Below are 112,166 nucleotides of genomic sequence, written 5' to 3'. Positions count from 1 at the left end.
TTTATTTTACAGTGCAGTGTATTTCTTTCATTACAATACAATAGCACATTTATTATACATAGAATAAGGTATATTGTTTGTAGTTGTAAGGCTTATTTAGTTGAAAATTATATTTTATGGAGACCTGGGAACGGATTATTCTCATTTTAATGGTTTCCTATGGGAAATTAATTTGTGGTATACACACTTTTCGCCTTACACACTGTCTGGGAACCAAAAAGTGCATAAGCCAAGCTAGCACTGTATTTAAAAATTGAGGTGGGGGAATCTGTGAATTTGCAAATATGCATTGACTGTCCTTTTTAAGTTGCAAAATGACTATTCATCACTTGATGGTGGACATTTCTCACTTGCGCACTCACCAGGATTCTTTTGCCCTTGTCACACTTGCAATAGTTGGAGAACACCGACGCATTTGACACCCCCGGCCCAAAAAAACAAAACAAAGGAGTACTAGTCACTGCGTTTGTTGATGTGTACCGTAATTCATTAAAAAGGTTGTTCCACATTGTTTTGTTTTGACAACCAAATAGCTTTTTTGCTTTCTTACCAAGATAACGCGTCAAAGTGATGAAATAGTCAAGGATGGAGATGGAAACCTGGAGCTACCCTCTGAAAAGGGGCAAGTGGGGGAGGTGGTGGACTTGGGGGGGGGGGGATTTGGTATTGTGCTCCAAAGGAGGAAAATCCACAAGCCAGACTGCCACTTTTCCACTGGAAACACGGACACTTGAATTCTTTTTGAGGATCGATCAGATTCCAGTTACATAAGCAGGCGGCTTCCATCAGGATGTATGGACTTTCCGTGTTGATGGAACATCTGACCTCACAGACATTGGAAAAAAAAAGGCGGGGGTGTTCTCAGAAGATCTCGAGTTGTGGCAGGAAGGAAATTAGATTCCTTCTCGCACCGGGACATGCCAGCGCTGCGACCTTGGGATTTTTACTTTTCATGTCATGACCAGTAAGAAACAAAGACTCTCAGCAGCAGCATAGTTTGAAGGTCTAGGTGACCATCTACGTTAAAATGACGACCACCAAAAATGAAGCCCATCTTCTCATTTTGGAAACGTTTGGGCAAGTCTCAAACTGTATTTTGTTCATCCTCTGTCAATGTTTGCACTCCTCTCCAAAAGTATTCAAACAGTGACAACCATTTCTTTTGACGACAATCAGGTGAAAATCTTAGTGAAAGAACATCGATGGTTTGAAAGGGGAGTAAAAGAAGCTATTTTCACAAAACGGCAAAATCATTCCCTTAACCGCCATGGTGGGGTGAGGTTCAATTTGGATCGTTCGTACAATAGACTGCTTAGGCAACATAGGCTTAGTTGCTGATGAGGTGATACCAGAGCAAACAGGGCAATCAGGCCAGTCGTCAGTCAGGACAATAGAAGCAATCAGTGTAGCCACAGGGAATGAAATGGAAAGCGACCAATCATAGCATAGTCCGACACCGCCACGTCTGGACAGTAGGAATATATATAGGGCCGAAGCTACCAGTAAGACTTTAGTTTGCTGACAAAGCTTCTCGGATGAGGAGCGAAACGTCCGACACCTTCAGGGAAGTACAGATGACGGCTGAAGAAACCTTTTCATCGATGAACCGTTTCTTTTGTTTTTGCTTCGGACTGAAAACGTGAAAGTAGGTCACGAAAGTCTCCAAAATAGCAAAAGAAAACCACCAACATTGCTTTTTCCACTTCTATTTCCTCTGGAATAATTCCATCAGACATCCTTTCCATACTCTTTTCTCCCTGATTGGATTTAAGATCTGAGTTGCACATGTTACACGAGCAAAGAGGGCAATGCCGTCAGCCAGACAAGTCGACCTCAGTTTGAATGAGTTGTACAGTGATGGAAATTGCTACTCGAGTTTGGAAAAATTGGGTTCCAAGAGACAGAGTTGAAGAAAGTTTTAAAAAAAGAGGAAATGCAAACTTGGTCGTCTGGACATGGGCAGTTTTCCTCAATGAAGCATGTGCCATATTCATTTAGTCATTCTTCGTCTGAGTTGTATAACTGTGGGCTATTTAATGAGGTGCTTAAGTTCATTGGGAAGTTAATTTCTCAAGGGCAACTGTGTGTTTTTTTACAGCGATTTCGTGCAAATATTATTGTAAGAAATGTATGTGCACAATATTTAATAATAGAAACTAGTAAAGTTGATTATTTTTCAAAACCATTAAAAGTCTATTCAGATAAAACAGAGCATAACTCTTCCAAAATGTTGACATTGTTTGGGATAATGTAAGGACGGTACATTCGTTTGCAAGAACACCTTTATTTAAAGGACAACCGACACCACTTTTTTGTTTCCTAACTGACAATAAAAAAAAAACGTTTTATAGACGTCTTGCCTTGCTCGAGAATCAAAACAATGGCTTCAGATTCGGAGAAGATGTTTTCTTGTTACTCATCCACTTATGAATATGATTCAAATAATTCTGAAGAGGAAAGCATAAATGTTTGCAATCGATTAAAGGAGTCTTCCCATATCAATTCGAGCCGTCAAGGACAGCATGTAATGTCCCAGAAAATGCACAAGGTGGCGCCAAAGCTCCGTTGGAAATGGGCTGATTTGTCTGCTGGGAATTTGTGTCTGCGAATATCAAATAGTTGTCTTGGTGCAACACACAACGATTCACCATCACGTTATTTGTGTTTTCCTTCTAATTTGGCCATCAACACAAAGTTTTCAGACCAAACAAAGTACCGCAAAATGCATTGTGTGTCGCTTTCTCGGTCAGGGGGCGTTCCTTTAGTGACGTCACGTGGGGAAATCGTCACCAACTCGAAAACAAGACTTCCCGAATATTCAGCGCCAGTCTTAAAAAGTAAAATATAGCTATATGCGGTGGAATCTTTGTAAACTACGCTCAGTAGAAGTCAGTTGAAGTGATTTTGCAAATGATGGACACAACTTGTCCGGAAGTTTGCGGTTGTCCTTTAAAGGAAGTGGCTAAACTAACTGTCGTGCACATAACATCCCCAAACTACCGTTCCCTAAGGTGTATTGTGTAATCAAAGAGCGTCCCTTATTTGTCGCTCAGTGCTCATGCTGCCGTAGAGAGCGGCGGAGTCCCACAATGAGGTTGTTGTGCGCTACTGTCTGAGAGCAAGCCGCAGAAATGCTTTGGCTGAGGAATGAGAGACGTCATGGATTCCTGAGTGTGGGTCTTTGCAGGAAAAGCCCTGAGTCTCCCAACATGGAGCCGCTCCAGGTTTCCATGGCGAGGGCGCCCAAACAGGAGGAAACACTGAGGGAATCCCGTTATTTTACAGCATTGCAGCATTATAAACCCTCGGAGCAGGGCAGGGAAGCCGCTCTCGTGACTCCAAAGAAGAAGAAGCAGCGGCCAGCCGAACCGCCGCCGCCGACGCCGCTCCTTTACGCTCAACTCGGACGGGACTTTTTACAACTTGGACTTTTTTTCTCAGCAATTTTTTTAACTGAGAAATTCAAACTTTGCCATGCTTGTTAGATCCGAGTGACTTTAATGTGATTTTCCCCCGCTCCCGACATTTTTTTTTTTTTTTACATTTCTTGGCCTTTTTTCCCCTTTTTTGTCTCCTAATGTTTAGAGGGACCTGGAGAGTGACCCAGTACCACACCATGAGGTCCATGGATCAAGGTACTGCTCAAGTGTTGTGATTCTATGGTAATCAAAACATTTTCATTATTTGTTACATCTTCCTGAATGAATATAAGTTGACAAGTGACATCGTTAGCCTCGTCTTTTCTACGCGTTACCATGTTTTGGGCCACAGTCGAATAATTGAGAGACATCGTTGTGGCCAGAATTCAAATTTCATCTATTCTTTGTGAATGTTGCGACTATGTGTGATTATTTATTTTATCAAAGCTTTCTCTCGTACGACTTTTTGTGACTGCCAAACAAAACACGTAAGATTATTTTAATCTATTTCCCCATTGGGTGAAATCCACGTTAAATATAGTTTGAGGGTTGCCATTTGGCAAGGTAGCAGTTGGTCTGTTCCAGTAGGATAGGGCGGTTTCCCCAAATGTATGCTGTATTGTTTTAAATTGAAACTATTGCAGTTGCTGTGCATTGTTGCAAAGTTTTGTCAATGCAGCATGTCAGACACCAGGGTGCAGCAACACAATTCAAAGCCCGTTTCCAATCTCAAAAAGCAGCCAACGTTGTCATCTTCACTGATTATAAATGGCTTTTTTTTTAATTCAACACCACGACCATTCCTGCTATGCTTAAATAAGCATTTCTTGGTTTATTTGCAATGCAATTCATTTGCCATATATTTTATATGCTGTACTTCAAACAAGATTTTGGACCGAATCACTTGAGTTTTTTTTAATTGCAGATTCTTATTATTACATGCATCAAACGGCATAAAAAGACCAGAACTGTAATCGTTTGATGATGAATGTAATGGGCGTATTAATTAACATGGCTACAATTTATTTTTATTTACTGTATCTTACCGAGCCTATCCCAGCCGTTTTCAGGCCCGAGGCGGGGGACACCCTGAATTGGTTGCCAGCCAATCACGGGCGCACAGAGACAAACAACCATCTGCATTCACACTCACACCGAGGGACAATTTTATTGTTCAATCTGCCTAAGATGCATGTTTTTGGAATGTGGGAGGAAACCGGAGGACCCGGTGAAAACCCAGGCGGGCCCGGGAACGACACGCAAACTCCATATATAAATAGGTGTTCACAATGACAACTAACTAATCAATCATTGTTTGGGGTATTGTGTTTTTTTTTCCTCTCCACACGATTAAAAATAACTTGAAGCAAATGTTGTTCTTCTTGTGGCTACGAATAAAAAAACGTCCGTATAGCACATGCTAATACTGTACGGTAGTATATACGTATTAGGTATCGATCCCCGAATGGCGTATGTTGTCAAGCAAAGCTTGGCCGCGGTTCCAAATGACTCGATGGGCGGGAGAGGGCGTGGGTCGTGCACTTGACATGTGACAATTGTTCCCCCGTCACACGCAAAGCAACGAGACAGGAAACATGCGTCCTCCTGCTCCCTGACGACAGTGTCTTTTTCATACATTTTGGTTTGGTATTCATTTGCCTTTTGGAGTCCCGAGTGCGCTCCACTTGTTGGCGCGCCTTCCCCCGCCCTTTTGGTCCCCGACGCGGAATCGACGTTGGACAGATGAGCTCCTTGTACGATCAGAAGCGCTTGGAGGAGGAGCTGAGCCGGGTCAACTGCACCGACGACGATCTGGACTTTGAGTACTTGTTTGAATATGAAGCAGCTTACGGCAGCGAGGCTGAGGGAGGACGTCAAGGTTGGTGAACGGAGCCCCCCACCACCCAATCAGTCCCTTCCTTTGGCGTTCATGGTGATCGATAACTAATACCAGTGCGGTAGTTGTTTTTTCGAGATAGTTAAGAAGTGGTTTGTGAAAAGTTATAGGGCACTCAAATCCCAAAACATCAAGTGAGCATTTCCTTGACAAACAAAAGCGCACACTTTTTCCGTATCCCGATTCAAAGAAATACTGTGCTCTTCAATACCACCAGATACATATTTGAAAATATTCCGTTGAAAAAGATAGTCAGGTTGTGTGTATTGGACTCTGACAAGGCTGTCCTTTTCCACAGATTGTCTTCAGAACCTTAAAGGACAAGCGACGCCTCGGGACAAGTTGTGTCCATCGTTTGTAAAATGACTTCTACTGAGCGTTTTTGACAAAGATTCCACCGCATATTAAAGCTATATTTTACCTTTTAAGGCTCACGCTGAATATTCCGGAAGTCTTGTTTTTGAGTTGGTGACCATTCCTGACGTGACATCACATTTGGAACGCCCCCTGCCCGAGAAAGCGACACATAATGCATTTTGCGGTACTTTGTTTGCTCTGATAACTTTGTGTTTATGGCGAAATTCGAAGGAAAACTACATAAATAACGCGATGGTGAATCCTTGGGTCCTGCACCAAAAGTACTATTAGATACTAATTGACACAAATTCCCAGCAGACAAATCAGCCCATTTCCAACGGAGCTTGGGCGCCATTTTCTGGGTGCTACATTTCTGTCCAGATGCCTCAAAATGACACGGAAAAACTTCTTTAATGGATTGCAAACATGTATGCTTTCCTCTTCAGAACTATTTGAATCATATTCATAACCGGATGAGGAACAAGAAAGCATCTTTTCCGAATCTGAAGCATTTTTTTGGATTCTCGTGCAAGGCAAGACGTGTTGGCGTGACGTCACGAACAAGGTGGCGGGACCTTCTGAAAATGCCCAATTGGCAGCTCAATTTGTTGCAGTTTTAGTTGTGGCCAGACAACAGATTGCTTGCCAGAGAATGGAGATACCTTTGAATGAATCACGACTTTGTAAAACTGGAAGTCCAAATTGTGATGGCTATTTTTCCTTTTCTGTGCAGATGAGCCAAATCTTGCCTGCCACAAGGTGTTCAGTCCCGAGTCTGAGCAAAGCTTCCCCTCGGCGGAGGTCTCCCCGTATGCTCGCAAGTCCTGTAGTCGCTCCTTCATTGAACACCAGAGCGAGGTTCTGCCGGGATATGACGCTCAGGAAGCAGCGAACTACCTGGACGGTACCCGGCCTCCGAGCTTGGCCTTGAGCCCGCGCATTGAAATCACGCCGTCGCGGGAGCACTACAGCCACTGTCGCGACTCCCTGCAGAAGCGGCGCCCCGACGTCAACAGCCCCCGACCCACGTTGACCGTACCGGGCCACGAGAACCTCTCCTACCGCGAGCCCCAGTGCCTGAGCCCCGCCAGCAGCAACTCTTCCGCCAGCTGGCATTCGGAGAGCTATTCCCCCTGGGCTTCCCCCTGCGTGTCCCCCAGTGGCGGCCACAACCCCGGAGACCTGTGCCCCCGATTACAGAACATCCACGCCGGCTCGCCGCGCACCTCCCCGGGAACGTCGCCGAATGCCGGCCTGACCGAGGAAGGCTACCTGGGAACGTGCTCGCCCTCGCCGCGCCCGGGCTCCCGCTCCACCTCCCCGCAGGGTAAACGCACCTACGACATGTACAGGAATCCCGCTGTGATGCCCGCCATCCGTTCCCGAAGCCCCTCCCCGCTGGGCGGCCACGTGGATCGGAACGCGGCCACCCACTATCCGCACAACGCCATGCCGGAAGCCATGAACGGTTTCGGTTTGCCCAGCAAACTCGTCAAGACTTCCAACCAGGTCTACACTCTGTATCCGGAGCATCACGGCGGGGGGAACTACTTGGTGTCATGTGACCAGGATTTGAAAACCGAAGCCTCTCCTGAGCCCTTCTTTGTCATCCCTCCGATCTGGTCGAAGCCGCCGGTCTCCGGCGTTTGCAGGTTCAATTGGAAAGACCGGCTCACGCCGCATGAGCTATTCCAATCGTCTTATCTGCGTCTTTTGTGCCCATTAGCGTCCCGTTAGCGTCTCTGCCCCCTCTGGAATGGCCCGTGCCAAGCCGGACGGACCACTATGAGCTCCATATGGAAGTGCAGCCAAAGCCGCACCACAGAGCTCACTACGAGACGGAGGGAAGTCGAGGCGCCGTCAAGGCCCGCACAGGAGGACACCCTGTGGTGCAGGTACCGCCACAAATCCCGCTTAACCGTCAAAACACAGAGCAAGGCTGGTTAGACACATTTATATCACACGCGTGACTTTCAAACCACCAATAAGTCAAATCCACAATATAGAAACACTGAATCGATTGCAAACATGTATGCTTTCCTCTTCGGAACTATTTGAATCGTATTCATAACTGGATGAGGAACAAAAAAGCATCTTCTCCCAATCGGAAGCCATTGTTTTGATTCTCCAGCAAGGCAAGACGTCTTGGCGTGACGTCACGAACATGGGGGCGGGACATTCTGAAACTGGCCACTTCCGGTTTCAATTTGAAGTCGTTTTTAGACGCTCGAAGTCATTTTTATTGGTGTTTTGCATTTGACGAAAAATATCATCCTGCGTGTTTTGGCTATTTTAGATGCTATAAAACGTTTTTCTGACGTCAGTTAGGAAACACAAAAATGGGGTCGGTTTTAAAAAGTAACCCAAATAGAAGTGTATGGTGCCATTTTTTGATGGTGATACTAGTGCGGCGTGTTCTACCGGAAACAAATTCCTTGTGTGTTGTACATACTTGGCAATAAAGATGATTCTGATTCCGATTGTTTTGCCCACCCGATTTTAGCAGCCACCTCTCAAAGCTAGACAGGCAACAGAAAAGCACATCTTCTTTTTTGTAAATATCCGCCACACAGCTTGGCTCAACCACACAAACCATCTGACTTCCTCCACCACTTCTTTTTAGGTCCATATGTCACAAAACATTGACAGTAACTCCATTTTGTCGCTTAAGATAAAGCTACGCCTTTAGTGAAATTCACGTTGTTTTTTTTTATGGTATTACATGATCTTATTTGATCCAAATGTTTAAAAAAATGCCCTTTTTTATCTTTCAAATGAAAGACAAAGAAGAACCAAACCAAAATGCTAATCATGACAACTTTGTAGTAGTTCCACTTTGAAGTCTTTCCCCTTCTCAAATTCATCCTTGACTTTGCAATTTTAAAATGTTATTTTTTTAAGTCTATCAAATATATAGAAGGGTGAGTGGTGGCTTAATTTGGGTGTAAATGCTGCAGCACACCCTGCGCCACCTTAAAAAAAGTGTGCAGTGTGTCTTAAAAGAGATTTAGTCCTTTTTTTTTTACAGAATGTAGAATAGTGCCCAGGTGTCCTCCTGTCATGTGAAAAATCAAGAATAGGAACAGACTTTAGACTAGCTGCAACTCATGATTTTAATAAATCTGGATTATTTTTGTTCTTAACTCCTGTCTTCCTTCATCTTAAATTGCCTGATTTATAGGCCAGACATTTTAATACTTGGGCAGAGTAGAAACAATGGACTCACACCTGATGGCTTGGTCGGCATCCCACAAGCACAACAATTTGCAGCCAATCAACTTAACGGCATTTTCATTTCATTTCATACTTTTGCTTTGGGCCTCATTGTCCTTTTCGCTGCAGAGACTGATGATATTGTTGTTGCATCTTTTCCACATTGCCCAAAGATGGCTGGCTTCTGCCCGGCTGGACACGAACGACTGCAGTCCTTCACGTTGTCATTCCTTTCTCCTTGTTGCATCCTTCCCGCCATGTGACCCCCCCGTCCCCCCACCGCCCATGCTTTACTTTTCCTACTCCGTGCTCGGTCATGACTCACTGCTCCTGCACGTCACCGTGACAACCGCCTGGCCTGGCCGCTCATGTTTGCGCTCGGTTTCTCCTCTGTCCACTCCCTGCGGTTGCCATAGTGACAGGCCGTCACAAAGATGTGAAAATGTCACAAAAAGTACATTCTCTATTTTTTTAAGCAGATATTGCAAATCTTTAAATATGTAAAGCACAACCGACACCAATTTTTTGTTTCCTAACTGACATCAGAAAAACATTTTATAGCATCTAAAATACCCAAAACACGACTTCAATTTGGTTTGGTTTGGTTCGGGGCCGCCACAAAAATGGACAAAATCCGACTGACATCAGAAAAACATTTTATAGCGTCTAAAATACCCAAAACACGATATTTTTAGTCAAATGCAAAACACCAATAAAAATGACTTGAAGTGTCTAAAAACGACTTCAATTTGAAACCGGAAGTGGCCAGTTTCAGAAGGTCCCGCCCCCTTGTTCGTGGCGTCACATCAGGACGTCTTGCCTTGCTCGAGAATCAAAACAATGGCTTCAGATTGGGAGAAGATGCTTTTTTGTTCCTCATCCAGTTATGAATATGATTCAAATAGTTCTGAAGAGGAAAGCATACATGTTTGCGATTGATTAAAGAAGTGCTTGCGTATCAATTCGAGCTGTCTGGAATCCAATGTAGCATCCCAGAAAATGCAGAAGATGGCGCCAAAACTCCGTTGGAAATGGGCTGATTTGTTTGCTTGGAATTTCTGTCAGCGTATATCAAATAGTTGTCTTGGTGCAACACACAACGATTCACCATTGCGTTATTGATGTGTTTTCCTTCTAATTTCGCCATCAACACGAAGGTTTCAGACCAAACAAAGTACCACAAAATGCATTGTGTGTCGCTTTCTCGGTCAGGGGCGTTCCTTCCGTGACGTCATGTCAGGAATCGTCACTAACTCAAAAACAAGGCTTCCGGAATATTCAGTGCGAGTCTTAAAAGGTCAAATCTAGCCATATGCCGTGGAATCTTTGTCAAATACGCTCAGTCGAAGTCATTTGAAGCCATTTTACAAATTATGGACACAACTTGTGTGAAGGCGTCGGTTGTCCTTTAAATGGCAAACACGACCTGGATGAGGTCATAAAACAACGGGAAAGTGCACCAAGTACCTGAAAGGGAAATCCTGTTGGTGCCACACTAAAAACGCTGCAGCTTTAATTATATATATATATATATATATATATATATAAGCCAGTTTCACTTTTATAAAGACACCAAACAATGCCGGCCCGCAAACCGGTTCAACTAGTTGCATTCACTTGCTTTCATTCAGGTGTGGATCATGGCGCAACTCCTAACACCTTTGTTGTTGTTGTTGTTGTTGTTGTTGTTTTTTAGTTGCGCGGCTACAAAGGCAAAGAGGCGCTCTGCTTGCAGATCTTCATCGGCACGGCGGACGAGCGCATTCTCAAGCCGCACGCCTTCTACCAAGTGCACCGCATCACTGGCAAAACCGTGACCACCAATAGTTTGGAGAAGATTGTCAATGGAACCAAAGTCTTGGAGATGCCTCTGGAACCAAAAAACAACATGAGAGCAATGTGAGAATCTTGGCACTTCTTTATTTATTTCTCGTTGTACATTTCTCAAAGTGCAGTTTGAATGAAATCCAAAGGTTGCACCGGAATCCAGGAAAAAAACCTCCATTCGATTTCTAGCCCCCTCCACTGATGAAACGTCATCATTAACTCAGTCACTGCCATTCCCAAATTTACTTGGGAATTGAAAATTTGACGCGGAGCGCCATTCGCCTGTTCGGGCTTTGTGGTGCCGATAAAGCGCTAGTCAGACCTGTGGCAATGTTCCCTTCCACGAGCTGGCAGCATTTGCCTTTTCAAGCTCAGATAACTCCAGACCCATATTACTTAGGAATGAACTATTTTTTTCTGGTGAAAGAAGAGAGTCAAAGGTTTCTTACACTGCATCGAATGTTTATGTCGTCCTGAAACTAAGTCGACTGTTGCTACGTGTGGCTAAGGATGTTTCTGCTTTGTCTAAGCAACGGTCTCAGGAAATAGAACAGGTTGAAAAGCATCTGTTGATTAACGGAAAGCAGCTAGCAGGGGACAGTGTGAATGAGGGTATTATCGCAGAGAAAGCACGGCAACTTCACTCAGCTATCATCGCGAGGAAACTACATCAACTACCATCACAAAGGTCAATAAAACAACTTTATTATACAGTACAGTTTATTTCTTTCATTACAATACAATAGCATATTTATTTTGTGTAGTTTTAAGGCTTATTTCGTAGAAAATTATGTTTTATGGGGACCTGGGAATGCATTATTCTCATTTTTAATTGCTTCTTATGGGAAATAAATGTTTGGCAGACAGACTTTTCACCTTAAACACACCAATTAAGTTTGTAAGCTGAGGTATCACTGTAAGAAAAAGAGCTAAGTTCACTCATTTGGCTACTTAACTCATTCACTGCATTCCCGAATGTATTTGGGAATTGAAAATATGACGTAGAGCATCATTCTCAAGTTTGTTCAGGTTTTGGTTTTTCATGCTTAGGTGCCGATAAAGCGCTGGCTGTGGCCTCTGGCCATGTTTTTTCTTTTCCACTAGGGGGCAGCATCTCTTTTTTTCCATTTTAGCGCTTTGTTCCGGCTTCAGCTGTTGTAAAAGCCCTATATTAACCATTATGTATGTATTGCATTGTATTTTGGACAGCTGCCCTCATTTCAAGCTTATATAACTCCAGATCTATATAATTTAGGAATTAACTCTTTTTTTTCTGGTTTTTCTCTGGTTTCGAACGCTGTATTGAATGTTTATGTCGTCCTAAAACTCAATATTGTGCAATTTGAGTGACAAATACCCGGGCACTGGAGTCACGGACGGACACATTTCCACATCTGGCAGTGAATGAGTTAATTGTTCATCATCATCATGTGAAGAAATTAAAAGCATGTGCTTTTCATTCCGTCTGACAGAATTGACTGCGCCGGTATCTTGAAGCTGCGGAATGCCGACATCGAGCTGAGGAAAGGCGAGACGGACGTCGGGCGAAAGAACACGCGCGTCCGCCTGGTGTTCCGCGTGCATATCCCTCAGGCCGGCGGACAGCACGTCTCGCTACAAGTGGCCTCGCATCCCGTTGAGTGTTGTAAGCAAAAGCAAAACACTCTTTCTTTGCTTTGCATATTTTTCATCCTCCAACATTCAAATGAGTTTGCAGCGGCTTCCAGTCATCAAAGATGTCTTTATGCTCACGCGGCAGCGCCATTTACTGCGTGTTTGCTCCACTGCATGAGTGCCGCTTGGCTACATCCAAGTATGTTTACACAGTCTTATTAAAGCCACGGCTGTAATCAAAAGTCAAACAAGATCCTCTTTTTTTTAATTCAGTTCTGTCGGGAACACAACATCCCTCTCAGAGAAAATGCTCACAACTAAAATAAGCCGTCATTTCCTGTCTGTTTTCTGGTCGGGGAAAAAACTCGTTGCTGCCTGTCTGCGCGTATAAGGCTTGTTGGTTGCAGTTGACTTCCTTGGTAACGCGAGGGTTCAAAGGTCGGGTCTGCTTGTTGTCGCCACAGGTTGTTCTTGTTGTTTTGGTTGCACGATGAGAAGGGAAAATATTTAGCAGAGTTCGGCACCGCCACGCCTGGACAGTAGGGATCCATCTATAGGGCCGAAACTACCAGTAAGACTTTAGTTTGCTGACGAAGCTTCTTGGATAAGAAACGTCCGACACCTTCAAATTTGCTGAAGACACCTTTTCATAGAAAACATTTAGATTTTTGTTTAATTCTACATGACTGCAAACTTCCTCAAAAGGTGCTTGAAGTTTTCAATGTCTGATTGCTGATGAAGATTTTTGAACATATCAAGGCTTCACTTACTATTCAAAAAGTCATCAAATTGTTCAAATCAAGAACTATTCTGACTTTTACTTGATGGACCGAGACACCTGACCAAGGACTTTCACCACGTGTTTTAAACATATTGTTATGTTTGATCAAAAACTCACCATTTTTACAACTCATTCACTGCCATTCTCGAATTTATTCTGGAATTGAAAATATGGTGTGGAGCGGCATTCCCGAATTTGTTTGGGTTTTGATTTTTCTTAGGGGAGTGCCGATAAAGCGCTGGTTAGACCTCTGGCAATGTTCTTTCCCTTCCCCGAGGGGGCAGCATTTGCCTTTTGGACAGCCGCCCTCATTTCAAGCTCAGATAACTGCGGACTCATATAATTTAGGAATTAAGAAGTGACTTTAAGTTTTATAACTGTGCATTGAATGTTTATGTCGTCCTAAAACACAATATTCCGCTGCTAATTTTATGTTAGGGCATCTTAAATCAAGTATATCCTTTTTTTCAGGGAAAACAACTTGTAATTCTTGTCCATATTAAACACAAGCGTTGAAATGTACAACAATAAAAATATCTTGAATCAATTAAAAAAAAGATTAAAATAAAATAGATTGCACTTAACCATATTTTAAATATTTGGTCAAAATGTATTGAGAGTCACTAATACCTCATTTCCCCTCCGTCTTGAAAGTCTTATTTTTTATTTTTATGTTCATAAGTTTATTTATTACATTTTTAATGGAAATTATTTTTCCTGTACGCTCAAATTGGACTTGCAAGGGAGAGAGCAGAGCGCATTTAATGTTGCCAGAGATGCCTTCGTCAGTGTACTGGTGGTCCTTGGTTTATGACAGATTTAATTTTATTTGGTAATGACGTAGCCCGCCCGAGTAATAAAGTAATAAAGTTTGTACCGTACACTAATTACTCACTGTCATAACTTTAAGTTACTATAAATAAAAAGTTGACACATAACTGTTCAAACGCGAACATAACCAAGATAAATAATTGTGAACCTTTTTTTCCATCATTTCATTGATCTGTAACCTCGACAACACCATTACAAAATAATTCATTAAAAGTGGGGGGGGGGGGGGTTAAAATTAAAACACAAAAATAATCTGACTCCACACTCTTAGAACTGAGTGGTTATGTTTTGTTTTTTGTTTTTTTGTTGCTTATATTGTAAACCCCCTTGTGATGGGTCAACTCCAATATATATATACATATATATAGATCTTGATATGTATGTGTATATATGTGTGTTGGTAGGTAGGTTGGTAGGTAGGTAGGTAGTCTTCCTTTGACACTTTTATGAGATGAAAGACAGTAGCATCTTTGTCCCCAATCATCTGTTGTGTTCATTAAAATGTTATGCATTGCCAGTACTTGCGGTATCAGAGTAGCACGTGGCTTCGGTATTAATGATTATTCATGTGCGAACGCTCATACTGGTATCAATCTGGAAAAAAAAAAATGGATGGAATGTTCCGAATAGCCCCTGCAAGTCATAATTACAATAAATATTTGGAAGAACAAAAGCCAAAAATGTAACAATGAAATGAAAAGCCCCAAGTAGGGCAGTCTCGGCGCACTCTAACGCTCCCTTGATGATGTATTCTCATCAATTTTATAGTTGTATCTAACAATACTGCCTGCCTTGCAGCTCAGCGTTCAGCACATGAACTTCCCATCGTGGCGAAGCAGGATTCGGACAGCTGCTCCGTTCTGGGAGGCCAGCAGATGATCTTGAGCGGGCAGAACTTCAGCTCCGATTCCAAAGTCATTTTCATGGAGAAAACGGCGGGTGAGTGGCCTGATTTCATATTCTCAAGTGATTGGCTGCATTGGCTCGCTCCTTCTGCCATAACCTTAGAAAGGAAGTGACTACTGACTCATAAAGTCACTATCAAGCTCACATTTTCACCGTATCGACGCGATACACCTCCCCTCACTTCCTCTTGGGCTTTTCTTCCTCGTTGGCTTTCCATTTCGTCTTCACAACCAGTCGCCTATTTATTGCCACATTAGTAACCAGTTTTTGTTGATTTAATTTTCCCGATGAAAGTAGGTTTTAACTGCGGAATCCCTCTGAATGGAAGACAGCTGCGTCTGTCTGGAGCTCTGCCGGCTTTGCGTGATGTCGGGCCCAACCTCCTTCTTCTAATTTCCACATCCTTTCATAATCACGAGCAAATGTTGGGGTCTCCCTTAGAGTGGAATTGTAACACAGCGCAAACAAACGCCAGTGCCAAGACAGCAATCAGAGTTGATGGTCGAAAGTTGGCAACACTTGTGGAATTCCCGTTTCCCACCCCTTATCTGACTCATTTAAGCCATGTGTTTTTAATTATCATGCTGACAAAAGGGTTTCCCAGCTACAGGAACTTTCTGAATCATTTGAAGAACACCTCATGCCGAAATGTGATCTCATATGAAATTTGAAGTGGTTGTTTATGTGGAGCCAAACTGTGGGTACCCTCAGTGGTCTTTTAACAAATAGGGAAAGAATAGGGAATGAAACCAAAAATTGGGAAGAGACAAAAAGGAGAGGAGTAGCAGTACCTTACATTGCAGGAGTTTCTGAAAAACTACAGAGTCCTTTGGCCTACTTATTTCAAACCTATCAACACTTTAAGGCAAAAATTAGCGCATCCAAAAGATAGACTGCCAAATGAAAAACAAAGTCGTGTAGTTTATTCAATACAGTGTAAGAATGAAAATTGTAAAGAGCAATACATTGGGGAGACTCAACAAATTCTCAAAAAAAGACTTTATCAACATGGCAGGCATAATACTAGTGGGCCTCAATCGGCAGTGCATATGCACCTAAAAGCTAGCAACCACTCAGTTGACGATAATGAGGTGAAAATCTTCGCGAAACAACATAGATGGTTTGAAAGGGGAGTAAAAGAAGCTATTTTCATAAAACAGCTAAAAACCTCCACTAAAACGATACGGTGCATGGTGTCAGGTTCAATTTGGATCGTTCGTACAGCAGACTGCTTAGGCAACATAGGATTAGTTATGCTGATGAGGTGATACCAGGGCAAATAGGGCAATCAGGTCAGTCGCCAGTCAGGACAATAGAAGCAATCAGTGGAGCCGCAGGGATTAGCCCTCCGCTACCCCCAACCTGAGAGCAGGGACCTATCATAGCAGAGTCCGGCACCGCCACGTCTTGACAGTAGGGATATATCTATAGGGCCGAAACTACCAGTAAGACTTTAGTTCGCTGAAGCGTCCGACACCTTCAGAGAAGTACAGATGACGGCTGAAGAAACCTTTTTATGCTTTTCAAATCAGAGATTTTCTAGAAGACGTTTTTTGAGATTTCAGATAATGCAAAATGCGACTTTAGTGTCGATTAAACTAAAATCCAAACCCTGTTTTAATATTTCAGATGGGATGCAAATTTGGGAAATGGAAGCGACTGTGGACAAAGATAAGAGCCAGCCGGTAAGTGCGTGACATCTCGCTCGTGATGTGATCTTTCGAGATTCTCCGGATAAAAAGTGTCATCTTTGAATTGTTGCCGTTGTCTCAAAGAGTATGCTGTTTGTGGAGGTGCCGTCCTACCGCGACGCGTCTATCTGCCATCCTGTCAAAGTGACCTTCTGCGTCGTCAATGGCAAGAGGAAACGGAGTCAGCCTCAGCACTTCACCTACACTCCACTGGCATGTAAGCAAGCTTACAACGGAACAATCGGCATTTGGTCCCTTGTCCACTCTGAGTCCGCCATGGCCTTGTTTGGATACCTGTACCTTGACCCAAATCCACAGTGGCCTGAAAAGTGGCCTCTGTGGCTGCTAAGAACAAAGTGTAAATGTTGCACGGCAGGTAAAAATGGAGAACATTTGCTTTCCAGATGCGTGTTTTCGGACTTAAGAATTGAACCAATCCCATTTCAGCCATCATTTGTTACCAGGATGAGAAATCTACCTGGACACCTTCACAATCAGTTCTGCGGGCCCTGTCGCATCAAATGTGTCGATCGAACTGTTGCTTTAACCAATCAGATTTCAAGTTGCCGACAACGAGGCCTTTTCGCAGGCTGGCTAACGGTACCCTCTAGTGGACTGGTTGTAAATCACACTGCACTAAATATATGAGTGGCAGTCGCTGCTGTAGCTGGAGTAAAGGCTGTATAGTCATAAAATAGTTATCAAGGGTTGGATTGATTTCAACGTAGCACTACTGAAGGCCTAGGTGTGAAATGCACAGCTCGCCACTGATCTAACCCAACAAGGAGACGTTTCTTCATGCAATGCAAACAAGAATACTGGTGACAAGACCGCCTTTATGTCTTTTTATTCAGCTCCATCCATCAAGACGGAGCCCCTTGACGAGTATGACTCGGATCGCATGAGCTTCGCCGTCCCCCCGGTCATGGGCATCGTCCCTCATTCCTACTACCACAGCCCGCACGGCGTCCTCCACCCCGAGCACGGCCTCGTTTCCAACATGGCCTCATGCCAACGACTTGGCTCCAACCTCCTGGGACAGGAATCCCGCTTCCACAACCAGAGTCCCGCCATTGTCTTCTGTGGTGCCGGGAAAAGCCCGAGCGGCAGCCCGGGCGCCTATCGGCAGACTGCTCCCATGATCCCTGACCCCCACCGCTCCGTTCTGGTCCACACTGGATCTCAGGCACCAAGCGCCGCACCCGTGGGTGCAGCCCAGCACCCGTCGATCATCCAGTTTTCCCAAACCAACCACCACCTGCTTCGGGCGGGGGAGCAGGACCGGCCCGTCGTCTATTGCGAAGGCTACACCCCGCAGGGCACCCACCCGTCCCCGCAGGGGACCCACCCGTCCCCGCCCCCCCAGGTAGACGGGAACCCCCCTCAGCAATACCCAACCGTGATCCAGCAGCAGAAAGCCAGAGTATCTCCCGAGGAGACGCCGGACAACCAAGCCAGGAGGGTGACGGTGAAGGAAGAGAACCTGGACCAGGTCTACCTAGATGACGGTGAGTGTAAGTTCATGTTTTTTACTTACTCTGAGTGCGCGCGCTAGCTTTAATCAGCCAAGACACACATGGCGATCTTCACCCCCTTTCGAACAATTGAAGGATATTTACACTATCATCTTGTCGAGTCGCTGTGATCAAACGGCTCATTCGTTTCAATCATGAGGTGGAATGACACCGTACTCGAGGTGGAAATAACGCGGAGTATGACTCATATGTTTATGCTTCAACCTGTCCGACCTAAGACCCCAAGACAGAATTGATGTCGGAGCACATCCAGCATCAGGCGGGATGTGCTACTTCCTTATTTTGGAGCAAAAAGGTTTGTTGGGGATTCAACTCTTGTAGACGGATGAATGTGATGTTCATCAAGCACACTATTTTTTGTTTGTTTTGAAAGAAAGGGGAATAAAAGTGTCACCCCAGACCGCCGACACGTTGATATTATGTTGGGAACACAACTTCCATGGCAACCATTGTCAAAGAATGGAAGGACCTGCCCGGGAGAACCGGGGAAAGCCTCTTTGTTTGTTGTAGTTGGCCGGCGCTTCTCTTTGGCCTCATATCCCACCTCACCCCACCCCCCATCCCCCTCCAGATCCTGCGGGGTAACCCTCCAGAGGATTTTTTTTTTTCCGACCACAGGATTCTGCCAGTGAGGCTTCAGGAATTCCTTTATGCAGCTGCTCTGCTCCAGGAATCCAGCACGATATGTGCGCGATAGAACAAGGAAAAAGGGGAAGTGTTGTGTATGTGCCGTGCGGTTCCAAAGGAAAAAAATAAAATAGCTCTGGAATCTGTATTTTTTGGGATGGAGCTCACCAGGTTTCCCCTGCGCAGTAAACAGCAACAGGCTTGTGACTTGTTAAATGAAGACTTGGGAGAACAGCGATACTGTTTGACTCCTGTCCTCACGAGTCGCTGACAGCCAAACACGCCTCCCAATGTTTGTTCAGCTTTGACTTTTCCGTATGTTGGCGAGTTCTTCTGTTGTTGTCATGTCACTACTTTGGTGCTGAAACGATAGTATTGAGTAGCCTTCCGAGAGAAGTGAGAGGTTGGATGCTCATGAATTTTTTTTAAAGGGAATGTCAAGTGACTTGAGTTATCACCGTGCAATGCTATTTGCCATCCGCTTCATCCTCACAAGGGTCGCAGGATGGGTGGAGCCTATCGCAGCCGTCGACTGACGCCCTGAACCAGTTGCCGCAGAGACAAATAACAATCTGCGCTCACACCTAGGGACAATTTTGAGTGTTCAATCTGCCTGTCATGCGACAACCGAAATAAAACATTCAAGCTCCACGCAGGAAGGCTGAAATGGAACTCGTGACCTCTGCACTGTGAAGTCGACGCCCTAACCACTGAGCCAACGGGCCTCACGTGCAATACTGTGTATTTTACAAATAGCATGTAGTGGATTAATTAATAAAAAATGGATGAACGATTGGGTAAATAAATACAGAAATGAATGAATAAATAAATTAACTAATCAATGAAAAGTGCGAGAAGTCATCCAAACCAACACAATTGGACTATTTTGCTATTTAATACCAAGTGAAGTTTGTTGTCGATAGCACAGGTGTCAAAGTGCAGGCCCGGGGCCAGATCTGACCCGCCACATCATTTTATTCGGCCCGCGAAAGCAAATCAAGCATGTCAAGTTCAATGATGCTTGAGAATATCCCAAACAAAATTTCCAATTGTTGGTTTCAAAAAGTGAGGTTGTTTTTTCCTCTTTTTTACCACTCTGGTATGCCAACTCTGCGCTTCTGTTTGCAACCCACCCGCGCCTACCCATGCTGCTCGCTACACGTTGGAACTTGCCAAAGCGTTGTCGACCTTCTGCAGCGAGTTAGCTCAGAAGAAGCGCGACAGGCAGTCAGCGTGTGTGAGGCGGAAAAAAAGGTCAGAGGCGGTGGAGCAGGTGAAACGAACGCTTCCATCCGATGAAGATCAGACTTGTCGACGGAGATAAAGCACACGTTGACAGCTTGGACACACATTAGGCTTAGCATACGCAGCAGCGTTGTAAGGCCTCATTACACTTGAGTTCCTGTTTGAAAGGATCTGTACCTCTGCCAAGCTCATTACTTTAACGAGAGATCATGCTTTGGACTCACTTAACTTAAAGGACAACCAACACTGTTTTTGTGTTTCCTAGCTGACATCAGAAAAGCGTTTTAGAGCATCTGAAATAGCCAAAACACGCAGGCTGATATTTTTCGTCAAATGCAAAACACCAATAAAAATGACTGCAAGTGTCCCAAAACGACTTCAAAATTACCTCGGAAATGGTGAGTTTCGGAAGGTCCCGCCCCCTTGGTCGTGACGTCACACCAGGACGTCTTGCCTTGCTCCAGAATCAAAACAATGGCTTCAGATTGGGAGACGATGCTTTCTTGTTACTCATCCAGTTATGAATATGATTCAAATCGTTCTGAAGAGGAAAGCATAAATGTTTGCAATCAATTAAAGAAGTCCTTCCGTATCATTTTGAGGCGTCTGGACTCCAATGTAGTGTCCCAGAAAATGCACAAGATGGCGCCAAAGTTGGAAATGGCCTGATTTGTCTGCTGGGAATTTGTGTCAGCAAATATGAAATAGTAGTCTTGGTGCAACACACAATGATTCACCATGGCGTTATTTATGTGTTTCCTTTTTTCGCCATTAACACGGATCAACACGACGTTTTCAGAGCAAACAAAGTACCCAAAATGCATTGTGTGTCGCTTTATCGGATGGACAAAAGGCAAATGCTACCCCTTCGTGGAAGTGAAAAACATTGCCAGAGATCTGACCAGCACTTTATCGGCACCCCCTGCAAGAAAACCCAACAGCCGCACAAATTCAGGAATGGCGCTCCACGTCACACTTTTCAATTCCCGAATAAATTTGAGAATGGCAGCAAATGAGTGACGATGTTTGAACAATGTCAATGAAAATTGGCACACTACGTTTCAATTCCAAATTTGACAGAGAGCATGCAATTTGAAGGACTTTTTCTTGAGCTATCTAACTCATACGAATAACGACATTTGTGACCCAGATGCAGTTAGCTGTCATTCAAGCCCTTGTAAGGGGTGCCGTGCACATGTATGGCAGATGCAGAACTCCAGCCGTGAGCAGGCGTGCGCTTGGGCCTGACTCGGCTACTGCGCCGAGTCAGGCCTTGGTCTCCGCCCACTGGCGCCGCTGTCGGGAGCCAGACACTCTCCTATTGAAGACGGAGCCCGCAGTGCCAAGCCTTCATTAGCTCCACTTAAAGCGCTGCTCTGTGTTGCCGCGTCTTGAAACGTGTTTGATAGTCATGCTATGACGGCGAGATAAAAGTGCCCTGAAGGTGTCCGAGCAAATTCCACCTCAGACTTCAAATAAACATGCCGGCTGATGCGGTGACGACAACAGAGATTCCAGTTTGGCAACTTGTAATGCCACCTCCCAAAAACGCTTCATTTTGCTGTTGGCCAACAAAGGCAAGGAGCCAACTTTGGATTACTCTTCACAACTTTGACGTTTTACTTTGTTGAAATTATGACACAATATACTTAACGCCCAGTTTCCATTCAAGGAGATACACTCTTTTTTTACGCAATCTATAAGTGTTATAAGCACATGTCGAGCAAGGCTTTGTCAAAATGCGCCAAGAATTATGATTATATAGAAGAAGCAGAGTATACACGTAACAGTGGGCATGATCTCAGTGGATGCTTGCTTCTACTTGAGTACGCAGCAGTTCGCTGCGCCTTTGTTGGAGATGGAACATTATCAGATACGCGCAACTCTCCACCGCCACCAACAACAACACTAACAACGACCATATGACCTAGTTTGTCACCACCTACAAAAGTGTTGAAATAGGTGCCGCTTATTAGAGGCTAACATTGTCATGTCTTAGACTATTCCTTGAAGGAGGCACCGCATCTACAGCATTTGGGGAGAAATAGACATTTGTGTGCTGAATGTCACATTTGATGGCTTGGGAAGCCCGACAGTGGTGCTTCTATTTGTATAGAAGTCCTGAAAAAGTCACTTTTTCGTATGTCTTCTTGCTCATTTGCTTTGTGAAACAATTGCTATTTATATCGGGAGCTCTTACGGAAGTGTTTGTTTGTACTTTTAGTTCCGCACCCGTTGACCTATGTTGCTGAAAGCTTTAAAGGACAACCAACATCATTTTTTTGTTTCCTAACTGACATCAGAAAAACGTTTTATTGCATCTAAAATACCCAAAACACGCAGCCTGATATTTTTAGTCAAATTCAAAACACCAATAAAAACGACTTCAAATTGAACCCGGAAGTGGCAAGTTTCAGAAAGTCCCGCCCCCATTTCGTGACGTCACGCCAAGACGTCTTGCCTTGCTGGAGAATCAAAACAATGGCTTCAGATTGGGAGAAGATGCTTTCTTGTTATTCATCCACTTATGAATATGATTCAAATAGTTCTGAAGAGGAAAGCATACATGTTTGCAATCGATTAAAGAAGTCTTTCTGGGTCTTTTTGAGGCATCTGGACAGAAATATAGCACCCAAAAAATGCAGAAGATGGCGCCAAAGCTCCGTTGGAAACGGATTAGTCTGCAGGGAATTTGTGTCAACTAGTATCAAATAGTAGTCTTGGTGCAACACACAACGATTCACCATCGCGTTATTTATGTGTTTTCCTTCTAATTTCGCCATCAACACGATGTTTTCAGACCAAACAAATTACCCAAAATGCATTGTATGTCGCTTTCTCGGTCATGGGCGTTCCCTCCGTGACGTCATGTCAGGAATCATCACCAACGCGAAAGCAAGACTTCCTGAATATTCAGCGCGAGTCTTAAATGGTAAAATATAGCTTTAATATCTTTGTAAAATACGCTCAGTAGAAGTCATTTGAAGTGATTTTACAAATTATGGACACAACTTGTCCGGAGGCGTCACGTGTCCTTTAATGCTAAACAACAAAGTACAAGCATCCAGTTGTCATGTTGGGTCGGAAGTATGGGAGACCACCAGCCAATGTGGCTGTCAAAATAAACAGCCAACGTAATCGGCAGTCGTGTATGTGTGTGTGTGTGTGTGTGTGTGTGTGTGTGTGTGTGTGTGTGTGTGTGTGTGTGTGTGTGTGTGTGTGTGTGTGTGTGTGTGTGTGTGTGTGTGTGTGTGTGTGTGTGTGTGTGTGTGTGTACATTGGCGCGTAGCGACGTTCCGGGCCGCCACTGCTTCCACTGTGTCGCTAGCAACTCATTAGGTCCGATGACTAATGTGAACATTTCAAAGTGGGCCAAAGAAGCTCTTGGTTTGCAATTCAGGCCATGACGTGACATGTTGTGTCTGTGCCTTTTTGTAACCATGGCGACACACAGCCCCACTAATGTATATTGTGTTTTAGATGCTTTAAAATGTTTTTCTGATGTCAGTTAGGAAACAAAAAATGGTGTCGGTCGTCCTTTAAGGTGTCTACTGCTGATGAGGCATATCTAAATTGTGTTGCAGACAAAGAAAAAAAGGGAGTGAGTTTACATTCTGAGTTCTAACTCCAACCTTGAAGCATATTTTTTTTTTTCATGAGGTTTTAGTCTTCCCCCGCTATACAAAATGTTCACCTCTGGGTGCCCTGCCATATCGTAACAATCTCCATTATCTGCTCATCATTGTTCAGGCCAGATGACACCTGGTTGCACTTCCTCATTGCTTTGGGCATCGGGACACGTACTCCGTGGACTGTACACGTGTGTAACTTCTTTTCAGGCCTCATTTTATTTCCTAAGCACCGCGTCAAAGAACCTCTGTGCGCTTGTGCCACACATTGTGGTTCTATTTTTAGAATTTTGATGCGAACGGTTTCCATTTCGAAGTGCTAGCCTTTTGTGAGGGTTTATGATGACATCAGCAGGAAGTGATTATATAGCGCAACTCGATAGGAAGACACCTTCGGAATCCATTCCGCCTCATTTGCATGTATATTTGATTTATAGGAGATATATTACATGAGCATGTTTTCATCTTGTTATTGGAATTTTCATTCATTTACTTCGAGCTTCAACTGGTTTTATCAGAACGGACGTCAGAGGTTTCATATCAGGCTGTACAGCTTCTTCAAAATAATTATTTTCTCTTTGCAGTCATTATGGGGGAGACTAAATCCTAAATTAGTAATTAAATAAATGTAGACTCAAAGAGAAAAATTGGAGAACCAGAGAGGGTGAATCTAATCAGTTCCATGATGTTGACTTCATGTATTTCTAACAAGGGCTTTTCTCATTTTTTTTCAACCCTCAATAATTGGCTGAACATTTAAATGTATTTTCAAAAAAGATCAATGGTGAGGTTTGAAATGGTTGCTGCGATGCATATTTTATATACTTACGTACTGAACTATAAATGTAATTTGAACTGAAGACAACTAACTATGTACGTATATAGTGTATCTTGATTTCATTTGCCTCCGACTGTGACCTCCTGAGACTGACTCGACAGCACCCTCTTCTGTTTGTTACGCAGTAGTGCACTCTAAAGTCCAAGTCGTTTATTCCAAGCTTGAGCAAATGTAACATGACTGACTTCATTTATACCTCGTTTTTGATGGCCTCAATTGGGTCGAGGGTGAGCTGAAGCCTTTGCCAGCTAATTTGAGTGAGAGGCGAAATACACATTTGCTCACCGCTGATCTGAACAATGCACGCTTTAACAATCAACAATGATTGTTGCTCATCCTGAAAGATTCAAGGTTAATCCATCCAGGCCCGTCCGTCTTCGCCATACACATATAAGATGGAATACAGACGTTTCTTTTCACAATCAACATAATTGGTGGCGGAAAAAGTGAGGATATTCTAGCAAACCAGCAATTCAGCAATTCGCAAGCATAATTAACATTCCAAAAAAAACACATATCTGATGAACTTGCTGTTGTATTTTCAGTTTTTTTTAGTTTGTTATTTTGTTTTTTTTAATAGAAAGTGTTTCTGTGCTTTACAGTGAATGAAATCATCTACAAGGACTTAACTGACGTGCAAAGTCGAGGGCAATCCTAAAGGAAAGCTCCAAAGCAGAAAATGACATCACGCGCTGCCCTGAGCCCTCCGGAGGGTTCTCCACATTGGACATGATGGCTTTTGCCCCCCACCGCAACCATGCCGCTATACACAGATGGATGCACGTATACAGGTAGAAAAAAAGAAAAAACATAACTGTGCCTTATTTTGGTACTAGAGGTAGTTAACCTATGCTTGTTTACTAGTGAGTGAATACATGAAGAACACCCAAAACTTAAGCGGTCAATCATCTGAAAAAGTGCAGCATCCTTTTACCGAGCTATCAACTTCATGTGCACTATTTTTTTTTCAACCGGATGTGTTGTGTAAATAAATGTATTCCATTTTATACATCATGTGTATTTTGCATAGTATTCGTGTGTAGTGTCTTCACAGGGTATGTGATGCTGCATTTCTGAATGTTTGAAATCTAAATTCTAAGTCCAGTGACAATCTGCACTTTGATCCATTATCGGTGGCCTTTTGGAAGTATAATTGCGTCTATTTTATTTGTTTGACTCTGAAACTTTTACTGTGTGAATAGAGTAGATTTGTTTTCTTTTTTACATACAGTGAAAAAAAACTATTAAATGCCAAAGTCTTGCCTATGCACAAGATTATTGCAAGCCACAGTTTTCTACTTGTACCTTTAATCCACACTCGTGAGAATATACAGCTATGCTAAAATAGCTGTGAATGAAAATATATTTTTTTTTTTCCGAAGCCTTTCGACCTAATCAGAAGTTATTTACCTGATCAACATTTTATATGAAAATCTGCAAATAGGCGTGAAAAGTAAAAATATATAGAAAGATAAAATTGGACAAAGAGCTTTTTTTTTAACATAAAAAATATATTTTGTAATATTGCATGAATATGAATGATGTTTGCCATTGAGCCAGTACAGCACAGTTGCCTTATCTTGAATGTAATCCCCCCCCATTTTTGTGTGTATTGTACATATAGACCTTAAAGTGCGATTATTATGCTGACGTATGCGTAGCTTGTTATTTTGTTCTCCATTAATATCATCATAATATCATTTATTTTGTTTGTTTGGTCTTTTTTGTACAAGGAAAAACTGAAGGGAATGAAGCCTCATTTATAACCGAGGCCTTTTTGTTCACTTGTTTAATTTCAATGAGATTTTAATACGTCTTATTTACTGTTGGTCTTTAAGCCATGCTATTTTTTTTTTTTTTGTATTCTTAAAAGAAGCAATAAACCATATCCTTACGCAATCGCTAACGTTTCATCTCTTGATCTTCTGCAACGATGATATATGAATGTCATGGAATGGGACATTCACCAGGAGACAAACTGCAACAGGTGATTGTATCAATACATGTCCTTCAAATGTTTATGTTTTCCTGAATAATTCCTCATTTGTGAACTAGGTGTCATGAAACATCCATCCATCCATTTCCTTCACCGCTTATCCCAAAGACGGGTCGCAGGAATTGCTGCCGGAACTGGTCGCCAGCCTGCCAGTCACAGGCTGACACCCGAGTGCTGGTATTAAAAAAATGCGTGGTAGGTTGATACTAAATTGTCTTGAGGTGTGAGTGGTTGTTCGTCTCTGTGTGCCCTACGATTGACTGGCCACCAGTTCAGGGTGTACCCCGCAGACAGCAAAGATCGGTTCCAGCATGCCCGCCACCTTGATGAGCGCTCATGAAAATCGATATCTTAACAACACTCCTTAAAGGACAACCGACACCACTTTTTTGTTTCCGAACTGACATCAGAAAAACGCATCTAAAATACCCAAAACACGATATTTTTAGTCAAATGCAAAACACCAATAAAATTGAGTTAAAGTGTCCCAAAATGACTTCAAAATGAAACTGGAAATGGCCAGTTTCAGAAGGTCCCGCCCCCTTGTTCGTGATGTCACGCCAGGACGTCTTACCTTGCTCAAGAACCAAAACAATGGCTTCAGATTCGGAGAATATACTTTCTTGTTACTCATCCAGTTATGAATATGATTCAAATAATTCTGAAGAGGAAAGCATAAATGTTTGCAATCGATTAAAGAAGTTCTTCCGGGTCATTTTGAATGATGTGTAGCGTCCCAGAAAATGCAGAAGATGGCGCCAAAGCTCCGTTGGAAATGGGTTGATTTGTCTGCTGGGAATTTGTGTCAGCGAATATCAAATAGTAGTCTTGGTGCAATGCACAACGATTCACCATTGGATTATTTTTGTGTTTTCCTTCTAATTTGGCCATCAACACAAAGTTTTCAGAGCAAACAAAGTAGCGTAAAATGCATTGTGTGTCGCTTTCTCGGTCAGTGGCGTTCCTGACGTGACATCACATCAGGAATATTCACCAACTTAAAAACAAGCCTTCCTGAATATTCAGCGCGAGTCTTAAAAGGTAAAATATAGCTTTAATATGCGGTGGAATCTTTGTCAAATACGCTCAGTCGAAGTCATTTGAAGCCATTTTACAAATTATGGCCACAACTTGTCCGGAGGCGTCGGTTGTCCTTTAAAGTGAATGCTAGTTAATACTGTGCCACACGTTTCATCCCTGCCTCACACAGCGAAGGCGGAAGTGTCGGGTAGGCTCGGGGCAACGGTTGCCGTGGAGACAGCTTGTTTGGTGCGTTCTTTGTGAATGAACCTTGTGTCCAAAAACTCTGGTCTATGATGTCAGCGCCCTTGAAAAGACGGCACGTGGGTCTCGCCGCATACATGAGTTGTCTTGAACACACACACACACACACACACACACACACACACACACACACACACACACACACACACACACACACACACACACACACGATCATGACTCGCGTGGCCTTTCAACGCTCAATGCTTCACTGGCTGTGAGGTCCATGCAGAAAACACACTTGAATGCAATACAAAATGAGCCTTGCGTTCCATTTGTCCCACTTTCAATAGTTGTCAAAGACAGAATTTCAAGACAAGCGTCACTATGCACAGTTGGTGACGTCATTTTGCATTTTCCGTAATATAGCCATCAACTTAAAGGACAACCGACACAAGTTGTGTCCATAATTTGTAAAATCACTTCAATTGACTTCTACTGAGCGTATTTTACAGATTCCACCGCATATAGCTAGATTTGACCTTTTAAGACTCGCGCTGAATATTCAGGAAGCCTTTTTTTCGAGTTGATGACGATCCCCTACGTGACGTCATGGAGGGACGGCCCCTGACCGAGAAAGCGACACACAATGCATTTTGCGGTACTTTGTTTGGTCTGAAAACTTCGTGTTGATGGCCAAATTAGAAGGAAAACACATAAATAACGCAATGGTGAATCATTGTGTGTTGTACCAAGACAACTATTTGATATTCGCAAACACAAATTCCCAGCAGACAAATCAGCCCATTCCAAACGGAGCTTTGGCGCCATCTTGTGCATTTTCTGGGATGCTACATTAGATTCCAGACGCCTTAAAGTGACACGGAAGGACTTCTTTAATCGATTGCAAACATTTATGCTTTCCTCTTCAGAACTATTTGAATCATATTCATAACTTGATGAGTAACAAGAAAGCATCTTCCCCGAATCTGAAGCCATTGTTTTGATTCGAGAGCAAGGCAAGACGTCTTGGAGTGACGTCACGAACAAGGGGGCGGAGCCTTCTGAAACTGAAACTTTCTGAGGTCATTTTGAAGTAGTTTTGGGACATTTGAAGTCATTTTAATTGGTGTTTTGCATTTGACTAAAAATATCAGGCTGTGTGTTTTGGGTATTTTAGATGCTATCAAACGTTTTTCTGATGTCGCAGATTTTTGTCCATTGCGGGTTGTCCTGGTCCCTATTCACCGCGAAAAACGAGGGATTACTATAGTGCACTTTGAAAAACATTTTAATGAATCCTTATGCCCATTATTTTTTTAGAGGATGTCCACTGATGCGCTTTTCTGTGTGACTTCAAGTCTCCCTGTACCAGTTGGACCCTACTAATGACCCCGTGTCATTCTATACTAAGTGATCATTTCCTTTTGGGAACGTGTTGGCTTGAAGGTAAGCTTCACACGCAATCGCTATTAAATAGCAGTATGACTTGTCGAACTGAAGGGGGAGACAAACACCTGCAGAAAAAAAAAACACCGGATGCCTTCATTAAAAAGAAAGAATCAGAGTTGGTTAAAAAACGTATCATCAATGGGATGCAAATCCAGTTGGTGCAAAAAAAAAAGAAAAAGTAAACAATTTGACACAGGTCTTTGCTAAAGAATACCTAAATCATCTATTGAATCGTATATGGTCTTTGCAAAATGTATGACGCGCAATTTCCAACATTGCTTTTGTTGCTGAAGAAATCAAACGGAGCAAATGCTTTGGTTTTATCTCGTTCAGACAGAAAACAGGATATTGATTGGAGTATTTGTTCCTGCCACTTTGAGTTTTACTGTGCAAACTGCTGATCGTTGTTGTCAGCATACAAAGAAAGCCGACGTTGCAGTTGATGGTACAGCAGCAGATTGACTGTAACACCGATTGAAATTAAAAACAGCAACTTTGAAGGAAAACCCGTGTGAATGATTCACTGCCTTTGCAAGTGCCTATATTTAAAATAGCATCTCCCCTGTTGCCATAGTGACCCCAGCCAATCATACTGGTGGACCAACTGAGGTTTTTACTTCTCGATGGCTACGCCAGTTTTACATCGTTTTGTTTTCCTCGAGAGTGGTATCGACAGTCATGACATCATCTAGTGTGGAGCTAATCATCGTTCTTTTAATAAGCACGACACTCAATGATCACAAATTAAGATAAAACCAGACGCTCCCTGCCTTACGAGCATTCGTGTTACGAACAATGGTACAGAGAAGATTTTTGCTGGTACAGTATGTCGAAAATGTTCCGACAGAGATTAATTATAAAATAGATTTTGTATTGCGGGCTCGCTTGCGATTGGCTGCGTATTGTACGTCACGCATTAGCACGCGCACAAATACATCATTTTAGAGGTTACGAGGGCTGGATGTTTAAACTACGGACTCCAAGACTGACCAATCAGTGCCCGGCAATGCTGAAATGTCGCCAATGAGTTCAGGCCCCGATCCGCTGAGCTCGCTTATGATTGGTTACGTAGAATGTGGGCGGGGAGCAAATCCCTCTTCTCAGGAGGACGCGTAATTACTAAATTACGCGCCAGCAGCTGCACTAATGCCTGACTGAAGACCCAAGGATATATGTTGTCGTACTACAGTAGGTGTGAATTTATTTTACGACGGTGAGAGCGTCTGTGTTTTATATGCCCTCGTTCAGTGTTTTACTTAAAGGACAACCGACGCCTCCGGACAAGTTGTATCCATAATTTGTAAAATCGCTTTAAATGACTTCTACTGAGCGTAGTTTACAAAGATTCCACCGCATATAGCTATATTTTACCTTTTAAGACTGGCGCTGAATATTCAGGAAGTCTTGTTTTTGAGCTGGTGACGATTCCTGACGTGACGTCACGGAAGGAACGCCCTTGACCGAGAAAGCGACACACAATGAATTTTGCGGTACTTTGTTTGGTCTGAAAACTTTGTGTTGATGGCAAAATTAGAAGGAAAACACATAAATAATGTGATGGTGAATGGTTGTGTGTTGCACCAAGACTACTATTTGATATTCGCTGACACAAATTCCTAGCAGACAAATCAGCCCATTTCCAAAGGAGCTTTGGCGCCATCTTCTGCCTTTTCTGGGTGTTTGTTTTGTTTTTCTTTCATCTGGCCTTGCAGCTCCGTAATGATTACATGAAATGAAATAAGGTGAATAACTCGTGCAGCAAATTCCCGATAAATATCCCAAACTATGCTGGACATTTAATGTATTTTTGTATTAATGTATTTGCTCCTCAACTCTCTTGGTGATGGCAGCTCATAAACAGACAACAAGCGCCACCCACCACAAGTAACACTTCTCCGGTCCCCACCAACGCTGGGGTCAAAGTTCTTGAGTTTACATAAGTGCTCCCGCTAGCATAGTTTTACCACTGACTGGAGAGTGAATGTGCAAAATGATGATTTGTTTGTCTGTTCAGTGGAGAGCTGCCGCTGAAGAACGTACACAGTTGTTCAAACTCGGCCTGGGTGAGTTGGCCATTGATGAAAAATCCCACATTTTACACTGGAAATTATGGTAATAGAAATGGAAATTGCAAGATGACTTACAAAGTTTGCTTGGAAAAAATATCTATATTTGTTTACTGTTAGCAAATAGAGCTCCCTAGACTATTACATTAATTGTTCAATATTTTATTTATAAATATGATTTTCTTTCCATTTTCATAAGCAACGTTATTCATTGACCTCCTGCCCTCCACTGCAAAATGTCATGTTTGTTGAGCCATTAAGATTGCTTTTTGAGAGCTTATATTGGTCAACAAATTTTAAAAATGATCAAACCCACGTGGGGAATGAATCATGAAATATATGGTCATTAAAAAAAAACGCCTGTGTCAGTGGCTAATATGTCATAGTCTTTTAATAAGTTGTTTTTAAAAGGGGATTAACACATTAGCTTTAAAAAGCATAAGAAAATCATTTTCTTGTCAATCCTTGGTGAATCTTTTAATATTGCAATTTGCTTCTTAAATGTATGCTAACAATCTCTTACAAAGGAAAATAAATGCATGTATCCGACTCAAGGTGGCACGCAGAAGCTGACGTTGTCAATTGCGTAGATTTTGAAAAGGGGCGTGACGTAACTGAGGTCAAAGGTGGGCTGCTTTGCCCTCACTGCTCATGTATGCCAAACCAAATTACACGCTTGCATTTGACAACTGGGGAGACGTCTCAGAGGAGCAAACGAGTGCCATTACTGCTTTCATGTCTGGAATTAGATTGCAAGACTACTTTCATCCATTCTGCACATCAAGCAAGACCACTTGTTTATCTGATGGCCACTTTCCGTTTGCCACATTTACAATTTTCCGAGTGACTTGTTAGCAAGATATGTTAGCATTATAGCTGGGGATGAGTATAGTGTAAACATAACCACGACTTGAGTATCAATGTTCAGATCATGTTTTTTTTGCTTCACGTAACATTAGACAGCAAGATATCACATCTTCTTTTCCCTCCAAGGGGTTGCCACAGCGAATCAGTGTCCTCCATCTTCAGAGATTTGATCCGCACGTTTAATTGTTTTGGCCAAGCTTTTATGTCGGATGCCAGTAATTTATTACATGGGGGGCAAAAAAATCCCCCGTGTACAGGTGAGCCATACCTCAACAGACTCTTTTTGTGACACTGGCAAATATTTTTTGTGTGGATCATTTGCAAGAGCACGACTACGGCCCTGCCAAACTGCCCTCATTAGCATTTACTAAAGCTCCATATTGTCTTTGAGGAAAAAAAAGTATGAAAGTGTGAGCCATCTGTCACCAAAGCTCCCTATTTCAGTGCCAATGGCGCACATTAATATTCACCCGAGTGATTTCAGTAAGCTTGTAGGTGAATAAATAGCACTTTTCCCCCCTTTTTCCGCATTCTCATTCCCAAGTGTATGATCAAGCTCATCAGTGATTAAAATGGTGATGAAAATGATAATCTATTCAAATAATCTGTTACTGGAAGCTTGTTTCCGCACTGAATAAACTCAGCAGCAAGGCTTCCCGTGCTGTCAGAGTTGTTCATGCTGCCATTTTTCAAATAGCTCCTTCATTCATTCCAATCGCAGCTCGGGACATTGTTCCTGTAACGCATCTCTAATAATGACAATCATCGCGTATCGTCTGTTTCACGGGAAGGCCGGCCTCATTACAAGGCACCAAGACTACTATTTGATACTAGATGACACAAATTCCCAGCAGACAAATCAGCCCATTTCCAACTGAGCTTGGGAGCCATCTTGCGCATTTTCTGGGACGCTACACGCTGTCCTTAACGGCTCGAATTGATATGGGAGGACTCCTTTAATCGATTGCAAACATTTATGTTTTCCTCTCCAGCATGAACAAGGGGGCGGGACCTTCTGAAACTGGCCATTTCCGGTTTCATTTTGAAGTCGTTTTTGGACACTTGAAGTCATTTTTATTGGTGTTTTGCATTTGACTAAAAATATCAAACTGTGTGTTTTGGGCATTTTAGATGCTATAAAACGTTTTTCTGATGTTTGTTAGGAAACAAAAAAGTGATGTCGGTTGTCCTTGAGAGCTAGACAGGAAAAAAAAAATCTGCCAGGTGTTTTGAAAACGACAAGACAATCATGGTGGTAAATCCACAGCCATCATGAGGCTTTATTTGATAAAGCGCTCACCGGGCTCAGACCTTGAAGCTATTTGTGGTTCGGAGTCATGTGAACTCGCGACATGTGAACGAGTGACGGCAAAGCTGCCAATCCACCAGAAGTGACATTACCATGCCAACTATATTTTCTTTCTTCTGCTTTGCTTTCTGTATTCACGCAATATTTTCATCGTAAAGGAAAAAAATGCGTGTTTTGTCTTTTTAGTTACTATCGGAGGACACGTGAGATGTAATCTGATGAGGTGCTTGATGGATATTTAGCAACCGAAAACATGACGCTTCCTCAACTAAATGAAATAAATTGTGTGTGTATCCAATATGTACCCTGCAATTTATTGGTACCTGTAATCACTCTCGGGTGTACCTCATATCCCAAATTAGCACTTTTCTGCCGTTTGGCTTCTCTCGGCAGAGGAAACTTTTTTTTTCCCCCTGCAAGGGTGTCAAACTCATTTTTTTTGCCGTGGGCCCCATTGTACTTTCTTATGAATTTGGGGAAGCTATTAGAATGTTTAACCAGCTCCACATATTACATATAGAGTGCATAACAAATTTATAACCAGTTTTTAAATTTGAAGTAAAAAATGACCGTTATTGTGGTTTACATCCGACAATTTAGTTTGCTATTTTCGACCATTTTGTTTTGATGATTTTGTTGTTTGAGATTCAAATTTTGGTTTGGACTTTAGCAAGCTTCATGGAAATTTCACAGGTTAGATTTTCTTTTGCGGACCGAATAAAATGATGTGGCGGGCCAGATTTAGCCCCCGGGCCTTGACTTTGACACCTGTGCACTACGGGATCGTGACTGAGACAATGCGGTGATCTCATCCTCCTCCCACACAGTAGCAAATCCTGCAGAGTTCAAATGTTTTGTCTAACTTGTCTTGCAAATGCCCAAACCCCTCCACAGAGACTTCCATTTCACTCAGCAGAAGGGCAACATAAGGCCGCAACAGATGTTCACTGCGCACTCATAAATGTGTTGTTGTTTTCACTCGCGCTGCGGTCATTTCATTTTCAACAAAATGCCTCCCACGTGTAATATTCATTGTGTTTCTTTGTGTTCACTCGCAAAGTGGGCAGCTGCATTGTTGTCCCTCTTGGTCCACCGCATGAGCAGTGCAAATGTCAAAATGTCAAAGAAGCGACACAAGCTAGCAATGACAGAAATCGATGTTATGTTTTACACGAGGCTCACAAGTCAAGATGACTTATGCGTGGGAGCATTTCCGGAAACAATGTTAACACGCTCATTCCAGGAAACGGAATTAAGACAGATGCACTTCCTGTACTTATATTTGGATTTTGGGATTCATTTGCTCTTTCTGTTTTATTGCTCTTGTGTCTGGTAATGGTTTGATAGTACATGACGAGATGTTGTAGCACTCTGCTTTGGATGTGCGCTGCTTCAACAGAAACAACTTAACACTTGGGCCAGCACTCACATCCTTGCTTTTAGCTCATTTAATATAGTGTAGTTTTGATTGCACTTTTTCATAATAGGCCTTTAGAGGACACACACACACACACACACACACACACACACACACACACACACACACACACACACTCTGATTTGCTTCCATTATACTGTACTTTGCATACTCGCTAACAGGCGTATTTCAACTCAGGCTGGATATTAATGGATACAAATATCCCAATCTGATAAATGTTATGCTGCATTAACAATTAAAAAAAAAGTTTCAAAAAATATACAGTGTATTTGCTCAGTGTCAAATCTCTTTGTCACAAAATAATAATAATACATTATATTTTAAGCATCATAAAATATCAATAGGATGCTTGAATGCTAAAATGTTATCTATAGTGACCCACTGTATTGTCATATTTTTTTATTGCTTAATAAAACGCTTGCTTCAGGCCCCATTATTTTATTATTATTATTAGTAGTAGTATTATTATTAAAATGTTATTCAAAGTACAGAATTACTCTTGAAATTAAAGAAAAGAGAAAAAAAAATTCAACACTTAAAGAAATGATTGGAAACACCCAACGGATACCATAAAAAATCAACCTTGAAAGCATTTTTTTTCCCCTTGTACTTGTGTATAATACGGTGCCCCCCGATTTAATTGTATTTTTTATCTTCAGTGTGAGCTAAAATAATTCACAGGAAGGAACCTCAAAGCATTGAAATGCAACATTAATATACGGTTGAGGGAAATATTTTGCTGTTTTATGAAAATAGCTTTTTTTACTCACCTTTCAAACCATCTATTAAAAAGATGGTTTGAATGGTTAAAACAGCAAAATCCTTCCCTTAACCTTAATGGTGTGGCGACGTTCTATTTGGATCGCTCGTACAATAGACTGCTTAGGCAACATAGGCTAGGTTATGCTGATGAGGTGATACCAGGGCAAATTGGGCAATCAGGTTGGTCGTCAGTCAGGACAATAGAAGCAACCAGTGGAGCCGCAGGGATTAGTCCTCTGCTCCCTCCAAACTGAGAGCAGGGAACAATCACGGTCCGGCAGCGTCACGTCTGGACAATAAGGATATGTACAGGGCCGAGATGACCAGTGAGACTTTATTTTGCTGACGAAGCTTCTTGGATAAGAAGCGAAACGTCCGACACCTTGAAAGAAGTCCAGATGACGGCTGAAGAAACCTTTTCATCGATGGACCATTCCTGTACGACTGAGAGCTTACACAGACAAGGGAGCAGAGGTTTGGATGGAAATTGCACCACTTGGTGAGTGGGATTCAGTTTGTGTGAAGCTACAATTAAAAGCGTCTGATTATTCTTATTTCAAAGGTGAAGCGGAAAGAGCTTTTGCTCTGGAGGAAGGCGGTTGCCATGGATTTCTCTCCAAAAGCTTGCGCTTTGAATGGCCCATCCCACTTCTGATGTCAGCGTTGGAGATCGCGAGAGAGAGTGTGAGGAAGAGGAGGAAGCTGAAGGGAAGGAGGTAGCTGGAGGAGAGAGTGGAAGAAAGAAAGAAAGAAAGAAAGAAAGAAAGAAAGCCTGTTGCTCATCATTGTCAAGCAACATCCTTCCAGCTTCACTTCTCCTCATCTCTTTGCTGATAAACAGCGGCTTGGAATCAAGAGCAGGGTGAGGATGTTTTTCTTTCTTTCTTTGTTATTATTATTATTTTTTGGGGATATTTGTTTTGTTTGAGTGGGACTGGTCTTCACTCTCAGCCACATATTCTTGTGTCACATGGTTTGCTCTTGCAGCCCAAAGTTGATCTGATTTGACTTTTTGGTCCACGCCTGCTCCTCTCGGGGCAACAAGGAGGCTGCCCTGAGATGGAAAACTGATTGTTTTTTGTTTTTTTTTCGCGGCATCTGGAATGCCATTTCCAAATGACAGCCATTGCATGTTAGATGTAGTGCGCACACACGCCTAGCTAACACTTGAACCCGCATCTCATTTCGGTCATGATGCTCAGCCATTTGCCGACAAGCTTGACGTCTTTGTACTCCTCCCTTAGCTCTTTAATACGATTGTGTTTTGCTGTGATTTGTCCGTGTCAGAAATACTTCATTGTGAAATTGTACTGAGTTTATACTTCAGTAGAACATCTAATTGCACACTGAAAAATGGAGTGAAATCAATCATTTCACTGCAATTCATAAAAATAAAACTCGTGCTGAATATTTCGAAAGTCTTCTTTTTGAGTTGGTGACGAGTCCGTACGTGACGTCACTGAAGGAACGCCGAAAAAAGGACACATTGTAGCAGTCCTTCCATCACGTCAATGCGTGTTTGGTTTGAAAACCTCATGTTGCACCAGAAAAAGCCAGAAGAGAGTGTCCAAGCTCCATGTAAGGAATTTTTCAGCCTGTGGAAACGGGCTGATTCATTCCTCACAGGAGCTTGGTGGCCATTTTCCGCCTCTTTTTGGGTGAGACATTTCCCCCCCAATGATGCCTCAAAATGGCACGGAATAAATTCTTGAATCGATTGCAAACATGTATGCTTTCCTCTTCAGAACTATTTGAATCATATTCATAACTGGATGTGTAACAAGAAAGCATGTTCTCCGAATCTGAAGCCATTTTTTTGATTCTCCAGCAAGGCAAGACGTCTTGGCGTGACGTCACGAACTGGGGGCGGGACTTTCTGAAAATTTGCAGCTCAATTTTTTGCAGATTTTGGACACTTGAAGTCATTTTTATTGGTGTTTTGCATCTGAATAAAAATATCATATTGCGTGTTTCGGGTATTTTAGATGCTATAAAACGTTTTTCTGAAAAAAGTGACGTCGGTTATCCTTTAAAGGACAACCGACGCCTATTTTTTTGGATGGCATGTGTCCACTATTTTAAGTCTGCGAAGCTGTCTGGAAAACGACTTGTTTTGTCACAGCAGAGACAAATCAAAGATGTGTCCTCCACCCCACACACGCCTCTCAAAGTTTGAAGCAAAGATAGATGACACCCAATAGATCATTTGCTCTCCCTCCTGTAGGTAATTACGCCTATAATAGGACCAAGTAATGACTTGTTCCAGTTTTAACAGCTAATAGTCGTTGTCTGATTCCCTTTTTCAAAAGATAAAATTAAAAAGCACTATTCCTCGGTGTTGTCGCATGTGAAATGTCCTCTGTCGAGCAGAGCTCTCAAACTCAACTTACAGTATGTGAGAGGCACAACAGATAAGGATTGAGTGTCTCTGGGCTGCATCAAGTATTACACACACACACACACACACACACACACACACACACACACACACACACACACACACACACACACACACACACACACACACACACACACACACACACACTAAAAAAAGGTACAATTTATCTAATCTTGTCGATCTTTATTCATAAATGTTCGAGGCACTTCAAAATGTAAACAATATTTTTGACACAGATAGGCTATGTGTTAAGATAGACTTCACCGGGTCACTGAGATTCACATCTCAAACACATGAGATACATCTGGTGTGGGATTAATTTCTGTTGACGGACATGGTTGCGAACCCCAGTGTCAATTGTTGTTTGACTGGCGTCTAACCCAGGGTGGAGTCTGGCTCATTCAGCTCAGCTGGGGTCCACTCTAGTTTACTGGTTACCCAAGGATAAGGGGATCATGAAACGGCGTGGGGGGTTGTGTGTTTGGGGGAGGGGGTCTCAAGATGAAGCCTGAGCACCGATGAGTGAGTGAGTGAGTGAGTGAGTGAGTGAGTGAGTGAGTGAGTGAGTGAGTGAGTGAGTGCTGTGTTTTCAAATAAAAACATAACCAACATTAAACTTCACAACATTAAACATCAGCTCATTTCCAACGGAGCTTGGGTGCCATCTTGTGCATTTTCTGGGACACTACATGCTGTCTTGACGGCTCGAATTGATATGGGAGGACTCCTTTCATCAATTGCTAATATTTATGTTTTCCTCTTCAGAACTATTGGAATCATATTCATAACTGGATGAGTAACAAGAAAGCATCATCTCCGAATCTGAAGCCATTGTTTTGATTCTGGAGCAAGGCAGTGTGTGACCAATAGTGACGTCACCAACAAGGGGGCGGCACCTTCTGAAATTGGACACTTCCGGGTTCATTTTGATGGCGTTTTTGGACACTTGAAGTTCTTTTTATTGGTGTTTCTCATTTGACTAAAAATATCATCCTGCGTGTTTTGGGTATTTTAGAGGCTATCAAACGTTTTTCTGATGTCAGTTCGGAAACAAAAAAATGGTGTCGGTTGTCCTTTAAAGGGAGAAAGACGGTCAGCTCTCAACTTTCTCAAAGCAACTTCCTTTTCGAATCCATTAGAGGACAGTGAGCTGTTAAGGCAACGGGAAGTGGAGGTTGGTGTGGTTGGGATGGTCATTTAACCTGAGTTCCAGTTTCAGATGACATCCCAAAACAAGAAGTGTCGTGAGCAACAGACATGGCGAGAATAACAAGGCCGTGATCAATATGTTTCTGCCTCTTTGTTGCCACGAGCATACAAGTGAGCCAAATGCAGATCCACGACTCGGAGACAAACTCAGAAAGAAATTGCATGACTTCACTCCCATCCAAATTTCACATGCTAAAACTCTGTTTTTCTATGTTTTAACACACTGCGTTGTTTTAAATATTATATCCTCTCTGAAAGGACTCTTGCCTTGCGAACACCATTTTTTTTTGTACTCCGAATAGCTTTTCCAAGCTTTTGAAATGTCCTTTTTAGAGACGGGTGATCTCCGCGGGTGGAACATTCTTGCGACAGTAATCAGAGTGTGAGGACGCACGCAGGTGTCTAATAAGCATTCACTTCCTCACATTTCAGTCTAAGAAGCTCACAGCTCGTTGTGGAAACAGCACAATTGTTTCTATAAGCAGATCCGAGCGCTGACATTTTAATTACTGACAATCCAATGAAATGACTGCAGTTGATTTCATTTGCTCAGGCGGAAGCCCTTCATGCAGTACTGAATGTTCTTCTTTGTCTGTTCCCCTCACAACGCAATGGCTTTGTTTTCACTGAACTGAATGTACAGGATGTGGGTGAAGACAAAGAGTTTTCAGTCAACCAAATGTATATTTGTGTAAAAAAAAATCAATACAAGTGAGGTTAACAGTTTCTCTTGAATGAATCTTTGGGGTGCAAGTGAGGGCGGCTGAACAAAAGGCCCCCCCAAAAAAAGAACACATTTGGGAATGGCGCTCCACGTTATATATTCAATTCCTGATTAAATTCGGGAATAGCGGTGAGTTAATTGATCCAAACAAAGGATAGTGATGTCATCTAAACATTTAACCACTGATTCCGTTGTTTATGTACTATGGTACAAAGTGAAGAAGTCAAGTTGGAGAAGCGGTTCTTCAAACAAGAGTCACGAACGATGAGTCTGTCGATGTCCTTTGACAGGGCGGCGGCGGCTCAGGCATGCCGGCAGGCCACTAAACATGACCCTGCTGGCAGGTGACGGTTCTGACTACGACTACAGCGCCCTGAGCAGCGCCTCCGAGATCTCCTTCGACCCTCCGCCCTTGCGGGAGCGCGACGCTCTCAAGGGGGCTTTCTACAAGAGAGCGCAGCCCGTCCCCTCGCTTTCCCCCAGCCGCGACCCCGCATCGCTGTGGAACAACCGCAACGTCCACGCCATTATCAATGTGGGCGGGTTGCGCTACCAGCTGCCTTGGACCACTCTGGAGGACTTTCCCTTGTCCCGCCTGGGCCAGCTGCACCTGTGCACCAGCTTCGATGAGATCATGAGCATTTGCGACGACTACGACGTTAGGCACAACGAGTTCTTCTTTGACCGCAATCCCTGCGCTTTCCGCACCATCCTGACCTTCCTGAGGGCCGGCAAGCTTCGCTCCCTGCGGGAAATGTGTGCCCTTTCCTTCAGGGAGGAGCTGCTGTACTGGGGGGTCCCCGAGGAGAGCCTGGAGTGGTGCTGTCGCCGACGCCTGCTGCAACGTCTGGAAGAGTTTGAGGCCATGGAGCGAGCTGCGGAGGAGGAGGAGGATCTCCTGCAGGATTTGTGCGATTCGGACGGCGGCGTTGGCACCGCCCGGTCCTGCGCGAGCTGCTTCATGACCAAGCTGAGGGACATGGTGGAGAGACCCCATTCGGGACTCCCCGGGAAAATCTTTGCTTGTTTGTCTGTGTTGTTCGTCACCATCACCGCCGTCAATCTCTCCATCAGCACCATGCCTGCCCTCAGGCAAGAGGAGGAGGCGGTGAGTATCCTCCACATCAGTCACTTTCAGAGGACGCTTTTAGCCCTTCCGGTTCGCCTTATCGTAGCCGAGGGGGTCTGTGTGTCCAAGTCTGCGGTGAGGAACCAGACAAACCATGCACGACTGGAAAAACAAAACATGTATAAGTTGAATGGATATCATTTTCCTTCACCCAGACAACCCCCTCTGGAGGCGGGGCCCTGATATTAGTTCTGCTTCTGACATAAGATATTAGTTGTTCATCTGTTAAGCTCTATCTGCCTCAATGTTTTGAGGTTGGCTCCCACTTGGTCATTTTCTTGAGGGTTGTCTGTTTATTTTTTCTGTTGAAAAACTGGGCGACACGGCGCTATCCTGGTTAGCGTATCTGCTTCAGTGGTCCAGGTTTCAGGGTTCAGCTCTGGGTTCTGGTCTTCTTCTCTGGAATTTGCACGTTCTCCCCATTTTTGTGTGGGGATTTTCCTTCTAGCACTTATATCTTCCTCCCGCTTGCCTCACTCAGGTTGGTTTAAAGCACGGGTGTCAAAGTCAAGGCCCGGGGGCCAAATCTGGACCGCCACATCATTTTATTCGGCCCACGAAAGCAAATCAAAGTTGTGCAATTCCACGATGCTTGCTAAAGTCCGAACCAACATTTCCAATGATCATGTCTAAAACACAATAACAGTCATCAGATTTGAAAACTAGTTATTAATCAATTTGTTGTGCATTCTGGATGTAATATATGGAAGGGATGAAACATTCTAATGGCTCCCCCAAATACATAACGGCCCTCGAGAGGAAACCCTAACTACAATGTAGCCTGCGGCAAAAAAAAATGACTTTGACACCCATGGTTTAAAGTGAATAAATAGGCCATAATTGAAAATGTGAGCATGAAGGACTGTGTGGAGATATTTGGTGGTAGACACCAGGATAAATATTGTTTTATGTAGATTCTTGTTTAGAAGAAAGACCAACAGTCACCAAAATTATTCATAACATTGTGAAAAAATATTGTCTTTATTTAACTGATACATAACGTCTATTTTGGGTGTCACAATCAAGACAACAAAAGTGTAGGCGAAAAGAAAAGTCTACCAAAATGGAATTACAACGACACCTGCAGGCCAGAAAGGTTAAGACAAGCCGACTTCTATTTAGTGTGATTCAGATACAGTAATAATACTACTATTAATAATAATACATTTCATTTAAAAGTGGATGCATGACTTTGAATATGATTGGCTCATTCTGAAGTGCAACCATTTTCGAAGAAAAAAAATCATTTGTAGGTCGTGTAAATGGTTCAAATAGTTTTTAATTCATTAAGGTGCCTTTTTTTTAATCTGCCATTTCAAGAGGGCGTATGGATTTTTTTGGATATCGTCTGTATGATAGTTTGTCATGTTAGTTACCCCGTAAAATGATTCCTCTTTTGTTTTTATTGCAACAGAAGAGTTGATGAAGCCTCACCATTGCAACTTTCACAACGCGGTATCCCTCCTGGTTACTAAGCAACTGTCGCGACTTGTATCGTCGAACAGGGCACGTGTTCCCAGATGTGCTACAACATCTTTATCGTGGAGACGGTGTGCGTGGCCTGGTTCTCCCTGGAGTTCTCCCTGCGTTTCATCCAAGAGCGCTCCAAGCTGACCTTCCTGAGACAACCCCTGAATGTGATTGACGTGCTGGCCATCCTGCCCTACTACGTCACGCTGCTGGTGGACTCCGCGTCGGAGGGCGAGCGGCGCCCCGGCTCGGGCGGCAGCTACCTGGACAAAGTGGGCCTGGCGCTGCGCGTGCTACGAGCTCTGCGCATTTTTTACGTGATGCGTCTGGCTCGCCATTCCCTGGGCCTGCAGACGCTGGGGCTGACCGCCCGGCGCTGCACGCGCGAGTTCGGCCTGCTCCTGCTCTTCCTGTGCGTGGCCATCGCGCTCTATTCCCCGCTGCTCTACCTGATTGAGAACGAAGCGGCGGCGACGCAGGAGTTCACCAGCATCCCCGCCACGTACTGGTGGGCGGTCATCACCATGACCACGGTGGGCTACGGCGACATGGTGCCGCGCAGCGTTCCGGGTCAGGTGGTGGCCTTGAGCAGCATCTTGAGCGGCATCCTCCTAATGGCTTTCCCCGTCACGTCCATCTTCCACACCTTCTCGCGCTCCTACGTGGAGCTCAAGCAGGAGCAGCGCAGAATCCTGCAGAGAAGGACGCACTTCATGCTGCGCGGTCGTGTGAAGGACCTGGGGAGCGATCTCTCCCTGGAGAGCGACGCGCTCTTTCCCGTCGGGCCCTCCGACACTCGGGGCTCGGATGATTGAAAGAAGCCTTACTTCACGCACGCAGACAACATGGACCAGAGGTCTTCCCAGAGATGCAGCCTTTCCGTGTAGCGGCAAACGGGTGAAGACTTAAGAACAAAGAATTTGTCTGCGTTTCAAGTCTCGTTGACTTTTAATGATGGCTCTCGGCTTCACAAGTTGGACATTTCTAATTTCACGATCGTGCAAAAATAAATATCTATGATATTGAATACAAGAGCTGTCAAAGACATCAAAGGTCGGCATTTATTTCTGTATGAACATTCATGCCAAAACACTCACACACTACCAACGTAGTGGCCCTTTCACCATGTCGGTGACCCTTGACCCCCCAGTTTGGTGAGCCCAAGTTCTTCAAGGAATGTGTGTTTTGGGGATGCGACGCTGACAAATTGTAGGAATCCAATCCAAGCGTGAGAATATCGTCACCTTTAAATAATCACAACCACACTCGGATATTCTTCTACGTATTAATAATTTCATTTGGTACCTCGAATTGAATGATTGGATTAACTAAGGATAGTGTCTGTTTTAAAAGAGGTAGGCCAGTTGATGAGATGTTGACGGCAAAAAAATAACCTTGGTTACGAGGCTGACGATATAAGACGCTTCACCGAGGGAGGCCGAAGCTACGCTGGGAATGCTGAACTCCAGAACAGTGAGGCACATTTAAAAATACATAAGAAAGAAAACACATAAGAAAAATAATCATACATTTAATTTATAAGCGCCTTTCAAAACTCTCAAGTCACAGGATAAGTTTTTCTGTGGGTGAGCAGCGGCAGCCACATGTGCCAGCATTCACTCAACCCTGAATAAGTCAAATAGAAAGAAAGTTATCTAGCTAGCTAATAGATACCTAATAGCTAGCGAGCTTACAGATAGCTTAATAGATAGCAAATATATAGCTAGCTAGCTAGCCAGCTAGCTAACTATGCCGTCAGATCACTTCTGAGCAATCTGAATTGTTGATCAGGACAAAAATGGCGGCTTTAAACTGTAGCGTCATCATACTTAGGGAACACACACACTATTTGGGCCCGGGAGAATTTGCAGAAGAGTGGCTAACGGTGTACTTGTGTGCGGGCTATGTGGGACCGGTTCCAACACAGTGCACGTGGGTGTGAATGGTCTCCATATGTACCTGGCGACCAGTTCAGGGTATTGTCTACCTTCCGTCCGAAGTCAATTGAAACGGCTTTTGATATGGACAATTTCATGACCAAGTGACATTTTGATTAGGCGTACGGCTACTGAACAGAAGATGGCAGTGTTGTGCAATATTGTACGTGGCAGTATGTACGTATTAAAACTGGACAAATACTTGCTCACCCACTCTTGAGTAACTGTTAACTTTTTTAACATTTGTTTTAATTAAAAAATATATATTGTTAAGTAAATGTAAAATGATAGACATTATAGAAAACTACAGTTGTCCCGTGAGAATAATATGTCCAACGGGGAATAAAAGAAAACTTTGCCGTCGTCGTCATTTGGGCTTTGCGTGAAATGTATTATTATTATTATTATTATTATTATTATTATTATTAACTCCAAGTATACTCCAAGTTTTTTGGATAAGAAGCGAATCGTCCGACACCTTCAAATTTGTACAGATGACGGCTGAAGAAACCTTTTCATCGATGGACCACTCCTGTACGACTGAGAGTTTACAGACGTATTATTATTATTATTATTATTATTATTATTATTATTATTATTATTATTATTATTATTATAATTTGCAGTTGGATGGGGTCCCCCTGCCTGTCCACACGGCGTCATTCAACGCAAATGAGGGGTTAATGTATGTATAAGAGTTTCCACCAATCAACGCCCGCCATTTTGGAAAGGCCACGCCCTCTCCCCTGCCCTGCCAGCTCTGTCACATCCCGGTGTTTTGAAGCCAACTGGCTCTTCCTGGGAGAACACGGACGCGTTTCCCTCGGTGCATGAAGGCAACCAACGCTTTTTGTGACGGACGTGTTGATTTTTTACTTGTTTTACTGCGTGAAAATGTTTGAACCGAGTGGGAGCTTCCCTGCGGTATGACCTCGGCTCACCGGCGTCCCCTCGTCGACTTTCAATCGTGGCACGGACGGAGTGGAGCTGTTGTTCGCCCCCCACCCCCTCCAATCTTCTCAACTATTCCAAAAATAAGCGACATTTGAGGAGCTAGGACGTGTTTTGGCCTCGCTCTCCGACGTGCACATCGATGTTTTGACTTGAGGACCTGACTGGAACCAGAAGAGACCTTCTCATACCTCCACGAGTGGGTTGGGTGAGTAAACTTGCGCTTGTGTTCTTTCTTACTGGCGCCAGATAGTCACTGCGTCAAAAAAAAGTACATCCAACTAGCTACACTTTTACCTCCACAATGATTTGTTTAACAAATATATGGATGATGTTATTTCTCACGTGTTGCGTTTTAATTCTCATACCACACACTGGATGGATCCCAAGAGTGGGCACTCGGGTGAGCTACGATTATTTCACGGTTACGTAATTGAAAACGTCATCACGCACCACAGTAGGAAACGCTTCTTGACTGTCGGACTTACTGGTTCTCCTCCATGTGACGGTATTTGTCACGCATTCATTTAATTAAGACGTTACTACTCATACTGCTACATCTCTGCCAAAGGAACGGAGAAAAAACGTATGACCCCCCTCTTTTCAATCATTATCTGATAATTAGGTGTCTGACAGTACTTGAAAATTACCCACGGTTCATTTAATGAGAACCGCCGGAAGCAAATGATAGTGTCCTGAAAAAAAAAGGTCCAAATTAGTTTTCTTTCACTTAGTGAAAAAAGCCACACACTGTAAATCATCTCAGCAGTTTTATAATGTGCTGTGTGAAATTAAAATTAGTCTCATCTCAGTAATCTAAACATTAGCGCTGCGCATATTTTGCCTTTTGTTTGTCATTTTGTGACTTTTTTGTCACACTTCCATAAGGAGCATCCTCGAAACAAATATTACAGAGGAGAACAATATACACAATTAGTTACGTTTGTGCATCATATTGTTTATTACAGGAGACATCAAATTTATGATTTTTTATTTAAATGTATTTTAGCTACTCATTGTAAAGTATTCTGATGTAACCCAAAAAATTACTTGTGCAAAATTAGAACATTCAAGAGTGTCTTAAAAGCCTTTTAATTTTGGGAAATGTTGGACAACTTTGAGGGAACGGTTTCGGGAAAGCCCTTTTCTGTTTCCATTTCACAAGACCGCAAATGTATGTTTGTTGAAGTTTGATGTGCTGGAACAAGCCCATCAAAAATACTCACCACTGTCAATTCCAACATTGGTGACCTATGACATTGAATTAAAAAAACCTACTGTCAAACTCCACCATATTTTCCCATTCATATTAAAATCTTCAAAGGAGTGACTGTATTATCCCTTTTTTAGATGCGTCAAAAGCCTTTTTTTCAGTAAGTTTCATGCCCGTTAGTTTGGGAGAGGCTGCTTTGCGTCATTCCGAGTCCTCAAACACAGTTGTCATGGAAGTCACCATTAATGTCTTCCATCGAGCATGACTCCGAGGTCGAATTATTGCTTTTGATGTGGTGTTCATGGAACCAATAAGGTTTGCCCAGGCGTCCTTCGTGTAATCGTGCGCCCTATAATTTGTGCGAGGATGGCCACGGCGGTGGGCGTGCACATCCTCGACGAGCCGACCTGCTTGAGCGACTTTGAAACGCTTTCGAAAGCTTTCGGACATTTACCCGCCCTGAAAACTCGGACTTGTTTTTTTTCCTCAATAATCCTCTTGCAAATGTGACTTTTTTTTTTTCAGTGACACATCAGAGGAGTGTCAATACTTTTTCAATCATCATAGAAGCAAGGGCCCATCTGCGTTTCAGTAGTGCATTAGACTAATCCTCCACAGATTATGTTTGCGGTTATTTTTGTGTTTTCTGACAGAATTAGGGATCTTATGGCAACAGGAAACCACATGTCCGAAAATGTCCTGCTGAGCGTTTCTCAATATACTGTTAGATGCTTCATTGTGCACTTGTTGGTCTTTCCTAATGCTCCTTGGAATTCAATGAATGCCATGCAGTGAAAAAGATGGGTGGGAAGGGGCTCTGAGGGTTGAAATTCCCGCTAATTGGCAGCATGGCTTTGGACCGGAGCCTTTTGTTTCTCGGCCTGCCTGTCAGGGTGATCCACTGGGCCTGGCCGCCATCAATGTGCCACTTGTTTCCACAGCCGTCCGGGCCCTGTGGCAAAAGGACAAGTCACTTCCACTTTCAAAATTGCCCTTGTGTACCTCCTCTGAGAGGCGGAAATAGGTTCATCTTGAGTTGGCCAGGCAGAGACTTGTTTTTTAATGTCGTCTCGCAAAACATTGCGGATCATGAAATCAGCAACCACACTGGAATTTATCTCATCACAAGATATTTTTCATCTGTAAAGTAAGGTTTATTTTGTGAAAATGTCATTTCCGCATTGTTATCAAACTCTTCTGAAGTGTAACATGGTACTACAATGGCGTAGTATGTACACATGAACAGATGTGAAACATGAAACGTGTTGGAGTCAAGGTCAGTTTGAAGCGGGACTACTTTGTGATCATTCCCCCTATGGATTTAAACATTCTAAAGTGAGTGTACTGTAGCCGACGGCTTGCTGAGATCATCATTTGATCCTGCCGGTGTCCCACTTTCCTTTCGGTCAAATGAGGAGTAATTGGCACTGAGTTCGGAGGACATATTATAGTTGTTTCTGATGTTATAACCCGGCGGGAGCTCGTTTGTCAGAGGAGAGCAAGCAGACCACTCCAAACAGACGATGAGCTCTTTAAGGACAACCGACACCTCCGGACAAGTTGTGTCCATAATTTGTAAAATCACTTCAAATGACTTCGACTGGCCATATTTTACAAAGATTCCACCGCATATTGATATGTTTTACGTTTTAAGACTCGTGCTGAATATTCAGCAAGTTTTGTTTTCGAGCTGATGACGTTTCTGACGTGACGTCAAGTTTGGAACGCCCTTGACCGAGAAAGCGACACACAATGCATTTTGCTTTGTTTGCTCTGAAAACTTCGTGTTGATTCGTATTAATGGCGAAATTAGAAGGAAAACACACAAATAACGCGATGGTGAATCGTTGTGTGTTGCACCAAGACTACTATTTGATATTCGCTGACACAAATTCCCAGCAGACACATCAGCCCATTTCCAACGGAGCTTGGGCGCCATCTTGTGCATTTTCTGGGTTCTACATTGGATTCCAGACGCCTTAAAGTGACACGGAAGGACTTCTTTAATCGATTGCAAACATTTATGCTTTCCTCTTCAGAACTATTTGAATCCTATTCATAACTGGATGAGTAACAAGAAAGCATCTTCTCCGAATCTGAAGCCATTGTTTTGATTCTCGAGCAAGGCAAGACGTCTTGGAGTGACGTCACAAACTGGGGGTGGGACTTTCCGAGACTGGCCATTTCCGGTTTCATTTTGAAGTCGTTTTTGGACTGTTTAAGTCATTTTTATTTACTTTTTTTTTCTTTTGACTAAACATATCAGCCTACGTGTTTTGGGTATTTTAGATGCTTTTTTTTGTGATGTCAGTTAGGAAACAAAAAATGGTGTCGGTTGTCCATTAAGGCCTAATTCTGGAGCCAGTTACCGACATTCAGCAAACAGCACCAGATGAGTGGAAAAAAAAATGAAACCACTTGAAGAAGCATGTTCAGTAAATCCAGTCAACCCTTGAGTTATCATGTCGCGTGCCTTGATTGCCAAGGTTGGGGCTCTCATTCTCACTACCACAAAAAAAGACGTGTGAGCCCACACAGAAGTCAAGTCACCAGCTTTGGCATCTATTTGAATGGACGGCCTGATAGATGCTTGATGGAGACAAACAGTGGAGGACTTGTGTCCATCCCAGCATCCGTGGCCACTTCCTGTCCCGCAGGGTTGGGAATAGGCCATGGGTGATAGAGGCCACTCATCTCCACTCAATCCATCCTCTGTCGTGGAGCAATCACCTTGGTCCCCATCGCTCCGTGTGGCTCCGTGACAAGAAAAGGCGCGTTTAGCACGAAGAAAGATGCCTCTATGTCGCTTTGTGGTGCTGCAGCTGGACAAGCTCGGTCAGGATGATGACATTTTCATGCATGAGGCTGTGCATCCTTCTTGCCCCGCGCACTGCTGATTACGAATTCAATGATGACCAGTGGGAATAAAATGTGCTTAACAATTGAAAGTTATCTCCTCAAGTCAGCAAGTTTTTGGATTCAGTTGGTGGCCTTCATCCATCCATTTTCTGCTGCTTATTTGGGGGTCAGGCATTAGCAGGGTAGCCCAAACTTCCCTCTCACCAGTTACTTCTTCCAGCTCTTCTTCGTAGATCCCAAGACATTCCAATGCCAGCTGGGAGACACTGTCTCTCCAGCATACACTGGATCGTTCCCGGGGCCTCCTGTTGGTAGGACATTCCCGGAACACCTCACCAAGGAGGCGCCCCAGTAGGCATCCTAATCAGATGCCCGAGCCACCTCATCCAGTTGTTCCACGGCCGAGACAAAATCCACACTGTTCTCTGTGAATCTGAGACTCGACGGGAAGATGCCAGATGATCTTTTATTTATTTTATTATTTAAAGAACCCTTCAATGTCCATTTGTTACTTTGCCAGGTCATCAATAATTGGTTAGTCCTGGAATCCAACGGAGTGCCATGCATGGTCATGCCAACTTAACTCTGTACACCATCACATCTCAGATCGTGTTAGCTGTGTTGGTTTAAATATTGAAATGGAGACTTGCTAAAACAAAGGGAAAGCTAAAAGACAGATAAGGTGAAATCCCTTCTGGAAATTAAGATGGACAACATTTAGACAAGAAATTGAATGCTCCTCTCTCTTGCTGTGGTGAACGAGTACTTTTTGAGAAAATTGGATCCAATTTTGTCCCGATCACTTCAACACTTCCAATGGACAGTTTTTGTTGTTCCTAACAATAGCATTAGCAATCAGCTCACCTATGTGTCGCTGCACCCACATTGGGTTGACAGACTCCATACCTGCTTTCTGCGCATTCCTGACGTGGGCCTTGCGATCAGGCGTTGAGTTGAAACTCGCCTCGCCTCGGCATTCCTGCATGATGACTGTGCTTCATGTCACTGCTGCAACATACCGGGGAATGTCACAGCACATGCACTCCTCACTCACATATCTGAACATGTTTGCTGGTTGGGGTGACTGTGGCTTTACTCTGATCCAGCTTGTTTGGAACCACCTCCCTTGCCCCCGCAAGTACAGAGTGCTCATCCCCGGACTGAGGGAACTAACACAGAGGAGGCTTTTGCGTTTCTCTAAAATAAAATGATTTTGGTCAGAGAAAATGATTTTCCCTGACAAACAAAATAATATATTTTTAAAAATCCCTCAAATTTCAGCATTAAATAATGATCTCACCTCCTTCTCAGCCCAATGACTGTCCATGATGGTGGGGTTGTCGTTTTTGCTTTGTGATTGGGACTCATGACTCAGCAAAATCATCCCTACCGTCCATCCCAGACCATTGTGTTAAAAACAAACAAACAAACAAACAAACAAACAAACAAACAAACAAACAAACAAACGACCCGTCTTGTCATTTTGGAAACAACCGCCATCCTTTCTTGTTCACATTCAGAATGACTGCCTCTCCCACACCTCTCCCATTTTTTAAGTTAGCTAAATTACAACAATCAAATAATAATAATAATAATACCAATGGGGAAAAAACAGTTGCTTGTTCCCCCTTCCTCAAGGATCCTGTGAGTCTTTTCCCCCTATTTATGGATAATCCCACTGCTCTCTGCTACTGGGAATTTTGTATCATCTACTATAACAAACCAGTGATTACAGATAATTACAGATAATGTTGACTCCTGCATTATCCCCCCCTCACAAAAAATAATAAAGTGTTAGATACACAATATGGACCAAATTTAGAAGAGGCCTGATTCCAAATTGGAAATATCTGATGCCATTTTTGGATACATTTTTCATGGCCATGATGCATATCCTGATTGTACCACTGGAAAGCAAGACATCTTAATTTTGTCACTTAAATCATGCAGCCTCAAGCCATTTTACATACATGTATAACAAGAGCAACGGAGGACTATATGGTGAACAGAAGCAAACTATCACCTTGTAATCAAGGTACAATTGTGTGTGGGCGTGTGTAAAATGGATGCCGATGCACATTCCAAGTAATTGATTCATGGAGTACAGTATTAGAAAATAATCCTGAATGTGGATTTGATTAGTTTTATTTGTTTTCGTCTTCCCTTGCAAAAAAAAAAACTAAAATGGCCTAGATGTATTTTAATTTGGGATGAAACCTCAAATAATGTCACGTATGTCATACTTGGATTAGGAAGGGTGGGATCGGGCCGGGGGGATAAAATTAATCCATGAATTTGCAGTTGGTGCCAGCAGTGTTTGTTGTTTGGAAGTGGACATATAATTCTTCAGTAAACTAAAAGACAGCTGCTGCTCCACAAGCCTAACGATGTCATATGATTTGAAGGGCAGTTTAGTGGTGACGTCACACAAAAGGTTGTTTGAACATAGGTCACTTGAGGGGATGGGGGGAAGGGGGGGGTCCACCCACATGACCAAAATCCTATGGTGGAGTGCCTGAACACTGCTGAGAGGCTGGAATCTGACACAGGAATGTTTGTATTCTGCCTGTTGACAAAAGCATGGAATGTCATTTGTCAGGTGGTCTCACCTTCTTTCACTTTCTACAAACTCATTCCTCGTAACATGAGCTGCCATCATTCATTGTCGCCCTGTGTTGATTTTGTGCAATGCTCCGAATTGCCTCCATGTCAACCCCTGGGGTGAGCATATAAATACTTGGAGTAGTAAATATTGACTTCCCCTCCTGCCCAACCCAGTGACCGTTCCATGACAGTGGGGTGGTGGTTTTTGGTACTCATGCACAGGACTCAACAAACTCCAGTCCACGGCTTTTCAGCACCCCCAAAAGTCTCTGATTCCAAAGCAATACTGCCTAATTCAGAACTTTTGGGAGTGTGTGGAACGTGGCAGTCTGCCACGTTCGGATTGGCGACCCACGGGTGGCGCTATCAGCCCTGCCTGCAGCCTCGCAGGTGCTGGTCGTTCCAATCAGTGGCAGTTAAAAGGACTCCCGGCACAACCATTCGGCGTCGGGTCATTGTATGCAATTGTATGCATTGTGCATTTTGTATGCATTGTATGCTGTGCACTTGTTTGTTTCATCTTGGCAGACTTTTAGTCTTGGTCTTTATTTGATACTTTGTATTTTACTGTTCAGATGATTTTGATGTTTTAGATTTTGGTTCCTGTTGACATTATTTTAATACAATTTCTCAAATACAACCTGCCGCTCCCTCTTGCCTGCTTTTTGGGGTCCACAACTGCTATCACCACCTTGCAAACCGTGACAAAATCTAGCCGAAAATGTAAAAACGCTGTACTATATCAGCTGCAAAAAATCATTATCCTGGTGTGCATGTTTGACTCTTGAAACATTTCCATTGGCACTCTCAACTACACTATTTTGTTTTGTTTTGCACCATGTCAACTCGCCTGAGTTGTTCCAATATGGCTGATGGAAACCACTTCTGATCACTCATTAATCAGCATTGTTGTGTCATTGTGGCAGTTGAGGATGCAAGGCTAGAAATGACAGTACACATGCTAACATTAGCTTTTTTTTTGCTTTATTTTTGGATGCTGCCGAATAGTACATCGCAGTCTACCCTGGGCCGCGCTAGTCTAGTCTAGATCTCTTCCGTCTCCTCTCCGATAAAATATTTCAATTTATCCAGGCTGAGAAGTATATGGCCGTTGTTGACTCCTGTCTGGTTTGCATGTTTGGTTTTAAGTGATGTCTTCTGTGCGACTTGGTTTTCGTTTTTTCCTCACAGCCAATAGGGTATACGAGTTCTACCGTGGCGAATCGGCACTCAGCTGTGCATTGAGGAAACAGCATATGCGATACGGAATGTAATACAATATCAGTCAGAGAAACCAGTTCACCTGTTTGCATTCAGTCAAACTAACCCGCTCATTCAAGAAAACCACATCAAACTACTGAATGTGCAACCTGTTGAAGAGCCTGTCTATTAAAAAGCGCATGTGAGACGCACTAAACCTTTGTGTCAGCTCAAGGGATACCGAAAGCTATGTGGGTGTACAGTAAATGTTAGTGGTGCAAACACATCTGAGTTCCTGTGGTTGATTAAATGAGGAGAATAAGGGAACATGGTGACATTTAACTTGGACCATTGCTTGGGTGAAGTCGTTTCTGACGGGATAAAAAGAAGTCTTCACAACAGTCAGACTGGTCTATCAGGTCTTGTCATTGCAAACGTAGTGTTTGTTGACGGGCCCCGGTGGAATGTCGTCGCAAGGGTTTAGTCAGTCGGAGAAGGAAAAAGATGGCGCTCATCAGGATGGGAACGAGAGTATTTGGATCATGTGGCAGTTGGTGGTCAACTGGGGATGGAACTAGTAGTGTTGTAATTACATGGGGAGTATTAAGATGAAGGAATGCATGAAGTGGGCTGACTTAAGGATCACATGTGCGCACACATGTACTGACTTGCTAATCTGTCAACCCCATGACTTGGCCAGCCCTTCACAGAGCACAATGCACAGATAAATGTTGAAAAGGAGCAGATGTCTCTCTCGGATGCAACGATCCAAAGGCAAACGTAAGCCCATCCATTGGTTTGCATTTCGTGAACGAGCCGACAAAAAGGTCTGCTGTTTGTGCTTCAGTCAGTCCACCTATGACGTGCGCGTATGTAAATAAACGAAATGAAAGCAGAGCATTATCTTTATTTCGCCATTAGAAGAAACTCATTTGCTTGTTGAACTAGAAACAACGAGAGGTCTATAACGGCTGCCTTATGGACCATGTTCCATCAATGAACTTCTGCTTTTTATTTGTTCTTTGCGAGCAGCCCGACTCTTATAAAATTGGAGATAACTGTGACTCAGAACTTGTAAATGTATTTATTTCTCAGGCCCGTTAATAGGACGAAAATTAAACCATGAAATGTACTAAGAAAAAATATTTAAAAATGTGTAGCTTTACACAGTTGCTGAGGGGGAAAACTACGGTATCTGTTTTTGATGAATGTATTCCTTCTTATTACTCTTTTCTAATTAATCTGTGTGTGCCAAAAGTCACAAGTCGCCCAATATTCAACCCAGTCCAACATAGAAGTGAAGAATATTGTTGTCTATTTTGTCTCATCTTCCTAGTCTCAACTTGCCTCTTCATACACGTTTCACCATCTGTCAGTCTGACTTGACTTTTTTTCATCCTCACAGCAGGGAATATCTTCTCATCAAGTCTACATACTCCCCAAAAAAACTTCTGAAGCCAGTTTGACCAATTTTCATGTCCCGAAAGATGAAAAAGAATATTTTCCAAATTGGGGAAGAACCCTGTCTTCTTCATCACAAAAATCATCAGTGACTGATGATTAGAGCTGTCAATTTACAATCTCTTAGAACATAACATTGCTCTTATTAAAAAAAAAAACTGAATAAGGCTGTAAGTGTTTTCATTTTTTTCCAGGTTAAGTCTCCAAGAAAAGCATTTATAACGGTGGCACTCCAGCAGCGTTACTAAAAGACTACTGTTGGTATTCAATCAAAGGCGTGAAGACTCCAAGGATTTGGAGCGCTTTGCCAGATCTTATGCATAATTAAGAAAAACCCCTCCCCATCCAAGCAACCCGCTTTGCCACCAAGATTTTCATGCAGCCCGTCCTCTCTTCATTGTAACATTCTCTTCGATCCCAGAAAGAGGCTAACCTTATTAGCAAACAGACGCAAGTGCTTCCGCTCTGTCCAAATGCAGTCTTCCATTTATTTCCTTTTCCTGCTTTCTTTTCAAGGCAAAACAAACCCTCCAGCTACATCTTTTTTGTGTCATCTGCTGTCAACTAAAATGGCTCTGTTGGAAACAGAAACGCTAAGAAAATACAATGCTGCCATGTAGATACTGTATACACTCGAGACTAACATTGTAAACAGTTTATGAATTTTGCAACCGTTTTCCCATCGAAAATATAGTCATGAACTCATTCACTGCCATTCGTGAATGTATTCGGACTATATATATATATATATATATATATATATATATATATATATATATATATATATATATATATATATATATATAAATAAGGGAAATGCTCCCCCTTTTCATATTACAGAGGCCATTGCCAGGACTTTATCGGCACCCAAACGAGAAAAAACTAAACACTTGCTATATGGTATATGCCATATAGCATATTCTAAACTTAGACACATAAATGAATGATTAATAAACATTGAATGTTTAAGAATGTGCATATATAAAATAGTCCTATCAAATAACCCCCGAATTTAACATTCATTTGTCTTTCTTCTCTTGTCTTTTTTTCTGGTTAATGAAGCGTTCATGTTCATTTTGCGTGATATTAGAGCGTATGCGACTCAGACTTGTGGTCGTGAAGTACAAGCTAGTCTTGAGTGACGCAGACACGCCGATGAAATGAAAGTGAGGCATGGAATGCTCGGCAGGCTGAGCACTTCCCGTGAGCACTCTGACCCTTGCCAACTTGTCACTACAGTTCCCAAATCAGCTTTCTCTGAAAATGAGCCTTTCATAGCAGACCCCCTGTGGTCATATTTTTCTGCCATAGCGCAGCTTTGGCTTAGTCTAATCATATTCCCACACTAAGCTGTGATTACAGCTCCTTCTCGGATGCTATATAAAGCATCATGGGGAGACAAAAAAAAGTGGCAATGATCCAAAATGGATCGTTCATCTGCATGTTAATCATATTATTAGCCTTTAAACTTGTGTATTTATTCGCAAGTATTATCTGTCAACCTTCAGTCAAACAATGGTGACTGGCTTTCCTTTCAAGCAACCCATGGAGAATATATTTCAGCGTCCAAATTAAAAAAAAACAAAAGATGACTATAAATTCAGTCACTCACTCTCTGTGATTTTTCCACACGTAAGTGGAATATAACATATGGCCTTTCAACTTTTCAACCACATAGGTTTTTGTTGTTTCTATGCAGTCGAATGACTCTCTTTTTCCTTGTCTGTTACTGTAGTGTGTGTCTAGCAAAACCTCCCCCATATAGCCCTGTTCTCAGATTTGATGGAAAACGATCTTTTGAAGAGCTTTCGTCACTATGCAATCGTATGAAATTTTAAAGCAAAGAAAAAGTCATTTGGGTGATATCTGACACAACGTAACGTAAGTATTGCGAAAGGCAAACCAATGCGTGCATCTTCTCACCTCTCGATTCGTCACAATTTTTCTCCAGATAGTCAACGAGACATAACCTGCTAACATGATAGTTTTTCCCCTGTGGTAACCGTCGTCCCCGAACAGGTTAAAATGTCACGTTTTGTCGTGACTTTTATATTCTTCAATGATCACTTCTTTACCCGCCATCCCCTCTTATCCTTCAACACGTTCTAGGCCTCGCAATGGGAGGATCCAAAAGTAAGCCCAAGGACCCGGGTCCGCGTACCATCAGCCTGGATGCCAACCTCAGCTCCGGGGGAGGGGCCGGCGGCCATCACCTGACCTCGGCTCGGCAGTCCTCAACTCCCAGTCGTAGCACCACTGTGGAGGGCATCCTCGGTGGCAACCATCCCGTGAATACGAAGGCCGAACTCACCTTGTTTGGTGGCGTGGAAAACAGTCATCTTGACTCCTCTTCAAGCAGAATCACGTTAGCGGGTGAGACATGCAAGTTAATGAATGGTTGCGAACTGTTGTGAGGTACGCTGACGTCTTAATCGTACATCCTTACGGATAGCCGTAACCCACTCGGGAATGTTTCCTTTCCGCACAGGAGGCATAACAACCTTCGTGGCGTTGTACGACTACGAGTCTCGAACTGCTTCTGATCTCTCGTTCAGAAAGGGAGAACGCCTCCAGATAGTCAACAACACGTAAGGAATATTGTTATAATTATCCTTCTGTGTTTTTGTTTAGAGGATGGGGGAGGGGAAGCAAGGGGGTTATTATTATGATATATGTCATACGGTTACAAAAATTCTCTTGTGAGTTGACACAAAAAAGGGAAATCTGACAACTCCCGGAAGCAATGTCAGAATTTTCCCCCCCGATTGCTTCTTCATTTCACATTTACAAGCCAAGCTTCCTGATGCAGTCAAATGAGGTTAGGGGGTTATGGGATCACTTCATTAATCAATAAATGTTCAATGAACATTGTGCTGCTTAACCACTAACTCACTATTGACCTAGATCAGTGGTTCTTAACCTTTTCAGTTGTACCGAACCCATCCAGTTCAAATGCACATTCAGCAAACCTTTCATGAGTAACAGAAAAACATAAATACAATTTGAAGAAATGCGTATCCTTTTTTTTATTGTACAACATCCTACGATGACAGTCACAAGTTGACTACTAAGCAAACTCCATTTCCCCCAGCGCTGATTGGGCAAGCAATGTTTTTTGATCATCTGCAGCCAGTGATGAACAAGTGGGTGTTTGTTAAATAATGAACACATTGTGTGTCTTACCTTCTATGGCAACGACTCCGTCGAACCCCTGAGACCAAGTGACCGAACCCCTGGGGTTCGATCGAACCCAGGTTAAGAACCACTGACCTAGACAGAGGCGCTGGATTATCAGTATGGGGCCGCCTTGAGCCCAAAACCCCGATCGGCTTAAGAATAATGAGATAATGGTCCAATTAAGACGGACTCTAGCTCTTAATTCTCCTCACAAGATTATTGTTGTACTCAGCGACTTGCAGATTATCACGCTGTCATTGTTGATATTTATTCATGGTTTTCGCATACATGCTGCTATGATTTTCTGTCACTGCTTACAACTGTCACTTTTCTTTCCGCCCTCACGCCCCTCCCCCTTCCCGCCTCCCCATCATTTCTCTTTATCCGTCGCATTTTTCTAGGAGGAAAGTGAACTGCAGGTTTGTGAAACTGCAATGCAGTTGCATTCAGGGGTGCTTTCACACAAGTTCCTTTGAGTCGGTTTTAATTTAACTCTCGTTTATTTTTCTCCTTGGTGTCAAGTCTAAAGGCAGTGATCAAACCCAAGTGCAGACCAAACAACCTGAACATCGAACTATGCTAGTCAAGGGATTACGAGGGACAATTATATCATATGTTATTAGCCTTGTTTCAGTTCCTAGTCCCGATAGCAAAACTTATTCCTGTTTACTTTCCTGTAACTGTTATGAAGTATTTTGGTTCACTTGCAATATTGAGTCTTTGGGGGAAGAAAAAGAACATATCAACTTGTCTAACTCACCTGACTGACAACTGTGTGTGAAGGCATCCTCGATTTGCCGCCTGCCGTTGTGTTTGCTTGCCTTCCTCAAAGCGTGCATCATAATGTGATCCAAACCACACTGGCCCCGCGCCTGTGTAGTCAAGTCACATTTGTCATTGACTTTTCGGCACTGTAAATGCTCATTGCAGTGCTGCAAAGCTTCGGGAAACGCTCTCTAATGATGAGAAGCATTCAAAAACAATCACTTTCCCTTGTCACATGACCCATGTTTGCATGTCCCGCTGTGTTGAGATTAGGGATGGGCATTCATAGAAAAAAAAAATCTATGATTATGTGTTTTTTTTTTCCAGGTTCAATATATTTGACCACTTGTCATTGAAAAAAAGGACAGTGACCATCCATATAATGAATTGCTCTTTAGAATTTTGAATTACATTTGAATTGGTTTATATATATATGATGGTGAGGCAACAAACTTTTCGGGTCTTTTACACCTCAATTGCTTCTAGATGTAGCAAGTGCTCAACTTTAGACTATTGATTAAAACAAAATGACAAATTGATCACATTGACAAATTTCTTAATGATCAAAACCCGACAATATTTTTCTTCATGCCCATCCCTGTCGATGCACGATAATCGGAATTTGACTGCCCCGACCATCTCCCAAATATTCCCACTGCCCATTGTTTTCTGCGTTCTTTTACCTTATGCGATGTATGTTGTCGTTGCAGAGAGGGAGACTGGTGGCTGGCACGCTCCTTGACCACCGGCGAGAGTGGCTATATTCCCAGCAATTATGTGGCACCGTCCGACTCTATCCAGGCAGAAGAGTATAGCATTTTTCCATTGAATTTATCTTCACTTTTATGTCTTGCATGCCACCCTTGAACTCATTTTAATGAACACTTGAGCATCCCGGTGAAGAATTGTCTTCATTTCAATGGAAAGTCATTGACATGCCACATGACTGGAGTGAAATGTCATCAAGCGCACACGAAAAAAATGTGTCACTTATGACGAAGCCGAACACGTGAACTGTTTCATAATGACTTTTCAATCTGTGAGTGACTACTCTTGCTTACTGCATGTCAAACTATTTCTGTTTGCTACAGCGATGCGCGATATGGACAAAGGTCCTGAGACACATACTAATGTATTCATTAATCAATCAGCGGTTGGACCTGAGTCCTTTATTGTCCCTTAACCCTAATTCTTCATTTTACGGTGGCTAATCACTGAGCGATGCGGCCGAACGTGACTGAACTGGACAATCCTAAACAAATTATAGTCAGCGATTTACACCTAGCATGCATACCGAGTCGTCGCAATGAACTGAGTCACATCGTATTCCAACTTACAAACAGTATTTTCAGCATCCACATCATTGTCACTGTCCTGCAGATCTTAGGGCTAGGAGGGTTTCACGAACGGTCTCAGACTAGTAATGTACATTTGGTATCATATTTGCTCCATGAAATGTTCTGAAGGCCCCATGCTGGGTATCTGCACTCCACGCTCCCCTCACTCTCCGACGCATACAGAGATAAACACATTGAGTAGACTTTTGCTCATTTGAACCCTTTGGAGCAGTCCTTATGCATTCATTGTGTTGGTAACGCGTGGGGGTTTGCGGCTGAATCTCGCTTTGTATCAGAAAAGTAAAGTGATTTGTGAATTTTGATTGCTCATGAAATCTCTGATAGGACAGCGCTCATCTGTAATTCAGATGATGAAAGCAAACTAAAGCCATTCCGGCGACGGTCGGCTATTCTTAAAAAGTTGGTAACGAAGCCCAAACGCAGCACACAGTTCAGTTGGGTTCGGCCATGTCGCAGGGTCTCAGGCAGACATTTTGGGTAACTGTACTCCTCTTTGTGGGCTTTGTGGGACAGGTTTGGGGAATGAGTTTGGTGTGCAAGAAATCCAGCCATTCAACACCTTTGGGATAAGAGAAATTGAAGCAGGCCCTCTCATCATCCCTTCCGTCTGAGCTCACCAATGGACAAAATGTCCATATACTGTCTTACAGAATGAATTCCCAGAGGAGCAGAAGCTGGTTCAGCTCCAAAAGGAGCAAAATAACTCGATTTCTTCATCTTTTTCGCCTTGCCGCAACAATGTGTCCCCATACTTTTGTCCATATGGAATGCTTCCTTCCTCTTTTTTTCCCCCCCATCAGTCTTTATGTTAAACTAACCGTCTTTCGCGGCTCTTTATCTCACCTTTTGCCTTCCTTCTTCTGCAGTCATCTCACACTGACTGCAGAATCCAGGTAAGCAACTGTTGTCATGGCGTTGTGTGTCGCGTGTGTGCAAGTCCGTGTTTGCTTCTTTTCCACTTTCGCCTCAACTCTTTGGGCCATCGCCAACCCAGCTCCTTCCTGTGCCTTTTGTCTTGACCAAATCAGGTGGTATTTTGGCAAGATAACCCGCCGTGACTCAGAGAGACTTCTGCTCAGTTTGGAGAATAGAAGAGGAACGTTCCTTGTGAGAGAAAGCGAGACCACCAAAGGTGAGCTTCGTGCCTCCCCAGCGCACTGTGATCTCACAGTGAAAAGAGGCACTGTTACATTCCGGTTCTAGCCTTGCTGCGTAGCATTTTTACATGTTTTTCCCGCATGCCCACAAGGGTTTTCTCTGGGTACTCCGCTTTCCTCCCTCATCCCAAAAGCATGCATGATAGGTTAATGGAACACTCTAAATCGTCCCTAAGCTTGAGTGTGAACACAGATGGTTGTTTGTCTGTGCGTGCCCTGTTGGCAACCACTTGAGGGTGTATCCCACCTGCTGCCTGAAAACAGCTGGGATAGGCTCCAGCTCACACGCATACCTTGTTAGGATGAACGGATTAGAAAATGGATGGATGGATTGATGTCTTTTTAAAGTCTTGGATAACCTTAATGGACAACTGATTCCTCCGGACAAGTTGTGTCCATAATTTGTAAAATCGCTTCAAATAACTTCTACTGAGCGTATTTGACAAAGATTCCACCACATATAGCTATATTTTACCTTTTAAGACTTGCGCTGAATATTCAGGAAGTCTTCTTTTTGAGTTGGTGACGAGTCCTGACGTCACGTCACGGAAGGAACGCCCCTGACCGAGAAGGCGACACACAATGCATTTTGCGGTACTTTGTTTGGTCTGAAAACTTCGTGTTGATGGTGAAATTAGAAGGAAAACACATGGATAACGCCATGGTGAATTGTTGTGTGTTGCACCAAGACTACTATTTGATATTCGCTGACACAAATTCCCAGCAGACAAATCAGCCAATTTCCAATGGAGCTTTGGTGCCAACTTTTGCATTTTGTGGGACACTACACGCTGTCCTTGATGGCTGGAATTGATATGGGAGGACTCCTTTCATCGATTGCAAACATTTATTCTTTCCTCTTCAGAACTATTTGAATCATATTCATCACTGGATGCGTAACAAGAAAGCATCTTCTCCATATCTGAAGCCATTGTTTTGATTCTAGAGCAAGGCAAGACGTCTTGACGTGACATCACGAACAAGGGGGCGGGACCTTCTGAAAATCGCCATTTCCGGGTTTAATTTGAAGTAGTTTTTGGACACTTTCAATCATTTTTATTGGTGTTTTTTTTGGTGTTTTTTTTTCATGAAGTGTTCAGCCTGTTCCGCTTAAATTCCATGACACGTCTGTCCAAACATGTTCAAACAAGTAGGCTGAAACATCAAACTATTTTTTTCTGAGCTGTGGGTGCCTCACATAGGCAGATGGGATAAGGTCCAATGAGATGCCTGGCGGACATGTTTGAAGATGCTTCTGATAGGCCACCTTCTCCCTTTGGGTTCAGCACTTTATTTATCTACGTGTGTCCTATTTCTGCGGTATTAGGCCCTGCTTCAAATGAGAAACAGGGACACTTTAGAGATGTCAGAGGCGGAAATGAATGCGGGAAGGAGCAATGTAGAGGTCCTTCCTGGCTGGCGGGGTAAGCCCGACAGAATTAGGTCAGTGAATAGCTAAGGCCTGAACAACCATGGGGCATTGTCGCCCACTTGATACATGAACAAGGTGGGGGCATCGCTAGCTGCTGGGGGGGCTGGCGCTGTCATCTAGACTTTTCATTTGATTAAGATTGCCCTCTGGTGGCGTGAAGACCACATTGCTGATATTTCTGGATTACCCTTTTCTCTCTCTCTCTCTCTCTCTCTCTCTCTCTCTCTCTCTCTCTCTCTCTCTCTGATGCTTACAGTATATACATATACAGTCTACACACATGATTTTACCTGCACCGTATATTTCCAGATTACAAAGCGAATCTGATTAAATGCCGCAAAAGCTCAATTACAGTCATCAGCTTCTGACTAAATTCTAACATTGATGGAGTCTCCAAAATGGCGGTTAGCTAGAGCAAAGACCTGAACAAAACTTTTTTTATGGACCTTTGAACAAGTATTTCAACAAACATGAAAAACATAAGCATTTTGGGGAGAACGTCTTTGTAAGCTCTCAGTCGTACAGGAGTGGTCCATCGATGAAAAGGTTTCTTTGGCCGTCATGTGTACAAATTTGAAGGTGTCGGACGTTTCGCTTCTTAGCCAAGAAGCTTTGTCAGCAAACTGAAGTCTTACTGGTAGTTTCGGCCCTATATATCCCTACTGTCCAGACTCTGCTATGATTGGCCGAATGAAGAAACCTTGTCATTGATTTTGGGGAGAATTTTTTTTCTTACTGAGTTTGCATTATATTGGTATTGCTACTTTTTAATTGGCTGTAAAAAGAACACAATCACGGTATTGCTCATTTGCTTGTCTCATTTGCTTATGCCATTGTTTCATTTTCAACAGGTGAGACGGAAGTGTTTGCGATTATTGTAACATTTTTTTGGGACGAGATAGCCACATTTCTGTCATGTGATGTGTCTCTATGCAGGTGCCTATTGTTTGTCTGTGTTGGACTACGATAACACCAAGGGGCTGAATGTGAAACACTACAAGATCAGGAAGTTGGACAGCGGCGGCTTTTACATCACATCGCGCACGCAGTTTAGCACTCTACAGCAGCTTGTCAATCACTATCGCAGTGAGTCCATTTAGCTTCATTGCATTAGCATTGTGACTTCATCTTGTATCTATTACGGTGTCCAAATACTGTACATAGGCTGTATTGTCTGAAGGACGCTAAGCAGGCTGCTGCTTATTTTGCCTCTATTAAAACACAGGTGTCAAAGTCAAGGCCCGGGGGCCAGATCTGGCCCACCACATCATTTTATTTGGCCCACAAAAGCAAATAAGCATGTCAAGTTCCATGATGCTGGTTAAAGTTTGAACCAAATGTTCAAATTATTGTGCATAAAACACAAGAAGTCATTATTCTTGACATCAGATTTGAAAAGTAGTCATTCATCAATTTGCTGTGCGTATGTAATATATGGAAATGATGAAACATTCCCCAAATTTATAACGGCCCTTAGGAGGAAACCGTAACTACAATGTGGTTGGACCACTTTTTTGTAAACCAACTCTTATGGTACTACCTTACCTATGGTACGCCCACAAGATGGCAGCAATGTACTCAAAGTAGCCTTCAGTCAGTCCTCTTCTCAAAGGCTAAATTTGCGGGCCGCGTGAATTTGGATGCACTGGAATTTCAGTCATGAGGGGGTGCAGCCTACGAATTTGGACTCTGCATACATGTCGGCATCATTCCTTGTGTATTTAGCAGAATGTTATCAGTGACGTGCTTGTCTCCTGTCTCCAGAACACTCTGACGGGTTATGTCACAGTCTGACGGACATCTGTCCAGTGCTGAAGCCTCAGACTCAGGGCTTAGCCAAAGACGCCTGGGAGATCCCCAGAGAGTCCCTCCGTCTTGACCTCAAGCTCGGGCAGGGCTGCTTTGGAGAGGTTTGGATGGGTAAGCATGGCTCGGTATTGCCATTGAACTAAAGACTGCGGGGGGAGGGGAAAAGGTGGTTTCTGGCAACTTAGGAACTTCAAAGCTCACTGTCCAAGAGTTTGTGCTTTTTGTTTTTACTGGTTGGCTGGTTATATTTGATGGCACTCGTGTCTTTTATTAGGAACGTGGAACGGTACAACCCGAGTGGCAATCAAGACTCTGAAACCTGGCACCATGTCCCCGGAAGCCTTCCTGGAAGAGGCCCAAGTCATGAAGAAGCTGAGGCACGAGAAGCTCGTCCAGCTTTACGCCGTGGTGTCAGAGGAGCCCATCTATATCGTCACCGAATATATGGGAAAAGGTTGGCAATTGCCAATGTTGTTTTAGTTCTGCAATGTCTCATCATTCTTGAGAAGAACAACAATGAGGGTTCTTGGTTGGTGTGATATGAGGATGTCCCGAAACCATCCGATCATGTGATTTTCATCCGATCCGCTCTCCTCGCCATAAAAACCCAGAATCTGTGTTCTAATGCTTCCCCGTTCTTTGTGGACCTCCCTGCAGGTAGCTTACTGGACTTCCTCAAAGGTGAAATGGGCAAAATGCTACGACTCCCGCAGCTGGTTGACATGGCATCACAGGTCAGCATATATTACGTCGCAATATCCTTTTTTTGTATCATTTGTCAGTTTGAATGGGGCCAAAAAAAGGTTATGGCTTCCTTTGTATCATTATTCAAAGGATAGATAGCACGATTGGGGTCAACCTACTTTTGTTTTAGTTTAGTGCATGGGGGAATTAGTGTTGTGCGTATAGTGTGTATAGTTCTGTTTCTTGGTCAGATCGCTTCAGGGATGGCTTATGTGGAGAGGATGAACTACGTGCACCGAGACCTAAGGGCCGCCAACATCCTAGTAGGAGAGAACCTGGTTTGTAAAGTGGCTGATTTTGGCTTGGCTCGTCTCATCGAGGATAACGAATACACAGCCAGACAAGGTCAGTCCAAGGATTCCAACCGCAGCTGTGATTTCCGCAATGCGTTCAATACATGTAAGGCTACAGCGCGTCTTGTCACTTCTCGCGCAGGAGCCAAGTTCCCCATCAAGTGGACGGCTCCCGAGGCGGCGCACTACGGACGCTTCACCATTAAATCTGATGTTTGGTCATTTGGGATCTTGCTGACCGAACTGGCCACCAAAGGAAGAGTGCCCTATCCAGGCAAGCCATGTTTATTTAGCTCATGTTTTTTCCACTTGACTCGTTTTAGCGCCAGGGGGGCATACGGTCAGGGAAGGGAGAGCAAGTGAGGCGATGCCACCCCTCCTTGGCTGTTTTCTACATGTGGAAAGTTATTCTTAATCAATCAATCAGAATGAATACATAAAATTACACCATGCTCCATTTTACTTCTTTGTCTTTCAATTGTGAATAAATATTACACATACTGACATGCTATATTATAATCAATATAAACTGTTAAACCACAAATTACACCAACTACAGGTAACATCCGACTTACAACCGGCTCGACTTACGACCACCCGTACTTACCACACGACCTCCAGACCCTATTTTGAACATTTTAAGAGGGGGAGTTTGCGAGCCATTTAGCCTTCGAGTCTCTATTCGACATTTTGAATGGATTTTGACTTAGGACCGTTTGGTCGGAATGGAACTCGTAAGTCGAATGTGACCCGTATATTGTTATACACGGAGTACTCTTCCTTGTCGAAAATTCGATTTTATTCAGTCGGTCAGTCAGTCATTTTCTGATCTGCTTGTCCTCATGAGAGTTGTGAGGGATGCTGGAGCCTATGTCAGCCATCTTCGGGCAGTTGTAAACCCGTTGCCAGCCCATCGCAGTCAATTGTATTTATTTATGTATTTTTTGTTATCCCATCAAAACTATTAAAAAAACATATTTGCAAAAATACCAGGGGTTCACACTATTCATATTCTCTTTGAAGTGGGACAATCACGTCTACGAAACTGTGGCGAGGGGTCTCTCACCAACTTCTCATCAACTTGCAGGTATGGTGAACCGCGAGGTTCTGGACCAGGTGGAGCGCGGTTATAGGATGCCGTGTCCTGCAGAGTGCCCAGAATCTATGCACGAGCTGATGCTAACCTGCTGGAGGAAAGAACCTGAGGAGAGGCCCACCTTTGAGTATTTGCAGGGCTTCCTGGAGGATTACTTCACATCCACCGAGCCTCAATACCAGCCCGGGGAGAACTTGTGAGTGCAGCGTGCGCATGAAAAATGTCAAACAAGCCTCAATGGCGAAAACATTTCAGTCCAATCAGCAGTAACTTCCAGTCTTGTCCAAAGCGACTGCCAAGGAGACCACAGTGTTCCAAAGGAGAGATCCAACTATACACTGCTTTTTTTCCCCCTTTGTGCGCGTCACCCAGGAAGTGGCCCCTCCTGATTTTGGTGACATTGACACAAAATAAACATTGCTGCAAAGTGGCATTGAGAATTTTTTTTGGCATCTCCCTTTTTTTTAAATTCCGATTTTCAGACTGCCATTAGTGGAATGACTTCGGTTGCAACCCTTTGGCTTTCTTGTATGTTTTACTTTTGACTACCTGCAACTGGAGGCAAAGTCTGCCTGAAATCAGTTGTGGCAAAACAAATGGCTACTGATAATAAACGTTCATCTCAGGATGGGGAGGAGCAGAATTTTGCAGGAAAAGAAAGATTGTGCCAATGACATTTTTCTCCTCCCATCCACATTGCAAAGGTATGACGGTGACTTTTTATCAAACGGTACCAATTTCAAGCGTTTGAATTAAAAACAGGTGCATCTTCATTCATGTTTCTTGAATTATTTTGGCCCTTCCTATTTTGTGTGAAATGACCATACACTGGAATTAACGGTAGCAATGATAACCACTGACTGATCACGTGTTTTATCTGGTAGGAAGGCCCCCGCGAAGCACTTTGTGCATGGACAAATAAATGATTTGGTATATGAAATAAATGCAAGTGTAAATATTTGGAATGTTGATAATTTGTACATATACACACATGAAATCTTCATAATTTATTTCATTTAAAAATAACCCCTGCATCAATTCTGGGCCACACATTAAAAAAAAAAGTCTGTAAAAATAATGAAGACATCATGATGTGGTTACGGGAATGATGTGGTTTTTTCCAAAATGCATTTTAATATGGGATTGGAATAAAAATGTTGAAGGCAATATGATCTTAAACATACATACCAGCCGCAGACCTATATTTTGTTAGAATATTGAATTTTTGTCCTCATATTACAATTTTATTCTTGTAATGTAATGATTATTTTATAGCTCTTGTGCAAGTTTATTCTGTTTCGCTTGACTGTGACCACCCGATACTCCTTTCGACATAATCAACTTTATCGTTGTACTAAGTTCATCCTGTCTACCTGATATCTAATTTAAAGCAGATTCTTTACTTACAGACAGTGTATTATAGGTGTTGAAATACCTGAAATGTTTCGGCGTCGACTTCCGCCTCCGTCAGTGTCCCACACTGGCCCACACTCTGACGAAGGCGGAAGTAGACGCCGAAACATTTCAGGTATTCGAACACCTATAATACACTGTCTGTAAGTAAAGAATCTGCTTTAAATTAGATCATCAACTTTAATCTTTTCAGTTCTGAATTCTGCAATGTCTTTTCTTTGCTCTAAGAACTCTTGTGTTGCAGGTATCATTATTTATGCATGTAGACAATATCTATCAAACCTCACATTGGTTGTTTTTGAAAAAAAAAAAAAAAAAGATAAGCATATTGGTTGTCCACCAGCCCTCCATACATACATGTTGTCGATTCTTTTTTTTTTATACAATCATTCTGTTGATGCATGAGGCGGTGGATCGTCGCTCAGAGGTACGCATGATAGTTTGAGGCACCAGCATCTGAACTCATTTGGGTTATTTAGCATTGCCTCAATTGTGCTTTTATGAATAAAAATGTTGGAAATAGTGTATACATGTACAAATAGGGCCATATTTCAAGTGTGCAGCCTTTTCAACAAGCCGCAAACGGCGCCTGTGGGCTTCTATTGGGCTTCAACTATGCAGTTCTTTTTTAAAAGCATATACGGTAAATTGGTGACACCGCTACGGTACATCATCTTTTCTACTGTATTCAATGGGAATGATGACACAGCTTTTTGATAAACCTTCCTGAATATTGTTCCAACTTTAGTCATTTGCTTGAATTAAAAATTGATACGGTGCACATTTCATTTGCAGAGTGAATTGTTTTTGGAGTGATTTCAGGTAGAGGATTCATATCACCTACTGATATAGATAGGAAAGAATACCAGCAAACTGAAAGACTATATTATACAATATATAATAATAATAATAATAATACATAGGCATGAGAGTGACTGGTTGTTTGTTTCTGTGTGCCCTGTGATTGTCTGTCAACCAATTCAGTGTGTCCCTCGCCGAGTGCCCGAAGACGCTGGGTTAGGCTCCAGCACCCCCCCCCCCCCCCTGCGTCCCTAATGAAGAGTAAGCGGTACGGAAAATGGATTGATAATAATCATATTATTATTGTTATTATTATTATTATTATTATTATTATAAAATAACTTTTTATCCAATATTTTTGCTGAGGAGTGGCGGGTTGATATATAGGATTTCATTGTAATAATAATGCCATTTACAGAGTACAAACAAAAAGGGGTGGCCGTTTGTGTCCATGGGAGAGCTTAAAGGGAGTTCTGTAAATAACTACAGTATATAAACAGTGATACAAGAACAGTGATACAAAAAAATACAAACTGCGGCATTCAGTTTGTGTCATAAAGTAGTCATTTCATCTTTTTTTCCAAATCTATATTGTTTTGTCGTTCTTCCTGTGTGGATGTCATATTTATCTGACGACTCTGCACATTCTGGCATACGTCTCAACTAAACTCAACTCAACCGTATTTATAAGTGTGTTAGTCAGTGTTTGAAATAACGTCTGCCCGGATGCCCGAGACGTGTAACATTGACGCCGGGTGTACAACTTCCAGAAGCTCTCTGCCCGGGTGGCCGACAACTTTTTCCAGAAAAAAAAGAAAGAAAGATTTTTTTTCTAATCAAACATTTGCTTTATTCCGATTTCGAACTATTCGTTCGTTTTAAAATGTCGGAATTTCGGTTCATTTGACAATTTTTAATTTCGGTTCGTTTGGCAATTGATATAATCGGCAGCCAATCAGAAGCCTGCATCGAATAACTTCGTGCTTCCGGGTCGTATTTGCATATCATTTTCAAAAGTAGACGCACAGATAGTGTAAGAGGTTAGAAATCAAGCCAAAACCTCAGCCCCAGAAGAGAGACTCAAAAGAAGCGAACAAAATTTATGACGATACAAAACGTACTTTGAGAGCATCGTACATTGACAGGAAAGAGGAGTTTACGTGGCTTGCGGCAGACGATGCAACGCAAATATTGCAATGTGCAACCTGCCGGCAAGTGTATGGACAGACGACAACTGGAATAAAATCAGCCGCAAGGGACAAATTAAACAAGGGAACATTTGTGGTACAATTACTTAATTTTAAAGTGTTGTTCTGTTATATATTCTGATTATCAATCCTTCATACTTTGCAACAATGTATTTTTGCGATTAGTCGTCTTACTGTGTTTCAAGTTGTGTTTCAAGCTGTCTGCCCTGGTGTCTAACTTTTGGTCATGGGTTTTAGACACTTTATTGCTGTATATCATTGGGTGGCACTGTAGTAGACTGCAAGGCGCACTTCAAAATCATACACGCGTGTGACGCAACAGACTGCACAATGACTGCTACCCTTCCTTCCATTGCTGCACTCTTTGTGGTCCCTACCGCTGCGAATGCTAAAGTGTTGTACATGTTTTGGCCACACGAGGTCGCCACGCGCCCAGCAGGCGTCAAGCGCCCGCCGAGCCTGTAGGCGGACCAGCGCGAAGCTCAGCAGCGGCTAGCAGCATCGTCCAAGCCGACATCAGATGCAGACAACAACAGCGTCAGATCGAAAGGGAGTCGCATTCGTCTTCTCCGTCGGCGATGGGTGTCATTTAAAGGGTGGAAAGAGCAGCGCGCCGCACGATACCTCGAAGTTTCAGTCCCATGAAGGAGCTCCATCCCGGCTGAGTTCGGGAGATGGGAGTACTCAACATTGCAGACCAGGTACGCCGACCGGGGGCGCCGTCTATTTGCTGGCAAGCTCCTCTGCGCATCACGGCGCACGCTCGAAACATCGACTTGTTTTGAAAATCCTCACTTTATACGCATCCCGCAAATTCATTGGGTTAATGGCAGCGTCGTAGTCGTTTTAATGATCTATTTTGGCGGCATATGAGTTCCCGCAATGATTCTAGATCTGCGCTTTAGCTCGCGGCTAACCAAATCCTTTCGACGATACCAGCAAGAGAGACATTCGGGCCCAATGGAGTCTAGGCCTCCGCGAAGGATCTATATATTTGCTGGGATGTCGTCTATTTGCCTTCGCTGCAGTATCTCGTCAAAGGTCGCTTAACATTTTATGGCTGATGTCGGGCAGTAGAAAACAAAGGGAAAAAATACACCACGGGTCGATTCATCTGAGTTGAATGGAATGCGGTTTTCTGCAACCTTAGCGTATGCTTAGAATGGAAAATGAAACCTTCACAGTGAAATTGGGGTGCAACTTCACTTGCGTCTCAATATTATAGTCTAGAAAAAAAGATGAACAATTGTAAGCTTAAATGTAATACAATGCAAATAGCCAATCATTGCGTACCCACCTCCAAGCCCATAATTGTGACTGTGCTGGATTTGTGTGTTTCAGCCACCTCTGGTCCAGGCCATCTTCAACCGTAATGCTGACGAAGTAAAACTATTATTGCACAAAAAGGAGGATGTCAATGCACTGGTAGGTGATTGTGTTGTAGTTCGGCCATGGAACGTGATTTTCATTCTTGTTCTAATGAATCAGGACCATGAACGCCGTACGCCTCTTCATGCTGCTGCTTGCATGGGTGATGTTCATATCATGGACCTCCTCATTGAATCAGGTTAGACTCCTGCTTTCGTTTACTTCTTTGACGACACTGAATAGCCACCATGATGTGTTCCAAACCTACCCACCCACAAGTGACCAAGACTGACCAAATACTTTTTGTTGTCATCGTTTCCCCCTCTTACATGCTTTCAATACATCTCAGCTCAGTCAACCCTGTGTGAATTTTGCTAAGAAATAACAGTCAGCAACTCGCGCCGTGACACTTGACAATTACCCCTCACAACATAAACGATACTGTTTTATCTTCTTTTGAAACCCAAATCGTCAAATCCTACTCGGTCTCACTGTAATTGCTACCTTATGACCCTCAGGTGCCAATGTGAACGCTAAAGACCATGTATGGCTCACCCCCTTGCACAGGGCAGCTGCTTCCAGGAACGAAGTAAGCAACATGCTTCTTTTTTCTTTTTTTTTTTAAACATCACGACGTATAATAGCAACCTGCAATCTTCATCATGTGATACCTGTTAATTTTTCTGCTGATGTAATGTGTTATAAGTATTTACAATACTTATAATAAGCTCATGATGTAAACCAGTTGGTCAAAAGTAACATTTTGTTTCACTTTGGTCAAGTTAGCACATGAAATGGAGAAGCTCTTCAACCAAAATAATATTTGTAATGATACCATATAAGTCCTGTTTTACATAAAATCAAATCAGATCAAATATATAATTCTGATGATGATGATAGCAAGGGTTAGTTAGTACGAATCCAATCAAGAGCTTGCGTGAAGTTAAAGAGTCTGCATTCAAAAGTTACTTCATGATAAGTTAAGTTACTTGACGATGCTGTTCTCTGCACTGCTACTTAAATCACACCAGTCATTGCAGCGAGAAAGTAGATAATTTCTTACTTTGTCTTATCATATTTCTGCTACAATCACAGCGTCATGAACCCCCAAAATGCAGAGCACCCATCATTAATTCTACCAGTGAACTTATTTTTTGGTCCCATTCATCAGCTAGAAGTCGCACTTTGGTTAGCACTGTCACCAAAAGAACATTTCACATTGCTAAAACTTTCCCGTAGGTCAAGTTTAAACTGTCACAAAATTTTGAATTTTCTTTGAGCGCACCCCCAACGCATCGCACCGTGATTCCTCAGTTAATTTTACAGAGACAACCAATGGTTGTGCCTATTTTAGCTCACCGATGACCGAAGCGTGACACGGGTAGTTTTTTGAAGTTGTAGTAAAAGGTCAACTAAGGTAAACTAAAGCACTTTGAATTGTTTCCACAAAGCATATGCCTATGCTGTTGTTGTTGTTGTTGTTGTTTAATTTTGTTGTTGTTTAATTTTTATATGTGACTGCCATTTTTGTCTTCACCTCTTTTCATGGCTTTCAAATGACCCCAAGAATGATTGCAATCTATGTTTTCCCCATGTGCAAAGTTTCCATGTCAATCTTAGAATGAAGTTAGCTGACTTGCATTACTCGCATGATAATAGCGGCAAGAACACTTGCATGTTCAGGACAGGGAAAATTAGAAGGACAACAAAAAGTCTCCACTCAAGGAGATAATCCTGAGTGGAAACGTAACAAAGTGCTCTTTTGTGTCCACAGAGGGCAGTGGGCCTGCTGCTGAGGCGCGGTGCGGATGCCAACGCTCGAGACAAGTTCTGGCAAACGGCGCTGCACGTGGCGGCCGCCAACCGAGCCACGCGTTGCGCCGAGGCCTTGTTAAGCCAGCTGAGCAACCTGAACATGGCGGATCGCACGGGCAGGACTGCACTGCACCATGCCGCTCAAAGTGGATTCCAGGAGGTGAGTGAGGCACACTTTCACAGAGCTGTACCCGAGAAAAATGCTCCTCAAAACCACAAATACAGATGGAATTTCTGCTAGATGGTGAAGCTGCTGTTGAATAAGGGAGCCAATCTGAGTGCCATCGATAAGAAGGAGCGACAGCCCATCCACTCTGCTGCTTACTTGGGTAACTAACCAAACTTTAGCATCTTTGGTGTAGTAGTAAGACTGATCCGTCACCGTCATTTTGCTAGCACAGCATACGGACTTCCAGAAAATAAAAGGAAAAGTAACAGCAGCAGTAAATGACATAGAAGAAGCTAGCTTAAAGGACAACCGACGCCCCAGACAAGTTGTGTCCATAATTTGTAAAATGGCTTCAAATGACTTCCACTGAGCGTATTTGACAAAGATTCCACATCATATTTTACCTTTTAAGACTCGCGCTGAATATTCCGGAAGTCTTGTTTTTGAGTTGGTGACGAGTCGTCACGTCACTGAAGGAACGCCCCTGACCGAGAAAGGACACACAATGCATTTTGAGGTACTTTGTTTGGTCTGAAAACTGGCGAAATTAGAAGGAAAACACATAAATAACGCAATGGTGAATCGTTGTGTGTTGCACCAAGACAACTATTTGATATTCGCTAACACAAATTACCAGCAGACAAATCAACCCATTTCCAACGGAGCTTTGGCGCCATCTTCTGCATTTTCTGGGACGCCACACATCATTCCTGACGCCTCAAAATGACCCGGAAGAACTTCTTTAATCGATTGCAAACATTTATGCTTTCCTCTTCAGAACCTGGCCACTTCCGGGTTCAATTTGAAGTCGTTTTTGGACACTTGAAGTCATTTTTATTGGTGTTTTGCATTTGACTAAAAATATCAGCCTGCGTGTTTTGGTTATTTTAGATGCTATAAAACGTTTTTGTGATGTCAGTTAGGAAACAAAAAAGTGCGGTCGGTTGTCCTTTAAATGTGACCTTAGATAACTTTAATGCTGTTGCTCATTCTTTATCTTTTTTTTACTGCAACATGACTAAATCACAAGATTCAATGGGCATAACAATTAGCTTCCATTCTGTTTCACGCCACAATGGGCTCAGTTGAACTCAGTTGACCGCATAGCAGGGTTTGCGATTGTGAGTAATTAGCATTTTTTTTCCTGAGCCAATTGAGGGGGCAAATCACAAATGGACTAGGATTATTTTTGAAAAGCATCATTTCCGATGTTTGATGGTTATTATGGGGCTTTTATGTATCGAGTGGTGCTCTTGATGTTCGTGTCATGTGGTGCAGGGCATGTGGAAGTGGTGAAGCTGCTGGTGTCGCGTGGCGCAGACAAGAGCAGCAAGGATAAGCAGGGCTACACGCCTCTCCACGCTGCCGCGGCGAGTGGCCACATTGAAATTGTAAAATACCTGCTGAGGATGGGAGCAGAGGTAAGAGAACTGACACTCGGGTTTTTGGAGCTACGTGGTCTTTATGTTTCAATTGAAGTACAGTGATACCTCCGCTGACAAACGCTTCAGCTCACGAACATCAAATTCGCCATTATGTAGTCTCGGCAGACGAACCAAACCACACTGTCGAACAGCGCCAGTGTGGCTGGCGGACAAGTTTTCGTCACCCCCTTTCTTTGAGTCCGAACATGGTTTGTTATCGAGTGTACTTTTGCTATTATGGGACAGAAAAAGACCCCACCACAGGCTAGTGTTAAGCCGAAGAAGACACTAAAGAAAATTACGGTCGAGCACAAGAAGGAGATGAAGAAGAGGAGTGTGACTTAGCTTCCCAATACCAGTACGCTAAGTCTACCATTGATACCATCCTTAAGAACAAGGAAGCTATTAAGGATACGTGTGTGGCTAAGGGTGTTTCTGTGTTGTCTAAGCAAACGTCTCAGGCAATAGAAGAGGTTGAAAAACGTCTGTTGATTTGGATTAATGAAAAGCAGCTAGCAGGGTACAGTGTGAGTGTGTATGAAAGGTGACTCTCCTTCCAAACAGAAACTCCTTCCCTCCTCCCGCCACTCCATTCCATCAAGCCATCAACTACCATCAGAAATATAAATAAAACCACTTTATTATGCAGTACAGTTTATTTCTTCAATTACAATACAATAGCACGTAAAATAAGGTGTATATTTTGTGTCGTTTTAAGGCTTATTTAGTAGGAAATTATTATTATTTTATGGGGACTTGGGAAGGGATTATTCTCATTTTAATGGTTTCTTTGCACTTTTCGCCTCACACACACTTTCTGGGAACCAATTGTGTTTGTGAGCTGAGGCATCACTGTATTTGATAAAACCCAAATGGTCACGTTGTGGATATTTGCCTCCCTTGTCAAGATTGACGAGCCCAACACATTCGGGAACACGGCGCTCCACATGGCGTGCTATATGGGGCAGGAGGCGGTGGCCACCGAGTTGGTCAACCACGGGGCCAACGTCAACCAGCCCAACAGATGTGGATACACACCACTGCACCTGGCTGCTGTCTCCACTAACGGTGCCCTCTGTCTGGAGTTGTTGGTCAACAACGGGGCAGATGTCAACCAGCAAGTCAGTATTTATTTATAAATGCATTTGAAGGACTCGTCGTTGTGAGAACCCAACTTTGATCTGGCCAGTTTTTAACCACATTCGTCTGTGCCAGTTGCCTATTTGTAGGTGGAGAGACTCCGTGAGACAAATCCGCAGAATTCAGAAAGGATGACTCAAGCAGCAATTTCCAAAATGAGCCAATGGCATAAGCGTTATTTAGTTGTTTAATGCTACATTTAATAAATAAAGATGACTTTGACTTTAATGGGTCGGCTACTTTCCCAGAAACAGCCATTTACTTCCAAATGTTTCTATGTTACAAATGTTTTAAGTCTTCCTCTGTAAATCAGAACATCTTATGACAGGACTTTAACACCAATGACACGCTAGCATTTTAATAACGAATAGGGGAACAAGAATTGAGCCAAGTGATTGTTACCTGTTAGAGATGTTTATTCGGACTCTGTGAACAAAGGCTCGAACACAGAAAGATTGTCTTTTACTGCCAGCAGGGGACGTAGCCATTCGTGACCGACACCCAAACTCTGCAGCCTTCTGCCAAGCTATTTATTGAGAGTATATTCAAATTGAAGTGATACATTAGTAAAACATAGTCTTCTTGATTTGAATACCACGCCCCTGGACATCCCATGTTACAAGCACCAACATCCATAAGCCAACAGAACATCGACATTTTAATTGGTTGTCTTTCCATGAACTGATAGATTTGTAAGCTGGCTAATGAGCTCTTCCCGTGAAGGAGTTCCCAAATCCTAAATTCCGCCCAAGGCCAGATCGCCTAACTGACGCTGACAGTTTGACAGGCTGTGTCTGTTCACCTCAGATTGACCCCAAATTTTTTCTGTGCTTTTATTGTGGGCCTTGTGTTCAGCCAACTAAGCATACAAAAGCATGAAAGTTTTAAATATGATAACTTCTGTTCCGTCTATTCTCTATCATAGATTGCGTTGCTCATAAACTGAGATTGGGTTCTGGTGTCGGAACTTAATTTGCCACTGTTCTTTCTTTGCAACAGAGCAAAGAAGGGAAGAGTCCCCTGCACATGGCAGCCATTCATGGACGTTTCACGCGCTCTCAGATCCTCATCCAGAACGGTGAGCGCTATTCCTTTTTTTGTTTCAGAAAGAAGGCTATTTTCACACACAGCGTCGCATCCTTATTCTTCACTTGTGTCATGGATTCTTCATGAGTATATTTACACAACTCATTGTATCCCATCAGGTGGCGAAATCGATTGTGTGGATAGATATGGCAATACTCCTCTCCATGTCGCTGCTAAGTTTGGCCACGAATTGCTGATCAGCACTCTAATGACCAACGGAGCAGACACGGCCAGGTAGCCACCAGTGACAACATAACATAACACACAGAGCAAAATTTGCAATATTTCATAGATTCATGCAGCCCTGGGAAAATTGAGGTTGGGATGCCACATCCGGATGTTTGTATTTTGATATGTGGGCCGTACCACGACAAAGAAATATTTAGTTTTTTTTTTAAATCCAACCCCTTTAGCAATGTTCCCAAAAAAATCTTCATCTTGTTACGTTTTGATTTCGGACACAGTGAAGAGGGATGATTTGCCTTGAAAAGGATTATGAATGGATGGACGGGTTTATTGTTGGTGCTTAGCATTTCACCAAAAATAAGGATGCACGTTGATACTTCATATTTTAATTCATCCATTATCTGATACTTCATATGTTTAATGGATGTACTGTGTATACAAAGTCATTACAACAGCTTCTGATCAGACGCGGGTGGATTTTAGATTCTGACATGATGATAAAAAATGGCCCTATTAGTGTATTACACTCACAGATCCAAAATGGCCTTTTTGCAAATATTTCGGCAAATAAGAACAGCATTTTTGTTCATTGAATACAATCAATTACAATGTATGTTAAGAAATGTCTATCATGTGAATTAAAAACAAATGGTATCATTCCTCTGTTTTAAATCTTATTAGCAGTCAGTGTGTCCTATGACTGCTGTGCTGTTACATAGCCGTCCATGCTCTACTCTTGTAGTTTTTGTGGTGGTGGGAGCGGGGTTGCGTGTCTCTTTCATCCTATCCCTTCGGCGAACCCCCTTCTTTGTAGTACGGTAGCTACTTGCAGATAAGGTCTAAGAATACATTGGTGGCAATTAACTTCAAAGGGAACGCAAGTTTACTCAACTCTACAATCATGCTGTCTGCTGCTTACACTTCCTTTCAGAAAAGAAAGAAGGATTTTACGACAGGTGACCATCAATCAGTATTTGTGGTTAAAACCACCGTAAATCGTCAAACCGGTTACTGGCCCACAACTACTTCTGCTTCTGAAATGTTGTATTTTCCGATGACAACAGATATAGCATCTATTAAGGTTGCCATGTTGTCACGGTCTTTGATAAGCATTCCAATTTCTGAGATGAGCGCAAAACCAAAAGTAAATGAAGGCAGCGTGTACGATAAACACAGTCCCCCCAAATCCCCCAATTCTGCACTGTGTCTGGCGTTTCGTGTTAATGTTTTTTTGTTTTTTGTTTTGGGGGGGACAGCATCGGTATGTTGTTACGGCAGTTTTTCTGTGTTTTTCCAGACGTGGGATCCATGGAATGTTCGCCTTGCACTTAGCTGTGCTTTACGGGTTTTCAGACTGTTGTCGCAAGTTACTCTCCTCAGGTTTGTGATGAAGAAGAAAAAAAGAAACTTCAAGCACTGTTTGGCTGCGTATTTGAATGAATGTGACTGGCCTCCCCACAGGTCAGCTGTACAGCATCGTCTCTTCCATGAGTAAGGAGCACGTGCTGTCGGCGGGGTTTGACATTAACACCCCTGACAACTTTGGTAGGACCTGTCTACACGCTGCTGCCTCTGGAGGGTAAGAACTTGTTGTCGCCTCATTGTGGGGATAAACGTTTAGTTTAATCAGAAGGGTCAACGTGTGTCCACTTGGTCCAATAAAGACTTTGGCCCCTGGACAAAGTTTAACAATTATAATCTTAGTTGCTCAGCGAGATTTAGCAAAACCTAAGAATGAATGATTTAAAAGGTGGAGTCAAACAGAAAGTTGATTTCCTGGAAAAGACTGCAGATCTTTTAGTCGTCCTTTTTATCTTGTTGCCTTTGTGAACGTGGCCCAAGGTGACTGTCTCACTTTCTGTATGCATGAAGTGCAAATAGTTTGTCTTCTTTGATCTGTGCTCCTGACAACAAGCACATCCTGTCGCGAAACAGATGGCAATCTTTTATGACCTGCGCTAGGGCTTTACAACCTTCCTCACCCAAAGGAATGTTCATTGACTAATAAAACCCTATCGATGTCTGACTTCTAAAGGCCAACACACTATTCATGCAAGCTCCACTGCAATAATACATTGATCAGCGTATACTGTTAAGCTACTCCCACTGAAAAAATGTTTCCATTGTAAGCCGCATATTGAATATGACACATCTACAAATGCAAGAGTGCACCTTTGTTAGAACTAGTTCTATACACATCCTAAAAACATCCCATGTTATTTCATTTCTACTTATTCTTATCAATTAGTAAGTCCATATATGCAAGCAAATCTGATCAATGATGTCAACAAGTAATTCTCTTTCTACTGAGCTGAGAATCTCTGGCTCTTGATACTGCTATGTTCTATTTTCAATGCTGTGTAACTATAACAGTTGTTTGGTGGTGTAGAATTTATGTCCTTCTTGACTGTCTTTTGTGTTTTCTATTACGTTAGCATTCAGCTAGTGCTGTTACACGAATGTCAATTCCAGTGATGATGCTTCACATGGGACCATTTCTGTTGTTCTTGTTTTGTTTCCCCCTTTGTGAGAGCATATGTATTTAATAGCCGTTGTTGTGTGTCTTTCCAGAAATGTTGAATGTCTGAACTTGCTCTTAAGTAGCGGCACGGACTTGAACAGGAGGGACCTCATGGGAAGGTGAGCGTTTCCACTGGACTTCAATGAATGTGGACAAAAATGCCAATGCAAAACTGTTTTTCCCGTACCTGCCTAAGAGGAATACATGACACGTGTTTTGCTTTCTTGCTACAAGGACACCGTTACACTATGCGGCCGCTAATGGGAGGTATCAGTGCACTGTGACTCTGGTGAGCGCTGGTGCTGAGATCAACGAGCCTGATCAAACAGGCTGCACCCCACTGCACTACTCTGCAGCCTCGCAAGCCTTCAGCAGGTAAGAAACAACAACAATCACCAGCATCAATCAATTGCGACATCGTCGTGAATTTTGACACTCCTGGAATGTTAAAAGTGTGACGGTTGTATCAAAGAGATTTGGTTACATTGTAGTTCTACGACATGGAAATAATGGCCAATTGTCACTTTCACCACACCTACTCAGCTTCCCTTGGCTGGATTTGCGATTAGCTTTCTTCTATTCGAAAAGATGGATCCTGTGAAGTACTGTGTTTCAAAATTGCGAGTGGCATGCAAACAACTAGTTTGCACAGTGACAAAAGAATGTTGTCATGCAGTAAAAGAAGCCACACTCAATTACCATGCTCGTGATTTCAATGACAACTTTAACAAATACTTTGTAAATGCCTCGCTTAAAGGACAACCAACACCATTTTCAGAAAAAAACGTTTTATAGCATCTAAAATACCCAAAACAAGCAGGCTGATTGTTTTTTTTTTGTCAAATGCAAAACACCAATAAAATTGAGTTAAAGTGTCCCAAAATGACTTCAAAATGAAACTGGAAATGGCCAGTTTCAGAAGGTCCCGCCCCCTTGTTCGTGGCGTCACGCCAAGACGTCTTGCCTTGCTCGAGAACCAAAACAATGGCTTCAGATTCGGAGAAGATGCTTTCTTGTTACTCATCCAGTTCTGAATATGATTCAAATAGTTCTGAAGAGGAAAGCATAAATGTTTGCAATCGATTAAAGAAGTACTTGCGTATCAATTCGAGCTGTCTGGAATCCAATGTAGTGTCCCAGAAAATGCAGAAGATGGCGCCCAAGGCGCGTTGGAAATGGGCTGATTTGTCTGCTGGGAATTTGTGTCAGCGAATATCAAATAGTTGTCTTGGTGAAACACACAACGATTCACCATCATGTTATTAATGTGTTTTCCTTCTTATTTCGCCTTGTTTCCTAACTGACATCAGAAAAACGTTTTATAGCATCTAAAATACCCAAAGCACGCAGGATGATATTTTTAGTCAAATGCAAAACACCAATAAAAATGATTTCAAGTGTCCAAAATCTGCAAAAAATTGAGCTGCAAATTGGGCAGTTTCAGAAAGTCCCGCCCCCAGTTCGTGACGTCACGCCAAGATTGCTTCAGATTGGGAGAAGATGCTTTCTTGTTACTCATCCAGTTATGAATATGATTCAAATAGTTCTGAAGAGGAAAGCATACATGTTTGCAATCGATTAAAGAAGTTCTTCCGGGTCATTTTGAATGATGTGTAGCATCCCAGAAAATGCAGAAAATGGCGCCAAAGCTCCGTTGGAAATGGGTTGATTTGTCTGCAGGGAATTTGTGTCAATTAGTATCTAATAGTACTTTTGGTGCAGGACGCAAGGATTCATCATCGCGTTATTTATGTGTTTTCCTTCTAATTTGGCCATCAACACGAAGTTTTCAGACCAAACAAAGTACCCAAAATGCATTGTGTGCCGCTTTCTCGGTCAGGGGCGTTCCTTCCGTGACGTGAGGACTCGTCACCAACTCAAAAACAAGACTTCCTGAATATTCAGCGCGAGTCTTAAAACGTCAAATATAGCTATATGCGGTGGGATCTTTGTCAAATACGCTCAGTAGAAGTGATTTTACAAATTATGGACACAACAATCGACTTTAATTCCTTGATGATTTTATTTTCTATTTTCAGGGTTGATGGACATTTTTACGGAAATCATCAGCATGATGAAGAAGAGGTGAAGGAGTCATACTTGTGAGTTTGTACTTGTTACTTCTTTTCCACACTACATTTGCCTTTTGACGGTGACCCCATTACTAAACATGAACCTGTCTTTCCGATTTACAAACAGTTGCTTGGAGCATCTTCTGGATAATGGTGCTGATCCATCGATGGTCAACGCTAAGGGTTACAGCGCTGTCCACTATGCAGCTTATCATGGAAACACACAGAACCTGGAACTGGTAAATGCACTGGGGGTTTTTTAAAAAGATGAATTACAGTGATACCTCGGTTTTCGACCATAATCCGTTTCGGAAACCTGTTTGAAAACTGAAACTGCACTTTCTATTAAAATCAATGTAAAAAATCTTAATCCGTTCAAAGTCTAGAAAACAACTTTATTCCATCGCGTAAACCGGATAAAAATTTAATGATAGGGCAGGTCATGTGTAAAATTCTATAAAAACAAACTTTTATTTTCACCAATTTTCTTTCTGCCGCGGGGCGTGTTGGCACCTATCCCAGCTGTCTTTGGGCAAACACAGGGCACACTAACTTTTCAAACCATCTCTGCTTGCTTTAGAATCATACTATTCAGGAGATCTTAAGCAAATATGTCTGCATTTTCGCAAAAATAAAACAACAATATTAATGCGTCGGTCACAATGAGGAAGACGTGACATATAAGGAAGTGACGTATAAGGAAGCGGAGGGTAGTCGAGTGATGCACTCAGTTTGGTTGAGAACCAAATTTCGGTTGTATACCGCGGCATAAAAACATGACATTTTTGGTTGAAAAATGAATGGGATGAGAACCGAGACGTTTGAAAACCGAGGTTTGACTGTATTTCGTCAAACCTCGACTACATTGAATTGGACCAAGCTTTTGAGTAGAAAGGTTTCACACTACAGTGTCGTCTGAAACTCTCATTAGAAGGAGAGCTTAGTTCTTCAGTTATTTGAAGACTCATCAACTGGCATTTGTGTACTATTGAATTTGAGTTTGATGGTCCTCCAGCATGTACATGATGAGAGGAGGTGGTCAACGTTGCCCACTGCTCAACATAAAATGCGTTCACGCAAGTTTGAATGTGTTTTTTTTTAGCTTCTGGAGATGTCCTTCAATGCACTCGGCGACATAGAGAGCAGTATTCCGGTCAGCCCCCTGCATCTCGCGGTGAGTATATTTTATTATTAGTATTTGGCTCCTGGTGCCTGGGCGAAAGAATCTAAAGAACTTTCCTTCCGTGCAGGCTGACAGGGGACACTGGCAGGCTCTGCGTGTTCTGACTGAGACGGCTGCCTACGTGGATATGCAAGATGCCGCTGGTCGCTCTGTGCTCTACCTGGCTGCTCAGAAAGGTTACGTCCATTGCGTGGAGGTGCTCTTAGCCCAGGGAGCATCGTGTCTCCTTAATGACAACCGCCTCCTTTGGACCCCCATTCATGTTGCAGGTAGGAGAGTTCACTGAGAGTTGTGATTCGCTTTGGGAGCAGATGTTATCATCTCATTGTCCCAGAATGTCAGCCAAATAGTCATTGTTGGATATCCAAAGTGTAGATGCGGCACCAAAGAAAAAAACATAGAGAAATTGTTATTTATGCTAATATGCAGCACTTCAAGGAATTGATCTCTATCTATTATTGACTAAGGTTTAGTTTCTTTTCGTCTTATCCGATGTAGAGTGAAAAAAATCTATTATATTCATTTTATTCATTCATATTCATTCTTTAGAACTGAGTGATTCCATTTTTTCCCCCCACTCAACTCAAGAACACAAATTTCTGAAATTGTTTTTGCGTGTAGGTGTGTTTGTTAAAGCCAGAAAAATATCCGTGAGTCCATACTTACCTCATGCATTTGTGATTTTCTTGTATCAAGGTCTTGTCAGTACTCGTGTTAAAATGAAATATTGGTATTTTCAGCTGCTCACGGTCACTCCGATTGCCTGCACAAGATGATCGAATGTGGGGAGGAGGGCGATCTCATTAACGTTGCCGATAAATTTGGCCAGTGAGTGCTTCTGTGTGTCCTTTGAAACAAAAGGCTTTGTGTGCTCAATCAAACGTCATCCCATTTGATTATTTGTGCTTCACCGCAGGACACCTCTCATGCTCGCCGTTCTCGGGGGTCACACTGACTGCGTCCGCTTCCTACTAGCAAAGGAGGCTGTTCCAGATGCCAAGGATAAGAGGGGCAGCACTGCATTGCACAGAGGGGTAAGCCAAAAACTCTCACCGGATGGATGTCTTTAAGACTACATTAAAGTTGGGCATTTACAAGCTTCTCTTGAATGCATCAAAGTTGTCTGTTCTTTAATTTTGATGAGATTTTGTGTTGAAATATTAACTCTGAAGTTTTGAATTCAATTCACGCCCAGTGAAGCATTAGTTCAGCAAAGACCTCAAGATTATTGGTTTTATCTTTGCATTTATCTTAAATGTTCATACAAAGTTTGAATCGCGACTAGAAAATTAGGTCAGAACTCAAGAGTCGTAAAACGACATTTGCACATCGTTATTTTGTTGTAAATCAAGAACAGGCAGAAATCAAGCAGCCACTATATCTTGCATCATCCTTTGTAGTATTTTATTATTTTTTTGCTTGTTGTTGTTTACAGATTACTTCCTGATTCCCAATGTGGCTGACAACTAAAATGACTTTGAAATTGTGAAACAAAAGAGCAACATCCACCAGAAAAATAGCAATTTAATATTTTCCTAAAACCCTTCTATCCTACAAAACCTTCCCAGCACAGCTCAGTGCATAACATATTACACATACATACGCACGCTTTTTCCCCCCAATAGTTTTTTTTGTCAAGATCAAACTCCAAAAGGCATAACCACATGCCTGTCGGACTTTCAATGTGCCACTCTACCCACTTGGTCCTTTGTGATTGTTTTAGGCGTTGCTGGGCCACGATTTGTGTGTGGCAACCCTGCTGGAGCACAAAGCTTCGGTGCTGTGTCGGGACTCCCTTGGTCGGACGCCGCTGCACTACGCCGCCTCCAGAGGCCACACTGAGATCTTGGCCAATTTGTTGCAGGCCGCCACAGCGGCAACAGAGCTCCAAGACAAAATGCTGGACAACAAACAATACACACCGCTCCACTGGGCTTCGTACAAAGGTTTGACTTGAAGTCACTTGACATTTCACCGCATTTAAATATCGTATACCATTACATCACTTTTATTGTCTTTATTTTCAGGGCATGAAGACTGTTTGGAGGTTTTACTTGAATTCAAAACATTTATTCATGAAGAGGGGAACCCTTTCACTCCACTGCACTGTGCTCTGTGAGTATTCAGTTGTCTTTGTTTTAGGACCTTAAAAAAGAATAGTGGCAGGAATCAGAAAATACAATCAATGTATGTTAAAGGACAACCGAGGCCTCCGGACAAGTAGTGTCCATAATTTGTAAAATCACTTCAAATGACTTCTACTGAGCGTATTTTACAAAGACTTCACCGCATATAGCTATATTTGACCTTTTAAGACTCGCGCTGAATATTCAGGAAGTCTTGTTTTCGAGTTGGTGACGATTCCTGACGTCACGGATGGAACGCCCCTGACCGAGAAAGCGACACACAGTGCATTTTGCGGCACCTTGTTTGGTCTGAAAACGTCATGTTGATGGCGAAATGAGAAGGAAAACACATAAATACTGCGATGGTGAATCGTTGTGTGTTGCACCAAGACAACTATTTGATATTCGCTGACATAAATTCCCAGCAGACGAATCAGCCCATTTCCAACGGCGCTTGGGCGCCATCTTGTGCATTTTCTGGGACACTACATGCTGTCCTTGACGGCTTGAATTGATACGGGAGGACTCCTTTAATCGATTGCAAACATTTATGCTTTCCTCTTCAGAACTATTTGAATCATATTCATAACTGGATGAGTAACAAGAAAGCATCTTCTCCCAATCTGAAGCCATTGTTTTCATTCTCGAGCAAGGCAAGACGTCTTGGCGTGACACCACAAACATGGGGGTGGGACCGTCTGAAACTGGCCACTTCCGGATTCAATTTCAAGTAGTTTTGGACACTTTAAGTCATTTTTTTTGGTGTTTTTCATTTGACTAAAAATATCAGCGTGCGTGTTTTGGGTATTTTAGATGCTATAAAACGTTTTTCTGATGTCACGTAGGAAACAAAAAATTGCTGTCGGTTGTCTTTAAGGTATTTATTTGTGTGATCAAGACAGTTATTTGAGATGATCAGTATATTTGAAGAAACAATCTGTGATAGGTTATGATATTTATAACCAATCGAGGAAACAGTAAGTGATGCCTTTGGAATTACTTACATTTTTGCATAATCAAAAAACAATTTGATCTTGGTCAAAATCAAAAGAAAACACATTGTGCTGCAAGGGGAAGTCAACCCTAAAATGTTCATTACAGTGCTATGTTCTATGCACCTCCTGTAGTCTAAACATGGCACATTCAAATGGATTATTTTATTTGTGGAAAAGGAGCAAAGCAGCGAAATTCAACCATTTTTAGCCATCTCAAGGGGGTGTCGTTTTGCCACTCTCTGTCATCATATTTGCCTGCTCACTCACAACCAGGCACGCCTCACTGGTTTTCTGAAGCTGAGCCTTGATTGGCTGTTTGTTACCTGAGCAACTGTGATGTCATTTTTCAACAGCAAAAGAGAATAACATTTTCGACCACCTTTTGTCTGGGTTAGGCGGGGTGAGGGATCGATCTTTATACCGTAGCTACAGAAGCAAAAAAAAAAAAGGTCAATTTGGGTGAGTGCTTTACAACACGCAACTTCCTCAACAGGATGAATGGCCACAGCGGTGCTGCAGAACGGCTTCTTGAATGTGCCGGGGTCCACATGATAAACACCAGAGATGCCAAAGGAAGGTGAGACCACGCACGACACGGGCCATCGCCTTTAGAAAAATTCTCAAAGTATACGAAAGGCCCAAACTAAATGTTGCTGCGTGCGCCTCCAGGACCCCGCTGCACGCCGCTGCTTTTGCCGAGGATGTCGCCGGACTCCAGCTGGTTCTTCGTCATGGAACTGAGATCAATGCGGTAGACAGCTCCGGACGTTCTGCCCTTATGGTGGCTGCTGATAAGGGACACAGCGGAACAGTGGGTAAGTCCACTTCGGTCAGGGATTTTAAATATGTCTGAGCTGAGTTAAACATGTCAGCGTGGGGAAGTACATGAATTGTTTGATCCTGTCCTGCACATTTTCATTTTGAATAAAAAAGGGTTTTCAGTCAACATTTTTCAATCGATTCTAACCCTCATCTGATGAAATTCTAATCACTAAAGCTACCTGTCAGAGATATGACAGTCAGACTCTGTGGAGAGAGACTCTGAACCAGAAAGATTGTCCCTACTGCCGGCAGGAAACGCAGTCACCCATGATATACCTCTGAATTCTGCATCCCTCTGCCAAGCTATTTATTGAGAGTATATGCAAATTAAAGTGATACATTAGTAAAACATAGTTTTCTTGATTATAATACCACACCTCTGGACGTTCTGAGCACCAACAGATGTAAGCAATAAAACATTGTTTCCCGTGAACTGATAAGTTTGTTACCTGGCTAATGACCTCTTCCTGTGAAAAGGAGTTTAAAGTCTTAAATTACCCCTGTGATAAGGACTTCCCCAAGTCGTAAATGACTCCTGTGAAGCTGACCGTTTAAATTGCTGATTGACCCCAGGTTGCCCGTGCTACACTTGCGTATTGAGTCACAAGTGTTGACTAAGCATACAACAGCATGAAACTTTTAAATATGATAACTTCTTATTCTCTAATCTCTATCACTACCCCACTAACATACTGTTTGTACACAAATGGTTGTTGCCATACAATATTGTCCCAAAAATGCCTTGCCCAAAGTTACTTACAATTTGATTTGTGGTGATCATCGGTGCAAGCGACACCCACTGGATTGGTGTCATAGTTGTGTTTCGAGATTCTATCTTCAATTCACTTTGTCATAACGTGTCTTTTTTTGCGGTTGTTTAGCCATCCTCCTTCACCGAGTGAAGGCTGACCTCACACTGCTGGATGAGAATAGGAACACTGCCCTGCACCTGGCCTGCAGCAAGGTACACACACCGTCTTGTTATTCTTATTGGTCCATCCCAGCAGACGACTCCGGCTTAATGCCAAAGTGGGTATCAGTGGGTATATTTATTTCTTTTTGTTTGTTTTTACAAGGCGCGCCCTACCGATTTCCGGTACCTGGGTAATCTGTACCTTAATGGTACAGGTAACATCCCCTGCCACCACTCAGGGGGGAAAACATTTTTCAGCCATGGATATTTTTGTGCCTTTAAGTCAGTGGTGTCAAACATACGGCCCGCGGGCCGGAACCGGTCCCCAAGGAGGTTTGATCAGGCCCGCAGGATAATTTAAAAGCCATGTCAAATGCTTTCAGTCAAAGAACTCTGGTTTGTCAAAATCTCTAGGGTTTTTGACACTTTCTTGTTTGCTTGTCCCTTCAGGCTCATGAGATGTGCGCCCTGCTGATCCTTGGAGAGATCCACAGTCCCACTCTTGTAAATGCTACCAACAGTGCTCTGCAAATGTGAGAATCTATTGTTTGTCATTGTTATGAGTGAGGAAATGGAATCACGTCAAATCCTTTGCGGTATGGATATTTGTCATCAATGATTTTTGTTTTGGACTGGCTTGCTTTCTCCCGCAGGCCCCTCCATCTGGCCGCTCGTAATGGCCTGGCCACCGTGGTGCAGGCGCTTCTGAGCAGAGGAGCCACTGTTCTGGCTGTGGATGAGGAAGGTAAACATCAAATGTTCAAGTGGGACTTTCAGAAAGTCAATGCGGTTGACTCATTTGCTGCCATTTCTTGAATTTATTCGGGAATTGAAAAGTGTGACGCGGTGTGCCATTCGCAAATTTGTTTTGGTTTTTGTTGTGGATATTTCACCTTTTACCACTCGCGCTGAATATTCAGCAAGTCTTGTTTTTGAGTTGCATCTTCTCCGAATCTGAACTCTCTGAAGCCGTTGTTTTGTGACGGTGTATCCTGGAGTGACGTCGCGAACAGGGGGGCGGGACTTTCTGAATCTTGCCATTTTGTGGCTGTTTTGGGGCACTCAAAGTCATTTTTATTGGTGTTTTTCATTTGACTACAAATATCAGCCTGTGTGTTTTGAGTATTTTAGATGCTATAAAACGTTTTTTCTGATGTCAGTTAGGAGACAAAAAAAAATGGTGTCGCTTGTCCTTTAAATGAAAATGACAAAAACCCTGGCACAGGAGTGGAGATATTTTTACACATCATCTGGCAGTGAATGAGTTGAATTCAGTTGAAGCTTCAATTAAAAAAAAATGGCCGTCATCCATCAGAGTTGTCATTGGACAATGACGTCATGTGTCCCACATTGCAAATTTCCCCATTGTGGGCCGAATAAAGGTTTTCTGATTCTGATGTTTTTGTGTGTGTGTGTGTGTGTGTGTGTGTGTTTTGTTTTGAAACCCATGGACCAGGCCACACCCCAGCTCTGGCGTGCGCTCCCAACAAAGACGTGGCTGACTGTCTGGCTCTGATCCTCTCTACCATGAAGCCTTTTCCCAAACTGGAGCCATCCTCGCGCTCCTGCTCCCCCCCTGGCGTCTCTCCGTCGCCAGGCCTCAACTTGCTCAAGCACTGCGGCATTACGGCCGCCTGCGCCCCCTTGCCGAGCAACGGCCTCCGCAACGGCTACGTCAAAGATCGCCACGGCGCGCCGGTCGCCCTGGACGGCTGTCTGTCCGAGTGAGAGGCTGAATCCGATGAATTCATGCTGCTGCCACCGTCATCTACCACCGGGCGGGGTCTCCCTTTACCACGGCCGAGAGGACCAGGAGAGCACCTGCCTACATATCTATTCTGTGTATGTATGTCCGTATGTGTCTGCGTGCGTGAGTGTTTGATCTTCTCTTGAGGTGCAGTCAAACCTAATATGCAATTGGAACCCCATTCCTCCATCCCAGAGTAGTCCTTACTCCATAGAGGCTTGTTGCTCTACAAGGCCACGCCGATCAAGTGTGACGTCCAAACCAATGTCATCTGGCCACGCAAAAGTTATTGGAACCCTTTAAAATCAGCCGCTACGCTGCGTAAGCGCAACCGGTCTCACCGTCATATCGTTGACTGAAGTCATATCACTTTGGTGACCTTGTAGAGGAATTTTAAGCCGTCCCAAAAGAATGATCAAAGAGTTTCCTTTCAATTTTAGTTCAATTGTACATTAGCCTAGATTGATTTTTTTTTTTTTTTTTTTAATGAAGGAACCACACAAAGGAGAAAAAAAACCTCAACTTAGCTAAAAAAAGTGCAATGTTTGTGTCCTACAGTACAATCCAAAAAGGGTCACAAAGATTTTGTGGTGTACTTTTAAATGGCTCCTAATATTTTTTGGCATTGGAAAAGAATTGACGCTGCTGAAGACATCAAGGCGCCTCCTTGCAAAGGACCGCCGCGACGTCATCGGAATGCCCTGTATGCCCATCCTGATATTTTCAAGATGCTAACTAAGTGTTTGTTAGGTTACAATGTTTCTAAGCATATGTTATGACCAAAGTTGATCGACACTACTATGGCTATAAAATTATTTATTTGAGATGAACTGTACTGTACAGAGAGAAAGAGAGAGACAATAGATCTTGATATACCTCGTCAACTCGTTTAGCAGCTGCTTCATCTTCATCAGGGTCTGTTGGCCTGATTTTTGTTTGTTTTGTTTTGTTTTGTTTTTGTGTGTGTGTGTTGGTCGGGAGGACTACTGTAGGATGTAGTGAAGTGATCAAGGCCTTGTTGATTTCTTCGATGAAGGCTTTACAAGTAATATCTGCCAACAACACCTCATCAGAGAGCGTCATAAATCTGAGCACATAAATGAACAAGCCATTTCAATTTCCTTCCCGTCTCTTGAACAGTGTTTGTGCAAATATTTCAGAGTCAGCGTGACCTAAGCGATAGTAAAAGTGTGGCGTTTAGGCCTTTTGTGTGCGTATTTGTGTGTGCGTGCGTGCGTGTCCATCAGTGTTGAAGGATTATTTGTTGAGCTCGTCTTAAATAGCTTCTTTCTCTTGATGGTCGTCAATTCGAAGCGTAATTGTCGGCTTATTTCACTGCCTCCATAGTTATTATTAATTTTATTATTATTATTCGGCAACTTACGAGCAATAGTTTTCTTTTGGCCTTTTTTGTTTGTTTTATTGAATCGACAATCACTGTCACAAGGGCTTTGGTTTCCCTGGAATGTGTTTGGTTTTCCTTTCGGTCTTAACTCTGTGACAGATGACCTGAAGACTAAAGGAATGGCCTCATTTGGTGTGTTTTTGGGCATTTTAAACCGTCTGTGTCAACACAAATGCACTGGATTGCCTTTGACGGCGTCTCATCAAAAATGCCTTTTTCCACCCATGCCTTCCGTCATTTCAGTTGGACTGCAAAGTGGCAAAAGTATTATGAGCATCTCACGTTCCTCCCGTTTGATACCACAGTCGCCCGATGACAATATTTAATAACAAAGTGGTTTAATAACAAAATCTGAAAAGGGTGAGCGATATTTGCTTTGGCCAATATGTTTTGTCCATTAGGGACGGTATTTGACTTAAATTTCCTTTTTTTTCCACTCTGGGGGAAATGAAGGTTAAATTGTAGGTGTGTTTTGAAATAACATTCGTAATGTGACGGCAGATTCTTGCGGCCTGTTGTGAAATCCCGGGACTGTGTCGTATAATTTGTCGTAGCTGTCGTAGTTATCTTCTTTAGAGAGCGGCACGAGTTGAGACTGAATGAACAGCGCCTCTCGCTTTCCGCCAGCGAGTGCGTTTCATCTGAATTGTTTCTCCAATTGTTTCATTCCACATAATTGTTGTGCTAATTTCAGGAATAGCAGAAATCCAAATACATACTTCCTGGTGTGTTTATTTTGACATTATTTTATGTCTTCTTATTTTTTTGTTGCTTCATCCCATTTCTGGTACTAAACATACTAAATGCAGACTAAAGATGATTGTATTGCAGCTGTTAGGAAGGAATTTTCTTTCAATTTGTCATCATTAGCTTCATCTGTCGGCCATGATAACTTTATATAGTATCAACTGCTAGTCAGGTGGCACAATTGCACACATTGGGTAACCAGATGGGTGTTGAGGACTGAGACGTGCTTGACTCACCCCAGCTCACCCCAGCTCACCCCTTCCCCCACCCTTCCTTCCTTACTTGCAATTACAATTGACACCGACTCCGGTCCAGAGGAGTCGTTGCTATTTTGCTGAGATGAAATTCGCCTCTTGGGTTATCAATATATTGCTACATCATTCGTTTCCGATCTCAGGATCTGTGCTTGAAACAACAAGCAACATTAGTCAACTGATCGCAATTCAGCAAGATAACTAGTATTAGTTTTTGTTGGTGGTGGTGTTATTGTTTTGTATGGATGGGATGTTCCGTGATGTTCCCTTTTTAACCTTAATCCCACAGCACTTAATTAGTCAAGCACGCACTTTCGTACATTCAGGTTCTAAGTGTGCAAAATGGAGCAGCTGTAATGTATGTACTTGTGTTTACATGCACGTGTGTTGCTGCTGAATTACAGGAATGGTCAAGCTAGTTGTTGATTTAACGCATTGCATTGATTAGCAAATTGTGTCTCCGATCATTCGAGGCGCTGCGCGCTGCCCACTGGCTTTTCAATCTGTGTGTGTGAATGTGTGCGTTTACGTTTGCGTCTATCTATGTGTCGAGAGTGGGACGGGGAGTCAGGGAGAGAGAGAAAATTGTCGTGTCTGCACCTTCTTCCCCCCCCATCTGCAGGCTTGAGACATTCGGAGGAAAGTGTGCCAATAAGTGGCCTCCTTAGAAACACCACACACACTGGTTATTTGTAGGTGTTTGTATGTTCTGGCAGGGGTGATCTTTTCTTTTTTTTTTTCTTTTTTCTCCCCCAACACCCCTCCAATGATGCCTAAATGTGACCAGTAAACAGCGTTGCCTCCCTGCAAATATACAATCTTTTTGCTTGGGAGACAGTGTTCTTTGTACACGATTTATCTATGCGTGTGGATGTGTTTTGCGTGCGTGCGTGTGTGTGTGTATTTGTAATAGTGTTTTGCATGTCGACATAGAAAAAAAAAATAGGGGGTTGCTCCAATTGTAGCATTAGTGCGAGTGTGTGATTGAGTGGAGTACAAAGATTGCCATCCACTTTGGGCAAGTCCTAAATGCCAGTTAGCAAGACTTAAAATACATTTGTGTGGGTCTCAATGCATTCCCAACTTTTGCCAAAACCTGCATAAGGAGGACGGACGGGCGGGCGGGGAAGCCTCTCACGACAGCACCAATTGATTTATGCATTCATTCAGGCCTTTTACAGTCTGACCATTCAATCTGAGCCATGACTGATAATGAATGTCAGGTCGGGGTTTTTTCCCGTCAAGCGGGGAGACTGGAAGTAGTGGGAAATGCCTGGTAGCGTGTACATGTACCTCTTGGTTTAGAGTGTGTGTCGTGAACCACCTTGCACCGAGGGGCTGCATTGAAGTCGTTTTGTTGCCTCCATTGGATTTTAGTGCAGCCAACCATGGATACGTGGGACAATTTGACATCCGTTTCGTAGAGAATGCCTTATCAAGCGGGACAAAAAGAAATCAAATGAGAAGGGTCTACAAATAGAATACGGTCGCCTATATTTGACAAAAATGCACCTAAGGAACACCCATTTAGTGCCATTTAAACCTTGATTTGCCTTTAGATGTAACTCATATAGGGCAGTAACGTATTCCCAAATAGGAAGGATTATCATCATTATAGCGTTCGGACTTGCATGTCTTTGTACCACTTAGGACTACAGTAAAAGAAATATTTGCATGGGATTTTTGGATACTTTGGACACAAATAGTCTGTCAGTAGAGTTTTACAATTGGACAACATAGTTTTGATATGAGCATAGCAATCCCGTGGTTGTTTGTTTAGCAAAGGGTGTGTGTGTGTGTGTGTGTGTGTGTGTGTGTGTGTGTGTGTGTGTGTGTGTGTGTGTGTGTGTGTGTTTATTTGTTGATGTCATAACAATTGGGGGGGCGGGGTATTTTAAATTAGTTTACCTCAATGGATGTCTCGATTCTTACTTGAAACATTGCTGATGATATTTAACGACGACGACAACCACAAAAACGGCAAATTTTGATTTCACTCTGATTCATTGTTGAGTCTCTGAAAAAGCATGAAAAAAAATACATGTTTGGATACCTGGCAATACCTGACACATTGCAACGCCTCTATGTGATTACAACAGACAAAAGAGCTCAAAGAAAACAACTAAAAAAGCACGTTGGTCTTCAGGTGTCAAGAAGCACACACATTTGTCACGTTAGCACATAGCGCAGAAGGTCGCCATGGCAAAGTGATAGTCCCGACCGGAGGAGAACGCCGTATTTGCCACTGTGAATGAATTGACTTGGAAACAATCAACCTAGGCTTGTCCGTTACGGCCACCGGGGGGTTTAAAGTGGTGCTCCTCACATTATTCACTCAGAGAGAAAATATAGTCATAAAGAAATGACTATTTTAGATTAGGAAAATTACACACACAAAAAGTGCAGCTACACAGAGAGTATGTAGTTGTGTAATTGTGTTTCGACCAGCCGAAATGGGAAATGTATATCGGCGGAGTTGTCACTCGCTTGCGTTTTCTATCTTTACCGAGTCGCTCCCTGCTGCACCTTGTCGGACTTTTTATTGGACCTGCAATTTTACCTCATCCTGTGTGTGACGCCGCTTGCTAGAACTAACCTTTCCCAACCCCCAGCCCAAATGTATTCTTTTTGTTTTAAAGAAAGGATAAGAGGTCAAGAATGTCTTTTGCCATGACAGTCGGCGTTCATTTACTGGTGCATGTCAGACGGGACGATGGCTGCTGTGTGACTGTCGGAAGGTCGCTCTTTAATTTTTCACATTTCTCTCCCATGCCTTGAAGACTTGGTCATTAGCCACGACTCCACATTCCCTTCCCTTCCCCTCCATATCAGTAGGACCTGTGTACTATCGAGCACAGTGATGGCACGGTGCCTTTTATTTGTTACTACCGAAAGGGACGGTCTTCCATTTGTATTTCCCGGAAGCCTTATACGATGGGGAAAATGAGATTTCAATCAGCATCCAGCCCTCACAATTGATCCTCTGCGATGGGATTCGTTTGCTTTTGTTTGGCCACTCTTTGGTGATGCGGGTGGTGTCCATTGCACATTTGTGAGCGCCTTTTCGGGCGCATCCAATATGTGATTGGATTCGGATCAAACGATATGAAAGCACAAATCCAAAGAAGGCACCACGAAGCTCTGTTGACGTTTCCAAAACCTCGTTTGAAGGACGTGTTTCGGTACAGATGAGGTTTGACTATCGGATGCAGTAGTACCCCAGTACTCCGGCCTTTCCCACCTTGACACCGGGCATGTAGCAAAGCAGACACCTTAGGGGGGTAAAAAAAAGCTCTCAGTGGTACAGGAGTGGTCCATCGATGAAAAGGTTTCTTCAGCCGTCATCTGGACTTGTTTGAAGGTGTCGGACGTTTCGCTTCTTATCCAAGATACTTCTAGTTTCGGTAGTTTCGGGCCTATATATATCCCTACTGTCCAAACGTGGCGGTGCCGGACTCTGCTATGATAGGTCCCTAGTCTCAGGTAGGGCGGTGCAGAGGACTACTCCCTGCGGCTCCACTGAAGAAGTACAGATGACGGCTGAAGAAACCTTTTCATCAAAAGCTCTCTTGATAGACCCACCTTCCGAAATTAAACGATAGTATCACCCACACCCTTCAGTGTGTTCGGTACACTGATGGTCGATGACTGGGAGCAGTTGGGCGAGCGCCCGACAAATCGGTGCGTCCCAATCTTGTTTTGTCAAGTCACACAAACTGTAGAAAGCAAAGGTTGTGGATTCTCTGAGCTTCTTCAGGGCCTCCTCAAACTCTTCGGTATCCTTTGACGATTGTGCGGCTTCGCGACGCACGTCACCAAGCGGAATCATGTCGTTTATTGTGTTGATTTGTGTGTCATTTAGGCTAGGGCCAGTGAGTACAAGTAGGCTTGCAGTAGTAGCCAGTGTGCAGTGTTAATAACTGTGTGAATCGTACTCTAGAAGTGACGTAAACGTGTCGTCTTAACCGAGGCTTGAATCTTCTTCAACTGACCTCGTTTGGAAATAGACAAAAGATGAAAAGTGCAATAACCTTTTGTTTATCCTTGCTTCCTCTGTATTATTATTATTATTATTATGATTGAATATGCTTTTAAGTTGAACACCAAAAGTCACTTCGGCTGTAGCAAATAAAGGATTTTTTCTTGCTTGTGTTCAGAGCGCTGGCGTTTGTTTGGCGCGTGCTATTTGGTTCTGAAAACTGTGATCCAGCTTTGACGCGCCGCCTGCTTGGGAGGAAGCACCTTGTGCGCGTTGCTAGCTAGACGGCCGTGGGCGTGTCCTCATGATAAGACACACACTCTTGTACTTTGGAATCTTTTATTCCTCCACTTTTCGTTTCTAGCTGGTAGACATGTTCCTTTGCATGTGTAAACGTATATGCATCTTCTTTCTTGAATGAACCCCCTCGCCCCCAAAAAAAAACAAAAACGGGAAGAAAGAGCTGTTCAGTCCTGCTGTCTGTGGTATATGCGGATAAAAGGAGTATTGAAAATGCCTTATTTGTGTTAAATGTTGAGCATTAAGGGTTATTGCGTGGCCCTCCCTTTTCAGCGTGTAGTCTAAAGCTTGTACAGTCCCAACACCTGAGATTTCTATCTACTGTATAGCCTACTGTAAGTGTTTCCACACTTTTATTGCTTCGAGTTGATTGTCCTTTTTATTTATGTCTTTTCGTTCCCCCTCAAAAGTGCCGTTTGTTTTCAGGAGCAGTTTCTTTTGGGGGGAAATGAATGAGGAACACTTTTTTGCGTGCATTCATTGTTGAACCGACAATGACAACTCAGGCTGGATTTACACGATGGTTTTTTTTTTTGTTATGTAGGACTACTTTGAATGTGTTTTGGCAATGCAACTCCCCCCAAAAAATAGACATGGAATTGAATTTCCTTCGATCAGATGCGGGCATTTAACTCCATTTTCACCGTTGTCAATAAATTCATTGCTATTCATCCATCCGTCCGTATATTTTCTACACCACTTGATCCTTCTGAGGGTTACGAGCCAGATGAAGTCCGGCGAGTACAGCCAGCGTTGAGCCCTCCCACTCGCGTTTTCACCTTCATTCCAAATTTATTTTTAATTCATGCATGTTCTGAGCTACTATTGGATGCCTTTGCTCTATTGAGCTAAGGCAAGCTACCCAGAAGAGTTATGTGGATGTAGCTCAACGTCTCATAGCTAATGTGACCATTTTCTTCTCTATGCTACAAACTATCATTGACTGAATCGACCTCAATATCTCGTGTGAATGATAAATCTGTCAATCCTTAAAGAGTCCATCAGATCGCATGCAGCCAAGTAGTGCCCAAGTATGCCAATCAACACAACCGTGGCGTATCACATTGAGGGCTGAAGATCAAAAGCGCACTGCATATCGGTCAGATCAATCAAATACAGTTATAAATGGCCATTGACCCCTTGCAATGTAAATCCAGCCTGATAGAAATAAGGATTATTTTGACCCCCCCCCCCCCCCCTAACTTTTTTACTGCGTGATGGAAGTCCTCGCCGTGCTTGATTCCTCTCTAAAGCAGAGCCATAATGGAGAAGTTGTCCCTTAGGAGCCCCTTTGAATGTCTTATGAGGAATAGCCTACTGTAGGAAAGGATGTATACTTTGCATGTCCTGTGACATTTTTCCAAGCGATTGTCCGTCTTTGTTTTGTTTAGTCACTGTAGATGTTGCCCCCCCCCCCCCCCCTCATTGATGCTCACGAGCTATTAACAATCCTCACAACTGGACTTGAAGCAGGCCTCCATCGGCTGCTGAGGCAGTCTTAAGTTCAAGAGCAACCAGGTGGAAGATAGGTTTGCTTGTTTTGACCTGGAGTGGCTTATCTGTGGACATACTAGGGAGCCCTTATCAGGAGTGGAAGGACTCTGAATCAGGGCGAGTGATGAGTTACAATCAGCTAATTTCACAGTGCACCTTTGCAATGGAAGAATTGTACCCAAAAGAAAAGTTTGCGCATTCACCCGACATTCCAAAGTGGACTCCATATTCCGCCGTCCCGTCTTGTCTGAAGAACCTCGTTGTTTTGCTTTTACGGGTGAATGATGTTGTGCGCGCCCGCGTGTTTGTGTGCCTGCGTCAATGACAGGGTTTCCCGACGTTAGCCTGATTACCTCATTTACAAAATCTGCAAATCTACTTGTTCGACTGCGCGCTAAAGGAGTCAATGCCATCACCAGCAGCAAGACCTGCGATGACAAACAGGACCAACCGCTCAGTTGAAATTAAGAGCATTTGAAACGGGGAAGAGACTCGGAAAGACGAGCTTTTGGGATGCTTTGTGTTTCTTTGGAGGTTGGAGTGAATTGGCACAGCAGCTCATCGCGTCGAGTCCAGCGCTTGTAGAATGTTTTGGGAGAACCCAAATTTTAAAGGACAACCGATGCCTCCGGACAAGTTGTGTCCATCATTTGTAAAATGGCTTCAAATGACTTCTACTGAGCGTATTTTACAAAGATTCCACCGCATATAGCTAGATTTGACCTTTTAAGACTCGCGCTGAATATTCAGGAAGTCTTGTTTTTGAGTTGGTGATGAGTCCTCACGTCACGGAAGGAACGCCCCTGACTAAGAAAGGACATACTGTCGCAGTCCTTTCATGACTTTTCATCAATGCATTTTGCGGTACTTTGTTTGGTCTGAAAACTTCGTGTTGATGGCGAAATTAGAAGGAAAACACATAAATAACGTGATGGTGAATCCTTGGTGTTGCACCGAGCATCTATTTGATATTCGCTGACAAAAATTGTAAGGAATTAATCAGCCCGTTTCCACGGAGCTTTGTCGCCATCTTTTGCCTCTTTTGGGTGCGACATCCCCCCCCCGCCCAGATACCTCAAAATGACATGGAATAAATTCTTTAACCGATTGCAATCATGTATGCTTTCCTCTTCGGAACTATTTGAATCATATTCATAACTGGATGAGTAACAAGAAAGCATCTTCTCTGAATCTGAAGCCAGTGTTTTGATTCTCGAGCAAGGCAAGACGTCTTGGGGTGACGTCACGAACAAGGGGGCGGGACCTTCTGAAACTGGCCACTTCTGGGTTCAATTTGAAGTCATTTTTAGACACTTTAATTCATTTTTATTGGTGTTTTGCATTTGAGTAAACATATACTGCATGTTTTGGGTATTTTAGATGCGATAAAATGTTTTTCTGATGTCAGGAAACAAAAAACTGGTGTCGGTTGTCCTTTAAGGTTCTGATAGAGGGACTGTACTTGATTGCCATTTTGTTCTTAGTTTCCTCACAGCCAACCACCGTCGATCAGAATGAGTTTTTCTCTCGTTTTTCAACTGCCAGTTGACAAATTCAGACAGTGGTCAAAATCCGCTGCTGTTTTTTGTCAGCATATCGAATGTAACAATGTTGGGGGGGAAATCCATTGTGGAGTTATGTCAGTTCAACCCATTAGTTTTATTTCATATTTCAATTACAATCAATCATTATTTGGGTGTGTAAGTAGTAGTAAATACAAAAAAAGCCCAAAATTCTAATTCATGCTTTACATTAGATGGCAAACATATACGTAATCCGTTTCTTGAGAAAGCAGCTTAGAACACTTCAATGTGTTTTTTTTTTTTCTTCTCACATTGATTTAGCTTTGATGTACTTGAAAGTAGCGCACCTCAGATTTCAATCGGCCCGTAGCGTCAACGTTCTTTCCCGAACTTGACAGCTGAACCGACTGACTCTTCGAGACGAGCTGCCGTGCTACAAATCCACTCGCCAGCTGCTGGATGAAAGCGAACCGCTGCGTTTGCAATACTTTCTGTTCTCCGTAGCATTTTTCCTACCTCCTTGTTTTTTGCAGCTTTGACTCTAGTTTTGTCTCTCCACCTTGTTCCGACTAGAAGAGCTCGCTCGCCGCTGTGGGAATAAAATCCGATTTTGTTCTAAGCAATGGTAGTTTCAAAGAATTGTTTGCGTTTGTACGTCTAGGGGAATTATGAGAAGCATTTATACGACTAAACACCACTGGAATGTGAAGCCAGATAATGTTACGGTGCAGATTATGATGATAGTCCCCTTTAACATTCAAGTAGCGCACAGCGGAGTCATCCTGTAAAAAAAAAAACAATCGGTAACCACATATTAGCTTTTATTTTATTTATTTTGTAGTCTCTGGCTGTAACTGTAACTTTGTTCTGAAATAATGTTGTTTTCCCCGAGAGACAGTGGAAGAGGGTGGATTTGTGATTTGGCGACACCGTGCCGTTTGCCTTTTGAATCCATCCGCCGACTCTGCGCTCTTAATAGAAAGCATCTTGTGCTCAGTTGGTGTCCTGTCCTGCCCATTTCCAAGTCGCTGCGTTCAGTTTGATGGCAAGGCGGACAGGATGAGATTTGAGGTGAAAATCCCGCCCTTCCAACCTAGTGCATTTGCCCCCATTGTAGGACAGGACCAATCCGCCCCATTTTGTCCCCCACTCTCACTCACTTCAGCCCTCAACCAGTTGATATTTTTCCTCTTTAGTTTATTCGACAATGCAATCCTGAAAGCACTTTGCCTTGTTATTCCTTTGTGTGAACATGTGAATGATGATTTGTTACAAAAAAAAATGTTAAATATGTAAATGATCATTCGCTGTTTTGGAAAAACCTGCATTTGTCTTTCTGACATTAAAAGAAAAAAAAACAATTTAGTGACATTCAAACCTATGAATCTATTTTATAAAATGTTTGCTGCAGCCAATTGGTCTTGTCATTCAGTATTGTGGCTTAGGGTTGTTTGTGTTGAATAAAGTGCTATTGCTAAATATTTATCCAGTCTGTTGTCTCTTTTTTCTTTTGGTTTACATGTATGTGTATCACAAGTGCATCCAAAGGATGACAGATTCAGTCACTTCACTTTTATAACTTCAATCAATGCAGATGCAAATCAGATCAATTCTGCATAAGAACCGAAAGGCCATTTTTTTCTGTTTCAGACTCACAAAAAATTCACTCCATAAAAGATAACTTTATAATACTTTTTCTCTCAGCCACCATTAAACCAAACAGACATTATGGAGGTGAGACAAAATAGTAAAAATATGAATGACGAGAATTCATTGAGTATATATAATCACAACAGAATGAGGGGAAAAAATTATGGACTGAAATAATAGCAATATCAGGCATTTTTGAAAAAAACATGGGAGGAAAGTCATTTTACTGAGTATCTCAAACAGCACACGCTGTCGAAAAGAAGTGTGATACATTGAAGTCAAAGTCAGCTTTATTGTCAAATATGCTAATGAGACTATTGAATTTTTTGCAAGCACACTATCAGTGGCCTAAAGTCCCATATTAAGACCACCAAACTATTGTCACTCCAGATTATTTATTTATTTTTATTTCTATTTAAAAGAAAGGGAAAATTCTCACCGCAGTGGCATCAGTGGCTTTTTTTTTTTTTTTACACAGAGACCCACAATGTTGTCATGACACAGAACATTTATCTGCCATTAATCTCATGAAAATGAAACTCAGCAAAAATGGCATATTGCTGCAACTTTTGGCCATTGCAATATTATTGATTTCATCCTCCCCTGTTTTGCAGTACGAGGCAACTTTAACAAGGACAGTCTTGAGTCACAGACACTCTGCTGACTAATCAACCATCCCCAACCTCCTCTGGCAATAACATCAGATGATTCTATCTGGCAGGACCAGTCTGGGTTTGGCCAACATAAAACATCAGAATGTCTGCATTGATTTTTAGCTTTGTGAAAACAATGTGGAGAAGGCCTCAGTTATTTATGGGAGATAGATGGGCCACAGAAGCATGCCGGGATGAATTTTGGGGAGTCATTGGCGTGTGCGTACCTCTATACTTTAACCAAAGAGGATTGATGTGTCTCCCGGTACATGGGGTACATTTCTATCTATCTATCTATCTAACATGTTTTTCAAACGTGTTTGTTGTCCTGTTTAAATGATAAATGCTGATTTAAAAGCACAGCACGGCGATATACATCCGGACTGATTTGAATGACCTTAAATCAATCGCGAGGCACATCTGAGGAGGTCCTGGCAGAACTTCCGTGGTGACGTCATCGCCCGTCGTCGCTGCGGGTGACGCGGTCGGCGTTGGACGTCGCTCGGCAGAACGGACGCGACTAGCCACGGCTAACTGTTAGCCACAGCTAACAGTCGCGCCACCCAAGCAAGCTACAGACAAATCCTCGCCGGCAGCTGTTTTACTACACGAGCGAGTAAGTCCGTCGCTTTGCTACGATGTTTTGGGTCAGTGCGGATAAGGCGTGGCAGCTATCTGTCGTTCTGCGGCTCGCTAATATTCTAGCTGTGACTTGTTAGCTGCGAGGCTAATGTCCAGAGGAAAACAGCGGCTGCAGCAGCGATGATGCTAAGAGTGATTCACTTGCTAACGCGCGACGTGACTTGAGTCGGACAGGATTGCAACCGCACCGCAAAGATATGCGCACTTCGATGTCCATCTGTGGGCACACGATGTGCAAAAGCGTCACGCTGCTTACTTTGAAGTACACTTTGTTTTGGAGGATTGATTCGGTGAGTGAGTGTGATGGTGGAAAATGAAGGCGCAGGCAGCATCACCTGCTTGCCTGCGTGTTTTTCATGCTACATGGAAGGATCGCGGTAAGACGAAAACAACGTCTTGCGCTGATATTGTTTTGATGTATTTGTTATTTAAATCGGAGCTGAGAATTACAATGCAAGTTATATTGTATCCTCGTGTTGTGAAATGCTGTAATATTGAGCGGATCTGGCAACCCAGCCACAACAGCGATCAAAGCCGTGTGTGTGTGAGTCCTAAAGAAGAAGGACCATCTCCAATCTTTATTCTCCCAAATGCATCGCGAAAGAGCTGAAGATCTCAACAATGCATATAAAAAAAAGAAAACGTGACTACCCCACTTTTACAATAATGAAATAATGCGCATTACATCTCCTCCGGCTACGACGGCGTTAGTTCGAAAAGTCAAGTCACATTCATAAAACGGGCTAACATGCATAACATATAATGCCGCAACAAAAACGAATCAATTCTAAACACATTCTCGAAAACGTCCGAAATCACATTTCTATAAAATATGCACACTGTTTGTTCATTTATATAAAATATTCACAGGTTGTCCATTAACCCTTGAAAGAAAAGTTGTAACTGCGCAGGAGGTTGCCAACTCGAGCCTCCCTTTGTGCAATTAAAGAGGAAGAAAACAATCACAATAAGCTGGTTGTACACACCCTCTAATGCAAGCTTGAGTCTTTTGGCCAGAGTTCTCAAATATTTGCTGGGTGGTTTGTGTGCAAAGTAATTTTTGACTCAAATGTTTCTTCGATTATCAATGGCAATTTCAATGTTTGGCCTTAAACATAAAAGTGTGGTGGTCGAATGTACTAAAAAGTGTGTACGCCAGTGGTTCTTAACCTTGTTAGAAGCACTTAAGCCAAGCAGTCCCTATGCACATTTGCTGAACACGTCATTCGTGAAAAAAATAAAATGTATGAATTTAACACATAAAAACACATTTGTTAAAAATGACCCCCCAAAAAATATTATTTTAAATTTGTGCACAAAATTTACAATCTAGTGACTAATTGACATGTTGATGTGATTGGATGTGACTTAACCTCCGTGGCAGAGGCTCTGTCGAACTCGCGAGACCGATTCATCGAACCCGACCGGGGGTTCAATCGAACCTAGGTTAAGAACCGCTGTTGTTGGATCACAAATGATACCCAAAATAGCTCACGAGATTTTAGGGAGTCTATGTGTGATGTTTATTTCATTTCTCCTTTTTTTTTTTGCAGCAGCAGCATCTTTATGCCGGTCAAAAGCTGAATGAAAGCATGCGAGGCTGTTTATGAGTCAGGTAGCCTGTCATTTTCTATCTTCCTTGCCATCTCTTAAAGGACAACCGACGCCTCCGGACAAGTTGTGTCCATAATTTGTAAAATCACTTCAAATGACTTCTACTGAGTGTATTTGACAAAGATTACCGCCGCATATTGGAGCTATATTTTGCCTTTTAAAACTCGCGCTGAATATTCCAGAAGTTTTGTTTTCGAGTTGATGACGATCCCAACGTGACGTCACGTTTGGACCGCCCCTGAGTGAGAAAGCGACACACAATGCATTTTGGGAACTTTGTTTGGTCTGAAAACTTTGTATTGATGGCGAAATTAGAAGGAAAAAACATAAATAACATGATAGTGAATCGTTGTGTGTCGCACCAAGACTACTACAGTAAAGTCTCGTTATATCGATATTCAAGGGAGTCCGAAAAAATATCGATATAACCGGGACTATCGATATATCCGATATCGATATAACGAGACTTTACTGTATTTGATATTTGCTGACACAAATTCCCAGCAGACAAATCAGCCCATTTCCAACGGAGCTTTGGCGCCATCTTGTGCATTTTCTGGGATGCTACATTAGATTCCAGACGCCTTAAAGTGACACGGAGGGACTTCTTTAATCGATTGCAAACATTTATACTTTCCTCTTCAGAACTATTTGAATCATATTCATAACTGGATGAGTAACAAGAAAGCATCTTCTCCCAATCTGAAGCCATTGTTTTGATGCTCGAGCAAGGCAAGACATCTTGGCGTGACATCAGATCATTTTGAAGTAGTTTTTGGACACTTTAAAGTCATTTTATTGGTGTTTTTCATTTGACTAAAAATATCATCCTGCATGTTTTGGGTATTTGAGATGCGATCAAACGTTTTTCTGATGTCAGTTCGAAAACAAAAAAAATGGTGTCGGTTGTCCTTGAAGTGGGTTATAAAACAAACTTTATGTGACAGGCGGTGGTCGGTGCCAGTGATGCACTATGGGCTACGACGTGACGAGGTTCCAAGGGGAGGTGGATGAAGACCTACTGTGTCCCATATGTAGCGGAGTTCTCGAAGAACCGGTGCAGGTATGACACGCGGTACATTTACGTGCAGTTTACAGCCACATTAGCTTTGCTTGTTTTGTTTCACGTGTTCACGAAATGAAACCACAGTCGACACTTGGTGTGAAAAACACTTTTTTTTTTCTGTGTTCTTATTTTACTCTGCAAAGTAGTACTTGCTTGTCATTTGCGATCCTTAAAATTATATTGATCGATAATAATAAATGATCCATTATAGATGCTGATTTAGCTATTATGTATTATGAGAAATCATCTGTTTTCACTCTATTTTTTTTCCTCCCCATGGACACTGAATGGAGCATTTGTAATATGATAGCATGCTAACTTCCTCGTTATTGTCTTTGTGTTGTCATTTTTTTTTTTTTTTTTTTTTTTTTTTTTTTTTTTTTTACTTTGTTACTTCCAGGTTGAGTGGCTGCCGCTGCTCACCCGCAGAAAAAATATCCTGTGACTGTAAAGCAGTGGTTCTTCACCTGTGGGAAATTCCCCATAGGCTCTATGGGGAAAGAACCACTGCTGTAAAGTGTCCTTGAGAGTTTTGAAAGGCGCTGATAAATGCATTATTATTATTATTATTATTATTATTATTATTATTATTATTATTATTATTATTATTATTATTATTATTATATCACCAACTGAAAAACAAGACTACCTGAATATTCAGCGCGAGTCTACAAAAGTAAATAGGCTCAGTAGAAGTCATTTGAAGCCATTTTACAAATGATGGACACAACTTGTCCGGAGGCGTCGGTTGTCCTTTAAGGCTCGAAAATCTGATTGTTTTTTCTGTTTCTTTGTCATGACGATAACACGTCATTGGCCCTTTGTATTAAAAGACGCGTCTGCGTAGCTAAATGACTGTACTCTTTTTTTTTTCTTTTTCAGGCCCCCCACTGTGAGCACGCCTTCTGCAATGCCTGCATCACGCAGTGGTTCGCCCAGCAGCAGATTTGTCCCGTGGACCGCACGGTGGTGACGCTGGCTCACCTGCGGCCCGTGCCTCGCATCATGCGCAACATGCTGTCCAAGCTGCAGATCACTTGCGACAATGCCAGTTTTGGCTGCGCGGCGACGCTTCGACTGGACCAGCTGCAGTCGCACCTCAAGGACTGTGAGCACAACCCCAAAAGGCCCATCAACTGCGAGGAGGGCTGCGGGTGAGTGGCCGCTCTTCTGCGCCGGACTGGAAACCTGCCAATTTTAGATCTTTCCTTCCTCCAACGTTGACGCCCGATTCAATTAGACACCCCCCACCATAGACCTATTAAGTGAGACGATTGAATTGGATTGCCCTTTGTTTGTCTCGCAGTGGAGAAATTTACATTTCACAGCACCAAAAGTAAAGGAAAGGAAGAAGTAGAAAAACAAAATGCAGGAGATGCTGTAAAGGCAGCCACTCTCTCGGCGCCGTCTTGAATTCAAACAAAGTAACAAATAATGTGACACAACACAAAGTACACAATCATTCAATCTTAAGCACCAACTTTGTTATACGAAGCACTTGTAGATGAAAGACGAGTGGATCAAAGCATCATTTTCACCAATGGATCAGGTGAAATGTGCACGTCTGCTACAAGCTAAATGTTGAAAGCAAGCACAAAGCTGTAGCATCCATTGACGAAAGGAAATTTTCTCAAATCTCCTGTCCCACGTGAATCCGCTTCAATTCCAAGCTGTGACAGTTCCACATACCCATCTGCGCTCCTTTTGTCTCATCACGGGCTCCTCAAGGCAAGCATCCATCCAGGCGCAGTCTGTCCAACAGCACAGACCTTTCCGCTAAACAAAGGGGGGTATTGTAGGTGTGGGATGATCAAATGCAACACGGTCCAATAAATTCTGAACAATCCAAAGCTGTCTGAGGAGCACTGAGGAACACCTGGTCTTCTTTCTTCCCCCGCCGGCAGCCTGGAGATGCCCAAAGATGAGTTGCCCAACCATAACTGCATCAAACACTTGCGAAGTGTCGTCCAGCAGCAGCAGAGCAAAATTTCAGATCTGGAGAAAACTGTGGCTGAACATAAACACCAGTTGGGCGAACAAGTAAGTGTGTCTGCGGGTGGCTTTCAAAAGCACTTAAAGGAGAACCGACACCATTTTTTTTTGTTTCCTAACTGACATCAGAAAAAACGTTTTATAGCATCGAAAATACCCAAAACACGCAGAATGATATTTTTAGTCAAATACAAAACACCAATAAAAATGAGTTGAAGTGTCAAAAAAGTACTTCAAATTGAAACCGGAAGTGGCCAGTTTCAGAAGGTCCCGCCCCCTTGTTCGTGGCGTCACCCCAAGACGTCTTGCCTTGCTGGAGAATCAAAACAATGGCTTCAGATTGGGAGAAGATGCTTTCTTGTTTGTTACTCATCCACTTATGAATATGATTCAAATAGTTCTGAAGAGGAAAGTATAAATGTTTGCAATCGATTCAAGAAGTTCTTCCGGGTCAATTCGAGCCGTCAATGACTCCAATGTAGCGTCCCAGAAAATGCACAAGATGGCGCCAAAGCTCCGTTGGAAATGGTCTGATTTGTCTCTGCGAATATCAAATAGTCGTCTTGGTGCAACACACAGAGGTGGAGGGAGGAAGAGGATCTGAGGGAATGAGAGAGGAATAGAAATTTGAAGAAGGTCAGATAGGTATGGGGGGGGGGGGGGCAAGGTTATGGATAGCTTTAAATGCATAAAGAAGAATTTTAAAGTTGATTCTATATTTGAGCTCTTGGAGGACGGGTTGATGTGGTGAAATGTCATTTTGTTGCTAAATGCACATAATGACTGTAAGTAACGGTGTTGTGTTCTAGCCTAGTCAATGTGCTCCTCTCCCTCTCCAGAAGCGAGACATTCAACTGCTCAAAGCGTACACGCGTGCCCTCCGCAGCGCTAACCCCAACCTACAAAACCTGGAGGAGACCATCGAGTACAACGAGATCTTGGAGTAAGTGCCTTCTTCTTCTTGCTCATTGACGGGGGTGAATTGTCATTGTCATGTTTGTGGACGCTTAGCTGGACGATGCTAAGATGAGCTCGTGCTGTTTGCTGTCTTGGTTGGCAATCTCCACTTTGGTCTGGCATAGCTTTCACTTAGCTTTCGTGGCGAAAAGCCAAATGCCACCCAAGTACACTCGCATGTCCGTCAATTGGGACAACTGTAGAAAAGTCCACGTGTTCAAACACACGTTGAGAAAGGCTTGGAAAACGGAGCGCGGCGGCGTGAGGTTGATCAACGTGATCATATCCCCATCTTGCCAATGCCTACGCGGTCTTTATGGAGTCACCCGAGGGCGAACGAAGAGCGCCGGCAATGAACGTGGAGCCTTTAGTTTGATGGGCGGCTGGTTTTTCAGGTGGGTGAACTCCATGCAGCCGGCCAGGGTGACCCGCTGGGGCGGCATGATCTCCACGCCCGACGCCGTGCTGCAGGCCGTCATTAAGCGCTCGCTCATCGACAGCGGCTGCCCGCTCTCCATCGTCAACGATCTGATCGAGAACGCCCACGAGCGCAATTGGCCGCAGGGCCTGGCGCCGCTGGAGACGCGCCAGTTGAACCGACGCTTCTACGAAAACTACGTGGCCAAGCGCATCCCGGGCAAGCAGGCCGTGGTGATGATGGCCTGCGAGAACCAACACATGGGGGGGGACATGATCCTGGAACCCGGCCTGGTCATGATCTTTGCGCACGGCGTGGAAGAGATCCTATAGCTATCAATCGAAGAAAGTACGCCTTAAGGAAGAACTTGGCCAGTGCGGCTAAAAATGGGACCGATACGAGAAACCAGTTGTGATGTTTACATCCAATGATATTTCCTGCATTATACATTTTGATTGTTCCGCTCGTCGCATTGTCAAGTGAAAACATTTTAGAGGGTCATTCAAAGAGGAACTATTCTGCCGTGAACTCTGAACCTTGTCTGGCATCAAGCGAACCGACCCTGGTGAATTTTGAAACCATTTTTTGCCATTTGGCTCCGTTGGTTGTTCGTCAAGACACGATCCATTTTGCTGTTGTCTTTCAATGGCGTGCGTGGACCGCTATTTGTCCTGGATTCTTGAGCACCGCGTGATCAATTATATCAATGCCTTGGTAGCGCCACCTTGTAAATATTTGTAAATACAAATAGTATATTGACGCAAAGATGTCATTATCTTCCTCCTCTCTCTGATTCAGTGTTTGCCGAGCTTCTTTTTTCCATTGAAAATATATTCTTTGTTGTTAGTTATATAATTGTGTCGTATCTTGGCTTACAGATAATTGTCGCGCTGTTTATATTCCTCCTAGGTGTCCAATTCCCATTCGCATTGTCCAATTTTCTGTGCCATTGTATTTATTTTGTTGCCTTTCACGTGTGGGCGTTCACACACACACACACACACACACACACAAAGCTTGAAGAAGTTTGCCTTTTTTTCGGTGTATTTGAAGTTTGTTGCAGGAACAAGACACGTTGTGTTTTCTGTAGCCTTTTTTTTTTGGTAGGCTTGGTGCAGATGTGATGCGATGCGTTCAAGTTTTAACATATGTATGGGAATTATGTGATGACCGCAACTTGGTTCTTTATGTTGTCCAAGTGTCGTCTGCATTCAGCAAACATCTCAATCCAATGGTCACAGCGTGGAGATTGTAAAACATATTAGTGAAGTCACGCTTGTATCGTCTCGCCGCTTATCCTCGTAACTGCACTGAGACAAACAAGAGCAGTAAAAGCAACTTTGGATTGTATCCTTTTGTTATTCTCTTTGCATTTGTTGTGTGTTGGTGTATCTCGTGGTACAGACAAATGATTCAAATGTCAGAAGTTTATTGTCAGTGGGCTAACCGTGAAATTTCAGCATTCGAGTGCCCTTATAAATAGGTCAGCAACCTTTTTGAAACGGCTGGTTACTGATTAAGGCGACCGCTTGTATGTGTACTTCTCAATTAAATTGGTTGAAATCTTCACTTTTTGCCCTCTCGCTTGTCTCCGCCAATGCCATGTGTCGATTCTGATCTTTGAGAGATGTTTTTATATATATATATATATATATATATATATATATATATATATATATATATATTATATACATATGAATAGTCATTGGTCATTAACATTTTCACCGATGAAAGTGTGGTCACAAAAAAAAAAGAGATAATGCTCACTCCTATGTGGTCGAAATTGTCCTGCTTGTTGTGGTCAGGTCAGCAATATGATCCCTCTCTTTTCAGAATCCAAATCATCTTTATTGCCAAGTATGTAGAACACACAAGGAGTTTATTTCCGGTAGAACACGCTGCACTTTTGCCTTTATTCTAAAACAAGACACTTGTTAAGAACAAATATTGATTACCATCGGTTAAAAAAAAAACTTGTAACAACTAATAGATTAAATCTATTGTAAATAAGACACCCTCCTATCTCCTTGTAACTTTGCTGATCTTTGAAAGACCTGGCCTATATATTTGTTTTAAAAATTAAACACGGCTCATCAGTTGCCATTCCTGAATTTATTCGCAAATTGAAAATATGACGATTCTCGATTTTGTTCGGGTTTTTTTTTTTTTCTTGTTTGGGTGCTGATAAAGCTCTGGCTGTGTCCTCTGGCAATGTTTTTTTTCCTTTCCACAAGGGGCAGCATTCCCCTTTTTTTCATGTTAGCGCTTTGTTCCAGCGTCAGCTGTTGTTAAAGCCCTATATGAACCAATGTGTATGTATTGCATTGTATTTTGGACACCCGCCCGAATTTCAAGCTCATATAACTCCAGACCCAAATAACTTAGGAATTACCTTTTTTTTCTGATGAAAGAAGAGAGTCTAAGTTTTTTTACGCTGCATTGAATATGTATGTAGTCCTAAAACTCAATATTCTGTGGGTCCTGGAATTCGCGTGACAGTGACAAAAACCCTGGTACTAGCGTGGACACATTTTTGGACGTCTGACAGTGACTGATGCTATCCATAACTTGAACTAAATTGATATTTTGTTTCATTCTTGCTATGTTTTTTTTTTTATTGACCGTGTTCAGGATGGTTTGAGAATATGAAAACAAGTTGTCCCCCTGCCCTGTATAAATAAATGTTTTTTTTTTTGTCACACCATATCATCAAGGGCCTTTAGGTGGCGTCGTAAGCCCAGGGTGCTTTCCTACATTTTTGTAAAGCTCAAATCAGGGCAGCGATTATTTCAACACACAGCTCACGAGGGTCAAGCCGACGGAAAGTTTGAAGCGGTTTCCGAGGGTCCGAGTCTTGCCTCCCGACCTGAATGAGCACGCTTTTGTCTGACACCCACATGTTTTCCATCACTATTATCCCTTCCAGTACAGCCTCATCCTCATTGTGCCGTCTAATCCGTCCGTCTACATTGTGGCCACTGGAATGTGAAATCGTGCTTCCACAAACACTGTGGCTCTATTGTTGTCACCGTACCTCATTATGGGATGTGGTCAGAATGACTACATGCTCAGCATGAAATATTAAGTGAAAGCTGGCCTCTGCAATGTCAATTTTGTGCAAAACTACTCACTGCTTGCATACCAGCCGTACGTATTTATAGAAAAGTAAAAGATGATCATGTTGTATTGTTAGATATACTTTTCTGTATTGAGTATCACAGCAGTTAAACTCATATAAGCCAGTAGTTCTTAACCTTGTGAGAGTTACTGAACAAACCGGCATTCACTGAACCTTTGATCAGTAAAAAAACAAAATAGGACTTTTTAAAAATGCATTTTACAAAGAAAATAACAATCCGTGTTGGTTGGAACTCAATGTTTAAGACTTTGTGAGGAAAAGTCGATGTGAATTTAGGCTAGCTTGTCTGCATCACAGATAACTAGCCCAGGGATTGTTGCTGCCATGAATTAGCATCCAGTGTTCTGCCAATGATCCAATTTTACTTAATTTAAATCAACATTGTTATCAAATTTGTAACCGCTAAATCTCAGCTGTAACTTGGTTCATGTGTTTATGGCAGTGATGTATCATCACAGAACAATAAATCATCTTCCACAAGATGGCAAAGTGTACCATAAATCGGTCTAGCTAATATTGATATCGCAGTTTCAGTCACTTCCTGCGAGGATATCATTTTTATGTTGAACTAAACCTCCTCAGATTTCACTCCACGTGCGTCATTTTAGAAGTAAATTGAGACAAAAGCAATTATCATTTCAGTTTTTTTAATTGGATGGCGTGCTATGAGATCTTTCAATTGTAAAATTTGTGTTTTGGCTCAGTAAAAGCTGGGAAACACTGGAATAGCCTCGAGTGTTTGTACTGTGATGTTAGTTGTTTGACAACTGCCAAAGTATAGTGAGGGGAAGGCGGCTGACTCGCTGCAACGTTTTCACGTTATTTGTATTTTTTAAC

The 112,166-nt window shown here is 42.8% G+C and overlaps 5 protein-coding genes across 17 annotated transcripts; all 5 read left to right on the top strand.

Annotated features, from left to right (window-relative positions):
* Positions 1-3,080: 3,080 nt before the first annotated feature.
* Positions 3,081-26,300, top strand: nfatc2a (nuclear factor of activated T cells 2a). Of its 7 annotated transcripts, XM_089014919.1 has the most exons (13): positions 5,206-5,298; positions 5,615-5,657; positions 5,746-5,857; positions 6,407-6,577; positions 6,667-7,325; positions 7,400-7,568; positions 10,583-10,785; positions 12,186-12,358; positions 14,738-14,878; positions 16,475-16,530; positions 16,621-16,753; positions 17,391-18,050; positions 25,013-26,300. In XM_089014919.1, exons 3-13 carry the CDS (start codon positions 5,846-5,848, stop codon positions 25,066-25,068), a joined length of 2,433 nt encoding a protein of 810 aa, XP_088871045.1. In that variant the 5' UTR covers positions 5,206-5,298; positions 5,615-5,657; positions 5,746-5,845; the 3' UTR covers positions 25,069-26,300. The 7 variants fall into 7 exon arrangements, with proteins under 7 accessions (XP_088871060.1, XP_088871052.1, XP_088871029.1 ...); XM_089014934.1 differs by lacking the exons at positions 5,206-5,298; positions 5,615-5,657; positions 5,746-5,857 and adding an exon at positions 3,081-3,635; XM_089014926.1 differs by lacking the exons at positions 5,206-5,298; positions 5,615-5,657; positions 5,746-5,857 and adding an exon at positions 3,081-3,662.
* A 4,809-nt stretch (positions 26,301-31,109) lies between these two features.
* Positions 31,110-44,705, top strand: kcng1 (potassium voltage-gated channel, subfamily G, member 1). 2 transcript variants are annotated; one of them, XM_089014876.1, is made up of 4 exons: positions 31,110-31,142; positions 32,139-36,383; positions 40,143-40,960; positions 42,487-44,705. In XM_089014876.1, exons 3-4 carry the CDS (start codon positions 40,181-40,183, stop codon positions 43,264-43,266), a joined length of 1,560 nt encoding a protein of 519 aa, XP_088871002.1. In that variant the 5' UTR covers positions 31,110-31,142; positions 32,139-36,383; positions 40,143-40,180; the 3' UTR covers positions 43,267-44,705. The 2 variants fall into 2 exon arrangements, with proteins under 2 accessions (XP_088871002.1, XP_088870994.1); XM_089014868.1 differs by lacking the exon at positions 31,110-31,142 and having other exon boundaries at positions 31,159-36,383.
* A 452-nt stretch (positions 44,706-45,157) lies between these two features.
* Positions 45,158-68,703, top strand: src (SRC proto-oncogene, non-receptor tyrosine kinase). Of its 6 annotated transcripts, none has more exons than XM_089014814.1 (14): positions 45,158-45,547; positions 56,786-57,049; positions 57,165-57,264; positions 58,255-58,272; positions 59,329-59,427; positions 60,843-60,869; positions 61,005-61,108; positions 63,502-63,651; positions 64,330-64,485; positions 64,649-64,828; positions 65,032-65,108; positions 65,310-65,463; positions 65,554-65,685; positions 66,499-68,703. In XM_089014814.1, exons 2-14 carry the CDS (start codon positions 56,794-56,796, stop codon positions 66,705-66,707), a joined length of 1,662 nt encoding a protein of 553 aa, XP_088870940.1. In that variant the 5' UTR covers positions 45,158-45,547; positions 56,786-56,793; the 3' UTR covers positions 66,708-68,703. The 6 variants fall into 6 exon arrangements, with proteins under 6 accessions (XP_088870940.1, XP_088870949.1, XP_088870957.1 ...); XM_089014823.1 differs by lacking the exon at positions 60,843-60,869 and adding an exon at positions 59,710-59,730; XM_089014831.1 differs by lacking the exon at positions 58,255-58,272 and having other exon boundaries at positions 45,159-45,547.
* Positions 68,704-70,425: 1,722 nt separating this feature from the next.
* LOC148904151 (serine/threonine-protein phosphatase 6 regulatory ankyrin repeat subunit C-like) lies at positions 70,426-100,683 on the top strand. Its single transcript, XM_089014801.1, has 28 exons — positions 70,426-70,630; positions 71,271-71,354; positions 71,418-71,496; positions 71,816-71,886; positions 73,072-73,272; positions 73,354-73,441; positions 74,560-74,702; positions 75,614-75,826; positions 76,845-76,923; positions 77,051-77,165; positions 78,415-78,497; positions 78,579-78,696; positions 79,689-79,757; positions 79,873-80,013; positions 81,678-81,740; positions 81,838-81,949; positions 82,813-82,884; positions 82,961-83,162; positions 83,634-83,721; positions 83,810-83,927; positions 84,617-84,839; positions 84,921-85,008; positions 86,508-86,591; positions 86,684-86,829; positions 87,718-87,800; positions 88,200-88,282; positions 88,403-88,494; positions 89,206-100,683. Exons 1-28 carry the CDS (start codon positions 70,604-70,606, stop codon positions 89,475-89,477), a joined length of 3,237 nt encoding a protein of 1,078 aa, XP_088870927.1. The 5' UTR covers positions 70,426-70,603; the 3' UTR covers positions 89,478-100,683.
* A 1,010-nt stretch (positions 100,684-101,693) lies between these two features.
* On the top strand, positions 101,694-109,759 carry rnf41 (ring finger protein 41). Its single transcript, XM_089014769.1, has 7 exons — positions 101,694-102,117; positions 103,697-103,758; positions 104,705-104,820; positions 105,706-105,977; positions 106,728-106,863; positions 107,655-107,758; positions 108,168-109,759. Exons 3-7 carry the CDS (start codon positions 104,731-104,733, stop codon positions 108,520-108,522), a joined length of 957 nt encoding a protein of 318 aa, XP_088870895.1. The 5' UTR covers positions 101,694-102,117; positions 103,697-103,758; positions 104,705-104,730; the 3' UTR covers positions 108,523-109,759.
* The last annotated feature ends 2,407 nt before the right edge of the window (positions 109,760-112,166 follow it).

Source organism: Hippocampus bargibanti, linkage group LG01 (genome assembly GCF_051943395.1).
Source record: "Hippocampus bargibanti isolate YZ-2025 linkage group LG01, ASM5194339v1, whole genome shotgun sequence".
Lineage (NCBI taxonomy): Eukaryota > Metazoa > Chordata > Actinopteri > Syngnathiformes > Syngnathidae > Hippocampus > Hippocampus bargibanti.
Note: the sequence above shows the minus strand (reverse complement) of the source record. Positions and strands in the feature narration are given on the sequence as shown.

Excerpts from the sequence above, each read along its gene's own strand:
- src (XM_089014814.1), top strand. The coding sequence starts at position 56,794 with ATGGGAGGATCCAAAAGTAAGCCCAAGGACCCGGGTCCGCGTACCATC. Across the intron at positions 59,428-60,842 it reads GACTCTATCCAGGCAGAAGA|TCATCTCACACTGACTGCAG; the intron begins GTATAGCATTTT and ends CTTCTTCTGCAG. Across the intron at positions 65,109-65,309 it reads TGGTTGACATGGCATCACAG|ATCGCTTCAGGGATGGCTTA; the intron begins GTCAGCATATAT and ends TTTCTTGGTCAG.
- LOC148904151 (XM_089014801.1), top strand. The coding sequence starts at position 70,604 with ATGGGAGTACTCAACATTGCAGACCAG. Across the intron at positions 79,758-79,872 it reads AGGAGGGACCTCATGGGAAG|GACACCGTTACACTATGCGG; the intron begins GTGAGCGTTTCC and ends TCTTGCTACAAG. Across the intron at positions 84,840-84,920 it reads CCACTGGGCTTCGTACAAAG|GGCATGAAGACTGTTTGGAG; the intron begins GTTTGACTTGAA and ends CTTTATTTTCAG.
- rnf41 (XM_089014769.1), top strand. The coding sequence starts at position 104,731 with ATGGGCTACGACGTGACGAGGTTCCAAGGGGAGGTGGATGAAGACCTA. Across the intron at positions 104,821-105,705 it reads TTCTCGAAGAACCGGTGCAG|GCCCCCCACTGTGAGCACGC; the intron begins GTATGACACGCG and ends TTTCTTTTTCAG. Across the intron at positions 107,759-108,167 it reads GAGTACAACGAGATCTTGGA|GTGGGTGAACTCCATGCAGC; the intron begins GTAAGTGCCTTC and ends CTGGTTTTTCAG.
- nfatc2a (XM_089014889.1), top strand. The coding sequence starts at position 5,163 with ATGAGCTCCTTGTACGATCAGAAGCGCTTGGAGGAGGAGCTGAGCCGG. Across the intron at positions 7,326-7,399 it reads CCGGTCTCCGGCGTTTGCAG|CGTCCCGTTAGCGTCTCTGC; the intron begins GTTCAATTGGAA and ends TGTGCCCATTAG. Across the intron at positions 7,569-10,582 it reads GAGGACACCCTGTGGTGCAG|TTGCGCGGCTACAAAGGCAA; the intron begins GTACCGCCACAA and ends GTTGTTTTTTAG.
- kcng1 (XM_089014876.1), top strand. The coding sequence starts at position 40,181 with ATGACCCTGCTGGCAGGTGACGGTTCTGACTACGACTACAGCGCCCTG. Across the intron at positions 40,961-42,486 it reads TCAGGCAAGAGGAGGAGGCG|GGCACGTGTTCCCAGATGTG; the intron begins GTGAGTATCCTC and ends ATCGTCGAACAG.